Source organism: Zea mays, chromosome 2 (assembly GCF_902167145.1).
Source record: "Zea mays cultivar B73 chromosome 2, Zm-B73-REFERENCE-NAM-5.0, whole genome shotgun sequence".
NCBI lineage: Eukaryota > Viridiplantae > Streptophyta > Magnoliopsida > Poales > Poaceae > Zea > Zea mays.
In genome coordinates, this window is record NC_050097.1 from 97,749,702 (window position 1) to 97,893,880 (window position 144,179).

The window sequence follows — 144,179 nt, forward strand, 5'->3', positions numbered from 1 at the left end:
CCTATGCACTTGTGGCTAGCAATATAGTTTCGTGTTTTGCACTATAATTCAACTTTGCATTATTGTTTCATCGTGCTAATCCTTGACTTGAGTGCAGCCTACCGAGAACTCCACATATTTCTACGACGAGCAGGTTTCTGTTTCTCCAGGCAATCGCTCATCCAATCATTCATCGGTTCCACCTGTTGGTTGTCGTTCACCACTGTGGCTTGGTAAGAACGGATAAGAACTTGATAACAGCATTCCATTGAGCGAGTTGTCACCACCATTCCCCTGTTGTCGTTGGTTTTTCTCCTTTTTGGTGTTTTGGTGCTGCGCTAACTATGGCAGGAGCACACGACACGGACGATGTCCAGTTGCAGGAAGTAAGGTGACAAGTTGATGGACTTGCTGCTGACATTAGTACGATGCATGAACGACTTGATTCAATGGTCACTTCGACGACCGTGCGTTTCAACCAGCTTGACCTTGCTCAAACGGCGACTCGCTCCAAACTCGACACCATCCTGGCACGCCTTGATGCGTTGACCACAAAGATGGAGCAGGACTACGGCGGTGACACTGAGCAGGACGATGGAGATCGACGTGGTCGTGCACGCCGTGTGGTTCGTCATCCTCCTAATGACTCATTTGCTAAGATTAAATTTAAAATTTCATCTTTTAATGGTAAATATGATCCTGCTGCATATCTTGATTGGGAATTGGAGGTAGAACAAAAATTTTCATGCCATGATATTCTTGCTAATAGCCAAGTGAAGGCTGCTATTAGTGAATTTACTGATTTTGCTTTAATTTGGTGGCGTGAGTATAAAATAAAACATCCCACTGCCATTCCAACCACTTGGGATCATTTGAAAGCTGCGATGCGACATCGATTTGTGCCTTCGTATTATGATCGTGATTTAGTTAATAAAATGCAGCGCTTTCAGCAAGGTTCTCAATCTGTTGAGGACTATTTCTGGGAGTTACAAAAAGGTATGATTCGTTGTGGGATATTGCAGGAAAACGACGCTGGTATGGCACGTTTCCGTGGTGGTTTAAACCGCGAAATCCAGGATATACTTGATTATAAGGAATATTATGATATAACTAATTTATTTGAATATGCTTGCAAAGCTGAACGTGAAGTGCAGGGACGCCGCTCGAAGCCATATTCTAACCCTTTTGTAGGACGAAGCTCGACATCCACCTCAGCACCAGTTCCCCCTGTGCCATCCATGTCCACCACAACTCCACGCGAGAAGACGACCAAACCAGCTGGCACTGCCCCATCCACAGGCGCAGCTCCCTCCCCAGGTCATACACGGGATATTTAGTGTCATCGCTGGAGAGGATTTGGCCATGTGATTCGGGACTGTCCAAACAAGTGCACTTTGCTCATTCGTGACGATGGTGAGTACTCTTCCGCTAGTGATTCTGAAGAAATTGAACATGCACTACTTGCCACTGACCATGCAGCTCAGGTGGAGGTACATGTCAACCCGGGTGACGCTGATAGGTATGAAAGTCTTGTTGTGCAGCGTTTTCTTAGTACACAGGTCGGTTTGCCCGAGAAGAATCAGCGACACACTCTGTTCCATACAAAGGGTGTTGTGCAGGAGCGGTCAGTTCGCATCATTATCGACAGCGGCAGTTGCAACAATTTGGCGAGTACCATGCTGGTCGAAAAGTTGTCGTTACCCACTCGTAAGCATCCAAACCCATATCACATTCAATGGCTTAATGATGGTGGTAAAATAAAAATCACACGTTCCGTGCGTGTTCCTTTCTCCATGGGTGCTTATTCTGATTTTGTTGATTGTAATGTTATTCCCATGAAAGCATGCTCTTTGTTACTTGGTCGACCTTGGAAATATGATACTGATAGCTTGCATCATGGTCGTTCGAATCATTATTCTTTCATGTTTAAGGGTCAGAAAATAATTATACATCCAATGACACCTGAACAAATTGCTAAAGATGATCTTGCCCGAGCTGCTACAACTGCTAAACAACTTGATCCATCGCCCTCTGTTCCTTCTGAAATCAAGTTGAATGCTCCTGTTTTACTTGCTACATGTGCTGATTTTGATGATCTACACGGTGCTAATTTGCCATGCTACGCACTTGTATGCTCTAGTGTTCTCATTTCACTTGATGATGCACCATCTTTGGCTATTCCCCCTGCGGTTGCTAACCTTTTGCAGGAATACGCTGATGTCTTTCCCAAAGACTTACCACCAGGTCTCCCACCGCTTCGTGGCATTGAGCACCAGATCGACCTCATCCCTGGCGCACAGCTTCCGAACCGCGCACCGTACTGTACAAATCCGGATGAGATGAAGGAGATTCAGTGCTAGGTACAGATGTTGCTTGACAAGGGTTACATTCGTGAGTCTCTTAGCCCTTGCTCTGTTCCTATGTTACTTGTTCCCAAGAAAGATGGGTCATGGCGTATGTGTGTATGATGAAGACATCCACACTACTGATGCATCTATACCAATACAAGTACCAATTTCTGGTCCCATTACTCGCGCTCGTGCTCGTCAACTCAACCATCAGGTGATTACACTCTTGAGTTCATGTCCATCATATTTAGACCATGGAGACCCGTGCACTCTTGTTTTGCTTAGGAATCAGGGAGAAGACCGAAAGGGAAAAGGATTTGAACATGCTGGATTCGGACTGCAGAAGAACACCAACTTGTGACGGTCACCACGGTCAGATGCGGGCTCGGATTGGAATGTTCAAGCACAACATGGAAAGCTTATCAAGTCTACTTTCATATGGATCCGGAATTATAGTCATATCTGTTGTGAGGCCGCCGTAATCATTGTTTTCTTACCGAGACATTTCCTGCCTTTTCTGCCCATGGTGCTGCGTCACCCTATTTTGGCCCAATGGGTCGTGTATCAAGTTAGGTCCATTAGGGACGCATCCTAGGGTTGCAGCACGACCCCAATACCCTTGTGGTCGTCCTCCCATGTTTATAAACCCCCTAGCCGCCACCAAGAACAGCGGGTTTTGTTTAGATCAAGTTTAGCTCTCGCTACTTGCTTGCAAGCGCGCGTGCTAGTTCAGCCGCCCGTCTTCTTGTCTTCGGAACCCCACCATATTGTAGTTTGATCTTTAAACCTACATTTAGATCTGGTAATTCAGTACTTGTTCTACTTGTTCTTGCTAGTTCTTCGATTGCTTGCAGGACGAGTGCCCTAGTGGCCAGGGTGTCACGCTCCACAAGATCGTGACAGCCATAGGAGGTGGTGTATCGGTTGCTAAGGCGCAGCGTCTTTGGAAGGCTGTAGTCGGGCCGTGAACGTCGTCTCCTCCCCCAATCGAGTTATTCCACACCCTCTCATCGAAAGATCGGGCAATCACCCAACGGGTGCACATCAGTTGGTAATCAGAGCAAGGTTTATCGGTGAGAGATTTACTTTTCTTCGCTGTTTTCTTATCTCCTATAGTCCAGAAAAAGCCAAAAAATAGTAGATTAGTTTTACCGCAATCCTATAAACCATTGAGCATTTACTAGTACTACTTAGTTAGGGCTTGTTGAGTTTTTGGTTGCATCGGTTGTGTCGAGTTGCTGGTCTTAGTTTATTCCTTTAGAGTTTTGAGTTCTACCACGTTTTGGTCACCACGAAATCCACCATCACCAAAAACATCTCTGGTTCGTTTTTGCCACCACGGATACATATCATATCCGATTTGGAAGTTTAAATACAATCTGGAAAGCTTATCTTATCTTCTTTCCAACGGATCTGACCTTATCTCAAAATTCGTTCTGAGCGCTCCGCAATCATCGTAGAGATTTCTGGACTTCCTATATTAACAAGATTTGTTAAATCTGATTTAAAGGGGTTGTTAGCAATATCTTTATTGTTTGGGTTGTCATAGTGAAAAAAAAAGGGTTTAGGCCCCTGCAAAAAAAAAAACAGAAGAAGAAGAAAAAAAAAGAATAGAAAAGAAAAAAAAAGGAAAAGAAGAAGAAGGGGGCTGAATCTCTAAATCTGTTGTTTCTCTTTGTGCTGTGCTAGTTGTTCTTTTTCAGTGACTACCTTTGTGCCTAGGCTCACGTCTCTAGCCTGGTTTAGCCTAGGACCAGCACAGTACCACCGTTGAACGATTATTCAGCTTGCTTTTGTAACTAACGTGGTACTAGTGTATTCCTTGCTTCAGCCCACCTACAACTCTACATATTTCGACTACAGTTTGACAGGTCGTGTTGCTGCGGCACCGATACACTTATTCCACGGTTGCAGACTTGTTGGTTGCTGACCCCTCCTGTTGTGCAAGGTAAGAATTGGTAAGAGCTTGTGTGGCAGGTTGAGAGTGAGCGCCTTGCAGTAGCTACATCCTAATAGTTGTAGAGTTTTTATTCCTTCACGTTTTTTTTTCTTGTTGCCTCTGTTCGTCTAACCATGGCAGGATTGGAGGTTGATGATGCTTCTCGTAATATGCCACACTCTCCTCGCACCAAGGGTATCATACAACACTTTGTAAGGCTAGTGAAGACGCACACGGAAGGTCTTGATAATGACATGCAGGTGACGAATGAAAAGATGGGGCAATTGGAGGCCACACAGATCGACACGAACACCAAACTTGCAAATGTGGAAATGACAGTTGCTCATATTGACAAGAGCCTTGTCGCACTCTTGAGGCGGTTTGATGAGATGCATGCTAATATCAATGGTGGGCGTGATGAGGGCGCCGAAGGTAACTGGGATGACTATGTTGCTGATACTGAACAAGATGACCAAGAAGCACCTAATCGCCGGCGACTACGTACTAACCGTAGAGGTATGGGTGGTTTTCGCCGACGTGAGGTACATGGTAATGATGATGCTTTTAGTAAGGTTAAATTTAAAATACCTCCTTTTGATGGTAAATATGACCCTGATGCTTACATTACTTGGGAGATTGCGGTTGATCAAAAGTTTGCATGCCATGAATTTCCTGAGAATGCGCGGGTTAGAGCTGGTACTAGTGAGTTTACTGAATTTGCTTCTGTTTGGTGGATAGAACATGGTAAGAAGAATCCTAATAACATGCCACAAACTTGGGATGCGTTGAAACGGGTCATGCGGGCTAGATTTGTTCCTTCTTATTATGCACGTGATATGTTAAACAAGTTGCAACAATTGAGACAGGGTACTAAAAGTGTAGAAGAATATTATCAGGAATTACAAATGGGTATGCTGCGTTGTAACATAGAGGAGGGTGAGGAATCTGCTATGGCTAGATTTTTGGGCGGGTTAAATAGGGAAATTCAGGACATCCTTGCTTATAAAGATTATGCTAATGTAACCCGATTGTTTCATCTTGCTTGCAAAGCTGAAAGGGAAGTGCAGGGACGACGTGCTAGTGCAAGGTCTAATGTTTCTGCAGGAAAATCTACACCATGGCAACAGCGCACGACTACATCCATGACCGGCCGTACACTAGCACCAACTCCCTCGCCAAGTCGACCAGCACCCCCGCCTTCCTCCGGCGACAAACCACGTGCATCTTCCACAAATTCAGCAACCAAATCTGCCCAGAAACCAGCAGGTAGTGCCTCTTCAGTAGCCTCCACGGGTAGAACAAGAGATGTTCTGTGTTATCGATGCAAGGGCTATGGACACGTGCAGCGTGATTGTCCTAATCAGCGTGTTTTGGTGGTAAAAGACGATGGTGGGTATTCCTCTGCTAGTGATTTGGATGAAGCTACACTTGCTTTGCTTGCGGCTGATGATGCAGGCACTAAGGAACCACCCGAAGAACAGATTGGTGCAGATGATGCAGAGCATTATGAGAGCCTCATTGTACAGCGTGTGCTTAGTGCACAAATGGAGAAGGCAGAGCAGAATCAGCGACATACATTGTTTCAAACAAAGTGTGTCATTAAGGAGCGTTCATGTCGTTTGATCATTGATGGAGGTAGCTGCAACAACTTGGCTAGCAGCGACATGGTGGAGAAGCTTGCACTTACGACCAAACCGCACCCACATCCATATCACATTCAATGGCTCAACAATAGTGGTAAGGTCAAGGTAACCAAGTTGGTACGAATTAATTTTGCTATTGGTTCATATCGTGATGTTGTTGACTGTGATGTTGTGCCTATGGATGCTTGTAATATTCTGCTAGGTAGACCATGGCAATTTGATTCAGATTGTATGCATCATGGTAGATCAAATCAATATTCTCTCATATACCATGATAAGAAAATTATTTTGCTTCCCATGTCCCCTGAGGCTATTGTGCGTGATGATGTTGCTAAAGCTACCAAAGCTAAAACTGAGAACAACAAGAATATTAAAGTTGTTGGTAATAACAAAGATGGGATAAAATTGAAAGGACATTGCTTGCTTGCAACAAAAACTGATGTTAATGAATTATTTGCTTCCACTACTGTTGCCTACGCCTTGGTATGCAAGGATGCTTTGATTTCAATTCAAGATATGCAGCATTCTTTGCCTCCTGTTATTACTAACATTTTGCAGGAGTATTCTGATGTATTTCCAAGTGAGATACCAGAGGGGCTGCCACCTATACGAGGAATTGAGCACCAAATTGATCTTATTCCTGGTGCATCTTTGCCGAATCGTGCGCCATATAGGACAAATCCAGAGGAAACAAAAGAAATTCAGCGACAAGTGCAAGAACTACTCGACAAAGGTTACGTGCGTGAGTCTCTTAGTCCGTGTGCTGTTCCGGTTATTTTAGTGCCTAAAAAAGATGGAACATGGCGTATGTGTGTTGATTGTAGGGCTATTAATAATATCACGATACGTTATCGACACCCTATTCCACGTTTAGATGATATGCTTGATGAATTGAGTGGTGCCATTGTCTTTTCTAAAGTTGATTTGCGTAGTGGGTACCACCAGATTCGTATGAAATTGGGAGATGAATGGAAAACTGCTTTCAAAACTAAGTTCGGATTGTATGAGTGGTTAGTCATGCCTTTTGGGTTAACTAATGCACCTAGCACTTTCATGAGATTAATGAACGAGGTTTTGCGTGCCTTCATTGGAAAATTTGTGGTAGTATACTTTGATGACATATTGATCTACAGCAAATCTATGGATGAACATGTTGATCACATGCGTGCTGTTTTTAATGCTTTACGAGATGCACGTTTATTTGGTAACCTTGAGAAGTGCACATTTTGCACCGATCGAGTTTCGTTTCTTGGTTATGTTGTGACTCCACAGGGAATTGAGGTTGATCAAGCCAAGGTAGAAGCGATACATGGATGGCCTATGCCAAAGACTATCACACAGGTGCGGAGTTTCCTAGGACTTGCTGGCTTCTATCGCCGTTTTGTGAAGGACTTTAGCACCATTGCTGCACCTTTGAATGAGCTTACGAAGAAGGGAGTGCATTTTAGTTGGGGCAAAGTACAAGAGCACGCTTTCAACGTGCTGAAAGATAAGTTGACACATGCACCTCTCCTCCAACTTCCTGATTTTAATAAGACTTTTGAGCTTGAATGTGATGCTAGTGGAATTGGATTGGGTGGTGTTTTGTTACAAGAAGGCAAACCTGTTGCATATTTTAGTGAAAAATTGAGTGGGTCTGTTCTAAATTATTCTACTTATGATAAGGAATTATATGCTCTTGTGCGAACATTAGAAACATGGCAGCATTATTTGTGGCCCAAAGAGTTTGTTATTCATTCTGATCATGAATCTTTGAAACATATTCGTAGTCAAGGAAAACTGAACCGTAGACATGCTAAGTGGGTTGAATTTATCGAATCGTTTCCTTATGTTATTAAGCACAAGAAAGGAAAAGAGAATATCATTGCTGACGCTTTGTCTAGGAGATATACTTTGCTGAATCAACTTGACTACAAAATCTTTGGATTAGAGACGATTAAAGACCAATATGTTCATGATGCTGATTTTAAAGATGTGTTGCTGCATTGTAAAGATGGGAAAGGATGGAACAAATATATCGTTAGTGATGGGTTTGTGTTTAGAGCTAACAAGCTATGCATTCCAGCTAGCTCCGTTCGTTTGTTGTTGTTACAGGAAGCACATGGAGGTGGCTTAATGGGACATTTTGGAGCAAAGAAAACGGAGGACATACTTGCTGGTCATTTCTTTTGGCCCAAGATGAGAAGAGATGTGGTGAGATTGGTTGCTCGTTGCACGACATGCCAAAAGGCGAAGTCACGGTTAAATCCACACGGTTTGTATTTGCCTCTACCCGTTCCTAGTGCTCCTTGGGAAGATATTTCTATGGATTTTGTGCTGGGATTGCCTAGGACTAGGAAGGGACGTGATAGTGTGTTTGTGGTTGTTGATAGATTTTCTAAGATGGCACATTTCATACCATGTCATAAAACTGACGATGCTACTCATATTGCTGATTTGTTCTTTCGTGAAATTGTTCGCTTGCATGGTGTGCCCAACACAATCGTTTCTGATCGTGATGCTAAATTTCTTAGTCATTTTTGGAGGACTTTGTGGGCAAAATTGGGGACTAAGCTTTTATTTTCTACTACATGTCATCCTCAAACTGATGGTCAAACTGAAGTTGTGAATAGAACTTTGTCTACTATGTTAAGGGCAGTTCTAAAGAAGAATATTAAGATGTGGGAGGACTGTTTGCCTCATATTGAATTTGCTTATAATCGATCATTGCATTCTACTACAAAGATGTGCCCATTTCAGATTGTATATGGTTTGTTACCTCGTGCTCCTATTGATTTAATGCCTTTGCCATCTTCTGAAAAACTAAATTTTGATGCTACTAGGCGTGCTGAATTGATGTTAAAACTGCACGAAACTACTAAAGAAAACATAGAGCGTATGAATGCTAGATATAAGTTTGCTAGTGATAAAGGTAGAAAGGAAATAAATTTTGAACCTGGAGATTTAGTTTGGTTGCATTTGAGAAAGGAAAGGTTTCCTGAATTACGAAAATCTAAATTGTTGCCTCGAGCCGATGGACCGTTTAAAGTGCTAGAGAAAATTAACGACAATGCATATAGGCTAGATCTGCCTGCAGACTTTGGGGTTAGCCCCACATTTAACATTGCAGATTTAAAGCCCTACTTGGGAGAGGAAGTTGAGCTTGAGTCGAGGACGACTCAAATGCAAGAAGGGGAGAATGATGAAGACATCCACACTACTGATGCATCTATACCAATACAAGTACCAATTTCTGGTCCCATTACTCGCGCTCGTGCTCGTCAACTCAACCATCAGGTGATTACACTCTTGAGTTCATGTCCATCATATTTAGACCATGGAGACCCGTGCACTCTTGTTTTGCTTAGGAATCAGGGAGAAGACCGAAAGGGAAAAGGATTTGAACATGCTGGATTCGGACTGCAGAAGAACACCAACTTGTGACGGTCACCACGGTCAGATGCGGGCTCGGATTGGAATGTTCAAGCACAACATGGAAAGCTTATCAAGTCTACTTTCATATGGATCCGGAATTATAGTCATATCTGTTGTGAGGCCGCCGTAATCATTGTTTTCTTACCGAGACATTTCCTGCCTTTTCTGCCCATGGTGCTGCGTCACCCTATTTTGGCCCAATGGGTCGTGTATCAAGTTAGGTCCATTAGGGACGCATCCTAGGGTTGCAGCACGACCCCAATACCCTTGTGGTCGTCCTCCCATGTTTATAAACCCCCTAGCCGCCACCAAGAACAGCGGGTTTTGTTTAGATCAAGTTTAGCTCTCGCTACTTGCTTGCAAGCGCGCGTGCTAGTTCAGCCGCCCGTCTTCTTGTCTTCGGAACCCCACCATATTGTAGTTTGATCTTTAAACCTACATTTAGATCTGGTAATTCAGTACTTGTTCTACTTGTTCTTGCTAGTTCTTCGATTGCTTGCAGGACGAGTGCCCTAGTGGCCAGGGTGTCACGCTCCACAAGATCGTGACAGCCATAGGAGGTGGTGTATCGGTTGCTAAGGCGCAGCGTCTTTGGAAGGCTGTAGTCGGGCCGTGAACGTCGTCTCCTCCCCCAATCGAGTTATTCCACACCCTCTCATCGAAAGATCGGGCAATCACCCAACGGGTGCACATCAGTGTAGACTGTCATGCTATTAATAACATCACCATTCGTTATCGATATCCTATACCACGCCTTGATGATATGCTAGATGAGCTTAGTGGTGCCATTATTTTCACTAAGATTGATTTGTGTAGTGGTTACCACCATATCAGAATGAAACTAGGTGATGAATGGAAAACGGCTTTTAAAACGAAATTTGGTTTATATGAATGGTTGGTTATGCCGTTTGGATTGACTAATGCTCCCAGCACTTTTATGCGAGTGATGAATGAAGTTATGAGGCCCTTCATAGGCTTGTTTGTGGTTGTTTATTTTGATGATATCCTTATTTACAGCAATCTATGGAAGAGCATTTGGAACATTTAAGTGATGTTTTTGATGCATTGCGTGCTGCCCAGTTATTTGCTAACATGGAAAAATGCATCTTTTGCACACGACGTGTCTCGTTTCTTGGTTATGTTGTTACTCCACAGGGCATTGAGGTGGATAGCAGCAAGATTGCTGCCATTCGGGAGTGGCCTACAACGAGGATGGTCACACAAATTCGGAGCTTTTTTGGACTTGTCGGTTTCTACCGCAGATTTGTTCGTGATTTTAGCTCCATTGCAGCACCTCTACATGATCTTACAAAGAAAGATGTGCCGTTTGCTTGGAGTGATTCGCAGGAGGTAGCGTTCAGCACTTTGAAAGATAAGTTAACCCAAGCTCCCCTCTTGCAATTGCCTGATTTTAATAAAGTATTTGAGCTTGAATGCGATGCTAGCGGTATTGGGCTAGGTGCTATTTTGTTACAAGAAGGAAAACCAGTTGCTTATTTAAGTGCAAAATTAAGGGTGCTAGTCTGAAATATTCTACTTATGATAAGGAGCTTTACGCTTTAGTGCGCACTTTGCATACATGGCAGCACTATCTTTGGCATCGTGAGTTCATAATTCATTCTGATCATGAGGCTTTAAAACATATTCGTACCCAAACAAATCTGAACCGTCGTCATGCTAAATGGGTCAAATTCATTGAGCCCTTTCCTTACATTATTAAACACAAGAACGGGAAGGACAATGTTATTGCTGATGCTTTGTCTCGTCGCTATACCATGCTGTCACAGTTAGATTTTAAAATCTTTGGTTTGCACACTGTGAAGGATCAATATGTTGACGATGCTGATTTTAAAGATGCTTTCGGCCATTATATTAATGAGATACCATGGGGCAAATTTCACATACAGGATGGGTTCCTGTTTCGCGCTAACAAGCTGTGTGTTCCAGCTAGCTCGGTTCGTCTTTTGTTGTTACAGGAAGCGCATGGAGGTGGTATCATGGGGCATTTTGGCGTCTACAAGACGCATGAGGTGTTGGCTGCCCACTTCTTTTGGCCTCGGATGCTCGCTGATGTTGAGCGCCTTGTTGCACGCTGCACTACTTGTCAAAAAGCTAAGTCACGGTTGAACAACCATGGTTTGTATATGCCTTTGCCTGTTCCTACTTCCCCTTGGATTGATATTTCGATGGATTTTGTTTTGGGATTGCCTAGAACAAAGAAGGGGAGGGATAGCATTTTTGTGGTTGTTGATCGATTCTCCAAAATGGCTCATTTCATACCTTGTCATAAGATTGATGATGCTAGCAATGTTGCTGAATTGTTTTTTAGAGAGATTATTCGTTTGCACGGTATTCCCAATACAATAGTCTCGGATCGTGATGCTAAGTTTCTCAGTCATTTTTGGAGATCTCTGTGGAATAAATTGGGAACTAAATTGCTGTTTAGCACCACTTGTCACCCTCAGACTGATGGTCAAACTGAGGTGGTTAATCGAACTTTGTCTACCATGCTTAGGTCTGTTTTAGACAAAAATTTGAAACGTTGGGAGGATTGCTTGCCTCATATTGAGTTTGCTTATAATCATGCAACACATTCTTCTACAAAGATGTGCCCTTTTCAGATTGTTTATGGTTACATTCCTAGGGCGCCTATTGTTTATGTTTATTTTCGCTTGATGCTGAGGACGCCCCACACATTGATGTTGTTGCACATGTTGAACAAATGATTAACCTCCATAAACAAACTCAACAAAACATTGCTGCTGCTGATGCTAAATATTAGGTTACTGGTAGTAAAGGCTGAAAACTAGTTACTTTTGAACCTGGTGATATGGTTTGGTTGCATTTGAGAAAGGATCGTTTTCCTACTTTGCGCTGTTCTAAATTGATGCCTCGTGTTGCTGGTCCTTTTAAGATACTATCCAAGAATAATGCTAATGCTTATATTCTTGATCTGCCTGCGGAGTTTGGTGTTTCCACTAGTTTTAATGTTGCAGATTTGAAACCGTATGTGGGAGAAGATGAGGAGTTGTCGTCGAGGATGACTTCACTTCATGAAGGGGAGGATGAGAAGGACATCAACACCAACACGAGTACATCTACACCAGCAACACCTTCTCTAGCCCAGGCACCATCTTTTCTAGTCCAGGCGCCACCCCTTCCACCTAGGCCGGTGACTCGGGCCAGTGCAAGAGAATTGAACTTCATCTTGCTGTTAAAGAACGAAGGCCCAGAAGATTAGAAGATGGCCCAACAGGAAGGCCAGGATGGGGCACCTAGGGAAGTCGTGAACAGTAACCGCGATACTGTACCGCGCCGTGAACAGTACTGCGATACTGTAGCATGCCGTGAACAGTAACCGCGGTACTGTAACGCTGGCCCTACTGTTCACGCCTTTCCTCCCCTAGGGTTGTGTCTCCTCTATTTAGTTAGAGTCATGTTTCATTTAGAACTCGAGTTTTGTTTTATGTTAGCTTTAGCTACTCTCGAACACGCGCAAATCAGCGCTGTCTTCGTGTATTCAGAACTCCACCCTCGAGTAATAGATTAGATTGCTCGCATCTTTTTCTTGTTCGTTCTTTGATTGCGCACAGGAAACGATCTTCGTGATCAGGCCGATCTCGCATCAGCAAGGTCGGTAACCACATGGAGTTGGTTCAGTGATTGCATTGGCGCCTCAGGCTTGCTCGTCGTAGTCGGATCGCAAGGGTCATCTTCCGCCAAATCGGAATTATCTCTACTCGCCAAAAGATCGGACACCTCAGTTATATCACCACTGATGCGTACTTAATCTAGATGCTCCATTGCTCGCAGAAATTGAAGAATTCAGAACTAGTGAAGTTGGATCCCAGGTCAGTGATGATGCTGTTTGGTATCCCAAACCTGAATATTATGTCTTGTATAAACTCCACAGCTTTGGCTAAGGTCAAGGAAGCGATTGGCTTGTACTCTATCCATTTTGTGAATTTGTCAATGGCAACTAGTATATGATAGCCACCCTAAGCTTTCTTGAAAGGTCCAATCATGTCCGGCCCCCAGCATGCAAATGACCATGTTATGGGAATGGTCTGCAGCTGCTGCGCGGGTAAGTGTTGTTGCTTTGATAGGAATTGGCATGCCTCACACTTCAGGACTAGATCGGCAGCATTGCTCTTCATAGTAGGCCAATAGAAACCAGATCTGAAAGCTTTTCCGACCAGAGTCCTTGATGCTACATGTACCTCGCACTGCCCGGCGTGGATTTCATCTAGCAATTGCTTCCCAGTAGCTGTCACACTCGGGTTTCGGAGCACCAAGACCCGGGCGCGAACATAAACACCAGGTGTGCTGGGACCAAGTCTCACACATATGATGCATAGTGGCACAGGATCGAATGTCACATCTTTACTATATATAACAGGAGTTCTATACAAAAATAATTAAATAATTACATCATATGAGGAAATGATCCAGCAACCCAAAAGTTGACTGGGAGACGACGACCTAGACCTCTCACGAACACATCACAGCTTCCTCCATGCACCTCATCCTGTGGTACCTGATCTTGACCTGTGGGGGGTGTGAGACAGCAAGAGTGAGCTCACATACGTTCATCGCTCAACAAGTTGTGGGGAATAATGTGCATGAACTCGCCAAAGGTGGGAGCTCATGTGAAGTGTAAGGCTTACCAAAGAGGATGGTTAGAGCTAAGCATTGCTTTTAAAGTTGGTCAAAATTTTATTAGCAATTACTAAGTATAAGTAAATACCAGCCCAATTAAGTAGTAGAACAAAAGTAACAACCTCACCTGCGATGCAATGCATATGACAAATTGAGTTTAAGTTCCATAATTTAATCATGTGAGGGTCCGAGCTGCTCATGACCGTGAGCACGGCTAGTATACCAGTTTTACACTCTGAAGAGGTTGCGCATCTTTACCCACAAGTCATGTTACCCATCTGCCAAGAGATGGCCAATCCCATACACCTCTACCGAGGAGGCGAGGCAGGGTAACACTACGAGGCCTTTACAAAGTTCCACTAGCTTCAGAAATCCCGCTACAGTTTATAAGAAGCTCCAGTGCAGGAATCCCTCGCCTGACCGCCATCGCAGCAAAATCAACCCAAGGACCTCCCTACACTGACCACTCCCCTACTGCCCTTGCCCCTTTCGGGTAAGGAAGTCATCCACTAGCTTTCCTAGTTAATCAGCCAAGGGCGTCCCACTATACCCTTGTGGTAGCACTGTTTTCCCAGGTGGTCGCTCCATGTTCCCATTAACAATAATGATCTTAACATGAACAGTAATAATAAAAGATAATAAAAAGTAATCATGAATAGTGTATCTCCATACCCAAATCCACATAAAGCAATAGCAGGTACTACCCAAAAAATATTTCAGTGGTAAACAAGGTATAAAGATATCAAAACTGGGGTAACCTATTGGGTCCCATCAAAATTAACCTATGCAGATCATTATAATTAATAAGAACATGACTGGGAAAAGTAAGTGATCAAGGGCACAACTTGCCTTCAACGAGCTCCTGCTCAGCAGTCTCTACCAGCTGAACCTCAGGATCCTCAGTAGCTTGCTCGTCTACTCGCATCAATACAATACATACATGGTATAGCAAAAATTAACATCACACCAAACATGTAAATAAAATATACAGTAATGATCTAGACATTAAAATGAGATCATAGGAACTGGAATTATTAAATTTGGAGTTATAGATTTTAAGTTATGAATTTTCCAAGGTTTTGTGTGTTTAATACAAGATTAAGTAATAGATAAAATTTATCGAGTCTTTCATGCCAAAATAGAGACTCTAGATGATAAACAATAATGTTATAAAATTATAGAAACTGGAATGGATGAATTTGGAGCTAAAATGATTTTAATATGAATTTACCAAGTTTCTAGAATTGTTTTTGTATTAAAAACTAATTTCTATAATTATTTCTCTATTGTTAATCCCTTCTGGACTGGGCCTAAATTTCGTAAAAGGGAAGGGGTTCTGGTGTAAGATTCCCGAGACACAGAGAATAGTACTCTCTGGATGGCGGGTTGGTTTCTGTTTCTCTCGGGGGTTCTTATGCAATTGTGTCTGAGCGAAAGGGTATCTGCCAATCTGAGACTTCGGATCGACAGCGGACGATGGGGATTAGATCGTATCTTATAACGAAACGGTATGCAACGCCGACCATCGGATGTTATTTGAACGCTCTCGATTTTATGATGCCCAAACCAATCTGAGCCATGCGATCACGATCCAAGGGTTAGGATCCAACCGGAAGGTACCTTCAATCTAAGCCGTTAATCATGAAATCCACGCCCCAGGGATCGTCTTCAACCTCACTGGTCCTCTCTCTCTCTCTTTTCTTCCCCAGCTAGTCCCCCACGGCCGAACGCCATAGCCGCGCCAGCGAGCAGTTCCGTGCTCGCCATCCGAGCCCTAACTTCCGCCAGGACGATCCCGCTCGAACCCTACGTGACCATGACCAACAGGCAGGGAAGGAAAACTCACCATGGTGAAACTTCAAGCCGCGCAGACCTTGTCTGGCGCACCGTCTACTCCACCCGGGGCGTCGGCGCTCTGTGAGGTTATCAATCCGGAGGGGCAGGGCAGCGGCCCACCGACGATGACCCTCGCCGAACACTAACCCCGGTTCTTCTCTCTCCTACCGGCGGGTACGACTGAGTAATTCACAGCGCGCAGCTACGGCTCGAGGTGTAGGGAAGAGAAGAGGCGGCAGCCTGGGCCTTAAATCAAGGGCGCCCGGTATTCGGTTGGAGCAAAACCGTGGAGTCGCGCGAGGTGGTCATCATTCCGGTCGGCGCGGCGCTTCTCGCGCAATGACGAAGACCGGAAGGTAGAAGGATGGGTCCACGCGCAGTGAAACGGTGAAGATGAGCGCGCTAGAGAGAGACCGCCCGGTGGGGCCCTCAAGTCGGCACACACGCTCGTGTGAGGGGCTGACGGCGTGGGCCCGCCTGTCGGCGCCCGCGACCGCAGTTTGAGCCGCGCGGGAGGGGAGATGCTCCATGGGCCAGAATGGTGGTGCGAGGCCCATTTAGTTGGGTTTGTTTTATTCTTTTATTTTCTATTCCTTTTCCTTTTTCTCTACTTTCAAATCCAAATTTGAATTCTAATTTAAATTCAAACTTTGTGGCTCATCATTTACATACTGTATTTGTGCAATTAAAAGTAATAAGTTTGATGATATTTATTTAAATATATATTATTTATATTTTTATATCATTTCTCTTCTTCTTATTTTCAAAACCCTACTTTCAAATTTAGGGTTTAATTTAACTTCTAGTAATTATTATCTTATTATTATTATCCTTATTATTTTATGTAATGCACAAACACATAAAACTCCAATAAGATGCACTTTCTTTTATTTTTGTATCATTTGTTTTTAATTAATCACTCGTAATTATATGTATGCTCTTTTTATGATGTAAATATGGCACATAAAATGAGAAGACTTCTCTATATTCCTTGTATACAATTTTGAGTGTTACAGTAGCCCAATGAATGCATTTCATGAGGACTCCTGCCGCACCTCTTCTGTACAGTAAACCCCCTATGATGGTGTAATGGGCCAACTGCCTCGCGATGCGTTCCGCTGCAGCCTTGTCATCCGATTCTTCTTTATTTTTTATGTACCTGATGATAGGCTCTCTCCAGTCATTAGGGTCGGACTCTGGTTGGCTCAAGGTGTTGCACTCTTCCACCTGATTCGAGAGGATGCTCGGCTGTGATATTTCTTGGACGAAGATCCCAGGTGGAGCATGGGCCCAACTGGATCCAAGCTTCGACAACATGTATGCTGCTACGTTGCGATCTGTTTCCACGTGATGGAACTCTAATCCTTCGAATTTGTCCTCCAGTTTTCGCACAACTGCACAGTACTTGCCTATGGAGTCAGTTGAGCAATCCCAATCCTTCGAATCCCATATACCATCAGTTTCTTGATGCCGAGTGATACAGCGATGCTTAACCCATGGATCAGTGCTTCATACTCTGCTGCATTATTTGATGCTAGAAATAGTAGCTAGAGTGCATACTTGAGTTGCTTACCTCTAGGAGCAATAAAGAGAATCCCTGCACCCGCTCCTTGCAGCTTCAACGAGCCATCAAAGTACATTCCCCACACCTCGGTAACCTCTGGGCTGGCCTAGTGTTCAGTCCACTCTGATACGAAGTCAACCAGCGCCTGAGTCTTTATTGTCGTGCAGGACTAGAACTCTATGTCGTAAGCTCCCAGCTCGCACGCCCACTTGGCTATCCTTCCAATAGCTTCTTTGTTGTGGAGAATATCTCCTATTGGAAATCCTGTGACTACTACGATTTTGTGGTCGTCAAAGTAGTGACGGAGCTTGCAGGCAGTTAGAAGTACCGCGTATAGCAGCTTTTGGACTTGAGGATACTTTATCTTTGAGGGCCCGAGGACTTCACTGATGAAGTAGACCGGATGCTGCACCGGGTATGCATGTCCATGCTCCGCCCGCTCGACTACTAACGCGATGCTTACCACGTGAGTCGTGCAGGAGATGTATAACAACAGATCTTCCGCCGGCTGATTCGGCGTAGCTCGGCGTGGTGGCTTGAGTACTGGTGGTGTAGTCAGGAACTTTTTCAGTGCCTCTAGAGCTTCCTGCACCTCTATGGTCCATTGAAACTTGTCCACCTTTTTGAGCAATTTGTAGAATGGCATGCCTTTCTCGCCTAGCCTAGATATGAACCTACTCAGTGCTGCCATGCATCCAGTAAGCCTCTGCACCTTTTTCTGTGATCGTGGTGCTTCCATTCTCATGATGGCCTTGATTTTTTCTGGGTTAGCTTCAATCCCTCGGTGGCTGACAATGAATTCGAGTAACTTCCCTACCGGTACTCCGAAAACACACTTTTCTGGGTTGAGCTTCCTCCGGTAGCGCCTCAGGCTATCGAAGACCATATGTAAATCTTCGATGAAGTTTTCTGAGCTTTCTGTTTTGATTACCACATCATTGACGTAGGCTTCCACCCGCTTGCCCCAGTGATCAGCTAAGCATGTTTGGATGGCTCTCTGGTAAGTTGCTCCCAAGTTCTTGAGGCCGAACAACATGGAGGTATAGCAGAAAGCTCCAAACGGGGTGATGAAAGCAGTCTTCTCCTCATCTTCTTTTGCCAGGCTGATCTGATGGTATCCAGAATAACAATCTAGGAAGGACAGCATAGAACAGCCAGCAGTCGAGTCGACTACCTGATCTATTTTAGGGAGACCTAAGGGATCCTTCGGACAATGCTTGTTAAGATCGGTATAGTCGACGCACATGCACCAATCCACTTTATTCTTTTTGAGTACAAGAACAAGATTTGCTAGCCACTCGGGATGCAACACCTCCCTAATGAACCCTGCAGTCACTAAGCGAGCTAGCTCGGTGCGAATAGCTTCTCTTTTATCAGGTGTGAAACGACGGAGCTTCTATCGAATCGGCCTTGCTTGAGGATAGATCTTCAATTTGTGCTCGGTCAGTTCTCTCGGGACTCCTGGCATATCCGCAGGTTGTCATGCGAATACGTCTCGATTATCTTGCAGGAACCGGACGAGCGCGCTTTCCTATTTGTCATCAAGGTTGGAACTGATGATGGCAGTCTTGCACTCATCGGCAAATCCTAGGTTGATCCTTTTAGTCTCCTCAGTCGGCCGTGTAGAGGTCACGGCTTGAGCTTCGTTAGTGGGTATTGTGAGGTCTTCCTCTAGCTTGGTGTCCGCCTGCACGGGGGGAGCTGCTGGGGGTCCGGCAGTGAGAGGTGCCTGGATGGCTCCCTGAAAGCACTCTGCGGTGCCTTGGAAGTCAGCGTGCACGGTGATGATTCCTTGAGGTCCCGGCATCTTCAATATCATGTATGAGTAGTGTGGAATGGCCATGAACTTTGCCAGTCCCAGCCTACTGATGATGGCGTTGTACCCGCAGTCAAAACATGCCACCTCGAACCTCAGGAACTCGGTTCTGTAGTTCTCCGGAGTCCCAAAGGTGACGTGCATGTAGATGTGCCCGAGTGGGTACTCTCCTTCAGTCGACATGATACCGAAGAAGGGTGTATCTGACTCGGTGAGGTCTTTGAGTGCAACCCACAAGGCTAGGAGTGTCCGTGGGAAGGTAACGTTAATGCTACTTCCCCCGTCCACTAGTACTTTCTTTACCCTGCTCTCTCGGATCACCGGATCAACGAGGAGCGGGTACTTGCCGGGTAGAAATCTTCAATCACCGACGTTGGGTCCCGCTCCCCATCTTCGTGATGTTGTCGAATATTCCGACATATGTTCCTTCGTCGCCGAGCTTCTCGCTGGGGAGGCTCTTCCCCTTGCATGGTCTGCTCGTCGTCGGAGATGGGAGATGATTCCAATCTCCCCCCGATGAAGAGAATGTCGGGGTAGAAAGAAGTTGTTGTGAGGGTGAGTTTCTTTCCGTCCTCCTTTGAGGGCGAAGGTGCCAGAAAGATAACTCGGCGGAGCTCCATCCCCTTTCTAGGAACGCTTGCTTCTTTCTTTCTTGTAATCCGTGTCCACTCCTTTGTCGGCGAAGTGGGCAGTGGAGTTCTTCGGGCAGGTAAATTCCCGATTTTTGGCTCGTAGGAAGTAGTTTTCGCTTGAGGCGCAGGAGGCTGCGCTATCCGTTGTCTTGTTCCGGCTTCCCTGGAGATTTCTGGGGAAAACTTCTTCTCTAGCGGATCTGCTATGCGGTGCAGAATTCGTTTCTCATCTGCTATGGACGAGATGGTTCCGAAGCAGAACACGGATCCAGGGCGAAGAGCGATCTTGCACTGGGAAGTAACGGCCATTGAGCTAGCTTGGGTCAACGACACACCCCCTACCTGGCGCGCCAGCTGTCGGTGTTTAGAGTCCGACCGCACACCAGGGTTACCCCTCACAGTGCTTTTGGGTAGGACGGTGTTGTTGACTGTAACTCAATGGTTCATGCGGGATGCACGAGAGACAACAGGCAGTTTTCTACAGGTCTGGGCCGCTTGGAGAGGCGTAATACCCTACTTCCTGGTGTGGATCTTTATGTGGTAAGTTACAAGGGAAGTCTCCGGAATGGAGAAAGACTAGTGAGATAGGTAGATGGTTGATGGAAATGATGGGGTACCCCCTAGGCCTTATATACTCGACCATGGGGCACTACATGCGTATGCGTATGTGATGATGATGTGTACCTAAATAATAGTGAACCGACTGAACTGATCTTCCTATAATCTTGCCGACTTATCCCTAATTTGTTCCGATATTCAAGGGCGCTGCACGTGAGAAAGTCGGGTGGACGCTATGGATAGCGCTCAAGTCTGACGGGTTGCTTGGGCCTGAGTCTGCTTCTTTCTCGTGTCGGCCCACTCCACCATTAGTTCTATCCCGACCCACAAAGGGGTGGCCTTGCGAGGTAGCAGGCCCAAATCCTCTCGCGAGGCCTTCTTTCCTTCTAGTGGACCCGGGGGATATCTATCCCCCACACCCACAACATGTTGAGCGATGAACATATGTGAGCTCACTCTTGCTGTCTCACACCTCCCACAGGCAAGAGCAGGTACCACAGGATGAGGCATATGGAGGATGCTGTGACGAGTTCGTGAGAGGTCTAGGTCGTCGCCTCCCAGTCAACTTTGGGTTGCTGGATCATTGTCTCCTTATGATGTAATTATTTATTTATTTTGTACATAACTCCTATTATATAGTAAAGATGTGACATTCATTTCTGTACCATGATTCATCATATGTGTGAGACTTGGTCCAAGCACACTTAGTGATTATTTCGCGCCCGGGTTTTGGACCCCTAAAACCCGGGTGTAACATGCCGAAGCTCAGCCTTAAGGGACTCATTACCATGCTCATGAGCTTCTCCCTCTTCTTTTTGTCAGCCTTCACATAAAACCACTCATTTGTCCACCCGATCGGCCACGTAGTACGGTAACCAATCATGGGGGCCTTGGTATCCTTTTGGTATGCAAAATTGTAGCACCCAAAATTCTTATGCAGACCATCGGTTCTAGCCTTCGTCTGATAATGAAGTTCATGCACTCGATAGAACCCTTTGGCATTGACACTTTTTCCTTGGTTTTGAAGAGCCCAAATGTACACGCTGAGTGGCATTGGGGGTCAGTTGGTGTAGGTAAATTTCGAACTTCTTCAAAACTTCACCGATCATCTCATAAAGGGGAACCGAAGTCCTACCCCAAAGAAACTTTTGAAGACTATGACTTCATCCTCTTTTGGTTCTAGAAACACCTCCTCTCCAGCAAAATGAACCAGTTCATCATCATTCTCTCCAAAGTATCCTAGTTTCTTCATTAAAACTAAATCCTCAGCCTTAACTATGGATCTCCCGAATTCGATATGGATGGGCTTGCTCGAGCATAGGATGTTGTCATCATCCTCATCTTCATTTTTGTTATCAGCTTCAGCAACGGTCTGTTCAGCTTCGGCATCAGCAGCACCTTTGGTGATGGTCTCTTCTTGCACAACCAACCCAGAACGCTTCATCACCTCCGAAATGGGAGCTGTCTCAGTAGTCCCAGTCTCATCTCTCTCGCGGGCCACCCTAGCAGTAGATCTTACTCTAGCCATTTTAGTGTTCAGTCTCTGACACACGAAATTACACTTAAGTTATGGAACGATTGTCCGAAGCGTAAAGCAGCACGCTTCGGCTTCAGTAAAAATTTTCAGCATCGCAACGGTGCAATAGCAATGAATGTTGTGGTAACTTCTGACCAACTCGTCTGTTTATATAGCCCCACAGGAGAAGAAGGTGAATCGCCAAGACGCGCGTACCGGCTGATCGGTGGACCGATAAGCGCTGTGAATTTTATATTCGTTTTTTAATAACAATCTCAAGGAAGGTGTTTTTCGAACCTTTGGCATTCTGAAGCCTTCGTACTTTTCGCGGATCGAGCTTGTTATGAAAAAATGATCTAGCACCGCGAAGGTCCTCAACACAAAGGTATTACTGACAAAGTGATGTTGAGGATCCTCTCTGCCGAAGGTCCTCAAGACGAAGATACTATCTGAGAGCTATAATGATGAATATCGAAGCTTCTACCGAAGGATGACAGCTTCGGCTTAAGGTGATGACAAAGGTCAAGCATGGCGCTGAACCGAAGAGGAAAAGACCAGTTAATCCCTGATGATTTATGTTACGGTTATGTATACAAATTAAGGTCATAAATGTATTTTCACCCGGGCTGCGTCCCGTGCCTATAAATAAGTGAACAATACCCCCGTACTGTTCATGCTAGATTGTAATTGTTCTCGCGTCAACACATTTGAACAAGCCAAAGGTATCAATGTAATATAAATTCTGTTAATTTTCATAAATATATCATGGAATATGAATATGAATGAATATGTGAGTTACGTATATTGTTTCTATGTACTCTTATTCGCATAGATGATGAAGGTATGTCCTTCATGACCTTCGTCCAAAGATCATTATATCCGAAATGAGATAATGTTTTGGAGGACGAAGGTCCTTAATCTTTAACAATTGTGTTGCCTTGTTCTTGATTCACAGCATTTGAGAACAAGTGAACAACATTGGCGCCCACCTCTAGTGAACCAAAACGACCACTTTCAGCAACAGCTCGAGCAACCACATTCGTCATGCCACCGAAGAAGGCAATAGCGCTAGGGGCTTCCCTTCAGCCGCTGGACATCAACCAAGAGGGGCTCTCTCTGAGAGAAGCCCGAAACCAAAAAAGAAAGGCCACTAGTCCAACACCGCAGGAGGAGGAGCTAGACCAAGAAATCAGAGACTTAGAAGCCATACACCAGCAAGTGCAGAGAAAGTGAGAGAAAATGCTTCGGCTAGCTGAACTTCAGAAGAAGACTGACGAAGCTGCTAAAGAAACGTGTCATATCACGCAAGATGACAAAGGACAAAGACCTCAACAGAGAGAGCTTCATCAAGAAAGTCTAAGCATTGATGACGAATGGTATGATGACTATCATCATGGTAACTTTGCTTTTGACGATGCTTCTCCTCTAGCAGCAGAACTGCAGGCTACCCCGTGGCCACCATGCTACAAGCCACTGCATCTTCCCATGTATGATGGGCATTCTGATCCAAAATAGTTCCTTATGAGCTACGAGGCAACCATATCATCATATGGTGGCAACACGGACATCATGGCGAAATCCTTCGTCATGGCAGTCAGGAGCGTGGCTCAGACGTGGTATTCTTCTCTTCGCCCGGGAACAATCACGTCATGGCAAAAGCTAAAGGACATGCTGGTAACCAGCTTTAAGGGTTTCTAGACCAAGCCAGTAACTGCCCAAGCCTTGTTCCAGTGCACGCAGGACCATGAGGAATACTTGCAAGCATATGTGTGAAGGTTTCTGTGACTCAAGGCCCAGGCTCCAACAGTGCCAAATGAGATTGTCATCGAAGCTATGATCAAAGGGCTCTAACAAGGACAGACGGCGCAGTATTTGCTAGGAAGCCACCACAAACTTTGGAAAAGCTTCTGAAAAAGATGGACGAGTACATCAGGGCCGATAATGACTTTCGACAAAGAAGGGAAGAGGCCTACAGATACTCCGAGATGACTAGAGGCTTCGGAGGAAGGCTCCACCCTAGGCATGTCAGAACAATACACAATCTCAGCTCAAGCGACGATAGAGGAAACCACGCTCAAGGCCATCAGCAAAGCTCCCAGTCTTCAGGGACGCAACAAAGTTCTTACAGGCCACCAGCTCCAAGAGGCAGAGGAGGAAGAAGCTTCGAAGGAAGGTTCAGTTCCCAACCCAAAAGGTTATTTTGTTTGTTCTATGGGGAAGATAAGGGACACACACAAGAACGTGCCAAGTCACGATCTAGAAGCAAAAAGAAATAGTTGAAGCCGAAGCACGACAGAATCAGCCGAAGCAGGTCCTACACACTGCTTCGTGCTATTCTCCATACATTCCGAGTATGTGTGCAACCAGTAGCTCACAGCATCAGTTGCTTTGGCAAGTCACTCTCAAGCTGCATGGGCTCCCTAACCACCACCACCTATGGCACCAACTTTGACTCACAATCAGCAGCCAGAAGGGCACCGCCAAGCACAACAACAATGTGACACACGTGAAGAGTCCGAAGCTCGCACAGTAAATAGCACTGTGCCTCAGTCGAGACATATTTACTGAAGCAATACAGGGCCTCAATCAGAAGATTTTCATACTTAATGTACTCTTTATTATTTTGTCTTTATATTTTTCTCCGAAGACAATATAAGAAGGTTCAACCTTCGACCTATTGTAATGAATCTAGGGTTACACCATCGAGTGTAACTGAAAGGGTGACGAAGCTCCAAAGTCGTTCCTAAGGGAATGCATAGCTAAAATACCACCTAAGTAAAAAGTGAAGAAGCTCCAAAGTTGTTCCTAAGGGGATGCAAAGCTTAGCTCCAAAGTCGTTCCTAAGGGGATGCAGAGCTAAAATACCACCTAAGTAAAAGGTGAAGAAGCTCCAAACTCGTTCATAAGGGGATAGAGCTTAGCTCCAAAGTCGTTCCTAAGGGGATGCAGAGCTAAAATACCACCTAAGTAAAAGGTGAAGAGACTCCAAAGTCGTTCCTAAGGGGATGCAGAGTCTTATTTTTTATTATTTGTGCATAAACATTATTTGCATCATATCATCACATCATATTGCATAACATCCCATCATACATCATTTTGCATCAATAGAGCAGTAGAAAAAGAAAGAAAATTGCTCCTTCAAACATACCGACTAACCCATGAGGTTAGACCTACCTTCGACAAAGAGACACGAAAGAATGAATCAAAAACACAAGATCTGTGCCTTTGGCAAAGGTGTTTTTATACAAGGTTTGCGCTTTCTCCAATGGTATTCACATGCAAAATTCACGACGAGATATTCAAAGTTGCTTCGGCAAAGAAGGGGGATTTCTTTCTTTCTTTAAGAAACGTGAAAAGAAGGGAAGGTGTTTTTCGCCTGCGGCTCAAAAACGGTACACACAAAAGTTTCAAGCCTTACAAAGAAATATATCACATCATTAAATATACAAATAGTTGATAATTGTTTCTTACAAAAATGAAACTACATGCAAAGATTCTAAATTCTCAATAGACAGGCCCTAGTCATCTTTTAAAACTTTGTCAACAGCTTCGTCAACGGCTTCGTTAGCTATTCTAATTATGTCAAGCGCCCCCTTTAGAGATGGATCAGCTTCAGGATCATATGGTTCTGGAGGGGGAGAGAGCTCAGCTGCACCAAAATACAAGTGTCTGTTAGTATCGAAGCCAAAAATAATTTACGAAGCTAAGTCATGCCAGGTATGAAAAGAGAAGCTAGTCCGGAAGCAAGGTCAATCAAGTGCGCCACGTCTGTCCCAGGCAAAACCACTGACTGCTATGGCAACCTCTCTTTTGATTCTCCTCATTAGATTCTACTAATCTCATTGGGTTATATACCTATAAGTCTGGCACGTTCAACAGCTACTTCAGTTCTTCTAGCCTCTTCCAAGGTGTCATGAGATTCTTTCTCTTTCTTTCTAATAGCTTTGTCAGCTATCTCTCGGCCGCCCTTCAGCCATACTTTGGAATAAAACTTTCCACGTAGTGCAGTGGCTTTGGTCAAAGTGTTTCAAATATCATTGGTTGAGAGCAAAAATCCTGGCTGAACCACAGCCTTGACATGTTCGCAGCTGACCTTTTCAAGGACTGACGCGGCCCCACGGGCGCCGACAAAAGCGTAGAAGTCACCCTATCATCAGAATCTCCTCAAAAGCTTTGGCATCGCCATTATCCACCGGTTAACCCCGTAACAAAACTCAGGGAAGGTGTTTTTCGGACCTTCGGCATCCAGAAGCCTTCGTATTTTTCGTGGATCGAGCTCGTTATGAAAAAATGATCTAGCACCGTGAAGGGGCTACTGTTGGGGGCCTTCCTCTTCTGAAGGTCCTCAAAAACACGACTAACCTTTTCTTTCTAGTATATTATTAAATATTGCAGGAGCTTCGTCATAGGAAAAGCTTCGTGATGAGTATCTTTTTCCCTGCCGAAGGTCCTCGAGACGAAGACTTTTTCTGAGACGATAATAACGAATGCCGAAGCTACAACTAAAAGTCGATAGCTTCGACTTAGCATGGCAACGAAGGTCAAGCATAATGCCGAGCTAAAGAAGAAAAGGACTAGTTAGTGCCTGATGATTTATGTTACGATTATATGTACATATTAAGTCATAAATGTATTTTTATCCGGGCTGTGTCCCGTGCCTATAAGTAGTGTTTGGTTGAGGAGCCAAGTAGAACGGAGCCGTTCCATTCCTGATTCTAGGAACAGAGCCGCTCTGTTCCGTGTTTGGTAATCTGGAACGGAGTGACTCTGTTTTTTGTTTGGTTGCAGAGTGAACGGAGCGGAGCGTGACTGTGAGAGCGGGATGGGAACGGAGCGGCTTCGTCCGGTTGATTTTTTGGAGCGGAATGGTTCCGGATCTGAGGAGAATATTCCCTAATTGGAGCCATTCCGTTCTAGTTCCTTTGTAACCAAACAACAACAAAACTGGGACAGAACGGTTCCGTTCTACTTGGCTCTTCAACCAAACACTACCTAAATAGGTGAACAGTACCCACATACTGTTCACGCTGGATTGTAATCACTCTCATGTCAACACCTTCAAAGGTATCAATATAATACAAATTCTATTAATATTCATATCTTTATCGTGAAATAAATATATGAATCAATATATGAACGAATAATATTCATTATCTCTATGAATTGTTATTCTTGCGAATGATGAAGGCGTGTCCTTCACGACCTTCGTATAAAGATCATTATATTCGAAAGGAAATGATGCTTCGAAGGACGAAGGTCCCTAATCTTTAACAATTGTGTTGCCTTGTTCTTGATTTACAACATTTGAGAACAAGGGACCAATACATGTGAAGTGTATGGCTAACCTAATAACGAAAGTTTTGTAAGGGGACTAGAGCGCCTTACCATGAGACAAAAGATCTTCTTTCTAAAGAGATTTGATTTGGAACTCTTATATGTCCAAGGTCAATATGGAAATTCTTTCAAAGGTTTTCCCTTACTTTGTTCATGTCAATAAACATTCGAATTACCTCGACTTTTCTAGAACATGTCCGAGTCAAATAGTAATGATACAAAGCGCTTCTTTTTCCATTACACTATTTTAGAAACCTAAGGACTTGATCGTATGGATATGGAAAATATAGGATTTCCTGTCCTAGCGGAAAAAAAGTGGAAAACATATACACAACTCAAAGTGAGTAAAAAAATTCCATACTCGATCTATGATTACTCATGAAGGTAATGAAATTATCAAAGCAACTTTCAAATGGAGTGTTGATCTAGCTGCAACTTGTGAAATATAGAAGGAGATCAAATTTGATGGTTTCAAAGCGATAGATACCATATAAAACAAAAAAGAAGCAAAATAGAAAGAGAAAAAATAAGTTAAGAAATGCAGTAATTCTTCTTTATTCCTCTAATTGATTGCAATTCAATTCGACTCAATCTTTTCTAAAAAAAGACTGAGCCGGATTTAAATAGATCTTGGTACGATCATGAGATTTGACAAATCGAGATTTTTCTATTCTATATACCTAGAATATAGAAAGGTATAATACAGTAAACAAATAAAAATAAAAAATATAGTATTATCGATTTTAGTTCTCGTAACAATAGGGGTGTTACAGTGCACGCACCTAACACGGAGATCTTTGCCCTGAGCTACCCACCACCTCTGTAACACCCTGAATTTGGGGGTATAAAATTTCTTTTCTAATATCCACCAAATTCAGGTGTTACTCTCTCAGTTCTTCGCTTTCCTTTCTCTTTTCCCTAAAAATGGAGAATTATTTTGTTTTATATTAGCGTAAACCTAGTGGAATGAGCCCTAGAGGCACTTTGGTTGTTGCATTCATGCCGTTGCATGGTGTTTCTAAGTGCAAAATGTGTTTGAAACATGTTAACTTATCTTATAGAAGCGCTCAGTAAATTTTCATATTTTTCGAAATATTTTTCTATTTTTCGGAAACCAAAATCTATTTATTTGTGGAACTTAAAATGTTTTTAGAAATTCTAATTATGTTTTTTGAGTTTATTAGGTGCCAAAACATTTATAGGAATTTTTCTAGAATTTTTGAAAGTATCTATAATATTTTGAGCACAAAATATGGATTTCTAGGCTTTTTCGAATTTTAAAAATAGTAAAATCCGAATTTTAACTGAATTTTCATCTCATCCAAACCCTAGATATATATACATGTCCGACTTCATCTCGTCGAGCCCGTTCCAGAACACAAAACGTTATCTCCAAATCCAATCCCTAGCTCCCGGTATTGCTCGCCGAAGTTCGGGGCGGTTCCAACTCCGGCGAGCAATTACTCCCAATCCGTGCATCGTCTGCCAAATCCGAGGGTACCGCTGCGTTCGTCTCGTCGAGGGCTTCGTCGCAGCGCGTTCGGTTCGTCGATTGGATCCCCGAATCTACGGCAATCGACGGATTTCCTCTCGGCTCCGGCGAGGGTCTTCTTCCCCGGTGAGAACCTCCATTGTTGTACCTAGGGTTTCTTCGTGTTCTTCGTTTTTCCGTCCGCGCAGGGCTTCCCTCACTCTCCCCTCACCTTCCCCGACGGCGGCACCCCTCCCCCCTCCGTTTCCTCTCCCCGGCGACGCCCCTTTCCCCCTACCCGGCGGCGGCGGCGGTGGCACCCGCGTTCCCGTGCTCCCGCGCCCGCGCGCCCCTCCCCGGCGGCTGTGGTCGTCCCCCACGCGCCGGGTGCGGCCGCGCCCGCCCCCGGCCGGCCCGGTCTCGTCCTCCCCTGCGCAGCCCCCTCCTCTTCCCCTTCTCTCTCTTCCATGGATGGGAGGAAGAAGATGAGAGGAAGAAGACGATGGCAGTCTCGTAAATTTAGTCCGCGCGAATTACAGTATGATTTAAAACATTCATAACTTTTGCGTTTTAAACTCGATTCGATCCATTCAAGTTGCGTTAGAATCGTATTAAAATTATCTTAATTTAGATATACTTATCCCAATTTTTGCATATTATATTTAATTTAGTTAAACGTTTGTTTAACCAGTGGCTACTAGAACGATGTTTCAATTTAAAAACCTAATTTAGGAATTCGATTTGCGCATTTATAATTAGTCACCAATATGATTAACCTTAACTGAAATGTTTTATTAATAATTATTTAGTTTAATCACGTTGTTTATTTATTAGTTTCGCATATCGGTCCGTGCGTGCCGCGATGCTGTTTCGCGCACGTCGTCGTGTGTCGTTCGCGAGTGTCGCGCGTGTTGTTCGCACGCGTTGTCGTGTGCCGTTCGCGTGTGTCGCGCGCCTTGCCACGTGTTGTTCGCGCGTATCGCGCGTTGTCCGCGCGCTAAGTCATTTGTGTCCGCGCGTTGCGCACATCGTGTTTGCACGTCGTGCGTCGTTAATTCGTCTCGCTTAGAATCGCTCATATTCATTAAGTTACTTGCTTAACTGTCAAATATTTAAATAGTAAGTTAGTCAAAACTAAGTAATAGTATTAATTTACATTTGATTAATATCCATTAATATAGAAATGTCGGATTAAATGTTCTAATTAGTACTTGTTTAACGTAAACGCGCTAACCCCTCGACCGTAGCTTCGACTATCGTGGTTCTTTTACTCGCGTAACCGTAGAGGCGCTCTCTATTTTATATTGCTCGCTTCTATAATATTTTATCTTGTATGGTGTAATGTTCTTATGCACATGTATATGTTTGTTTGCTTGTGTCTATTCGTCTTCGCTTCGCGTTGCGATTAGATCGCGATTCGTTTCTGAGCTTCGAGGAATCGACGATCAAGCATGGCGACCAAGTGATCGAACTCTTCGAGTTCTATGAGATCAAAGACCATAAGCATCTGTTTGGTGAAGGCAAGTGTCCTCTGACCTATTATGTCCCATTTACTTTATAATTCATCAACCCGCATTTCACATTTATGCCTAAGGATTGACTAGCTTTTGTTATCCATGTCCTTGTTTACCTATCTGGGTTGGATTATTATTGTTTAGCTTTATGCTATTGCTCAACTCTAATCAATGAACATGATGAGAATTATCTATGATACGTTGTTTCTCTCCTTATTATGACTTGGTACTTGTGGTATTCAAGGGGGCTCGAGCGGTTTCTCGAGTGCCTCTCCATAAGGACCTGTTCGTTGGATGACCGCCCGGGAAAACAGTGCAACCATGAGGGTGGAATGAGATGCCCTTAGCTGAATAATTAGAGGAACCGGGGTGTAGTTTGCTTAGCCGTCGTGCCGTCAATGGGGCTCGGTGTATGCGGCTCGCTCTGCCAAGTTTGGTTCGCCCCTTGGGGAGGAGTGCGGTACATTTAGGAAACCTAACAGGCGGCTACAGCCCCGGGGAATCTTTGTAAAGGCTACGTAGTGAAACCCTGCTGGGTCACCTTGGTAGTGATCAATGGAGAGTCATGATCTCCGGGCGGAAAGGGAATCACGGCTTGTGGGTAAAGTGCGCAACCTCTGCAGAGAGTATGAAAACTGATATATCAGTCGTGCTCGCGGTTATGAGCGGCCAAGGGAGCTCAAGTGATTAGTCGTACTTGATCAGAGATGTTCGGATTTGCAGGTGGCAATGAGATTGATGGTTTTTGGTATTGGCTCTGGTAATGGTAAGTGGTACTCTTTCCGTTTGGAAAGGAGTACGCTTGGGTTAATAACGTGGGTTAATTCTAAAACTTGGCTTTCTCTACTAGTAATAATAATCTGACCAACTAAAAAGCAACTGCTTGACTTACCCCCACATAAAGCTAGTCCACTACAGCCAAACAGGATACTTGCTGAGTATGTTGATGTGTACTCACCCTTGCTCTACACACCAACCCCCGCCCCATCCTCAGGTTGTCAGCATTGCAACCACTGCTCAGGAGAAGATGAAGCCGTGGAAGGAGACTTCCAGGAGTTCCAAGACTACGACAAGTTCTAGGCGTGGGTTAGTGGCAACCCCCAGTCGGCTGCCTGTGAAGACCGCGTTTATCTACGTTTCGTTTTCGCACTTTGATTATTGTAAAGACTATGTGGATGTCCCAGACATATGATGTAATCGACTATTATTCCCCTTTTTAATACTATTTGAGCACTGTGTGATGATGTCCATGTTATGAAACTGTTGTGTACGTGAATTACTGATCCTGGCACGTACATGGTTCGCATTCGGTTTGCCTTCTAAAACCGGGTGTGACATAAGTGGTATCAAAGTCGTGCTGACTGTAGGACCGCTGACCTAGAGTAGCATTGGCCGTTTTAAGGACTTATTGATTATTACTTCATCTCATCCTTGATTCTGTTTCAAAATATTAGTCACCTCGACTAATTCTATGTTGTGCTCCTATATGCCCCCTTGCCAAAAAGTATTTTATTCTAGTATGGTCTATACTTCTCTCAATCTATTAGATCTGATCTTATCTTGTGCTTGCGACATCTTTGTAGATGCCCCCTGACCATAGCCTTTAGTCTTTTGGGACTCTTTCCTCATCCAGTATTAAATTGCTACTATTTGACCATCTTTATTCCATTTTGTTATTGACATGCTCGTATCCTTGCATTTTTAATACCCTTATCCCTTAATCTAAAGCACTTACCCTTATACCTCTACTACCTATTTAAACATTTTAGTTTATATGTCCATGATCTTACTGTCTTTTGAGACCCTTTCCTATTCTATTGATAAGTCGCTATCTTTTTGGCAATTTGTACTTTCTTGGTCTTGATATGCTCGTACCATTGGAATCTTGCATACTCTAAAAATATATGCTTACCTTTATGTCCCAATTTCTGTTTGAAATATTTCAGTTAACATGCCCTTGACCACCCTTGTTTCCTAATGATCCATGAGTGATCATTTTATTTTGCACACTTGTAGTAATCTCGTTGTTTCCTTGTAACTCCACTCGGTAATGAATCTTTACTTCAACCCTTCTGTTGGAACCTTACCGATCTTACCCTTGATTGTTTTCTCTACTTTGTCGTTTCGCGAGACTTGTCTTAACTATATCCTTTGTTATGCTTTTTAATTATTATCATATGCACCCTTAACACCTCTATATCCTACATTGATGTTTGTCTCATACCTGCCCTTTAAAATCGCCCCCTTCTGTCTCATACCTTCTTTCTCTTGGTCGTATCCTCTTCTTTGACTCGCGAGTTTGTAACCTCATCCTTTGTTGTGCTTTTGCTTCTTATTGCCTTTACCCTTCTCATCTCTCAATCTTACCTTGGTGATTACGCTATGTTCATTATCTAAAACCTCCAATCTCCCACCTTAGTTCAAGCGTGGTCTCTTACTTATCTCACCCGTGGTTATATCCTATACTTTACCTCTTGCAAGACTTATCTTATTTCTATTCTTGATTGTACCTAGATTCTTGGTTTTTTATGCACATTTACCTCTTCCTTTATATCCTTGCCTATTATCACCTTTGACCCTTGACCTCTCTCCATATTTACCATGATGTTTACCTATTTCTTAGCCTCACTTATTCCATTTCAATCCGAGAGTGTTATTCTCCCTATCCTGCTCTTGTTCGTTTCCTTTCCCTTTGTCGCTTTGCAAGTCTTGTCTTACCTTAACTTCATCCTTTGTTGAGCTTTTGTTTGATATCATCCTTACCTTTGTCATCTGTAGATCTTGCCTTGATACTTATCTTAGGTCTGCATGTTGAAATCCCCTCTTTTCTATCTCAATTCAAGAGATATGTTTTACTTATCTCACCCTTGACTATATCCTCTTCTTTACCACGTGTAGGCCTAGGCTTAACTCCATTCGTTATTGTATTTGTACCACTTGCTCTTCTATGCCTTTATCTTTTCTCTTACACCCTTGTCCATTATCGCCTTTGGCCCTTGCGATATTTATGTCTTCTACCTAAATGCTTACCTTAAACTTATCCTTTAAATCCTCCTCTTTCTTTCAACCCAGTTTGAGAGTTGCGAGTTACCTACCTCTCCCTTGATTTCTCTTCACTTCTTTTCGCCTTATAAGTGTTGTCTTAATTCCATCCTTTGCTGTGTTTTGATTTTCTATCACCATCACCTTGTCATCCATCGATCTTGCCTTGATACTCATCTTTATTCATACTAAAAAAAATCTACGCTCTTCCACCTCAAATTGAGAGTGGCAGTTTACCTATCTGGCCCTTGGACGTACCCTCTTTTTTCACTTGCACGTCCTGTCTTAACTCCACCCTCTTTGGTATTTATATCCTTGGTTCTTATACCCATTTACCTCCTCTTCTACATCCTTGTCCATTATTACCTTTAAACCCTCGTGATACCTATGCCCTTGCCCACATGCTTATCTTGAACCTACCCTTTAAAGCCAGCTCTTTTTCATCGCTGTTTGAGGATAATGCCTCACCTACTTCACCATTGATTGCTTCCCCTTCTTTGATGCCTCACAAGTTTTGTCTAAAATACATCCTTGGTTGTGTTTGTCTGTTATCACCTTAGCCCTTGTCATCCCTTAATCTTTACCATGATGCTTATCTTGCACCTGCATTTTAAAGCCTCCTCTCCCATTTCATTTCAAGAGTGATGTCTTGCCTATCCTGCTCTTGTTCATTCCCTTTTTCCTCTGTCGTGTTGCAAGTCTTGTCCTAACTCTATCTTTTGGTGTGTTTTTGCCTTTCACCTCCCTTACCTTTGTAATCTCTAGATCTTTCCATGATGTTATCTTATGCCTACCTTTTGAAATATCATCTTTTCCATCTCGATTTGAGAATGGTGTTTTACCTATCCTGACCTCAGTTGCATTCTCTCCCTTGTCGGTTACAATCATTGCTTTAGCTCCATCCTTTATTATGCTCATGCCCCTACCCTCCATGTCTTATTATTCCCCTTGCCTTTTGTTGGCCTTAGAGTAGTTTCCCTTTTTTAAGGAAAGACCACCATTTAATTAAAAGGAACGTGTAGCAACGAGATGTTTATTGCTGTGTGCTCATGATGTTTGTCCTTCTGCTATGACTTATTTGCTTCTTTGGAATGAGTGTTGATGTGTTGTGGCCCTTGGTCCGCAATGGAATCTGTTTACTAGGTGAGTGCCATAGAGTTAAGTAGTTGGGTTCTCCCCCTACTCTCTCTAATCCATCTATACTTACCTTTTCTCATTATTCTTTCCTCTTGCACCTGTCCTTTTGGCAACCTCCAACTCCTCCAAATCAGTCAAGATCAGAGTCGGCAACATCTTCATCAAGTGTGTATCAATGCTCTTGTTAAGGGGGTTAGCCGCTAACCCCAATGAAGACAATGCAATCAACATCAACCAACAAGATCAGAGTGGCGCAGCGAAAGCGTGTGTGGGTTCTAACCCACAGGTCCAGGAGATCCTCAAGAATTGCATCAATCGGTCTCAAGCATCTGATAGTCAAAGCAACCAATCCACAAGTCAAGCCGGCGGAGTCAAAGTTGAGTTAGAAAAAGCTATGAAAGACTAATGAACCAATCTCATTTTCTTGCTAGCCTCTTCTTGAATCTCGAGGACGAGATTCTCTTAAGCGTGTTAGATTTGTAACACCCTGAATTTGGGGGTATAAAATTTATTTTCTAATATCCACCAAATTCAGATGTTACTCTCTCAGTTCTTCGCTTTCCTTTCTATTTTCCCTAAAAATGGAGAATTATTTTGTTTTATATTAGCGTAAACCTAGTGGAATGAGCCCTAGAGGCACTTTGGTTGTTGCATTCATGCCGTTGCATAGTGTTTCTAAGTGCAAAATGTGTTTGAAACATGTTAACATATCTTATAGAAGCGCTCGGTAAATTTTCATATTTTTCGGAATATTTTTCTATTTTCCGGAAACCAAAATCTATTTATTTCTGGAACATAAAAATGTTTTTAGAAATTCTAATTATGTTTTTTGAGTTTATTAGGTGCCAAAACATTTATAGGAACTTTTCTGGAATTTTTAAAGTATCTATAATATTTTTGAGCACAAAATATGGATTTCTAGGCTTTTTCGAATTTTAAAAATAGTAAAATCCGAATTTTAACTGAATTTTCATCTCATCCAAACCCTAGATATATATACATGTCCGGCTTCAACTCGTCGAGCCCGTTCCAGAACACAAAACGTTTCCTCCAAATCCAATCCCTAGCTCCCGGTATTGCTCGCCGAAGTTCGGGGCGGTTCCAACTCCGGCGAGCAATTACTCCCAATCCGTGCATCGTCTGCCGAATCCGAGGGTACCGCTGCGTTCATCTCGTCAAGGGCTTCGTCGCAGCGCGTTCGGTTCGTCGATTGGATCCCCGAATCTCCGGCAATCGACGGATTTCCTCTCGGCTCCGGCGAGGGTCTTCTTCCCCGGTGAGAACCTCCATTGTTCTACCTAGGGTTTCTTCGTGTTCTTCGTTTTCCCGTCCGCGCAGGGCCTCCCTCACTCTCCCCTCACCTTCCCCGACGGCGGCACCCCTCCCCCCTCCGTTTCCTCTCCCCGGTGACGCCCCTTTCCCCCTCCCCGGTGGCGGCGGTGGTGGCCGGCGGTGGCGCCCGCGTTCCCGTGCTCCCGCGCCCGCGCGCCCCTCCCCGGCGGCTGTGGTCGTGCCCCGCGCGCCCGGTGCGGCCGCGCCTGCCCCCGGCCGGCCCGGTCTCGTCGTCCCCTACGCAGCCCCCTCTTCCCCTCCTCTCTCTTCCATGGATGGGAGGAAGAAGATGAGAGGAAGAAGACGATGGCAGTCTCGTAAATTTAGTCCGCGCGAATTACAGTATGGTTTAAAACATTCATAACTTTTGCGTTTTAAACCCGATTCGATCCATTCAAGTTACGTTAGATTCGTATTAAATTTATCTTAATTTATATATATTTATCCCAATTTTTGCATATTTTATTTAATTTAGTTAAATATTTGTTTAACCAGTGGCTACTAGAACGATGTTTCAATTTAAAAACCTAATTTAGGAATTCGATTTGCGCATTTATAATTAGTCACCAATATGATTAACCTTAACTGAAATGTTATTTATTAATAATTATTTAGTTTAATCACGTTGTTTATTTATTAGTTTCGCATATCGGTCCGCGCGTGCCACGGTGCTGTTTCGCGCACGTCGTCGTGTGTCGTTCGCGAGTGTCGCGCGTGTTGTTCGCACGCGTTGTCGTGTGCCGTTCGCGTGTGTCGCGTGCCTTGCCGCGTGCTGTTCGCGTGTATCGCGCGTTGTCCGCGCGCTAAGTCGTTTGTGTCCGCGCGTTGCGCACATCGTGTTTGCACGTCGTGCGTCGTTAATTCGTCTCGCTTAGAATCGCTCATATTTATTAAGTTACTTGCTTAACTGTCAAATATTTAAATAGTAAGTTAGTCAAAACTAAGTAGTAGTATTAATTTACATTTGATTAATATCCATTAATATAGAAATGTCGGATTAAATGTTCTAGTTAGTACTTGTTTAACGTAAACGCGCTAACCCCTCGACCGTAGCTTCGACTATCGTGGTTCTTTTACTCGCGTAACCGTAGATGCGCTCTCTATTTTATATTGCTCGCTTTTATAACATTTTATCTTGTATGGTGTAATGTTCTTATGCACATATATATGTTTGTTTGCTTGTGCCTGTTCGTCTTCGCTTCGCGTTGCGATTAGATCGCGATTCGTTTCTGAGCTTCGAGGAATCGACGATCAAGCATGGCGACCAAGTGATCGAACTCTTCGAGTTCTATGAGATCGAAGACCCTAAGCATCTGTTTGGTGAAGGCAAGTGTCCTCTGACCTATTATGTCCCATTTACTTTATAATTCATCAACCCGCATTTCACATTTATGTCTAAGGATTGACTAGCTTTTGTTATCCATGTCCTTGTTTACCTATCTGGGTTGGATTATTATTGTTTAGCTTTATGCTATTGCTTAACTCTAATCAATGAACATGATGAGAATTATCAATGATATGATGTTTCTCTCCTTATTATGACTTGGTACTTGTGTTATTCAAGGGGGCTCGAGCGGTTTCTCGAGTGCCTCTCCGTAAGGACCTGTTCGTTGGATGACCGCACGGGAAAACAGTGCAACCATGAGGGTGGAATGGGATGCCCTTAGCTGAATAATTAGAGGAACTGGGGTGTAGTTTGCTTAGCCGTCGTGCCGTCAATGGGGCTCGGTGTATGTGGCTCGCTCTGCCAAGTTTGGTTCGCCCCTTGGGGAGGAGTGCGGTACATTTAGGAAACCTAACAGGCGGCTACAGCCCCGGGGAATCTTTGTAAAGGCTACGTAGTGAAACCTTGCTGGGTCACCTTGGTAGTGATCAATGGAGAGTCATGATCTCCGGGCGGAAAGGGAATCACGGCTTGTGGGTAAAGTGCGCAACCTCTGCGGAGTGTATGAAAACTGATATATCAGCCGTGCTCGCGATTATGAGCGGCCAAGTGAGCTCCAGTGATTACTGGTACTTGATCAGAGATGTTCGGATTTGCAGGTGGCAATGAGATTGATGGTTTTTGGTATTGGCTCTGGTAATGGTAAGTGGTACTCTTTCCGTTTGGAAAGGAGTACGCTTGGGTTAATAACGTGGGTTAATTCTAAAACTTGGCTTTCTCTACTAGTAATAATAATCTGACCAACTAAAAGCAACTGCTTGACTTACCCCCACATAAAGCTAGTCCACTACAGCCAAACATGATACTTGCTTAGTATGTTGATGTGTACTCACCCTTGCTCTACACACCAAACCCCCCCCATCCTCAGGTTGTCAGCATTGCAACCACTGCTCAGGAGAAGATGAAGCCGTGGAAGGAGACTTCCAGGAGTTCCAAGACTACGACGAGTTCTAGGCGTGGGTTAGAGGCAACCCGAGTCGGCTGCCTGTGAAGGCCGCGTTTATCTACGTTTCGTTTTCGCACTTTGATTATTGTAAAGACTATGTGGATGTCTCAGACATATGATGTAATCGACTATTATTCCCCTTTTTAATACTATTTGAGCACTGTGTGATGATGTCCATGTTATGTAACTGCTGTGTACGTGAATTACTGATCCTGACACGTACATGGTTCACATTCGGTTTCCCTTCTAAAACCGGGTGTGACAACCTCCTCCTTGGCCTTCGCTTTCCCCATGATCTCCTCTGCAGTTGTGGCCACGCCCTCCTCTACCGCATTCTGCACCGCCATTAGCCCTGCAACAAGCAAAAGACAAAGCCATCAGCGGTGCCGCCACCGTGAGGAAGAGTGGACTCGTGATCCACATATCCTCTTCCATGCATGGCAGGCTATGTTGGATTGGCGCCCTCCTCCTCCTCGAGCTTTGTTAGTGGTGGCTATCGGACCTTATGGCGCTCCGCATCGGGAAAGAAGCGGACACTCGACGACGTCGCGCCTATGTTGCCCTTGTGGTGCTCCACGAGCGGCCAGATCATGGGAGCAAGCGGACAACAAACGGTGAATGTTTGGAGTCCAGAACGATCAGGAGATAACACGGGACCAGAGGCGGAGGCGGTAATTGAGTGATTGGTTGAGGCAGAGGTGGCTTTAGGAGGAGTAGAGAGAGAAGGGGACTAGGGACGCGGGTGATGGCAGCAAGGTCGGCAGGAGCCGACTGGCAAGGACGTCGTGTGAGAGGGTGATTGTGTGGGGAATAGATGGACACGACGAGCACTCAGGCTAGGATTTACGAAGATTTCGGGTTCGAGCATTCGCCACGTCTCGAACACAATGTGGTTGGAATGTTCGTCGGGCACAGACAGGAGCTCAAAACTGTGTCCCTTTTAATAAACGGGGATGTTACAGTGGCATATTTATCATATCACATTAGAGCAACTCTAACAATTCCCAATATTATAGCTCCCAAAACCAGAAAATTGGGATCTCCTGAAAAGCATTAAATCCAAAAAAAAGAACAAAACCCTCCAACAACTCTGTATAGTTTCCCTAAAATACGATAAAATCTATTTGGATGTGGGCCTCGTTGCGACTGATTTTGCATACAAAGTGCTAGGATCTGGCTTCTTTTATCTAGACCCCAATGCCTGATTGTCATAGGCCACCATCGCAGCAATCGCCACCGCTACAGGAGCTAGGCGTCTTCGACGGGAGTAGCAGACATGGGCACCTCGCCACCTCCCTTCACAGCAATCAAGTTGCACTAGGCTGGGCTCGATTGTTGTAGCAAGTTGCCAGCATCATATTGCTTTACGCAACCGAGCTGCATAAGGTGTGAAGCAGAAGGCGCGGGAAGATGAAATCATGGGGATTGAGATCTGTAATACCCACTTTGAAAGGAAGAATAAAAGGAGAAATTGTTTCCTTTATATATGTATGTGTGCCTCTAGTTATCATTACATGTGACCACTCATGTAAAAAAAAGTAGATCCTTAATAAGACACAAATAAACCATTGCATCATATTGGATTTTTGTTTGTGCATTAAAAGCAATAATAATATGATTTAAATAAAATGATAATGAGAAGAGGATTTGAGGAAAAAGGAGAAAGAAAGACATAATATAAAATATAAAACAAAATTTACAAATACACAAACTTAACCATACTGGTATGATTAAAATCTATTTCTAATTTGAGTACAAATTCAAAGTCATACTTGAAATTCAAATTGGGAATTGAAAATAGGAGAAGAAGAAAATTAAAGAAAAAGAGAAAGGAATTCTAACCTAAATGGGCCGCAGCTACCTATTTTGGCCCAGGAGAACTATCTCCCGCGCAGCCCACGCTCTCACTCCGTCGCTCGCTTACAGGTGGGCCCAGCTCTCAAGCCCACACGCGCGCGCTCTGGCCTTCACTGGCTTGTGGGCCGATCTGTCAGGCGCGTGTTGCCCAGGTATCCTCGCTGACTCGTGGGGCCCATCTGTCGGATTAGCCTCCTGCATCCTCGCGCTCGGGTAACTACCGGCGCTAGGAAGCCGCACGGACCCTGCCTGAGTTGTCGTGATTCTCAGCCATATCCGCAATCCAGGCGCTACCGACCTTCTCTCCTCCGTATAAAGGTGGCCAGGGCAGTTCCTCTTTCTTCCCGACCTGGCCATGCTTCATAGCGTGTTCACCCACCCGCGCCGCCAACAGAGAATAGGGGAGAGGAAAGAACGCCGCCGCCGGTCGAGCTGCGCTAGACTACGGTCCAGACTTTGCTGGGGCAATCCTTGGAGCTTGCCGCTCGTGCTTATCCACTTGGGGGCGTCAATCATCGGCCGACTTCGACTGGATTGCTCACCGGAATCCCTGGTGTGTCGTTGACCGCGCCTCGCCGTCGTGAACTCGCTAAGTGCACTGGCGGTGGGTGTTCCTTCCACGATCGACTGGGGAGTCGTGCGCCACTTTCGGACACTGGGATTGTGCTGGGCGGGTTGAAATCGTCGCCGCTCTCCTTGCCCCGCCCGCGGGTGAAGCTCCCCTTCATTCCGGCGTCCGTGACCCCGCATCCCGCCCTGGTCGAGTGCCGTCGCAGCTAAAATACTCCGGTGAGATACCTCTGCTAGCTTCGCCTACCTCTACTCTTTACGTGGCGCTAAATCTCAGGATAGATAGCATTGTGGTCGTCGATTTGGCTTTCGCCGGCGAAGTCTCTACCGCAGTAGGCGGGCGGCGCTGCCGCGAATGGCTGGGATGGGGAAGACAAAATCTGAACCATCGATGTGGCAGCGTGCGGTCAAGATTAGAAATAGCGTACCTGTTCGGGGGTTTAATCCGAACCGTTGATCTGTAGATGGACGTTCTAGATTAAGACGCGCGTACTCATGTCGGTGGGAGCGTTCTGGATCTTGGGATCGTAATCCTACGGCTGTGGCGCAACCTCTGGTATCCGGGACCGTGACTGTTGGATCGAGATCCAACCATCACCAGCGCATCCCCATTTATGTGAAACCAGGGTCTAATCTGGACCGCTGGTACTCGATCCGACGGCCTAGGGCTAGCGATACCCCTTCGCGATGGCCTTTTCACTAAAGAGCCCCCCGTCTTTAGTTTAAATAAACCTGCAGTCCACTTAGGGGAGTTCTGTGTCTGCGTAGAACTTATGGTTTAGCCCCTGTACTCTTCGCTATTTAATGCCCAATCCAGTAAGTATTGAAAATCAGGAATTAATATCAGAAATTAGTTTTAATGCATAAATAAATTGTAGAAACTTGTTTAATTCATAGAGATTGTGTACTAACTCCAAATTGGTTCATTCCAGTTCCTAAATTTTCATAATATTATCTAACCATTTGTGCCTCTGTTTTGGCATGAAAGACTTATTTAAATTTATCTAATACTTAATCTTGTGTTAAGTACATAAAAGCTTCAGAAATTCATATCTTAAAATCTGTAACTCCAAAATTAATAATTCCAGTTCCTATGATCTCATTGTAATGTGTAGATTTTTACTGTATATTTCATTTACATGTTTGATGTGATGTTAATTTATGCTATACTATGTATGTATTGTGTTGATACGAGTAGACGAGCAAGCCACTGTGGAATCTGGGGTTCAGCAAGTAGAGACTGCTGAGCAGGAGCTCGTGGAAGGCAAGTTGTGCCCTTGATCACTTCTTTTACCCAGTCATGTTCTTATTAATCATAATGATCTGCATAGGTTAATTTTGCTGGGACCCAATAGGTTACCCTAGATTTGACTATCTTTATACCTTGTTTCACCACTGGTTTTACTACTAAATTTTTGGGTAGTACATGTTATTGCTTTATGTGGATTTGGGTATAGAGATATTCATCACTCATTTTTACACTTGTTATTATCTGTTCATTATTTTATGTTCATGATAAGATCATTATGTCAATGGGAACATGGAGAACCACCCGGGAAAACAGTGCTACCACAAGGGTTTAATGGGACGCCCTTGGCTGATTAACTAGGAAAGCTAGTGGATGGCTATCTTACCCGAAAGGGGCAAGGGCAGTAGGGGAGTGGTCAGTGTAGGGAGGTCCTTGGGTTGATTTTGCTGCGATGGCGGTTAGGCAAGAACCCTGCACTGGAGCTTCCTATAAACTGTAGCGGGTAGTCTGAAGCTAGTGGAACTTTGTAAAGGCCTCGTAGTGGTACCCTGCCTCGCTTCCTCGGTAGAGGCGTATGGAGTCTGATCAACTCCGTGGCAAATGGGTAACACGACTTGTGGGTAAAGATGCGCAACCTCTGCAGAGTGTAAAACTAGTATACTAGCCGTGCTCACGGTCATGAGCGGCTCGGACACTCACATGATTAATTTATGGAACTAAATTCAATTTGTCATATGCATTGCATCGCAGGTGATGTTGTTACTTTTGTTCTACTATTTAATTGGGTTAGTATTTACTTATACTTAATAACTGCTAATAAAATTTTGACCAACTTTAAAAGCAATGCTCAGCTCTAACCATTCTCTTTGGTAAGCCTTACACTTCACGTGAACTCCCACCTTTGGCGAGTTCATGCACATTATTCCCCACAACTTGTTGAGCAATGAACGTATGTGAGCTCACTCTTGCTGTCTCACACCCCCCCCCACAGGTCAAGAACAAGTACCACAGGATGAGGCGCATGGAGGATGCTGTGATGTGTTCGTGAGAGATCTAGGCCGTCGTCTCCCAGTCAACTTTGGGTTGCTGGACCGTTGTCTCCTTATAATGTAATTATTTATTTTGTATAGAATTCCTGTTATGTAGTAAAGATGTGACATTCGATCCTGTGCCATGATTCATCATATGTGTGAGACTTGGTCCCAGCACACCTGGTGATTATGTTCGCGACCGGGTCTTGGTGCCCCGAAACCCGGGTGTGACAAGATCGTTCGTGTCAGCGGAAATATGCGCAGGGTGGGCGTCGGTTTACGCACGCGACACGATTAAGATCCAGGTTTGGGAGCTATTGGAGCTCTGTTTTTTTCCTATTTCTTTGTTTAGGGATTAGATATTGGTAATTGTTGGAGTTGCTCTTATATCATCAACATTTTCATCACTCCTCTTTCTAAGGCTTAATGCCATGTCCATTGCTAACTAAAAAGAAATTCATAGCAAAAAATAAACACTAATAGAAGTAGAAAAATGATGTAATAAATATTTGTTTTCCTAATATTTGTTTTTAGTACATATACAGTGGGAGAAATGGGTAGAACACTAGCATTGCGACTATGTAACTGTCATCATTCCATGTCGTTTGCTATTTTGCTGAGTCTACATGTGCTTGAAATCTGGCGCTGAGTTTCAGTTTGGTGATATCATTTGCAACTTCGTGAGGTGTTTTTATGTATTGATGTTTTCTGATTACACATGGTCCAAAAGTTTCGGCATGAACGATGATTTCACCTCACAATGATTTGAATGTGCACATCTCGAACAAGGAACCTAGATTGCTAGCATGTAGATAGAGGGGCATAGGAATGAAACTTATGATGTGCAGGTGTGTAAAATATGTTGATTTCTTTTTACTATAACAACTTTGTGAACTCGACTGAAATGGCAAAGCACACTGCACAGTTTTACAAGCGCAACCCATTGCACAACACACCCAGACACGAAGCAATCGAGCCCCGCGCCTCATCTAAAATGTAGCCAGCACAAGAGCAGCAGGAAACCAGAAGACAACGTAGGAGGCCAAGTCTAGAATGCCAAGTCGAGCTCAATTCCCCAGCTACGTTGACGAGGAAAGACCAGGATGTGGCCTAGGCAAGGCTTAACCAAACGCCAATTTTCCCGTGGGCTGAGCTTCTTTCGAGACCTATTTGAGAACAAAGATACTGAAGGGATCGGAGAGGTTAAAATTCTCTTGCTATTCAATTTTAAATAACAAAGAAATTTTAGTCCCCTCGTGTATTCTTGTTCCCAAACAAACCTCTAGGTGGGTGGGAGGTGGGAGCGATCCACAGGGTCCCAGCCGTTTCCAGCCTCCGGCCTAAACGTAGCCTGAGCCTACAAGAGGAACAAACCCTCCTACCTCTACTCCCCCGGATGTTCAACAAAGTACCATGACTTAAGGTGCGCCAAGCCCAATATGTTTTCTATTACAGCAACGATACGCAAACGGACGAGGATTTTTCATTCTTTCCAAAACAGTCGAGAATGCACATATACATTATCATTGGAAATAAATACGAATCCAAACATCAGATTTTTCATTAACACCATACGAAGATTTGAAATGTTCAATTGGCAGGGAATAAATGAGTACTTCTACTACATCTTTAGAAAGCCAAACTTTTTCATAGGGGTTGAGCGAACGACAAGGCCCTTAGTCCAGGTCCCGAGTTGATGACCTCCGAACAGACAGCAGCGAGCATGCATAGAACTGATGCATCATGTACGCAATTTAATCGCAGTCCACCAATCATATTCTAGGATGGTTTGGACGGTCGAACAACCTGTATAAGTGCAAGTCTTCGTGTGTAGCTCGGAAATAAGATACTGTAATAATATAGAGAAAAAGTTGATAAGAATTATTGAACCATGCACAAGCCAGTTTAACCAAAAGCAGATAGGTTGTTGGGGCTTGCGTTTGTTTTCATATGTCTAATGCATGACTAGGCCCATATTTTCAAGAAAGAAAATCATAACCAAACTCAAGGTTAACAATACAATGAATCTGATAACCATGCTGTTTGAACGAATGCCTCAAAAATTTATTTCAAGAAATCTATTAGCAATTTAGCATCAAGAGTCATTCCATGAAACTAATACCATGATTCTTTATACTGGAAAACACAGATGTTAGGATACAACTTGGTCAATATTTGATTACATGAATATTTATGACATTTATATAACACAGATAAGGAGAAAGCACCTGTTATACGTTGTAGTAGCACATTACTTGCGCCTGAAGAAAATAGGAATCCTTATATTTTCTGCCACTCCCGATGTGGACACCATTTTTAATCCAATCTTCTCTATGAATCCACGCATCCTTACCAATATCAAGGACGCCCAAAATCTGCACTAATAAAGTAAGGATCCAGGAATATGGAACATATAGGATAAATAAAAGGGGAAACAAAGCACAAGATGCATCACTCATTTCCATCCTACTATTACTGTTCTTTATCCAGTTCCTAAAATTAGACAGGCCCTCCTTTTCTTTGTTAGTGAAAGCTTCGCTGCCCACAGCAAAGTTGATACAAAACTGTGGCTCGTTGATACAAAACTGTGGCTCGTTGATACAAAACTGTGGCTCCTTAATACATGGGCCACCTTATCTTTGGTTCATGCTTATTACTAACTGGTTCCATTTTCTATTTAATTAATTGGACTGTTTTAGAAGTTTATAGAAGTCCCATCAGTTCCACTTTTACAAATACTGGGTTGATGTGGAGAACGTACAGTACAACCACCACAATGAGATCAATCAAAAATTATTCTTAATCTCTGTAATTAATACCTAGTGCACTAACCACCACAATGAGAGCAATGGATTTCCCTCTCAGGCTCAACCACTCCAGGCTAGATCATCAGACAGACCCAGCCCAGACAGCAATCATCAGTCCAATTTGGTAATAGTCTAAAAAAAGGCATTGCAATAAAATAAGATAATAAGTTATAGCAGCAGCAACTCAAAATTATTAGTTTTAAGTGTGATATATATTTGAGACTATCAGCCATTTGTGTTAGAAATTTCCAGAAAGTAGCAATGATAAACATAAATAATTTTTTTTCGAACACGCAGGAGAACTGCGCCCCATTATATATTAAGCAGAAAAAAGAAAAAAAAAGCAAAGGTCTACAGAAGACCCTTCTTACGGAGACCAGAAACAGACATACAAATATAGATCCATTAAGGGTCAAAAACATACTACTCGATTCTTCCTACGGCTCTACCAAAGGTGCAGCCAAATGAGTGAGGCCTTTTGCACCAGCTACTTCCCATCTTCTTTCCTCATCAGCAGATCTGATACTTAAAGGTATACTTGGATTGCAGCCATCAAAAATGCATTTATTCCGATGATTCCATAAAGTCCAAGCTCCCAAAATGATGAGAGAGTCAAGGCCCTTTTTTGTAAGACCATAAATAAATCAAGGACCATCATATAACATTGTAAAAAAGTGCAAGTTAAAATGTAGGCATAGCTTTGAGGTGCAGCCCCTGGACAGACAACCTAGTACTTGTGAATTCTTGAATTGTCAGCACAAAGGGAATTAAGAAGACAATGATCATCAAGCCGCAAGGAGATGCATTCAAACAAAATGGGCGCCATATAAAGATTTTGGATGCAACTGCCAGTCCTTTTGTGCATGATTGAGAAATCCTTGAATGGCACATGATATGGCACTTAAACTCAAATCGCCAAACTTCTTTTGTGCATTTGGTCATTGCCTTGTTTGGCTTGAAAGATGGGTCGACAAGATCATGAGTTATATACTAAGGTGCTTGGCCAAGTCAGTTTCTGCCTTTCTAGGCTTTCAGTTTCATTGGTTCAACTGATACTGCCCCCCATGCTTAAAATAGTCCAAACATGAATGTCCTTTCCTCAATGAAACAAAAAACTATTCCATCTGTCCAAAAATACAAGTCGTGCCTGTTTTTACAACTTTGTGTGTCTAGCGCATATAACCAAGCGAGGGCTACCGCATCAGGCCATTTGCCCCCTTGTTTGCCCCTTTCATGATCAAGATATGGAAACTATCAACCACATTCTTGTCTCCTGTGTGTTTGCTAAGCAGAACTGGAGTTTAGTACTACCTCCAATCTAAATTATAAGACGTTTTAGATTTCTAGATACATTGCTCTTATTATGCATCTAGACAGTGTATATCTTAAGTGCATAGCAAAACGCCAAAAGCTATGTATCCAGAAAAGTCAAAATGTCTTAGAACTTGGAACGGATGGATTATATCCTGGGGTGTAGGTCCAGTCACTTTTAGAAGAACTAAAGGTTTCTTGTCCTGCAGCAAGGATCTGGTGTGATAACATTAGAGCTACCTATCCTATAACAAAATCTATAAATCCAAGGTTTCATAACCGTATGAAATATGTTATGATTAATTTTATTTTGTGATAGAAAGAGTAGCTAAAGGACTTTTAGACGTATATCTACAAAGGACCAAGTTGCAGATGGCTTTACTAAGGCACTGACTATACAAAAGTTGGCTTCATTCAGAGACAATCTTTAGTTGTGCAAGTCATGATAAAGGGAGATGTTAGAATATGCTATATTGCTATACATAGGCTACGACCGCAGTAGGAAAAACAGAACAGAACTGCAGGTGTCTAGTTCATTTAGAGTTAGAGCCAGTTGGGATGTTGTAACCGAGTAGGATTCCTTTTGTTATTACTCTGTCTACCTAGAAGTTAAGTGCAAGCAATTTAATATTCTAGTGTTGTGTTACTTTCACTGTCACCACTGCACCAAGCCTGTCCTTCCTAAGCAATCAATGAATAAGAAAACACATTTCCATTAGATATATAGACACTAGGACATTAGCTTCGATGCCATATTGAGTTTGCTGCAGCAGAAATTCACCCAAGCTATGTAGGAAAAATGGATGAAATACTTCAAGTGAGAAGAGATGTAACTTACCACTCCACCTTTCCATGGAACAAATAATGGATAAGTCCTAGATTGCAACACCTGCCATTTTAAATAAAGAGTTAAAAGGAAAGAAATAACGGACCAATAATGTAGATTATGGATTCGCAAACATCTCTACTAATATAAAGCGGGAGTTTCTCCCTTCGTACCACGCGCTCAGTGAAATATCACAAAATATCAAAAAAGCGCACCCACTAGAATTCGAACCATGATCTCTAGGAATAAAGCACTTGTCTCTAACTTAGTAACCAGGTTCTTGGATTGATGGGATTGATGGGATCGAGAAACGGGAACATGGTACACGGAACTGATGGAATAAGTCTTGAGCATCTAGAGGACATCAGTCGCTTTTGACTGTCCTCTGTAGTCCTTGAGCATCTAGAGGACAGCAGTCGCTTTTGACTGTCCTCTGTAGTCCTTTAGCATCTAGAGGACAGCTTGACTGTCCTCTGTAGTCTCTTTAGCATCTAGAGGACAACAGTCGCTTTTTGACTGTCCTCTGTAGTCTCTTTAGCATCTAGAGGACAACAGTCGCTTTTGACTGTCCTCTGTAGTCTCTTTAGCATCTAGAGGGCAATCCTGTTGTGTAGTGTGTGTGAGAAGGTGTGATAGTACAACCTCTAGGGCTATAAATATGGGTCTCCAACCCTTATATGGGTATGACATTGTGTAGTGTTTGAGGAAATAAACAGAAAATTGACCCAACTCATAGTGTCATCCTCTTGATGAGAGTTATGGTCCCTCTACTTACAATTGGTATCAGAGCCAAACTATCCTGCAGCCTAAACATCTCTTGCTCATCTCCTTCCCGCGCCTCTCCCCACACTCAGTCGGCAGCAAGAGCTCCAACTGTTCCTTCCTCTCCTGCTGAGACGAGCAACCTTTCGTCTGAGACAGCCTCTTCCACACGCAGCGACCCCTCACTAGCCCACCATGTCCCTACACTCGGTCACTTCGAGTGCGCGGCGCCAGCAGGAAGCCGAGGTCACCGCGGCACAAGAACAAGAGCGAGCAGCAGCCGCGGCTGCAGCGACAGCGGCGAGGGCAGCACGGCTGGCGGCAGCGGAACTAGCAGTAACGAGAGCGGAAGTAGAAGCAGCGGAGGCGACGGATGCTGCACGTGCGGCGGCAGCAGAGCTCGAGGTTCTGCGCAGCAGTAGAGCTGGCAGCTCTGCTTCTGTCGACGACAACACCGACGAAGAGCTCAGGCTGGCGAGGGAAGCAGCGCGCCCTGTTTTCAAGTCGTCGACTAGTCGTCGGCGACTAGTCGTCCAGTCGGTCCTGGGAGCTCGACTTGGGGAGCCGGCTCGACTTTTCTAGCAAGTCGGGCGACTTGTCAACGACTGGAAATTCTCAGTTGACTAGTCGTCGACTTGGTCTGGCAAGTCGGCCGACTTGTGCCCCAGTTCAGCCCAAAAAGCCCAAAGGCCCATTACACAACATATTTTCTTGATTTAGGAGAAAATGCCAGGGATGATCTTGATTTGGGAGATATTTAGGGTATCTACTATCTAGTATCTATCTAGCTGCAGCAGCAGCTTAGCTATCTAATGGAGCTTATTTCCTTTCAAGTTTAAACTATATTTTCTTGCTATTTGTTTTCCAATTTGAACTATATGGCTGTTATGACTTATGAGTTTATGACTTATCACTTTTGTGGCTGATTTGGTTCAGTTTGAGGCTTTAAATGAGGTAAAACATGCTCATTCTTCATATATAAATGCTATATTGTCTATATGAAGCCATTATATAGGCAAAACAGTCATTATATTGGCAAGTCGACTCAACTCGACTTATCGACTTGAAAACCTTGGCAGCGCGAGAGCAGGCGACACAGTGGGCAGCCGCGCACCCCCATGAGGGCGCGCGTGGCGGCAGCCCAGATAGGCGTCGACGCGCTGACGGCGCTCCGGGCGAGGGCGCACGCGGCGGCAGCCCAGACGGGTGTAGACGCGCCGGCGATGCTCCCGGCGGCGGCGACCGGGTCGACGAAGATCGCGGCCTCTACAGGCGGCACGACTCTCCCTCCCCGGATCGGTACCATGGACGCCGCATGGCCCAGGCCATTGTCAGGGACATCGGTCACGGCGGTGGGTGGCCTACCCTCACCAAGACCAACTACGTCGAGTGGGCCGCGGTGATGAGGGTACGGCTCCAGGTTCGCCAAATGTGGGAAGCAGTTCGGCACGGCGACGTCGACTACCAGGAGGATCGACGGGCGCTGGATGCCCTCATTGCTGCAGTCCCGTCCGAGATGCAGTTTTCGCTTTCCCAGAAGCGGACTGCCAAGGAGGCCTGGGACGCCATCGCTGCGACCCGCATCGGCAGCGACCGTGCCCGCAAGACCACACTGCAGGCACTTCGCAAGGAGTGGGAGAACCTGGCCTTCAAGCCAGGTGAGGATGTTGATGACTTTGCTCTCCGCCTCAACACTCTGTTGCAGAAGATGGTGCAGTTCGGCGACGACACCTACGATGAGGAGAGAGCTGTTGAGAAGCTCTTCTGTTGCATCCCCAAGAAGTACAAGCAGATCGCTCGCTCGATCGAGTCTCTGCTAGACCTCTCCACGATGACGATCGAAGAGGCGATAGGTCGTCTCAAGGTGGTCGACGGCGACGAACCACAGGCTCCCTCTGTCCCTATCACTATTGGCGGGAAGCTACATCTCACTCAGGAGCAGTGGGAGGCCTGCCAGGGTGACCAAAAGAAGGGGGAGTCCTCCTCGACACGAGGCCGCAAACGCGGCAAGCCGCGCAAGGCGCGTGGAGGCGCCCAGGCCGGGGCGCGAGGACATGCTGAGGGTGGTGCCCGTGGAGGTGCCCAAGGCGGCGCCGTCGGCAACAAGAAGCCGGCACGAGACGACGGCTGTGACAACTGCGGCAAGCTTGGCCACTGGGCCAGGGACTGTCGACAGCCACGACGTGGCCAGGCCAACGTCGCACAGGCGGAGGCGGAGGAGGAGGCTCTGCTTCTAGCACATGCAAGCATCGAGCTATCTCCAGCGGCACCGGCCGCAGCGGCACTCCTCCACCTTGATGAGTCGAAAGCACGCGCTCTCCTCGACGACGGCTCCAACAAGGACATGATCGAAGGATGGTGCCTCGACACCGGCGCCACTCATCAAATGACCGGCCGACGGGAGTTCTTCACCGAGCTTGACTCTAGCGTCCGAGGCTCCGTCAAGTTTTGGGGACGCCTCCGGCGTAGAGATCAAGGGCGTCGGCTCAGTCGTCTTTACCGTCACGTCTGGTGAGCACAGGCTGCTCACCGGAGTCTACTACATCCCCGCGTTGAGGAACTCTATCATCAGCTTGGGACAGCTGGATGAGAATGGTTCGCGCGTGGAGGTCGAGCACGGAGTCATGAGGATCTGGGATCCCTCTCGTCGCCTTCTTGCCAAGGTACGCAGGAGTCCAAATCGGCTATACATCCTCAATGTGAAGGTGGCACAACCTTGCTGCCTTGCTGCTCGTCGAGACGACGGGGCATGGCAGTGGCACGAGCGCTTCGGGCACCTTAACTTCGAGGCCCTGAAGCGGCTCAGTGCCAAGGAGATGGTACGAGGCCTGCCGTGCCTTGACCATGTGGAGCAATTCTGCGATGTCTGCGTGTTGACAAAGCAAAGACGGTTCCCCTTTCCCCAGCAGTCGAGCTTCCGAGCCAAAGAGAGGCTCGAGCTCGTGCATGGGGACTTGTGTGGCCCGGTGACACCAGCCACACCAGGAGGACGACGCTACTTCTTGCTGCTCGTCAACGATCTCTCCCGCTACATGTGGGTGATAATCCTTGGCAGCAAGGGAGAGGCTACGAACGCCATCAGGCGTGTGCAGGTCGCTGCGGAGGCGGAGTGCAGCCGCAAGCTGCGCGTGCTGCGCACCGACAACGGCGGCTGAGTTCGCGTCGTACTGCGCGGATGAGGGCGTTCAGCGCCACTACTCTGCGCCATACAGCCCGCAGCAGAACGGCGTCGTCGAGCGGCGCAACCAGACGGTTGTGGGGATGGCTCGGGCTCTCCTCAAGTAGAGAGGAATGCCAGCTGTCTTCTGGGGAGAGGCGGTGGTGACAGCGGTTTACATCCTCAACCACTCGCCCACCAAGGCTCTCAACAGGATGACACCGTACGAGGCTTGGCATGGGCGCAAGCCGGCAGTCTCTCACCTACGGGTCTTCGGCTGCCTCCCGTTCACCAAGGAGCTTGGCCACATCAGCAAGCTCGACGATAGGAGCACCCCGGGGGTGTTCATTGGCTACGCGGAGGGCTCGAAGGCCTACCGCATCCTTGACCCAAGAACACAGCGTGTGCGCACGGCGCGCGACGTAGTGTTCGACGAAGGGCGAGGATGGGCGTGGGACAAGGCGGTGGACGACGGCACGACTCCGACGTACGACTTCACCATCGAGTACGTCCACTTTGAGGGAGCTGGGGGAGTAGGCAACTCTTCTCCGAGCAGGTCTACCCCAGCCCCCAAGTCTCCACCGACTCCAGTGCCAAACTCTCCAGCTCCTGCTACAACGAGCTCTTCACCACCACGCACTCCAGCCACGACTCCGGCTACAGCGAGCTCTTCGCCACCACGTACTCCAGCACCGACGGTACCCTCTCCGGGAACGTCCTCTCCGACACCAGCTCGTGTCGAGCACGACCCAGTGGAGCTCGTGACCCCTCTGTCCCGCGACGAGGAGCGTGTCGACGCGTGCTACGACGGCGAGCCGTTGCGGTATCGAAGGGTGGAGGGCCTTCTCATCGACCCGTCGGTGCCAGGCCCTGCATCTCGCATTCTGGCAGGAGAGTTTCATCTTGCATGCGACGATGGTGAGCCTCGGTCTTTCGCGGAGGCCGAGAAACATGCGGCTTGGCGTGCCGCGATGCAGTCGGAGATGGACTCCCTCATGGTCATCGCGCGATCACCCTTAAATGGGTGTTCAAACTGAAGAGGGATGAAGCCGACGCCATCGTCAAGCACAAGGCTTGCTTGGTGGCACGCGGTTTCCTACAACAGGAGGGGATCGACTTCGACGATGCTTTCGCCCCCGTGGCACGGATGGAATCCGTGCGACTCCTTGCGCTGTCAGCCCAGCAAGGCTGGCACGTTCATCACATGGACGTCAAGTCGGCGTTTCTTAACGGCGACTTAAAGGAGGAGGTCTACGTACACCAGCCGCCAGGTTTTGCGATCCCTGGCAAGGAGGGCAAGGTGTTGCGCCTGCGCAAGGCTCTCTATGGCCTGCGACAGGCACCGAGGGCGTGGAATGCCAAGCTGGATTCCACGCTCAAAGAAATGGGTTTCACGCCAAGCCCGCATGAGGCGGCCATCTATCGGCGGGGCAATGGAGGAAGTACCCTGCTGGTGGGTGTCTACGTCGACGACTTGGTCATCACCGGCGCCAAGGATGCAGAGGTGGCAGCGTTCAAGGAAGAGATGAAGGCCACCTTCCAAATGAGTGACCTGGGGCATCTCTCCTACCTGGGGATTGAGGTGCACCAGGGAGACTCCAGGGTCACACTTCGCCAGACCGCCTACGCCAAGCGCATTGTTGAGCTGGCTGGGCTCACTGACTGCAACCCAGCTCTCACTCCGATGGAGGAGAGGCTGAAGCTGAGTCGACAGCACGACGGAGGAGGTGGATGCTACACAGTACCGGCGTCTTGTGGGGAGCCTTCGCTACCTCGTCCACACACGGCCTGACTTGGCATACTCCGTCGGCTACGTTAGTCGGTTCTTGCAGCGACCGACGACGGAGCATGAGCAGGCTGTGAAGAGGATCATCCGCTATGTTGCGGGGACTCTCGACCACGGTCTCTACTACCCGAGGTGCCCTGGGGAGGCACACCTTGTCGGGTACAGTGACAGCGACCACGCCGGTGACATCGACACTAGCAAGAGCACAAGCGGGATCCTCTTCTTCCTCGGCAAGTGCCTCATTAGCTGGCAGTCGATAAAGCAGCAGGTGGTGGCCATGTCCAGCTACGAGGCCGAGTACATAGCGGCGTCCACTGCTTCGACTCAGGCGCTCTGGCTGGCTCGACTGCTCGATGATCTCCTCGGGAGAGACACTGGAGCGGTGGAACTCAGGGTGGACAGCCAGTCCGCTCTGGCATTGGCCAAGAACCCTGTATTCCATGAACGAAGCAAGCACATCCGGCTGAGATACCACTTCATCCGAGACTGCTTGGCAGAAGGGAGCATCAAGGCGCGCTACATCAACACCAAGGATCAGCTTGCAGACCTGCTCACCAAGCCCCTTGAGAAGATCATGTTTGTTGAGCTTTGCTCCAGGTCCGGGATGGCCCAACTTTCTCACAAGACGACGCCCAAGACTTAGGGGGAGAATGATGGAATAAGTCTTGAGCATCTAGAGGACATCAGTCGCTTTTGACTGTCCTCTGTAGTCCTTGAGCATCTAGAGGACAGCAGTCGCTTTTGACTGTCCTCTGTAGTCTCTTTAGCATCTAGAGGACAACAGTCGCTTTTTGACTGTCCTCTGTAGTCTCTTTAGCATCTAGAGGACAACAATCGCTTTTGACTGTCCTCTGTAGTCTCTTTAGCATCTAGAGGACAATCCTGTTGTGTAGTGTGTGTGAGAAGGTGTGGCAGTACAGCCTCTAGGGCTATAAATATGGGTCTCCAACCCTTAGATGGGTATGGCATTGTGTAGTGTTTGAGGAAATAAACAGAAAATTGCCCAACTCATAGTGTCATCCTCTTGATGAGAGTTAGAGTCCCTCTACTTACAGGAACGCTACTAAAACTAGGTTTTAACACTACGGGAACGAGATTGTTCCCACATTCCTGAAAAAAGAACGTGATCAAGTTCCACGTTTCCGGTTTCTAAGGTCTCTAACCACTGCAGCTTATGTTGGTTTGCAGCTTATGTTGGTTTGTGTTATAGAAAGAAACTGTATATGAGATATAGAAACCGTAGCAATGCACGGTCAACTAAATAGTCAATCTCAATCTAGGAAGAAGCCTATCACATTCTGACATTAAATATAAACATCGCTAAAGGATAAACAATATACTCAATTTACGTCTTTAAGTGTATACGGCGCACCTCAACTTTCTCAATAGATTGGTTTGCTGAAATTTTAGTGCGAACCCTGAAAAGAAAAGTTTAGTAGATCAATAAACTTTTGAAGGTAACTTTAACCATAAATTTTACAACTTGTAAACACATTGCATGATAGACTAGTGACTAAACATACATTTTAAGTAATGTGTTGATGTCCAAAAAGTAAATTATCTGTGACTGAAAAGTACAAAAAAGAAAATAGCTGACATTCACTATACTTGTGCATTATTTAAATATAGTGGGATGTTTGTAGGCTTTTACAAATTTATTTCAGTACTGTTCCATAAAACAACGCTAGGCCAAGCCAATTGGCATCTAACAAACCTTTGCTCCAGCACTTGTGCAAGGCCAGCTGTAGAAGCTGCACCACCAACCTGAAAGGCACAGAACAGATTAGCCCCTTTACCTTAATAGAGAAGTATTCATTTATTAGAATAAGTAATCCTGATACTTTACCAACTGAATGCTACCAAACAGCTTCTTTTGAAGGTCAACACGTCCTGCAATCAGTAGTTGCTGTTATATAAATGTTTATATGTCAGGTAAGTGATATATTAATAAAAACAATACCTGTTGAAAGTACACTACTAATAATGGCCTCTACGAGGCCAATGTTATCAAATTTCTTTAATCTAGTGGGAAACATCGGATAACTGTCCCACATGCCAAACCCACCATTCCCACTAGGGTAAAGACCATCACTTGTTTGCCAGGTATCCTCCAGCATGTCATCATAGTCTTGGAACCTGGGAGCATAAACAACTTGTATAAAGCAATCATATCGAAGCACAAACACCAAAACTGAAAAAAAAAATCTTACCAAGATCGAGGAGGTGGAGGGTACTCTTCTGGAACAAGAACCCTTGGGTAAAGAAGACCCATAGGAGGAACCTATTTTTCCACGACTTAGAGTAAATTGCTGGAACATCAATTGCAACAATCCAGTAGGAAGTGTAATAGAGATATCCATTTTGTGTGTGCACAATTGTGCATGAATGTGCATGAGAGAGGCAGAGGAATAGGAATGGCAGAAGTTCCCTTAAAGACGGGGATATGCTCCGTTGCCCAACCAATCCCCACCCCCTGTGTGGGCTAACAGCATGAGGCCCCAAATTCAGGTTGGGGCTGGGTACAGGCTCCAAACTCACTTGTCGAACTCCTGGCCCCTCTCTACATATATGCAGAACAACCCTTTTTATTAAATCTTATATAACCTACACCCTCCTGGAACCCTAGTTCTATCCCCAATCACGCTGCAGCTGGAAGCAGACGCACACTCGCCTGCCAATGCTGCCACTAGCAATTGAGTAAGGAGACAGGCAAGAGTGCAAGACCACTTGGCAGTGGTGCGGTGGGGCTCCCACGATGTGTGCATGTGAAGGCACACTGTTGGACCGCGTAGGCAATGTCGGGTCAGGTGAAGATGAGGTACTATAGAGCCCCGGCGAGGCTCCGGTAAGTCGTTATGTCGCCGATAAAGGCATCGTCGTCGTCAGAGACCTTGTCATGAGTATCAACAAGCGTGGAGCAGGGTTTGCGGTCAGAAATGTCAGCCAACTCCAGAATGTCGATGGCGTACTGACGCTGGTGAAAAAAGAGGCTCTGAGGGCGGCACTCCACAGTGACCCTGAGGAAGTGGTGGAGACAGTCGAGGTCCTTCATCAAACTCGTGCTGCAGAGCAGCGATCGTGCGCTGGAGGAGGGCGACACTGGACGCCATGAGCACGATGTCGTCGATGTGTAGAAAGAGGTAAACGATGTCGTCGCCGCACTAAAGCATGAACAGAGACGTGTCTGACTTGCCTCGACGAAGCCTAGAGAAACCAAGTAAGAGGCGAAGCGACTGTACTAAGCCTGTTGCGCCTGCTTGAGGCCATACAAAGAGTGGTTAAGCTTACACACTATACCTGGGCAAGTGGAGTCGACGAAGCCGGCGGGTTGGGTGTAGTACATTCTTTACATCCAGCTAGTGGACCACCCAATCGCGAGAGAGGGTGAAGGAGAGGACGGTCCAAACGGTGGCAAGCTTGACAACGAAGCTGAAGATCTCGTCGTAGTCCATTTCGGGGCGCTGAGTGATGAAATAACAACTTGTCGGTGACCACGTTGGTACCAGGGGGACACGTCACCAAGTCACTCGTCGAAGTAGGGGGACTGGTGGACTAGGCCGCACACGCCATTGGTAGACGTGCAGGATGGGTGAACCGAGTCGAAGGGGGTCGAAGAGGCGGGGCCACACGGGGCGCGGTTGGAGGCGACGGGCCGCACGTGGCACGATCAAAGGCGAGGGAGCTACATAGGGCACGAAAAAGGCCATGGAACGGGTGGTAGGAGAGAGGAGGGACATCGAGGAGAGAGTCAAGGATAGGAGGTGGGGAGGAGCCATCAAGGAGATAAGTGTCCTCATCGAAAACATGTCTAGAGATGATGATGTTGTTGGTGAGAAGATCAAGGCACCGGTACCCCTTGTGATCGGAGGAGCACCCAAGGAAAAGGCGAGGAGTGGATCGGAGTGTAAGTTTATGGGGAGCGGTGGCGAAGGTGTTAGGATAGCAGGCACAGCCAAAGACGCGAAGGTGCGTATAGGAAGGGGCGATGTCGAAGAGGACAAAGAAAGCAGTGGAATGATTAGGGAGCGGAGGCGGTTCAAGAGGTAGGTAGCAGTGTGGAGGCCTTAGCCCAATAACAAGCGGGAAAGGAGGTATGAAACAAGAGGGTGCGAATGAGGTTGGTGATGGTGCGAATCACGTGCTCGGTGTTGCCATTCTAAGGGGAGGTGTAAGGACACAACATTTGCAGCTGCACACCGAGCGAAAGAAAGAAGGCACGAGACGTGGAGTTATCAAACTCCCGCCCGTTGTCACACTTAACACCGCGTATGGTGCAACCGAACTGAGTCAACACCCATGCGAAGAAGTGTGGTAGGGTGGGGAAGGTGTCATATTTGCAACGGAGGGGAAAAGTCCAGAGGTAGTGAGAGAAATCGTACAGGATGACCATATAATATTGGTTACCGGAAAGGCTCGGTATCAGAGATGTCCAAAGGTCACAGTGGACGAGATCAAATGAGCGAACGGTTCAGGACATGGAAGAGGTAAAGGGTAAGCGAGTGTGGCGACCAAGTTGACAAGCATGACGAGGTGAGGCAGCGTTGCCGCGGGGGCAACAAATGGCCGAGGTGGCTAGAGTCTGGAAAGGACATCATGGTCGGGGTGGCCAAGACGACGGTGCCAAGTAGAGACAGAGGCAGTGGTGGCGAGGGGGTAGGGTGTGGCAACACAAGATGAGGGAGGTGGGAGGGAAAGCCAATGGAATATAGGGGGCCGGAGCTGTCACATCGGGCGACGACGACACAAGTGGTAAGATGTCGTATGGTGAACCCCCAGGAATCAAACTCCATAAAACAGTGGTTGTCAGTGGTGAAGCGACGAACCGAGAGAAGATTATGTATGATGTTGGGGGCAACATGAATGTTGTTGAGGTACAAAGGACTAGGAAGAATCGTGTCGCCTACTGAGGTGACAAGCATAGTCGACCCGTTACCGACAATGATGGAAGCAGCCGAGGAAAGTGGGGTTGTAGGGCTGGGGTAAAGAAACAGTATTGGGGTCAGGAGTGGTGTGGTACGAGGCGTCGGAGTTAGCAACCCAGTCGTTGGGAGTAGAGGTGGGTTGCGAAGACATGGGGTATGAGAGAGCCAGAGAAGGCACCCCACAGAGCCACTAGAAGGGACGTTGGGGCCACCAATGGCGAGCATGCTGACGATGAGTATGGGTGGAGCCTACAAGGCCTCGATCGTCATGAATTTGCTCGGTACTGCAGAACACAAACGGCCCAGTAGCGTGGCGACCCTCCTGAGGGTGGGCGGAGGCCGGAGAGTTCATGGCTGGATCAAAGGCCACTAACGTAATACGCTAACATTGTTTATGTGTCTTCATCTCAAATTCATGCATTCCCTACACGGACCCGACAAGAAGTGGGAATCGGGTGGGGACGAAGACAGAATTTGCCCTGAACTGTTTGGGGCGGGGATCCTGTTTAAGGGACCAGGACGGGGGTGCCGGGGGAGGGGGGGCATACATACATACCTACCCACCCCTAGGGCTGACGGGAGGTAGCTTATTTATATATGGCAGGCATGAACATAAATGCTCCCTTCTGCAAGTCAAACCATTTTGAAAACTCTGCTGTCTGAAAAGACAACAGCAACAACGAAATAAAGGGAAAGACCAAAAGAGAATGGATGTGTTCAAGGAATTACATTAATTGCTGATAGTCTTGTCTTCTGATGTCCACCAGACCTTTCATTATCATATGAATGAACAAGGACAGCTGCATCAATGCTCCCAGTCTGAAAGAGAAAAATTATGTACTAGAATAAGGGAATTATTCGACCTCAATTGTTTGTGAAAGCAACAGGAATGACCAGATTAAGTTTTAAGGCAAAAAATACAAGTTTTTCTTATTTTATTGATCACTTTCACATAGAGCATGGTAGTACAGACTCTGATGGAGAAAAGAAAATAGATCCAGATTTAAAAGGGCAGTACATTTCTTCAGCTAAACATTACCCAATGCTACTGGATTTCTTTCCCTGCTGTGCTTACTCTGTTCCAAATTAAAAGTCGTTTTTAGCTTTGCCCGAACTCAAGACCCCGTTTCGATTGTAGAAATTGAAAGAGGAGGTACAGGAATCGAAAAATAGAGGAAAGAAAGTGACAATGAGCATTTGCAACAAAGTAAATGCCAATTCCATTCTTCCCAAATCCTGCAGCCAGAGGCTTGTTTTGCAGGGAAAAAATAATCCACTTTGACCTCTGTATTTTTTTCCTTCGTTCTTGCATAAGGCAAGTTGTACCAAAAGAGAGAAATGAACAGCTAACCACACCAAGAACCTGGACAGCCAACTCGTCACCACTCCATGGAAATACCAGCCAACTCACATGAGAAGATATTTTGCTAGAGCACTTATTTGATATTGTAGATGTTAATATATTTTACATAAATTTGGTTATAATTAGACAAGTTTTACTTTAGGGTGAAACTAAAACTATTTACAATTTGGAACAGAGAGAATAATACATTAAAAAGCATGATGCACTAAGAAATTAGCAAGCTATGTCAAATGATTCATCAACCCAAGGCCAAGTTGCAAGGCATGTTTAGAAAATGCGGATTACTCGACGAATTTTAGAAATTATTTCGCATTCATACTAAATCCTAGGGATTTGGATCCCAACCTACAATTACAAAGTGTTAGTACCCATTAGGGTTTTGGTTGTCTCTTGTGTACTTACCCTCTCGCCCCTACTGTAATGGGTCTGACCCAACTACCAAGTCTATTAATACAACTCCCAACCCCACTCAGGGGTTAGGGTTTCCCACAAGGTATAGAGCCAAGTTCTTTTCTCCCTCCCCGCCCAGCCGCCGCCACCAGCTGCCCTCTCCTCCCTCAGTCGTCGGCCGCCCCCCTACAGCCGCTGCCAGTTCTCTCCCCATTTCCCAGCCGTCGACCGCCCTCCCTCCTCCTGCTGCTGGCCTCCGTTCCCCTTCCCCTGCGTCGGCCGCGTCCTCCCCCGCCTACGCCGGGCTTCCCAGCCGCCGCGTGGTGCCATGGTGGCCCCGCCCTCTTCCCCTTTCCGGGCAGACCCGGCCGCCGCGCGCGGCGGCAGCTGCTGCTCAGCAGGCGTGCGTAGCCCTGGACGTAGCCGCCGCCGTTGTGGCCTCGCCTGCGCGCAGCGCTGCAGCCACAACCGCCCTCACCGCCACTCTCGCAGCTGCGGGACTCGGCCCCCACAGCGACCTCGCTGTTGGAGGGGGCCCCTACATCGCCGGTCTCAGGGCCCTCTCCGATACGACCCTCGCTGCCCAACCGCGCCGCGGTTCTCCTCCAGGCTTCCCCGCCACGCAACCACTACTTGAGCTTACGTCACTGCTTCCCCACCGGCTTCATCGGCACTGGTCACGGCCATCGCCGCCATCCAGGCGGCTGTGGCAGCTTCTAGCAACCGCGAGCGCGCCGCGACCCTTGCCCTGCAGCAAGAGCATGTCATGAGCGCCGCTCTGATAGCCGAGATGGCAATCCCGCAGCGTCTCCTCGGGCATCCTCCGATCGCCCCGGAGGCACCACCTTGCTGCCTTGCTGCTCGTCGAGACGACGGGGCATGGCAGTGGCACGAGCACTTCGGGCACCTTAACTTCGAGGCCCTGAAGCGGCTCAGCGCAAAGGAGATGGTACGAGGCCTGCCGTGCCTTGACCATGTGGAGCAATTCTGCGATGTCTGCGTGTTGACAAAGCAGAGACGGCTCCCCTTTCCCCAGCAGTCGAGCTTCCGAACCAAGGAGAGGCTCGAGCTCGTGCATGGAGACTTGTGTGGCCCGGTGACACCAGCCACACCAGGAGGATGACGCTACTTCTTGCTACTCGTCGACGATCTCTCCCGCTACATGTGGGTGATGATCCTTGGCAGCAAGGGAGAGGCTGCGAACGCCATCAGGCGTGTGCAGGTCGCTGCGGAGGCGGAGTGCGGCCGCAAGCTGCGCGTGCTGCGCACCGACAACGGCGGCGAATTCACGGCGACTGAGTTTGCGTCGTACTGCGCGGATGAGGGCGTTCAGCGCCACTACTCCGCGCCGTACAGCCCGCAGCAGAACGGCGTCGTCGAGCAGCGCAACCAGACGGTTGTGGGGATGGCTCGGGCTCTCCTCAAGCAGAGAGGAATGTCGGCTGTCTTCTGGGGAGAGGCGGTGGTGACGCGGTTTACATCCTCAACCGCTCGCCCACCAAGGCTCTCAACGGGATGACACCGTACGAGGCTTGGCATGGGCGCAAGCCGGCGGTCTCTCACCTACGGGTCTTCGGCTGCTTCGCGTTCACCAAGGAGCTTGGCCACATCGGCAAGCTCGACGACAGGAGCACCCCGGGGGTGTTCATTGGCTACGCGGAGGGCTCGAAGGCCTACCGTATCCTTGACCCAGGAACACAGCATGTGCGCACGGCGCGCGACGTAGTGTTCGACGAAGGGCGAGGATGGGCGTGGTACAAGGCGGTGGACGACGGCACGACTCCGACGTACGACGACTTCACCATCGAGTACGTCCACTTTGAGGGAGCTAGGGGAGTAGGCAACTCTTCTCCGACCAGGTCTACCCCAGCCCCCAAGTCTCCACCGACTCCAACGCCACGCTCTCCAGCTCCGGCTACAACAAGCTCTTCACCACCACGCACTTCAGGCACGACTCCGGCTACAGCGAGCTCTTCGCCACCACGTATTGCAGCACCGACAGTACCCTCTCCGGGAACGTCCTCTCCGACATCAGCTCGTGTCGAGCACGACCCAGTGGAGCTCGTGACCCCGCTCTCCCGCGACGACGAGCGTGTCGACGCGTGCTACGACGGCGAGCCGTTGCGGTATCGAAGGGTGGAGGGCTTTCTCATCGACCCGTCGGTGTCGGGCCCTGCGTCTCGCATTCTGGCAGGAGAGTTGCATCTTGCATGCGACGATGGTGAGCCTCGGTCTTTCGCGGAGGCCGAGAAACATGTGGCTTGGCGTGCCGCGATGCAGTCGGAAATGGACGCGGTTGAGACGAACCGCACTTGGGAGCTCGCTGATCTCCCTCATGGTCATCGCGCGATCACCCTTAAGTGGGTGTTCAAACTAAAGAGGGATGAAGTCGGCGCCATTGTCAAGCATAAGGCTCGCTTGGTGGCACGTGGTTTCTTGCAGGAGGAGGGGATCGACTTCGACGATGCCTTCACCCCTGTGGCACGGATGGAATCTGTGCGACTCCTCGCGCTGGCAGCCCAGGAGGGCTGGCATGTTCATCACATGGATGTCAAGTCGGCGTTTCTTAACAGCGACTTAAAGGAGGAGGTCTATGTACACCAGCCGCCAGGTTTTGCGATCCCTGGCAAGGAGGGCAAGGTGTTGCGCCTGCGCAAGGCCCTCTACGGCTTGCGACAGGCACCGAGGGCGTGGAATGTCAAGCTGGATTCCACGCTCAAGAGGATGGGCTTCATGCCAAGCCCGCACGAGGCGGCCATCTATCGTCGGGGCAATGGAGAAAATACCCTGCTGGTGGGTGTCTACGTCGACGACTTGGTGATCACCGACGCCAAGGATGCAGATGTGGCAGTGTTCAAGGAAGAGATGAAGGCCACCTTCCAAATGAGTGACCTAGGGCATCTCTCCTTCTACCTAGGGATTGAGGGTCTGTTTGGTTGGGCTGTGGCTGTGAAAAAAGTTGTTGTGGGCTGTGAGCTGTGGAAAAAGCTGTTGTAGGCTGTAAGCTGTTAAAAAGCTAAAAACCGTTTGGTGGAAACCACTAAAAGTCATTAAAAATTCTTCGATATATGTTTTCATAGTTCCATCCGAAAAGCCACTAAAAGCAGGTAGGTCCAGGGGTGCTTTCAGATTTGCACTACGAGAAAGTCGGGTTTTAGGAAAAGCTGCTTCCTAGATCTAGCCCTTTGGTTGGCTTCTGGCTTTTAGGGGGGCAAAAGCCAAAGCCAAAAGTCAAACCAAACACACCCTGAGGTGCACCAGGGAGACTCCGGGATCACACTTCGCCAGACCGCCTACGCCAAGCGCATTGTTGAGCTGGCTGGGCTCACCGACTGCAACCCAGCTCTCACTCCGATGGAGGAGAAGCTGAAGCTGAGTCGCAACAGCACGACGGAGGAGGTGGACGCTAGACAGTACCGGCGTCTTGTGGGGAGCCTTCGCTACCTCGTCCACACACGGCCGGATCTAGCATACTCTGTCGGCTACGTTAGTCGGTTCCTGCAGCGACCGACGACGGAGCACGAGCAGGCCGTGAAGAGGATCGTCCGCTATGTTGCGGGAACTCTTGATCACGGTCTCTACAACCCGAGGTGCCCTGGGGAGGCACACCTTTTCGGGTACAGCGATAGCGACTACGCCGGTGACATTGACACCAGCAAGAGCACAAGCGGGATCCTCTTCTTCCTCGGCAAGTGCCCCATCAGTTGGCAGTCGGTCAAGCAGCAGGTGGTGGCCATGTCCAGCTGCGAGGCCGAGTACATAGCGGCCTCCACCGCTTCAACTCAGGTGATCTGGCTTGCTCGCCTGCTCAGTGATCTCCTCGGGAGAGACGTTGGAGCAGTGGAACTTCGGGTGGACAGCCAGTCCGCCTTGGCATTGGCCAAGAACCCCGTGTTCCATGAACGGAGCAAGCACATCTGGGTGAGATACCACTTCATCCGTGACTGTTTGGCAGAAGGGAGCATCCATGCACACTACATCAACACCAAGGATCAGCTTGCGGACTTGCTCACCAAGCCCCTTGAGAGGATTAAGTTCCTTGAGCTTTGTTCCAGGTCTGGGATGGCTAAACTTTCCCACAAGACGACGCACAAGTCTTAGGGGGAGAATGATGGAATAAGTCATGTGGTCTTTGTGTGGAGGGCACCAACTCTGCAACAGCATGTGTAGATAACATGGTGGAGGACAACATCTCTGCAGCAGTCAAAAGCAGCAGTCTTTTGCTGTAGTGGGGCAGCAGCACGCACTGCAACAGTGCAGTGCACAACAGCAGCAGTGCAGTCTTTTTTACTGCACTATGGCAGCAGCAGTCAAGCAGTACAGTGTAGCAGGCAGTGCAGTGCACAGCAGCAACAGTGCAGTCTTTTTGACTGCGCTGTGGCAGCAGGCAGGCAGGCAGTTCGGTGCAGTCTTTTGACTGCACTTTAGCATCTAAAGGACAGCACATCTGTGCTGCAGTGTGTGGTGTAGTGTGTAGTGTTATTCTAGTGCAGCCCCGATGGCTATAAATATGTGTCCCCAACCCTTCTAAGGGTATGGCATTGTGTAGAGTTTGAAAAAATAAACTGAAAAATTGCCCCAACTCATAGTGTCATCCTCTTGATGAGAGTTAGAGTCCCTCTACTTACATCTCCATCAATTCCTCGGCATCACCACCGAACGTCAGCCCCACGGTCTCTTCCTGCACCAGCGCCAGTACGCCATCGATATTCTGGAGCGGGCTGGCATGTCCGAATGCAAGCCCTGCTCCACACCTGTCGACACTCAGGCGAAACTCTCTGAGGACGATGGGCCCCCGATCGTTGATGCGACGTCTTACCGGAGCAACCTCACCTTCTCCCGGCCTGACAGGCGCGCTCCAGTACCTCACCATCTCCCGGCCCGACATCGCCTACACCGTCCAGCAGGTGTGCCTCCATATGCACACTCTACGGGAGCCCCATCTCACCGCTCTCAAGCGGATCTTGCACTACCTCTAGGGCTCCCTCGATTATGGCCTCCTCCAACCATCCTCGACGTCAGAACTTGTGGCCTACACCAACGCTGACTGGGCCAACTGCCTCGACATGTGCCGGACCACCTCCGGCTATGCCTTGTTCCTGGGCCACCAAGCGGCAGCTCGTCGTCTCCCGCTCCAGCGCAGAGGCCGAGTACCACGTTGTGGCCAACGGCGTGGCAGAGGCCTCCTAGATGCGCCAGCTCCTCCACGAGCTTCACAGCCCCCTTCAGCGCGTCACCCTCGTCTACTGTGACAACGTCAGCGCCGTCTACCTCTCCACCAATCTCGTGCAGCATCAACGCACGAAGCATGTGCAGATCGACCTGCACTTCGTCTGGGAGCGTGTTCCTGCAAGCGATGTTCGGGTTCTCAGCGTCCCCACAACGCTGCAGTTCGCCGACATCTTCACCAAGCGGCTATCGTCGAGTGTATTCCTAGACTTTCAGTCCAGTCTCAACATCTGTACAGGATAGAGTTGCGACTGCGGGGCGTGTTAGAGTACCTGTTAGGGTTTTGGATGTCTCCTGTGTATTTACCCTCTCGCCCCTACTGTAATGGACCTGACCCAACTACCGAGTCTATTAATACAACTCCCAACCCCACTCAGGGTTTAGGGTTTCCCACACAAAGTATGAAAAGGCCCTAAATGCCTCAACAAGGCCAATTACTAGGATTTGAATTTCATTGCATATATCAGGCAATCAAATGTACTCATGAACTGGAGAAGTCAATCAGATACAGCTCAAATACCATAAAAGGAAGGATGTGGATTTTAAGTTTTTAACTACGAAAAAGAAAAAGAAATAAAGTAGAACATGCCAGATTTACTAGTTATTAGTGAGCATGCATATAATAGTACAATCGTAAAACAGTTGATGCACATGGTCTTTTTCATTTGCATGTGTCTGGTTTCAGCTTCTCCAATGAGTTAATCAATTCAATTATAGCATAATGAAATTGTGCAGAATTCTTACATGTTTATTCTCTTAACAAAATGTTCATTACTGTATAAATGCAATCTTCTGTAGCACATATAAAACTCCAACTAGGAAAATTTCCTTAGTTGTCACCGGTTTAAGGATGAGCAAGCTTACAACGGGCCACTTACCTTTATTTGGCTATATGACTCTTTGATTTTGTTGAGCATTAGCATATCTATAGGATTGCTCATTGGATCAGTTTGGAAGTTTGGCCACGTGCCATGGCGACGTTGAACCCAAAGCAAGCATCTGGAGATGTCCTACAAGCCAATAAAGGACCATTGTTGAGAAAGAAAGTGGACTGCACAGGTAGATGGTTCCTTCAGCAGCCTAAAAGTAATTCATGCAATTGTAGACAGCTATTTACCAGGGAGATGGACATTTTGTTTTGAAAACCTACAGTAATGCCATCCAAGAATCAAACTTATAACTAGCTAAGGTGAAAACTATGAAACCATACAACTATAAACAAAAGACCTTGAAATACAAGATTGGCAGAAGTCCAGCTGTCATGTACGGTCGCACGTACAAGCGCGCCCGTGGTACGCGCCGGGCAGCTGGGCGCGCGCGCGAGCTGGACGCGGCCAGCAGCTAAAGAAGGAAACAGCAGCGCAGAAGGAAAGGCAGCAGCGCAGAGGGAAAGCAGTCCTAGAATAAAGTGATTGACAGCAGCTAAATAGGAAAGTAGGTAGGATATCCCTTTCCTAGAATAAAGAGGTATCCTTCTGCAGTAGGGATAAGAAGGAAAGTAGGATTGCTATTACTATAATCAGGGAGTAGTTTCCCTCCTAGTGGTCGGCCATTTGGCTATAAAAGCCTGTGCCAGCCGACTGGAGAAGGACAGCAAGAATTTACCCATAGTCTTCTTTTCCCTACCGATCTCAAGCCACCAGCAGAAGGGTATAACTTCGCGGTGAGGTCTGGAGCGCGACTACGAGCTACGTAGTCGCGGTCCGGCGACTCTGGGAGCCGAGACACTTGACACCAGCTGAAATACAAGATCTGCCGTCCAACAAAAGTTGGAAAAAGGAGAAGATAGGAATTACAAGACTGTAGTGGCCATAACCAAAGAGATCATCCTCCAGCTGGAGTTAGCGCAGGAGTCCAGGACTCTCACCGCCCAAGAGTTGGAACTGAAGTGCCACCTCAAAATCCGTAGCATGAGATTGGCAGGCATCGAGAACTCAAGAATGCGGCAGAGATCTAAGCTCACTTACATCCGATGTGGAGACGCCAACACCAAGCTCTTTCATTTGAAAGCAAATGCTCGCAAGAAGGAAAAACTACATCCACTGCTTACAGTCTCAAGGTGGCATGGTTTTCTCGCAGCATGAGAAAGAGAAGGTGGCCGACAATTACTTCAGCGAGCACCTGGGCACTTCGGTCACTAGGACCATGAAAATTGATTGGCAGGCGTTGGGATATGAAATGAGGGACCTCCAACAACTAGAATTGCCATCCACTCTTAACAAAATTCGGCGTACCGGCTTCTCCATGTCGTCTGACAAGGCACTGGGTCCTGATGGCTAAACGGGTGGCTTTTTTAAAACATGCTGGAACATCATCGGGAACGATCTGTCGGCCGCCCTCAACTGTTTATACCAACTCAACTCCCAAGGTTTCTAACTGTTAAACTCAGCTAATATTGTCCTGCTCCCAAAGAAAGCTGATGCTATCAAGATCACAGATTTCAGGCCTATTAGCCATATTCACAGTATCGCTAAAATCTTCGCCAAGCTGCTGGCCAACAGACTCGCCCCACACCTAAATGCTATGGTTTCCAGTTGTCAGAGTGCCTTCATCAAGGTGTCTAACTGTTAAACTCTGTTGATGTCCTCTTCCATTCCAACCTATCATCTGATGGTGTTTCCGCTCACGGTCTGGGTCGTAACAAATCGACAGAATCAGAAGATCATTCCCTTGGAAAAGGAAAGAAAACACCAACGGAGGCCACTGTTTAGTGAATTGGACAACAGTTACAAGACCGAAGGACTTGGGCGGGTTAGGGATTCCTTATCTTAAGAAATTTGGTAGGGCTTTACGCCTTCGATGGTTATGGCAGGAATGGTTGGATGATACCAAATCTTGGGTTGGCATGGATACACCGATAGACAACACTGATCGCGTACTTTTCACTGCCTCAACAAGGGTCGTCGTTGGAGACGGCCATAAATGTCGTTTCTGACATGATGATTGGCTTGATGGAGAGGCGCCACGCCACTTAGCTCCGAGTCTCTTTGTGATGTCCAGGATGAAAAACAGATCAGTCTACATGGAGCTCCAAGATAATCACTGGATCAATGCACTGCGCGTCCGTATCACCACTGTAGCCCAGATACAACATTTCGTCTCCCTTTGAATCAGAACCGAGGACACCCACCTTAGACGACAGACGGAACATATTCCACTCGCTCAGCATACCATGTCCAGTTTAGAGGCTCATTCGGGCCTTTCTAGTCCGGCCTAATCTAGAGAGCACGTGCTGAAAACAAGTGCAAGGTTTTCGCATGGACAAGGGCAAGGTAGAAAATACTCACCGCAGGCAAATTACAAAAAAGGGGTTGGCCTCACCAAGATCGTTGCGCTCATGTAATGGGCCACTGGAGACATGTATCCATTTGGCATTGCTTTGCCCTTTTGCCAAATCGGTTTGGAGAGTCGCCCTTGCTTGGGCGCATTTCGACGAAAATTTAATCTTTCCGTCTGAAGAACCTAGCAAGTTGATCCGGTGGTGGGAGGCATCCCAGGCCAAGATTCCAAAAAGTGAGAGGTGGTGATTCAATGGGGTAGTGATTTACACTATTTGGAACATCTGGAAAGAATGGAACAGAAGGATCTTCACTGGTGCGTTTGAAACGGTAGCACAAGTGGCCTCTAGAGCGAAAGAGGACATCGAGCAACAAAGAAGGGCCTTAATTTGGGAAATGTAGAATCATAAGTGTTTTTTTCTCGAACACACAGGAAAACTACGTATCATCATATTAAGAAGAAGAAAAGAAGGGGAAGAACCCCATTACAGCAACACACCCTACTCACACCATACAACACTTTAACACAGTTAGCCCTGGGGGCCAGTGATTTGGAGGAAGGATAAGTCCTTAGCCCCGACTAAAAACCACATCGCTCATCTAAAATAGCTACAAGCACATCAGCAATATTTGGAGCATTGCCTTGAAAAACACATTGATTTCTATGCTTCCAAATTAACCAGGCTCCTAGAATAATAAGGGAATTGAACCCTCTTTTAATCTGTTCAAGCACTTTGAGGTTGTTGTTCCTTCACCAATCATCAAAATTCAGCTCTTCGGGCTGCGGTATCAGCACTTGTAGATTAGCTCTCTGCAACAATTCAAGCCAAACTTGCCTAGAGAACACACAAGAGACAAGCAAGTGGTTGATAGATTCTGGCTGCTGATCACAGAGGGGGTAGCATTCTGGATGTGGCAAACCCCTCCTAGCTAGCTTATCCGTAGTCCAGCACCTATTATGTTCTACCAACCAAATGAAAAAACGGCCTTTGTTAGGAGCCCAACTTTTCCGGATTCTAGCAGCCGGTTCAAAATAAACAACTCCATGCATCAAGGTCCCATAAGCCGACTTCGTAGAATAAGATCCAGAAGAAGCAAAATTCCATAAGTGAGAACTAGGCACTCCCAGTTGCAGAACAATCTCCTCGAAGACTTGATATAACTCAAAAAATTCCAGCAACACTCTAAAAGTCAGGCCTCCCTGTAGATCATTAATCCATTGGGATTCAAGAAGAGCCTTGCTGACCAATCTTTTGTTGATTCTTAGGAACCTTGGTAACTAGAGAAGGGGCAATATCCCCAACACTTCTGTTACCAGCCAGCCATCTGTCAAGGGCAGTGAGCCCGAGGGTAGGGGGACCTTGGCTACGTATTTCCTAGCCGCTGTCCGTGATGGCCGGTCGGGTTATACCCCCTTGCCGTCGTTCTTCGTCGGTGGGTTATCCCCCCTGCCGCCGGCTTAGGTAGAGGAAGAGAGAGGATCAGATGGTAATATCTTTCTTAATCCTCAAGTGTTTGATTACAGCATATTTATAGCCTCCGGCTCAACCAAAAGGAGTAACAAACTCCACTAATTAAGGACTAACCAAAATAGCTAAGGTCTCCTACTTTCCCTCCTTGCCGTGCGCGCAGCAGCGCGTTCTTGGGCTCGGCGCACGTCACGGGCCCTATGGCGCCTGGTGTACACTTGTTTGAACATGACATCTCCCTCCCCATCGAGAGCCAGCTCGTCCTCGAGCTGGAATTGGGGGAACTTGGTGCGGAAAGGCGCGACGTCTTCCCAGGATGTTGATGCTGCCGGCTTGCCCTTCCACTGGATGAGCACTTGATGTACGCCGCGAGCCAGGCGGTACCGCACCGCGCGCTCTAGTTCCGGGCTAATGGCGCCATGATGCAGGAGCGGCAGTGGTGGAGGCTCTATGGGTGGCGGCCCCTGGTACTTCTTGAGCAGCCCCACATGCGACAGATTTAGCGGAGTACGGGTGTGCCAATGGAATGAAATGGCAGTACTCGATGAACCTATCCACCACAGTGAGGATCACCGACTTGCCGCAGACCTGTGGCAGCGCCTCCACAAAGTCTAGTGCGACATCAGTCCATACGCCCTGGGGAACCGGTAGCGGAAGGAGACCCACCAGGTGCTGGTGCTCGGACTTGTAGCGTTGGCAGACTTCACACATACGCACTCGTTCCTACACAACTTGCTTCATGTTATGAAAATGGAAGTCACGACATAGACGGTGGAACGTCCGCTTTACGCCTTCGTGTCCGTCCTCATGTATGGCCCCCACGATCTCTTGTAGCAGCGGAAAGTCGGCCGGGATGTACAGTCGTCCGGAAAATTGCAACATGCCATCCACCAGCGCCCAGGGAGCCAGTCGGGTGCCCGCTGTGATCTCGCCACGGAGAGCGACAAGGGACGGGTGGTCCTGCTCGGCTTGTCGGAGCTTGTCGATAAAGTCGAAGCGCGGAACAGAGAGGGCAAGGAGTTCTCCCTCCACGGTGTCGCGCCTGGACAGCGTGTCGGCGACGGCGTTCGTCGCGCCCGGCTTGTACTCGACGGAGAAGTCGAAGCCCAGCAGCTTGCCAACTTAGTGGTGCTACGGAATGGTGGCCAAGCACAAGTCCAGCAGATACTTCAAGTTGTAGTGATCCGTCTTGACTGTGAAACGGCGCCCCTAGAGGTATGGCCGCCAGTAGCACACCGCCTGGACCAAACCAATGAGCTCACGCTCGTAGGCTGCCAGGGCTTGATGTCGAGGTGCCACCGGCCTACTGAAGAAGGCGATCGGATGCCCCTCCTGGATGAGGACAGCACCAAACCCGTGGGACGACGCGTCGCATTCGACGACAAAGGGCTTGTCGAAGGCCGGCATAGCGAGCACCAGCGCCGAGGTAACCGCCTCCTTGAGGGCGAGGAAGGCTGAGGCAGCCTCAGGTCCCCACGCGAAGCCCTCCTTGAGTAGCGTCGTGAGCGGCGCGGCGATGGAGTCGTAGTTGTGGATGAACTTGCGGTAGTATCCCGCGAGCCCAAGGAAGCCGCGCACCTCCCGCGCCGAGCGAGGTACTTTCCATTCATGAATGGCTTGCACCTTGGCGGAGTCCATGGCCACCCCCGCCTCCGAGATCGCGTGGCCGAGGTAGGCGACGGAGACGACACCGAACGCACATTTGGAGCGCTTGACGAAGAGAGTGTGCCGACGAAGCTCGCTAAGGATGGTGCGGAGGTGACAAGTGGTCGGCCCATGACTTGTTGTAGATTAAGATGTCGTCAAAGAAAACAAGTACAAACCGGCGAAGAAACGGGCGCAAGACGTCGTGCATGAGCGCCTGAAATGTGGCCGGGGCATTGAAGAGTCCGAACAGCATCACCAGGAATTCATAGGGGTCGTCGTGTGTACGGAACGCCTGGTGAACATCCTCCGGCCTCATGCGGACTTGGTGGTACCCCGAGCGCAAGTCGAGCTTGGTGAAGTACTTGGCGCCATGGGGCTCATCCAAGAGCTCGTCGACGACGGGAATCGTGAATGCGTCCTTAACCGTCACCGCGTTGAGGGCGCGGTAGTCGACGCAGAATCTCCACGAGCCATCCGGCTTCTTGACGAGAAGGACTGGCGAGGAGAATGCGGAGTCGCTGCGCCGGATGATGTCGTTCCCGATCATGGTATCGCACTGCTTCTCCAGCTCAGTCTTGTGGGCGGCTGGATATCGATAGGGCCACACTGCCACCGGCGCGGTGTCCGGTTTGAGGATGATGCGGTGCGCTCGGCCACGTGCGGGAGGCAGGCCCTTCGGCTCGGCGAACACGTCGGCGAAGGATGCAAGCAGCTCGTCGAGGAGGGGCTCCATCATCGAGGCCAAGTGGATGCGCGGCGGTGTCGGCGGTGCGACGCTGCGCCAGCAGATCTGCTGGTCCGCCACCTTGAACTCCATGATCCCTGCGACCACGTTCCAGATAATATCACCCAAGGTATCCAGCCATTGAGTGCCTAGCAACAGGTCATAGCTGGCCAGGGGCATGATGTATAAGTCGACCGCGAATGGCCGGTTGTCGATGACGATGGGCGCCTAGCGCAGAACGCCCGGGCAGGCGATCTGTTCCCCGTTGGCCACGGTCGCAGTCAGCCGAGGCGCGATGGGCATGCCGGCCCGCTGTGCTGCCACCTCGCCATTGAAGTAGTGGGTGGAGCCCGTGTCGATGAGGGTGATCAACGTGGCCGCGCCCACCTGCACCTCGATTTGGAGAGTACCGCCCACTGGAACGTCGGCGACGGCATGGAGGGAGTAGACGGGTGCCTCCTCAGCGGGCTCGTCCTCAACCAGCTCAACGTCGTCGGTATAGAAGATGCGGCGGCAGACTCTGTTGTGGCCGCGGGAGTATGGCTCGTTGCAGTTATAGCAGAGGCCGAGGCAGCGCCGTTCCACCTGCTCCTCCGTCAAGAGGCGCTTGCCCCCGCCTCGTGGTGGTAGTGGCGCCGGTATTGCCAGTTGCTGCGCCTAGGGTGCTGGCAGCGCCTGGACCGCAGGCGCCTGCTGGATTGGCGTAGGGATGGCCGCCAAGACGCTTGGGTGTGGCGCGGGCGGTGGGCCAAGTGCGCGCGGCGCAGCCTTGCCGGGAACGGAGTTGTGACGATCCAGCTCGACCAGTTCCAACGCTCGTGCCAGACTCATGGCTGCCGCGAGGGTTTCTGACGCGTGGATGCGCACCTGGTGGCTGAGCGGTGGCAGCAAGCCGCCGGTGTAGAGCTGCACCCGCTGGCCTTCCTCGAGTCGGCCAGCGCGAGGGAGAAGCGCCTGGAAGCGATTGGAGTACCCCTTGACCGTCCCCGTGCGGCGGCACTCGGAGAGCTCGAACAGTGGGGCAGACCGTAGCACCGGCCCGAAGTGCTGGTTCAGGAGTTCCCTGAAGCACCCCCGTGGTGGCGTGCCCTCTGTAAGCAAAGGGACTCTAACTTTCATCGAGAGGATGACACTAGGAGTTGGGGCAATTTTCGTTTATTTCTCACACACTACTCAAATGTCATACCCATCTAAGGGTTGGAGACACATATTTATATCCCTAGAGGCTACACTACCACACTTTCTCACACACACTACACAACAGGATTGTCCTCTAGATGCTAAAAGCTAAAAGAGACTAAAGAGGACAGTCAAAAGCTACTGATGTCCTCTAGATGCTAAAAAGACTAAAGAGGACAGTCAAAAAGCTACTGATGTCCTCTAGATGCTAAAGAGACTAAAGAGGACAGTCAAAAAGCTCCTGTTGTCCTCTAGATGCTCAAGACTTATTCCATCATTCTCCCCCTAAGTCTTGGCCGTCGTCTTGTGGGAAAGTTGGGCCATCCCGGACCTGGAGCAAAGCTCAAGAAACTTGATCCCCCAAGGAGCTTGGTGAGCAGGTCTGCAACCTGATCCTTGGTGCTGATGTAGCGCGTCTTGATGCTCCCTTCTGCCAAGCAGTCTCGGATGAAGTGGTATCTCACCCGGATGTGCTTGCTCCGTTCATGGAACACGGGGTTCTTGGCTAATGCCAGAGCGGACTAGCTGTCCACCCTGAGTTCCACCGCTCCAGTGTCTCTCCCGAGAAGATCACCGAGCAGTCGAGCCAGCCAGAGCGCCTGAGCCGAAGCAGCGAAGGCCTCTATGTACTCGGCCTCGCAGCTGGACATGGCCACCACCTGCTGCTTGACCGACTGCGAGCTAATGAGGCACTTGCCGAGGAAGAAGAGGATTCCGCTTGTGCTCTTGCTAGTGTCGATGTCACCGGCGTGGTCGTTGTCGCTGTACCCGACAAGGTGTGCCTCCCAGGGCACCTCGGGTAGTAGAGACAGTGGTCGAGAGTCCCCGGAACATAGCGGATGATCCTCTTCACAGCATGTTCATGCTCCGTCGTCGGTCGCTGCAGAAACCGACTAACGTAGTCGACAGAGTATGCCAAGTCAGGTCGTGTGTGGACGAGGTAGCGAAGGCTCCCCACAAGACGCCGGTACTGTGTAGCGTCCACCTCCTCCGTCGTGCTGTCGCGACTCAGCTTCAGCCTCTCCTCCATCAGAGTGAGAGCTGGGTTGCAGTCGATGAGCCCAGCCAGCTCAACAATGCGCTTGGTGTAGGCGGTCTGGCAAAGTGTGATCCCGGAGTCTCCCTGATGCACCTCAATCCCTAGGTAGTAGGAGAGATGCCCTAGGTCACTCATTTGAAAGGTGGCCTTCATCACTTCCTTGAATGCTGCCACCTATGCATCCTTGGCGCCGGAGATCACCAAGTCGTCGACGTAGACACCTACCAGCAGGGCACTTCCTCCATTGCCCCGCCGATAGATGGCCGCCTCGTGCGGGCTTGGCGTGAAGCCCATTCCTTTGAGCGTGGAATCCAGCTTGGCATTCCACGCCCTCGGTGCCTGTCGTGGGCCATAGAGAGCCTTGCGCAGGCGCAACACCTTGCCCTCCTTGCCAGGGATCACAAAACCTGGCGGCTGGTGTACGTAGACCTTTTCCTTTAAGTCGCCGTTAAGAAACGCCGACTTGACGTCCATGTGATGAACGTGTCAGCCCTCCTGGGCAGACAGCGCAAGGAGGAGTCGCACGGATTCCAAACGTGCCACGGGGGCGAAAGCATCGTCGAAGTTGATCCCCTCCTGTTGTAAGAAATTGCGTGCCACCAAGCGAGCCTTGTGCTTAACGATGACGCCGGCTTCATCCCTCTTCAGTTTGAACACCCCATTTAAGGGTGATCGCGCGATGACCATGAGGGAGATCAGCGAGCTCCCAAGTGCAGTTTGTCTCAACCGCGTCTCTCTGACTGCATTGCGGCACGCCAAGCCGCGTGTTTCTCGGCCTCCGCGAAAGACCGAGGCTCACCATCGTCGCATGTAAGATGCAACTCTCCTGCCAAAATGCGAGACGCCGCGTCCGGCACCGACGGGTCGATGAGAAGGCCCTCCACCTTTCGATACCGCAACGGCTCGCCGTCGTAGCACGCGTCGACGCGCTCCTCGTCGTGGGGGAGCGGGATCACAAGCTCCACTGGGTCATGTTCGACACGAGCTGGCGTCGGAGAGGATGTTCCCGGGGAGGGTACCGTCGGTGTTGGAGTACGTGGTGATAGAGAGCTCGCTGGAGTCGGAGTCGTGCTGGATGGCGTGATGGCGAAGAGCTCGTTGTAGCCGGAGCTGGAGAGCGTGGCATTGTAGTCGGTGGAGACTTGGGGACTAGAGTAGGCCTACTCGAAGAAGGGTCGCCTACTCCCCCGGCTCCCTCAAAGTGGACGTACTCGATGGTGAAGTCGTCGTACGTCGGAGTCGTGACGTCGTCCACCGCCTTGTCTCGGGCCCATCCTCGCCCTTCGTCAAACACTACATCGCGCGCCGTGCGCACACGCAGTGTTCCTGGGTCAAGGATGTGATAGGCCTTTGATCCATCCGCGTAGCCAATGAACACCCCTGGGGTGCTCCTGTCGTCGAGCTTACCGATGTGCCAAGCTCCTTAGTGAACGCGAGGCAGCCGAAGACCCGTAGGTGAGAGACCGCCGGCTTGCACCCATGTCAAGCCTCGTACGGTGTCATCCCGTTGAGTGCCTTGGTGGGCGAGCGGTTGAGGATGTAGACCGCTGTCACCACCGCCTCTCCCCAGAAGACAGTCGGCATTCCCCTCTGTTTGAGGAGAGCCCGAGCCATCCCCACAACCGTCTGGTTGCGCCGCTCGACGACGCCGTTTTGTTGCGGGCAGTACGGCGCGGAGTAGTGGCGTTGAACGCCCTCATCCGCGCAGTACGACACGAACTCAGCCGCCGTGAATTCGTCGCCGTTGTCGGTGCGCAGCACGCGCAACTTGCGACCGCACTCCGCCTCCACAGCGACCTACACACGCCTGATGGCGTTCGCAGCCTCTCCCTTGCTACCAAGGATCATCACCCACATGTAGCGGGAGAGATCGTCGACGAGCAGCAAGAAGTAGTGTCGTCCTCCTGGTGTGGCTGGTGTCACCGGGCCACACAAGTCCCCATGCACGAGCTCGAGCCTCTCCTTGGCTCGGAAGCTCGACTGCTGGGAAAAGGGGAGTCGTCTCTGCTTTGTCAACACGCAGACATCGCAGAATTGCTCCACATGGTAAAGGCACGGCAGGCCTCGTACCATCTCCTTGGCACTGAGTCGCTCGTGCCACTGCCATGCCCCGTCGTCCAGACGAGCAGCAAGGCAACAAGGTTGTGCCACATTCACGTTGAGGATGTAAAGCCGATTTGGACTCCTGCGTACCTTGGCAAGAAGGCGACGAGAGGGATCCCAGATCCTCATGACTCTGTGCTCGACCTCCACGCGCGAACCATTCTCATCCAGCTGTCCCAAGCTGATGATAGAGTTCCTCAACGCGGGGATGTAGTAGACTCCGGTGAGCAGCCTGTGCTCACCAGACGCGGCGATGAAGACAACTGAGCCGGCGCCCTTGATCTCTACGCCGGAGGCGTCCCCAAACTTGACGGAACCTCGGACGCTAGAGTCATGCTCGGTGAAGAACCCCCGTCGGCCGGTCATGTGATGAGTGGCGCCGATGTCGAGGCACCATCCTTCAATCATGTCTTTGCTGGAGCCGTCGCCAAGGAAAGCGCGTACTTTCGACTCATCAAGGTGGAGGAGTGTCGCTGCGGCCGGTACCGCTGGAGATAGCTCGATGCTTGCATGTGCTAGGAGCAGAGCCTCCTCCTCCGCCTATGCGACGTTGGCCTGGCCACGTCGTGGCTGTCGACAATCCCTGGCCCAGTGGCCAAGCTTGCCGCAGTTGTGACAGCCATCGTCTCGTGTCGGCTTCTTATTGTCGACGACGCCGCCTTGGGCACCTCCACGGGCACCACCCTCAGCATGTCCTCACGCCCCGACCTGGGCGCCTCCACGCGCTTTGCGTGGCTTGCCGCGTTTGCGGCCTCGTGTCAAAGACTCCCCCTTCTTCTTGTCACCCTAGCAGGCCTCCCATTGCTCCCGAGTGAGATGTAGCTTCCCGCCGATAGTGATAGGCCCAGAGGGAGCCTGTGGTTCGTTGCCGTCGACCACCTTGAGACGACCTATCGCCTATTCGATTGTCATCGTGGAGAGGTCTAGCAGAGACTCAATCGAGAGATTGCGAGCAATCTGCTTGTACTTCTCGGGGATGCAACGGAAGAGCTTCTCAACAACTCTCTCCTCATCGTAGGTGTCGTTGTCGAACTGCGCCATCTTCTGCAACAGAGTGTTGAGGCGGAGAGCAAAGTCATCAACATCCTCACCTGACTTGAAGGTCAGGTTCTCCCACTCCTTGTGAAGTGCCTGCAGTGTGGCCTTGCGGGCACGGTCGCTGCCGATGCGGGTCGCAGCGATGGCGTCCCAGGCCTCCTTGGCAGTCCGCTTCTGGGAAAGCGAAAATTGCATCTCGGGCGGGACTGCAGCAATGAGGGCATCCAGCGACCGTCGATCCTCGTGGTAGTCGACGTCGTCGTACCGAACTGCTTCCCACATATGGCGAACCTGGACTCGTACCCTCATCACCGCGGCCCACTCAACGTAGTTGGTCTTAGTGAGGGTAGGCCACCCACCGCCGAGACCGATGTCCCTGACAATGGCCTGGGCCATGCGGCGACCATGGTACCGATCCCGAGAGGGAGAGCCGCGCCGCCTGTAGAGGCTGCGATCTCCGTCGACTCGGTCGCCGCCACCGGGAGCATCGCTGGCGTGTCTACGCCAGTCTGGGCTACCTCCGCGTGCGCCCTCGCCCGGAGCGCCGTCGGCGCGTCGACACCTATCTGGGTTGCCGCCACGCGCGCCCCCATGGGGATGCGCGGCTGCCCACTGTGCCACCTGCTCTCGCGGTGCTTCCCTCGCCAGCCTGAGCTCTTCGTCGGTGTTGTCGTCGACAGAAGCAGAGTTCCCGGCTCTACTGCCGCGCAGAGCCTCGAGCTCTGCTGCCGCCGCACGTGCAGCATCTGCCGCCTCCGCTGCTTCTACTTTCGCTCTCGCTGCTGCCAGTTCCGCCGCTGCCAGCCGTGCTGCCCACGCCGTTGTCGCTGCAGCCGCTGCTGCTCGCTCGCGTTCTTGTGCCGTGGCGACCTCGGCCTCCTGCTGGCGTCGCGCACTCGAAGTGACCGAGCGTAGGGACATGGTGGGCGAGTGAGGGGTAGCTGCGTGTGGAAGAGGTTGTCTCAGACGAAAGGCTGCTTGTCTGAGTAGGAGAGGAAGGAACAGTTGGCGCTCTTGCTGCCGACTGAGTGTGGGGAGAGGCGTGGGAAGGAGATGAGCAAGAGATGTTTAGGCTGCAGGATAGTTTGGTTCTGATACCAATTGTAAGCAAAGGGACTCTCATCGAGAGGATGACACCACGAGTTGGGGCAATTTTCGTTTATTTCTCACACACTACTCAAATGTCATTACCCATCTAAGGGTTGGAGACACATATTTATAGGCCTAGAGGTTGCACTACCACACTTTCTCACACACACTACACAACAGGATTGTCCTCTAGATGCTAAAAGCTAAAAGAGACTAAAGAGGACAGTCAAAAGCTATTGTCCTACTGATGTCCTCTAGATGCAAAAGAGACTAAAGAGGACAGTCAAAAAGCTAATGTTGTCCTCTAGATGCAAAAGAGACTAAAGAGGACAGTCAAAAAGCTCTTGTTGTCCTGTTGTCCTCTAGATGCTCAAGACTTATTCCATCACCCTCGTACTCCTGGAGCTGGATGAACCACAGTTGGACCACATCCTCCAGGTTGTACGACGCCATCCACACCATCTCCTCTGGCATGGTGCATTGCTGGCAAAAATACGACTCGCACCGATTGATGAAAATCAAGGGGTCGGGCAAGAGTGGGTCGGACTTGCCCTCAAAGCGCGGGAAGTCCATCTTCTGGAACCGCGAGGGGCGATCCGTGTGGTGCGGCCCGTCGTGGTGGATGCTGGAGTCGGTTGACGAGCCGACCTTCTCCTTCATGCCCGCCATGTCGGTCTGCATCTTTGACATGGCGGTGGTCAGGGACTGGAGCATTGTCATCACCTCGGCCAGGGTTTGTTGATCGCCATCGCCCATGGTTGACGGTGCGGACGTTGCCGTGGACGACGAGGAAGGAGATGGAGGCGGCTGGAATGGTTGTGAGGCTGCGGTGGAAGATTGGATGGAGGTGGTGGGAGAGGATCGACGAGACTGAGATACCAGGTTGTCAAGGGCAGTGAGCCCGAGGGTAGGGGGACCTCGGCTACATAGATCGTAGACGTTGTCCGTGATGGCCGGCCGGGTTATACCCTCTTGCCGTCATTCTTCGTCGGTGGGTTATCCCCCCTGCCGTCGGCTTAGGTAGAGGAAGAGAGAGGATTAGATGGTAATATCTTTCTTAATTCCCAAGTGTTTGATTACAGCATATTTATAGCCTTCGACTCAACCAAAAGGAGTAACAAACTCCACTAATTAAGGACCAACCAAAATAGCTAAAGATCTCCTACTTTCCCTCCTAGCCACTGCTAGAGGTCGTGCCCTGCGTGCTTGTCGTGCGCGCAGCAGCGCGTTCTTGGGCTCGGCGCACGTCACGGGCCCTATGGCGCCTGGTGTACACTTGTTTGAACATGACACCATCTGTCGTTCCACAAAATTTGTCGTTCCACAAAAGTGTATTAGAACCATCTCCCACCACCGAAACTACAGCCGCTTCAAACAGCTTTTGAACCTCTTTACTGTAGTGAATAGAGAATAAGGCACAAGGTCTGCTAGGTTCAGTTTTTTGCAGCCAAGGCCATCTAACCCGAAGAGCCCAACATAGAGATTTTAAATCATGCAGACCCAAACCTCCCATATCCTTTGGTCTAGTGACTCTAGGCCAAGCCAGTAGACAATGTCCCCCATTAGCTTCTTTCATCCCCTTCCACAAGAAACCTTTTCGAAGTTTATTAATTTCTTTGATGTCCCAGTTATGCAAATCAATAGCCATTGCAGTGTAGATTAGCTTTGCAGTCATAACAGACTGAATGTAAATGGCCCTGCCAGCCCGGTTCGTCATTTGCGCTTTCCACCCCGGGAGCTTGGAAGCAACCTTATCAATCAGCTCACGGATCTGGGGGCGAGACAACTTATGAAGAGATAAAAGAAGGCCTAGATAAGTGCAAGGTAACGTAGAAAATTCACACCGCAGCAAGCTTTTAGCCACCTCCACAACTTCATCAGGGCAATGGAAAGGGAACACCTTGCTTTTATGGACATTAGTCATGAGGCATGATGTTGTGCCAAATAACTGGAGAATATTCAACATTAAATTTAAATCAGGAGGGTCAGGCCTCAGAAAGATCACAACATCATCTGCATAAAGCGAAATGCGGTGTTGCAAAGGTTTTGAGCACAACGGTTGCAGAAGATCCTCCTCAACAGCCCTTTGCACCAGCCATGATAAAATATCCATAACTAAAATAAAGAGCATAGGCGAGAGGGGATCGCCTTGCCGCAGACCTCGCTGGCGTGTAATACGCTCACCCGGAATACCATTGACTAGAATCTGGGTAGAGGAGGTAGCCAAGAGGCCACTGATAATATCACACCAGATCTGCCCAAAACCTAACTTCTTTATCTCAATCAAGAAGACCCAAGAAACTGAATCGAATGCTTTTGTAATGTCCAATTTGAGAAGAACGCAGGGCTGCTTCTGTTGGTGAAGAAAACGGGATGTTTGTTGAACAAGCATGAAGTTGTCTTGTATAAACCGATTCTTGATGAAAGTAGATTGGGTTTGAGTAACCATAAGGTGCAGCTTTCCAGCAAGCCTGTTGGATAGGAGCTTTGTGACTAGTTTAGCAAAGTTGTGGACCAGACTAATTGGTCTGAAGTCTTTCACATCCTGAGCCCCTTCCAATTTAGGCATAAGACTGATGTAAGCAGCATTGAGCAGACCCATGTTTCTGAATTTCCTAGCCCACACCCAGGATAGGGCAGCCATAATGTCGTCCTTAATAGTCGACCAGCATGCTTTATAAAAATGGCCTGTAAACCCATCCGGCCCCGGAGCCTTATCTGAAGGGAGGCTCGTGATAGTAGCCCACACCTCTTCCTCAGAGAAGGGAGCGTCCAAGGCAGCCAAGTCAAAGTAAGGCACATCTAGAGCATCCAGATCAGTAGAAATATTCGCTCCTCATAATATCCTAGTAGCCCATTAAAGAAACCGAAGAACTGATCTGCAATATCATCATGGGCAGTGAAGGTGTTATCAGCCGCATCATTAATTTTAGTGATCAAATTCTTGCCCTTTATATACCTAGCATGGCCATGGAACAAGGTTGTGTTTGCATCTCCATCCTTGATCCAGTTAATTCGGGATCTAAAAAAACTCGACCTGCGGGGGGTAAGACAGCCCCCGGGCATTGTATTAAGAAAAGACCTCGCACAGGTCGAGAAAACCCCCGAACCCCTGCCCCACCCATACACAGCGGCATCGAAGCCCATGTGAGAACGACCACGACCGGGGCTGAGCCTTAGACCTGTGCTTTGGCGTGGGACAGACGAGAGGATTTTTTTAACCACAGCCTGAAATTCGCTCCCACGGGGAGTCGAACCCAGGACCTGAGGAGTGCTACTTAGACCACCTAACCAACTCAGCTAGAGGCCCTTTCGCGATCAAAGACTTCATTTTCCACAAGAACACTGTTATCTTGAGCATTCTCGAGTAAATGAAGAATCTCCTTGGCCAACCACCATTGGCTCTGCACAATTCCCACCTTGTCACTCAACTCTGGAGGCCTTTGGCAGTGGCCTTAAGCTTGGTAGAAAATGTCACTAAGGGCTAGTTTGGGAGCCACAAAACCGGACGAGATTAGAGGGGCTAGAAGGGGGTTCTAGCCCCTCCAATCCCCTCCGGTTCTGTGGCTCCCAAACTATCCCTAAGGGGCATGAACCTATCAAGACTGAGGACCAGCTAGCAGCAACAGCCTCCTGAAAACCCCCCAACTTATGCCAGAAAGGTTCGAAATGGAATCTCTTTTTACCATGCCTAACATCATTCATCCCCAACACAAGGGGGCAATGGTCCGAGTCTTGTTTTTTTTTCTCGAACGACGCAGGAGAGCTGCATGTCATTTCATTAAGAAAGAAGAGAAACCCGCGAGGAACACCAGCCAGAAAAAACACTAGGACCAGCCAGAAAAAACAAAAAAAGACAAAATAGAGCAGCAGACCAGACTCCCTAGCACCTAACTGGTTAAGTTCGAAGCCGTGTCAGGAGCTGCTGCAAATCAGCAACCCCAGCCATACACCACAAACGACACTCGTCCCATATTTTCTGCAGGAGAAGTTGGACATCTGCCTTAGATCCTTCAAACACACAGGAATTCCTAAACTTCCAAATCTCCCTAGCTACCAAAATGATCAGCGTATTGAGTCTTTTTCTAGCCTCCTTCTGCACTCTCTTGACCGATCGTGTCCACCAGATAAAGAATGTAGTGTCCTCGACCGTAGGCGTAATGGCAGCCAGGCCCAAGGGCTGAAAAATGGAAAACCAGATTTGCTTGGAAAAAACACTACATATCAAGATATGTTGAATAGTCTCAGCTGCTTGATCACACAAAGGACAGACTTCCGGAACTTTGCAGGAGGCAGTTAGGAAAGAGCTCTTCTCAATCCACCGAACAAAATACCCTATCCAATCTTACCAAAGTGGGATTAGCACACCATTAGACCAAGTAAATTTCCTACCATGAAGAGGAACTTCTTTGAGAGCAAGATCATTAATCCATCTTCGATATCTACCCATCATGGCACGGTCTACATTTGAATTATTCTTATCTTCACCTTCAAGAATCAAGTTAAAATCTCTCACCACCACCCAAGGACCACAACATATATTCCTGACTTCCCTGAGTTCCTGCAAAAACTGAATCTTTGCCTCATTTCCTTAAGGGCCATAAACACATGTAAGCCACCAAGGAGAACCTTCCTCTAAGCCAAACTGGACTGACACTGAGTGAGAATCAATTCTGTAATTGCCCTGGTGGCTGATACGATCCCGCCAAGCAACTAAAATACCTCCACTAGCGCCCACTGAAGGCAAGACAACAAAGTCGCAGAAATCAGGGCCTAACATTCGGGCAATAAGGAAACGAGAAACCTCAGCCATTTTTGTTTCTTGCAAGCAAACGACATCACATATCATGGAACCTGCTAAAATCCTAACAGCATCCTGACGAGCACCGGCATTAAGACCCCTTACATTCCATACTAAAATTTTTGAAGGATCCATGGAGAGACTGAACAACTACCAACATGGGAAGTGAACGCTCAAGTCACTAGGGCCGGCTGTTCCTCCAGGGGAGCAGGAATCGCCCACCCAAATTGCGCTGCCAAAGCAGAAATCTGAGAGTCGGACAAAGGATTGCGGAAAAGCTTTGCATAATCATCCAAAATCCTAGAAGAGAGGACTGCCTCCTCATCAACCGGCAGGTTAGCAATGGTCTTCAACACCGTCATCTTGGCACGCCTCTAGGCAGGAAGCCGAGGCAGGGGCTTAGCCCCCATACCAGCTACTCTTCTGCTCCGGCGAGGAATGAAGCTTGGGGACAAGGCTTTTATCTTTTTCCCATTAGCATCAACCACTGCCTTGGATAAAGCACGGGAGTGGCATGCAGAGGACATTGGAAGGCTGTCACGTGGCGGCAGGAAGCCAAGTTACGCCCAAGACGCTCATGCACCGGCCGACGTCCCCCAGTTCTGTCACCGGAGCCGCCATGCGCCCTTGATGAATGAGAACGGTCACGTGAGCGCCGAGGAACGGGACCAACATCATCTGACGCCAGAGGTCGACGAAGATGACAGACCAGCACTGAAATTTCATAAGCCAGCATGTGCTTCTCCAACAAGTCCTGACAAGGAAGATTTTTCCGGTTCTGGGATTAGCAACTCTATCAAAACCGGGATCAGCTCTGGCCGCCGGCATGAGGCTAAAACTTTGAAGCATGAAAGATCCCGACGACCCTTAGAATCTGAGTGGAGCTCCACCGACGTACAAAACCCACGAAGTAAACCTTGAGCAATAGACAGCGTCCAAGCATGCACACAGGAATACCCCTCATCTCAATGCAAACACGATGAGAAGGAAACTGCCATAGCATGAGCCAATCTTGACCAGAACTTGAACTTCAGAGAACAACTGGGGGTATGCAATGTATGCAATATTGCACCATTGTTGTAGACACTTTTTGCCATCTCCTCACTTGGAAGCAACATCAGGAAGTCCTCTGGCGCGGATTTGTGCACCAAGATGCGGCCCACCTCGACAGCTAACACTGTTGTAACTTCATCTGCCACCAGGTCGGCAGAAACCTCCAACCTTGAACCAACCATCGTAACATACAGAGCCCTTCGGAGATCAACCTCAACTCTAGCCATCACAGTCGATCGCTCAATAGAGCAAGCAGGAAGAGACGAAGCCAAAGCAGCTCCACCATCAGCTATCACAGCTTGCTCACTGATCGACCATGACCCTGAATCAACCCCAGCCATTCCAAGAACGTCAGGGATAGCAGAGCCCTAGACCTCCTGACCCTTAACCGGTGCTGACACCTTTTGCCTAGAAACGAAGCAGGGAAGGACTCCATGGCCGACAGAGATCCGGCTGCCCCTGCCTCTGCTCCGTCGCGGATCCGGCTGCCCCTGTCTCTGCTTCGTCGCGGATCCGGCCGCCGTCCTCATCTAGCCGCCGCAGTCGCGGATCCGGCTGCCCCTACCTCTGCTCCGTCGCGGATCTGACCGCCGACGCGGATTCGGCGGATCTGGCCGCCCCTCGACTCCCTACGCGCGAGACGCCGCGGATCCGGCCACCCTGTCCCGCGCGGCCGTGGATCCAGCCTTCCCTGTGCGAGGTGCGGCGACCGTTCCTGTGTGCGGCGCGCTCGCGGATCCGGCCCTGTGAGCAGTGCGCTCCCCTGTGCTCCTGCGCGCAAGGTGCCGCTCCCTGTGCGCAGCGCGCTCCCCTGTGCTCCTGCGCGTGAGGTGTCGCGCGCTCTGTGTTCCTGCTGTCCCTGGGTCCTTGCGCAGATCTGTCTGCTATGCTTCTTCAACAACAGGGACGCCGTCTACCTACTGTCATCTGCACCAACGCGGTCACCTCGCCCAGATCTGTTTTGGCGACGTGGTCCTCTCCGATCAGTCAAGAATTCGCCTGCCACTTGTGTTGATCTGCTTGGAGTCAGTCTAGCTGCCAGAAATTTTGGTACTCTCTGACTGTTCTCTTGCTCTTCAATATGTTGACCAATGCTATTGTTGTCAATATTGTGCTCGATGGTCAGAATTATCCCGAATGAGCTTTCTGTGTTCAGACTGCATTACGAGGTCATGGTTTACTATTTCATTTGACTGAAGATTCACCAGTCCTAGCAGCCGATAGAAGCAATGTTGTTGCAATCAAGACTTGGCAGATCAATGATGGCAAGGTAATGGCTGCTATGGTCAATAGCACTAAACCAACTATGATTATGAGTCTGTCTAAATTCACCACTGCTAAGGCTATCTGGTCACATCTGAAGGACCGGTTTGTTCAGGACAGCGGTGCTCTTTTACATACCCTCATGCAACAGACTCATGTCATTAAGCAACATGATATGTCCATTGATGAATACTATTCATCCTTTGATCGTCTTATGAGTGCATTGACTTCCATGGTGCCTGCTTGTACTGTTGTGCCTTGTCCAGCCCACAAGTTCATTGAGAAATTCTTTACCTACAGATTTGTTATGGGAGTTCGATCTGAATTTGATTCCCTTCGTGCAAGGCTGCTTCACAGTTCGGATACTCTCACCATGGCTCAGGCATTGTCAGAATTGCTTGCTGAAGAGACTCGTCTGAAGTCTATGTCCTCTATTACTGGTCTGAGTTCTCACAATGTGTTGGCTGCTCAGAGGTCTAGGAACACCTCCTTTCAGCCTTGTGAACACTACAAAAAGACCACTCATCGGTCTGAGAACTGCTTTGCTAAGTTTCCAGAGAAGCTGGCTGATTTTCGTGTCCGTCGTGCTACTCGTGGTCGCTCGTGCAGGACCATCTCCTAGAGGCTCAGTTGCGATTGCTGCTACTTCATCTGCTGGTGCTTTGTCATCATCCTGGGTCCTTGATTCTGGAGCTTCCTTTCATGTGACATCTGATCAGTCACGGCTGGCTTCTACTACACCTTCACCGAGGGTACTTCTGTTCAGACTGCTGATGGTACATTATGTCATGTCACCCACAAGGGTTCTCTTTCTTATCCAACTTTTAATGTCCCAAATATATTTTTTGTACCTCAGTTATCCATGGATCTACTATCAGTTGGTCAAATTACCGATCACAATTGTTTTGTTGGATTTGATGACTCATCTTGTTTTGTACAGGATCGCAAAACAGGGCATGTGATTGGGATTGACCGTCGCCGTAAATCTTCGCCTCGCCTCTACATCTTGGACACTTTGCGTCTTACTTCATCCCCTACAACTACACCTCATGTGCTCGTTGCTTCGGGCCCCACGACGTCATTCCCCAGTGGCATCATCGTCTGGGTCACTTATGTGGATCCCGTCTGTCTACTCTAATAAAGTCAGGATGTTTAGACTCTACTCATGTTGAGTCTAGTTTTCATTGTAAAGGTTGTCATCTTGGAAAACAAATACAGCTTCCATATTTTACTAGTACTTCCCATTCTGCTAAACCTTTTGATCTAATTCACTCTGATGTTTGGGGTCCAGCTCCGTTTGTTTCTAAAGGTGGTCATAAATATTATGTCATTTTTATTGATGATCATTCTCGTTATACTTGGATTACTTCATGAAACGCCGTTCGGAATTGCCTTCTATTTACAAGTCCTTCATTCGCATGGTTCACACCCAGTTTTCTGCTACTATTAAAAATTTTCGTTCAGATTCTGGTGGTGAATTCCTATCTGATAATTTTCGCCAGATATTGACCATAGAGAGTACTCTAGCTCAACTTTCTTGTCCTGGTGCTCATGCCCAAAATGGTGTTGCTGAACGCAAACACCGTCATATTATTGAGTGTACTCTTTTGATATCTTCTTTTGTACCTTCACACTTTTGGAGTGAAGCTGTTTCCACTGCCGTGTATCTCATTAATAGACAACCTTCATCAAAACTTTCTGGTAAATCACCGGGTGAAGTTCTTTTTGGGACTTCTGCACGATATGATCATCTTCGTATGTTTGGATGTATATGTTATGTCTTGTTACCACCACGTGAGCGGACTAAATTGACCGCTCAATCTGTAGAGTGTGTATTCCTTGGATACAGTCCTGAACACAAAGGCTATCGTTGTTATGATCCATCTACTCGTCGTATTCGGATTTCTAGAGATGTGAGTTTCAATGAAAATCGGCCCTTCTTTCACAACCAGTCTACTCACTCCACCTATTATCCCACAGAATCTACTTCTTTCATGTGTCTTCCTTCCATTCCTGCATCTGAACCATCATCTTCTACATCCACATCTGATGTTCTCATTCCCATAACACCACCTTCCACCTCCACGTCATCCACCTCTTACTCTCCCAAACCACCTATCATCCAAACCTACATTCGTCGTTCCCGCTCTATTCCTATGGCTAGTCCTGATACTGATCATGTACCTGATTCTTGTACTAACAATAATGAGTTTAATGATGTTTTTAATCAGGGATACCGTCTTCGTGACTGTGGTACCATTGAACCTCCAGATCGCTATGGTTTTCCACGGGCTGGTGTGGCAATTGTTGAACCACTACATATCAGGAAGCTTCTGGGATTCTTGAGTGGCAGCTAGCTATGATTGATGAATTGGCTGCTCTTGAACGCACTGGTACATGGGATATTGTTCCTTTACCCTCGCATGTTGTTCCTATTACATGTAAATGGGTCTTCAAAGTTAAGACAAAATCAGATGGTTCCATTGAGAGGTATAAAACTCGTCTTGTGGCCCGTGGTTTTCAACATACTCAAGGACTTGATTATGATGAGACTTTTGCACCTGTTGCGCATATGACTACTGTTCGAACCTTGATTGCAGTTGCAGCCTCATCTTCTTGGACTATATCCCAGATGGATGTCAAGAATGCTTTTCTTAATGGCGATCTACAAGAAGAAGTTTATATGCATCCTCCTCCAGGGGTTGATACTCCCTCAGGGTTGATACTCCCTCAGGGCATGTTTGTCGTCTTCGTCGCGCATTGTATGGGCTGAAACAAGCTCCTCGTGCTTGGTTTGAGCGATTCATCTCTGTCATCACAGCTGCTGGTTTTTCTTCTAGTGAACATGATCCCGCATTGTTTGTTCATGTCTCTCCAAAAGGTCGTACCTTACTACTATTATATGTGGATGATATGCTGATTACAGGTAACAACTCAGAACATATTTCTCATGTCAAGCAACATCTTAGTAAGGAATTTCAGATGTCTGACTTCAGACCGCTTAGCTATTTCTTGGGCATTGAAGTTCAGCAGACTCAAAAAGGCTTTTATCTGTCTCAGTCGAAATATATACAAGATCTTGATCGCTCTGGACTTACTGATACACGCACTGTTGCAACACCGATGGATATTCATTTAAAACTTCGTCCGAAGGATGGGACCCCACTAGCAAATCCAACTCGGTATCATCATATTGTGGGTAGTCTTGTTTATCTCACCATCACCAGACCTGATATTGCTCATGTTGTTCATATGTTGAGCCAATTTGTATCAACACCTACTTCAGTTCATTATGGTCATTTGCTTCGTGTGCTTCGATATTTACGTGGGACAAGATCCAGATGTTTACTCTATGCTTCAGATAGCCCACTTCAGCTTCATGCGTATTCAGACACCACTTGGGCAAGTGATCCTGTTGACCGCTGTTCTACAGGTTACTGTATTCTCCTTGGGTCATCTCCCATTGCATGGAAATCCAAGAAGCAAGCGGCCATATCTCGTTCTAGTGCTGAAGCCGAACTTCGGGCACTTGCTACTACCACTGCTGAAATTATTTGGTTGCTGGCTCTTGGCTGATCTTGGTGTCTCTTGTGACACTTCTACACCTCTGTTATGTGATAACTTGAGCGCTATACAGATTGCTCATGATCCAGTGAAGCATGAGCTTGCTAAACACATAGGTGTTGATGCATCCTTTACTCGATTACATTGTTAGCAGAAGACTATTGACCTTCAATATGTGCCCTCAGAATATCAATTGGCAGATTTCTTCACCAAAGCACAAACAATAGCACAACATCAGTTTCACTTGATCAAACTCAAAGCTTCAGATCCTCCATTTCCACCTTGAGTTTGAGGAGGGGTGTTAAGGCCCATTAGGCCCAGGCCTACTGGCTATATATATTACCTACAGTCCTTAGGGACCTATTATCAATTGTCAATCCCAAGGTTAGTAACAAGAATGACCAAAGTATTGAAAATCTATTGTGCAGAAGAACATACATCTCCACCATATGGAAGCGCCAGAGCTGTGTGGGGCAAAGCTACTCCATCCTGTAAACGTTGGGGAAGATGATATGTTGATATCTAATTAGAGTTTTCAAGAAAGGATTTCCTGGAAATAAAAATAGGATTTGTGGTCCATGCAATCAATGCAATACAACAACAACAAAGCCTTTTAGTACCAAGCAAGTTGGGGTAGGCTAGAGTTGAAACCCAACAGAAACAAGTCAAGGTTCAGACACATGGATAGATAGCTATTTTCCATGTCAAGGCTAAATCTTTAGGTAAATCAATGCAGTGATTAAAAAAAAACAAGGGTTATTACCTCAACACAAACTACTTGTGTAACTTGAGCACCAATGTTGACAACACAAGTTGTAGATAAACCATTTCCAAACGCTGCAGATAGAGCTTCCTAATAAAACATAAAGATAGAAATAGAATATATTGAATGCTATCTCTGGAGTACTACAAGAAAATGTCTTCAGAGCTCAACAAAAGCACCAAGCATCTTTTGTAGTTTCCTAACACAAACAAGCTAATCCAACGCCATACAGACCATATTTACTTAAACATAAGTCCAGCTTGGAAAATTGATGTAACCCTCTCCAGCATATATTACTTAATAACAAAATATTAGTGAAGTGCCACATTAACTCCGCTGTGCTGAATTTCTATTAAGAGCATAGTTTATCAAGTGAATTAGTGAACGTGATTTTCCAGTAGTTTCACAAAGAAACCAACAAGCTCAGAAATGGTGAACTTATTATAGCACACCATACAGTAACAAAAGCTATACCCATTTCAAATGAGAAGTCAAAATAGCTGGGATACAAATTGCAGGGAAGGAATATGAGAAAAATGCTAGGAGACTGGAGACAAAGGCAAACCTGATGTACAACTGCAGTGCTGAACCCCAAATCATGAAGGACAATAGACAGCATCTCTTTTATTTCTGGCATACATCGAGTAAATTAACTTTCTTCACGAGAAAACAGAATCAGCCTTATGAAACATAACATACACTTTGCAGTATAGAACAGCAGACAAAGTAATAAAAACAGAAAAGAAAACCAAACAGATGATAGAGACCTTGAACAGCTGTGAGCTGTTACTCAACCAAAACACTAAAAACGACTAATAATGAATTTAACAATTTTAATGTTCCTTAACTACATGCACTGTTTTAAAGGTGTCTCCTAGGCGACGCCTAGGCGTCCAGGCGGTGGTCAAATGCCTAGGCGCCTACCTCGCCTAGGCGTCCAAGCGGCAGTCTAACGCTTTGTCTCGCCATACCGCTTTAAAATCCATGAATACATGGATGATGGACATTTAAATTTAAATCATTAGAAAATAAGATCCGACAAATTGATGAGTGATGGCCAACAACAATAGGATGAAGATTCACAAACTGGACAAAGGATAACGTAGGATACACCATCACGACACAGATAAAAAAAATGTACCACCTGACAAAAGATCATCATGTCACAGATATCACAAAGCCCAATAAATCAAAGCAGGTGACAACCACATAGTACATGAATATGTTCTTCAGGAAAGGATCTATTTGGGAACTGTGTTTTATCTTAATTCTATTGCTAAGAAACTATGTTATGTGGATAACACTTGATAGTCATGTCTGGCAGAAAAGGTTGCTAGGATGTTGAACTGAAAGAAAACCAATACCACATTAGCTTAAGAAACAGTAAAAGACAAACAGAACACACCATGTAACACAAACCAAATCAGACGATAAGAAAAAACCAATGAGTCCATTATAGTCACATAAACAATGACGGTATCTGTTTTTTTCTTCAGCTGTTAACTATCTAAAGTTGCCATGTAATAAGTATCTAGTAAAGCAATTCACTAAACAATAGCATCACACAAGACAGATTTTATGGAATGGCAAGTGACATCAGTTATGGAGAGTAGGAAGATGACGAGCGTGACCCAAAATCAGTTTGGTTTCATGCCCGGGAGATCAACTATGGAGGCAATTTTCTTACTAAGACAACTTATGGAGAGATTCAGAGAACAAAAGAAAGACCTGCATATGGTCTTCATAGACTTGGAGAAGGCTTATGACAAAGTACCTAGGAGTGTAATGTGGTGGGCCTTGGAAAAACACAAAGTAGCAACAAAGTACATTAATCTTATTAAAGATATGTACACTAATGTTGTGACAAGTGTCCGAACAAGTGATGGAGACACCGATGACTTTCCAATTAACATAGGACTACATCAAGGGTCGGCTTTGAGCCCTTATCTTTTCGCTTTGGTGATAGATGAGGTCACAAGGGACATACAAGGAGTTTTACCGTGGTGTATGTTTTTTGCCGATGATGTGGTACTTATTGAGGAGAGTAGGAGTGGTGTTTCTCAAAAGTTGGAATTGTGGAGGCAGACGCTGGAAGCAAAAGGTTTTAGGCTTAGTAGGTCTAAAACAGAGTATATGAAGTGTGATTTCAGTGCCATGGGGTATGAGGATGGCGATGTTAGTCTTGATGGGCAAGTGGTACCCAAGAAAGACACTTTTCGTTACTTAGGATCAATGCTTCAGAAGGAGGGAGACATCGATGAGGATGTCAGTCATAGAATTAAAGCTGGATGGTTGAAGTGGCGACAAGCTGCGGGTGTCTTATGCGACCCCCGGGTGCCACACAAACTAAAAGGCAAATTCTACAGGACAGCAATCCGGTCGGCTATGTTGTATGGAGCAGAATGTTGGCCCACTAAAAGACGACATGTCCAACAACTAAGTGTGGCAGAGATGCGTATGTTGCGCTGGATATGTGGCCACACAAGGAGAGATCGAGTCCGGAATGATGATATACGAGAGAGAGTAGGAGTGGCGCCAATTGAGGAGAAGCTTATGCAACATCGCTTGAGATGGTTTGGACATATCCAACGAAGACCTGAAGAGGCACCAGTGCATATCGGAATAATTAGGCGTCCAGAGAATGTGAAGAGAGGTAGAGGTCGGCCAACTTTGACGTGGACAGAGGCTGTGAAGAGAGACCTGAAGGAGTGGAATATTGATAAAGAGCTCGCCGCAGATAGGAAGGGGTGGAAGTGTGCAATTCACGTGCCAGAACCCTGATTTATAGTTTCGCTTTTCCTCCTTAATCGTCTGACCTTTCCTTGTGCCCATTTTAGATCTTGCTGGTTCTTGTGGGTTTTATCTCTTTTATGTGTTTCCTCGTTTCGTTGTTTTCGGTTCTCCTTTGCCTTTGTTTCCCTTTTCTGTTCTTTGGGGGTTGAGCTCTGAGGTTTTCATACGGGGTTTCATCTCTAGCCTACCCCAACGTGCTTGGGACAAAAAGACTTTGTTGTTGTTGTTGTTGCAAGTGACATCAGTTCACTCACAAACCCAAGAAAGTCATCTATTATGAGAAGAAAATGGATAAAACCTTTTGTATTTTGCATACCAAGTTTGTACCAACTACCAAGACATATAGTTTGTACCAACTACCACCTTGCACGCTAAAATTCTGTTGTATGAAGAGAAAAATACCTCGGTTGTCAAATGTCTCCCCAAGAACAAGAATTGCAGAATATAGACCTCTGTCTCTTGGGTTGATATGCAACTTTTCTGTCAGTATCCAGTTCCAAATAGTGCGTAAATCTTCTAAAACCTGCAAATATTTTTTATAAAAGAAAATCTTGAAATATGACATACACAAGAATGACAGGGCATAGTGACATTAGTATGATGACCAATTAAAAATGATATCTACTTTCCTCCAACCCTTTTTGGAGCAACATACATCAGTTGCAAGCATCCAGCTTAAACCTTTCTAAAATGGAAATCTTCATTGTTTTGCAGCCCAGAGTTACTGTCTCAACTAATTACTTTTAAAGCCAAAACCCTCCTACTAAACCATTATAAACTACCAAAAGAAACCTCGGCAAATGAACTGAAATACTAAATGATTACACAGGTTGTGTTATTAATTACATATCAAGAGAAGCATACCATAGTTGAACTATCTTTAAAAAATAAGCATGCATTAACCCGGTTTCCTACCTGATGCACTGAATAATTATGGGACACATTAAAATGGCCTCTCCTAATTGGGCGACTCAGACAGTATGACTCTGAAGGAGGGATTTTCAGAGCATCTTCTCCAAATATCATTTCTTTATACTTATTCTCTTTAAAGTCCTGTCCATTATCATCATCAGATGTGCTTGGCAGAGTATCTTCCTCAGCATCCTTGTATACTGACCTATCTGACAAATTCGAAGGGTTAGGAAAAACAATTATAAGAAATTACTATGTAGACTTTCCTCTTAACAAATAATTGAACATAACTGGGTAACTATTATGACAAAAAGTAGCAGCTACAAAATTATCCCTGAAATTAACTCCAGCTGTTCCATATGGGTCAGTCAGGTCATCACTAACTGAGTAGGTTTTAAAACAGAAGTCATAATAAGAAATCACAATGTCCAAAAATATAAACCACATCGAACGATACTGCTGTAGAACTTCCAAAAGGTAAAGTAAACCATAAGGGCAGTACCCTTAACATAAAAATATGCAGTTTAACTTTAGTTAACAACTGTATCTCTGAAATGAAAAAGGGGAAATGTAAGCACCACTTCAATGAAAGAAGTGAAATGATCAGAAAGTACCGAATGGTGTGGATGGCTTAATAATTCTCTCTGACACATCTGTCCAAGTGAATTTATTATCGTCTCTGTTTTGCTGCGAAGAGAAGCCATCAACACGTCCCATCTGAAGAGGTCAACATAACCATATCAGCATGCAGAGATTATATTGCAAAATTTCTTTGAAAAACAAAACAAAACTGAAATTTGTGATGCTAATAGCTGAACTATCTAATATATCCGCACTACAAACATCAATTAGCCTTAAATATTTGAAACTGTGCTCCATGATTGGAAAAATAAGTTCCACAGTCAGAGATACTTTAAAACTATTTTATGCTTTTAAAAGAGCTGAAAAACCATTGAGTCATCTATGGATATGTTAGAACCTTCAACTGCATGCTATGATTTTAGTACTTCATTTTAAGGACATCTTTTCATATCTGACAATTTCATTTATATCCCGTTTGGATGTAGATATTGGAGCACAGAATTGGGAATTGGAATCAGCTTTCCAAAATCCTGTTGTTTGGTTGCACGTGGAATTGAGATTTGGAATCAGAGACTCAATTCACTGGAATAGGACTATAACTAGAAACACCCTCTCCCAATACAAAGTCTCACCCCTCGGTATTGCGTGGAATTAGACCGCACAATTCCAAACTCCAATTCAGTGACATCCAAACAATAAAATTGGAATTACATATCATTTCAATATCATGCCTGATTTGGTATTCAACCCAATTCAATTCCATCCTCAGTCCTAGGACTGGGCTGCTGGAAACGACTGGGCCGAGATCGCCCCCCTCGGTGATGCCCAGGGACTTGAATGGTCCTCCCGATTTGTATGGTATCCAGCTAAGGCCCTTCGGATCGCTGACCCCTGCCAGGCCAGTTTCACCCCAGTCCATGGGGACTGGGCCGTTGAAACCAGCAAGATCGGGATCCCCCTAACAATGGCATGTGTTTAATCCCGCCCTCCTTCTGGGTCGCTAGAGATGGTCCTCCTTCCTGCAGTCTCGCACCAATCTGGGCCGCCTGAGAAGCAGGGAGCATGTCCGATCTTGCCCCTCCCTACTGTCTCGCCTCCTCATTTGAACATTGATTCTGTAACCTTGGGGACGCCCACCTCTTCACACCTTGCCATCCAGACAACCACATCGGCTTTGAAAGTTTATTCAAGAAGAAAGAATGCTACTCTTCTGCTTCTAAATGAGAAGCATGATCATTCTGGACCTGTACAGGCACATGACAGCCCTGCCATCACCGAGTTCTTCAGAAAAATTAGCAAGAGGTCTGATGCTCTTCTCCCAACTCCAAGACCCCCTTGCTGGCTGCATCCAAGAAAGTCGAGTTTGACTTGCATAAGGAGAAATCCAGACCTTCTAGAAGAGCTATGGTGGCCCTAAAATGCATCTCAGGAAGTAAAGAAATCAGCAATGAAGCCTTGCAAGAATATGCTACGTTATTCAATCGCGGCCTGAACCAGGACCAGGTGGAAGCCCTCTCCGCCTTATTCGGTTGGTCACTCCCCGTTGATCTTGAGAGTTAGTGTCAGGTGCCAATTCTAGATTGTCGTTGTTTGCTGGTTTTTGATGGATCCTTCTAAAATTCTGATATGGAATGTTAGAAGACTTAATTCCTCTATTAGACAAGATGTTGTAAGAGACCTTGTAGATTCCTTCCATGTGGATGTAGTTTGTTGTCAGGAAACAAAAATGCAGCAGATTACTAGAAGAGATATCCTCTCCATTCTGGGAGTTGAGTTCTCTGATTTTGTTTTCCTACCTTCTATGGGTACTAGTGGAGGAATTCTTGTAGCTTGGAAGAGGAATGTTGGTCACACAGGGTTAACAAGAATTGATTATCACTATGTTTATGTTCAATTCTGTAAAAATTATGGAACACCCTGGTGGTTAACCTATGTTTATGGGCCTCAGTAAGATGCAGAGAAAATTCTTTTCCTACAGAGATTAAGGAAATCAGAGCTGCTTGTGCTGGACCTCGGGTCATTGCTGGCGATTTCAACCTTATATATAAGGCTTTAGATAAAAACAACTCAAATCTGAATAGGGAAATGATGGGTAGATTCAAGTCAGCTATTAATGATCTGGCTTTAAAGGAAATCAAATTGCATGGCAAGAAGTATACTTGGTCAAATCAGCATGCTAACCTTGTGTTGGTCAAGCTGGACAGAGTTTTTTGCTCATCTGATTGGGAGGCTAATTTCCCAAATGTGCTACTTCAAAGTTCTGCTTCTCAGGCTTCTGACCACTGCCCCCCTACTCTTGGGGCTTCAAGATAATTGTTTTGGGAAGAAAAGGTTCCACTTTGAAGCATTTTGGCCAAAAAATGGATGGGTTTCTGGATATTGTCCAGTCTGCTTGGGTCCCTGTGGGTAGTTCTCCTTGCCCCTTTGTGAACTTGGATAGAAGGCTCAAAGGGACCTCGAGAAGGCTACAGAGTTGGAGTGATAAGCAAGTGGGACATGTTGCCTCTCAGTTGGCACTTGCAAAGGAGCTCCTCCATAAATTTGAAACTGCCCAAGATCACAGAATGCTTGCACCTAAGATCACAGAATGCTTTCGCCTGCTGAGAACTGGCTCAAAAATAAGCTCAAGATGCAATCCTTGTAAGCAACAGGACTCTTACTCTCATCGAGAGGATGACACTATGAGTTGGGGCGATTTTCTGTTTATTTTCTCAAACACTACACAATGCCATACCCGTCTAAGGGTTGGGATACATATTTATAGCCCAAGGGGCTGCAGCATATGCTTCCTAGAGATGCGAATATGTTATCCTACAAACTGCTATGTTGTCCTACAAACTGCACTAACCACTAGGTACTGGTGTACTCTAGTCAAAAGAAACTGCAGCAAGTTGTTGTCCTCCAAAAGCTAGAAAAGTGGAAAAGGAGATGTCTGCAGCACGCTGTCCTTGCAGTCAAAAGACTGGCATGCTGCTGCTGCTGTCCCACGTTGTCCTTGCTGTCAAAAAGACTGAGATGCTGATGTCACTGCAGTCAAAAACTGACAAGGACTGTTGATGTCCTTCCCACAGACCACGAGACTTATTCCAACCTCCCCCTAAGTCTTATGTGTCATCTTGTTGGATAGTTGGGCCATCCCGGACCTAGAGCAAAGGTTAAGAAACATGATCCTCCCAAGGGGCTTAGTGAGCAGGTCCGCAAGCTGATCCTTGGTGTTGATGTAGCGCGCCTTGATGCTCCCTTCTGCCAAGCAGTCACGGATAAAGTGATACCTCACTCGGATGTGCTTGCTCCGTTCATAGAACACGGGGTTCTTGGCCAACGCCAGAGCAGACTGGTTGTCCACCCTGAGTTCCACCGCTGCAGTGTCTCTCCCGAAGAGATCACCGAGCAGTTGAGCCAGCAAGAGCGTTTGAGTCGAAGCGGTGGAGGCTGCTATGTACTCAGCGTCGCAGCTGGACATGGCCACCACCTCTTGCTTGACCAGCCAGCTGATGGGGCACTTGTCGAGGAAGAAGAGGATCCCGCTTGTGCTTTTGCTGGTGTCGATGTCGCCGGCGTGGTCGCTGTCGCTGTACCAAACAAGGTGTGCCTCACCAGGGCACCTCGGGTAGTAGAGACCGTGGTCGAGAGTCCCCGCAACATAGCGGATGATCCTCTTCACAGCCTGCTCGTGCTCCGTCGTCGATCAGTGCAGGAACCGACTAACGTAGCCAACGGAGTATGCCAGGAACGGTCGTGTGTGGACGAGGTAGCGAAGACTCCCCACATGACGTCGGTACTGAGTAGCGTCCACCTCCTTCGTCGTGCTGTCACGGCTCAGCTTCAGCCTCTCCTCCATCGGATGAGAGCTAGGTTGCAATTAGTTAGCCCAGCTAGCTCAACAATGCGTTTGGCGTAAGCCGTCTGGCGAAGTGTGATCCCAGGGTCACTCTGGTGCACCTCAATCCTCAGGTAGAAGAAGAGATGCCCCAGGTCACTCATCTGGAAGGTGGCCTTCATCTCTTCCTTAAACGCCACCACATCTGCATCCTTGGCGCCGGTGATCACCAAATCGTCGACGTAGACACCCACCAGCAGGGCATTTTCCCCATTGCCCCGCCGATAGATGGCTGCCTCGTGCGGGCTTGGCATAAAGCCGATGACTCTTGAGCGTGGAATCTAGCTTGGTATTCCACGCCCTCGATGCCTGTCGCAAGCCGTAGAGGGCCTTGCGCAGGCGCAACACCTTGCCCTCCTTGCCAGGGATCGCAAAACCTGGCGGCCGGTGTACGTAGACCTCCTCCTTTAAGTCGCCGTTAAGAAACACCGACTTGACGTCCATATGATGAACGTGCTAGCCCTCCTAGGCTGCCAGCGCAAGGAGTCGCACGGATTCCATCCGTGCCACGGGGCGAAGCATGTGGGACATGTGAGGACTCAGTTGGCTCTGGCAAGGGAAATTCTCCATAGGCTAGAAATAGTGCAGGATAGTAGATCCTTGTCCTTGGCTGAAATCTGGCTAAGAAATTTGCTGAAAAACACTCCCTGTTTTTATCATCGCTTCAGCGTACAATTGCAAGATCGAGATCGAGGATTTCATGGCTTAAAGAGGGGGATGCTAACACCAAACTCTTTCATATGCACTCTCGACATCAAAAAAGGAAGAATTTTGTTGCACAGCTGATGAACGGAGATCATATCCTCACTAGTCATGATGAAAAAGCGGTTGTGGTGGACAGTTTCTATGCCAAGCTAATTGGTGAATGTGGGGATAGGGAGCAGACTATTGACTTGGAGGCGTTGCATATGCCAACTTACAATCCAGCATATCTTAATGAGCCTGTTACAGAACTTGAACTTTGGAATACAATTAGGAGTTTACCTAATGACAAGGCCCCAGGTCCCGATGGTTTCACTGGCGCTTCTATAAATCTTGTTGGAACATTATCAAGATGGACCTTATGGCAATTGTTTATGCGGTTTGGAACAGGAAGTTTGACAACTTTGGCTTGTTGAACTCGGCCTACATTACTTTAATCCCGAAGCAAGATGGGGTTGTTCATGGATTTTAGGCCAATCAGTTTAGTGCATAGTGTTGCAGAGTTGATTACAAAATTATTGGCCAATCGGTTAAGTCAAAGGTTGAATGATATGGTGTCTCCGATTCAGAGTGCCTTCATTAAGGGACGTTTCATTCAGGACAATTTCATGTTGGTCCAACAAACTGCTAGACTTTTCCATCAACAAAAAAGGCCACGTCTTCTCCTAAAGCTTGATATAAGGCTTTTAACTCAGTTTCTTAGCCTTTTCTCATCGAAGTTATGAAGCATCTTGGCTTTGGACAAGTTTGGAGGGATATCATTTGTGGGCTTCTATCCTCCTCTAGCACTCAGGTGCTTCTGAATGGCATTCCAGGAGGACCTATTGAGCATCGGAGAGCACTCCGACAAGGAGATGCTCTCTCCCCCATGCTTTTTATCCTAGTAATGGATGTTCTTGGCCTACTGTTTTCTAGAGCTGAACACGCAGGTCTGCTCATGGATCTTTCCCCCAGAACCCATCTACATCGGGTATCTATGTATGCAGACGATGTGGCACTTTTCTTGCATCCATCTGCTGCGGATATTACTATTACTCTAGATATCTTACATCCTTTTGGTTAAGCTTCAGGTCTCCGCAACAATGAACAGAAGTCTAGTGTTTCCCATTCAATGTGGGGATGTGGAGTTGGAAATGGTTCAGGGCCTCCTCCCATGTGACATCTCAACTTTTCCTTGTAAATACTTGGGGTTGTCGTTGTCCCTGAAAAATCTCACCAAGGATCAGGTGCAGCCTATTATGGATAGAATTGCTGATCAACTCCCAGGTTGGAAAGTAGATTTGATGACAAGAGCAGGCAGAAAAGTGCAAGTTCAATATGTGCTTACTGGAATGCTTATTTATCTCGCTATGGCGGTAAATATCCCCCCTTGGGCTATCAAGGCTATCGACAAAATTAGAAGAGGTTTCTTATGGAGGGGGCGCAAAGAGGTCAGAGGAGGACATTGTCTGGTTGCAAGGGCAGAGTTTGTAGACCCCTCTAGCTAGGAGGTCTTGGCATTTCTAGTCTTAAGGAACTTATTTGGGCCCGGCGCATGCGGTGGCTTTGGCTCCAAAAGACTGAGCCTAACTGACCTTGGTGCAGCCTACCTATCCAAGTACCGGACAAAGCAAGGGCTTTCTTCTCAATGGTGTTGACTTCAAAGGTTGGTAATGGGGCTAATACTTTGTTTCGGTCTGATAAATGGATTCATGGGCAGAAAATTGCAGATCTGGTTCCTAGATTATTTGATGTCATTCCGAAAAGAATCACTAATAGAAGAACGGTTCAGGAGGCGTTGACAGATAGAAGATGGATCTCAGATATTACAGGAACTCTTTCTGTGGGGGCCTTAGTGGATTATCTTCATCTCTAGAATTTGATTTCAGATTTGGAGCTGCTACCATATGTGGAAGATAAACATATATTCAGTATTGCTGCAAATGGGGCTTATTCTGCTAAGGCTGCATATGAAGAAGGGTTGTTCACTGGGTCTGTTCATTTCGGTCACTATGAAAGAGTTTGGAAAACTTGGGCCCCCTCCAAATGCCACTTCTTCCTTTAGCTGACGGCGCTAAATAGGTGTTGGACAGCTGATAGGTTGGCAAAGAGAGGACTAAACCATCCGGAGAGGTGTCCTTTATGTGATCACGAGTCTGAAACTTTGGATCACATTCTGGTTTCTTGTGTTTTCGTGAGGGAATTTTGGTTCCTGCTGATGCGCTAATTCAGATTGCATAGTCTTGCTCATATTCCTGGTACTGAGTCTTTTATGGGATGGTGGGAGAAGATTGACAAAAAGTTCTGAAGATATGGCTATGAGGGGTCTCAATTCTCTTATTGCCTTGGGCGCCTGGATTCTTTGGAATCATCAAGATAGAATTGTCTTTGATAGATTATCCCCTAGTGTTTCTGCAGCTCTCTGTCAGGCAAGGGAGGAACGGCAGTTGTGGGAAATGGCAGGAGCTAAGGGTCTCTCCTTTCTTGCCGCCACCAAAAGTGTCCCCTAGCTGCTCGTTGTAGGGTTGTATTTGTTTTTTCTAGGATCATGGATTGTTTCCTTTTTCTTTGTTTTAAACCTCCTTAGGAGGGTATTTGTGTACTGGGGTCTATTTTGGACCTTCTTTTCCTTCTACTTAATATAATGATGCGCAGTTCTCCTGCGCTTTCGAGAAAAAAAATCTTAAAATAGACCAAATAAGTCCAAGGCTTCATCCTCCATGGCCAATTACTGTGTAAATACAATTTTGTAGCTCCCTAAGACTAAGAACTTCAAGGAGGCAAACCCTATCTCCAGGTGTCATTTTCCACTTGCTTCATAACATGAAAGGTAAGTGTGATTGTGTGAGTAACTTAAAAAAAGGTACAGGGTTTGGGGGTAAAGGTACATGGTCACAAATCACAATGTCCATTACCTTTGGAGGAAGGGGTTGGTTCGGTGAAGGCATTTCTTCATCGTCCAAAAATGGGATTTTCATCAGTGCTGCAATCTGTATGGGTAACAACTCATTAACTACAGAGACAAACCTAGTCCAAAACGAACAAATGTTTGGAATATTTTTCTTTTACAATATCATATGCACTCTCCCGCTCTGCATTCTGCGATGAAGTAGCATGGCAGTTGAGCATCTGCATACAAGCATAACTCTTATTTACTTAAAAAGATTAAAATTGCAATGTGTAGCACTTTGAAGGGGACCTGCATACAAGCATAACCCTTATAAGCATCACCTGATCGCGCACAGAGAATCTTGGTTCTTCGCCCTCTTGTGGATTGATGTGTCGGGCAATGCAATGTGGTATATTGAATGGCACATCCTGACTAGCAAACCCCATTCGCACATTTCCCGATCCTATAAAAGATGCGCATTTAAATGACTAGCGACCATGAATTACATCATACAGGGCAAACATACTAATGTATTGCTAGATTTTCCTTTTCGGTTGTAAGCAACAACAGCACCCCACTGCCAGCAGGGCAGGTTAAATGTTAGGTATAACCGTATAAGCTAACTTCAGTACTACAACACGGACATTCCTTTTAACCAGGAACCGATAAAACAATGCAAAATTCCATTTCAGCCATCAAAATTAACTTAGGTTTCAAAAATTGCGAGAAATGGCGCATTAGAACCCAGAAAAAAAACTGGACCAAGGACATGGGAGTGCTAGGGTTTCTGCAGGGCCGAACCTGGGTTGATGACGACAAGATTGGAGCCGCGCTCTGCCAAGAGTTGTGACGGAACCACCGTCCTGAGGTAGTCCTGCGGGACACACAATCAAATGTCAATCGCCGCTCGCTAGGGTTTCTCCGGGGTTTATGGGCAGGAGGAACAAACCAGGTGCGGTGGGACGGAAGAGGATAAGGAAGGGAGGAGGGACGATGGCGCTTACCATCTCGTCGGCCGCTGGCTTGGCCACCGGCACGGGAACGCCGGGACGTGAGCGCTCAAGCCTCGCCGTCGCTAGAGAAGACAACGATAACTTTGGCAACACAACGTTTTCATGGTTCCGATACAATACTATGCTACTTGAGCATACCATGTTATTTTAAACAAAAAAAAATATTTAGAAGCACATTTAAATCTCTGTATATTAAAATGTGGTTTAAACAATGCCATAGTATTTTTAGATAAAAAAACTTTGATCCGGATCAAAGTTTTTTTTGACTTGCACACAGCTGCAGTCTTCTCTTCTCCTACACTATAATTAAAATATTTTGTCTACAAACAGGTGTTGGGTTAGACTAATATAAAATATACTATAGTTATGACATGGCATAAAATAAACAGTTGTTATAAACTGGGATTTGAGAAATGGAGTTCCCAAATATGTTCTAAATATGTGGAAGGTATGATTCTATTATGCTATATGTACCAGTCTATCCATTACACATGTTAGTGATATGCCCAAAAGACAATCATACACAATTAAGGCTCCTTTTGGCAAGGCTTCTCTGTACCAGCTTCTATTATGGTTTCTCGTTTTTTACCTTAAGTCGTATCAAACACTAATTTTTTAAATAGCTTTCGGTAGAAAGCACCTTTTTCTTTTGTACTATAGAGGTGAAGCTAAAAAACTAGCTTTTCCTAGCTTTGACTCGTACTTTTAAAAAAAACTCCCATCATATATCATAATTGTCGAGCCATGAACCTCTATGCCGTCATGCTCCTCCGGCGATCAGCGATCCGGTCGAACCTGCCCTCATTATCGGTGTTTATAACCCGACTGCACACCACTTGTTCCCTACGTGATGCTTTTGAGCAGAACGGCGTCGTTGACTGCGACTCAATGGTACATGCGGGAACACGTCGAATTACACAAGGGTTTATACAGGTTCGAACCACTAGAATGTGTAACACCCTACTTCCTATTGAGGCTATATATTGGAATTTCACTAGTGTATACGGATTACAAATGAGCTGAGGGTGGTGGAGGATGAGTTCTCTTGCCAATCTAGTAGTGTGTGGTTGCTACAAGAGGGCTAATGAGCTTTGAGGTGGTGCAGGGATGTGGCCAGATGAGATGTTTTTGTAGGGGTACCCCCTCGCCCTTATATAGATGACCAGAGGGTTATCCCTTTATAGGTTGTGATCACTATCTAACTCTACCTAAATCCTCTTTTAATGCGGCATGCATTCCTGCTTATCCGGAGTCAGTCGCTTCCTCAACCGAGTTAACGTTGAGTGTTTAGCCTTTTAGGTGTGCGAAACCTCTTCGCGCGAGATATCAGCGTTTTGGTCTACGCAAAACTCAGACGTCCAGACTTTGTCTTCCTAGTTTGAGCTCGTCCGTCCTGGCTGTAACCCGAGGGCATGTCTCGCTAGGCAAGCCACCGGGGAGGCTCATGAGGCATTTCTGTGTTCGTGAGGACCCGAGGGATATCCATCCCCCACAAGCCCTTGAGGCTCAAGCCAACTTTTGAGAGTAATTAGCTCGAGACTCTAAGGAAGAATTGTGTTTTGACTTTTTTAAGCTTTTGAGTGCAGCTTTGTTCTGTCTTTGTATCCATTGGGGTGCATCATGGTGTAGCCCCGAGCTTTGAATTGATTTGAACATCAATCAACTCAAAGGTCTTCATAGTCTTGATTTTGAAAGGTTCTGGTTTGCCGTATTGAACGTGATTCATTGAGCTAAAATTTGGTCGAATGAAATCCGACCGACTGAAGTCATGCCGACTGAAACCTGACCGACTGGAACCCAGCTAATGGAGGCTCGACTGGATTGTGCTCGGTCAAGATTTTATTGAAATAGTTGTAGGGTCGAGATGGCGGACTAGAGGGGGGTGAATAGTCCTTTCTAAAACTAATTATGATGGCTAACACAAATAAATACGGAATTAATACTATTTTGGTTTAGCCAAGACTACACTCCTCTAACTATAACAAACACCTGACAAAAGATTATAATTGAAGCAACTAAGGTGCCAAAATAGTGAAAGAGCTCTCTCATACAAATCTAGTTAGTAACGTCATACAAATTATACAAATGTAATTCTAAGCATATCGATGACTCCTAAACATACTAGTAAGCAAAGAGCACAAAGCACAAGCACTACTAGTGAGAAACAACTACTTAGCTACACAAGCTAAGTAAAACAGATTAGCTACACAAGCTAACAACAAGTGGGCAACTATTTTATAATAGGTATGATTAGATATACAAGAGCATACAAGAGCAACAAATACTCACTAGCATAAGTATATGAACAAGTAAATACAAGCTAGTGAGGAAAACTGCAAACCAATGGGAAGATGATGACACTTGGCACAATGATTTTTTCTCGTAGTGTCGATGACTTGCCGGTCACCCCTAGTCCACGTTGAGGTAGATTCAAAGCACCCAACCGCTCCTCTATCAAGTCTCCACTTGATCTCTTGAGCTTGATTAGTTAATGAACCCTCAAACCTCGGTTCCACTAGAGTTGCTTTTCACCGCTCCGGCGAGGCAAGCACAATGCCTCTCACAATCACCACCGTGGCCTCTTCACAATCTCCGTTGAAGAGCTCACGAGGAACTACCACCAAGTCGTCTAGGAGGCGGCAACCTCCAAGAGTAACAAGCCAACGACCTCACTTGATGATCTCCTAGTGCCTCAAAGATCAACAACTTGATGCAATGCACTAGATGGCTCTCAATCTCACTAGAATGCAATCCTAACCAATATGAGTGAGAGAGAGAGAGAGGGAGAGGAAAGGCTCCAATATGCTCACAAGTGTTCCAAATGGCCTCCTTCACCCTTTCAACTCGGGCAACACAAGTATATATAGCCCCCTCTCCAAAACTAGCCATTATGGGCCAATTGCCCCTTTTCTGCGCACATGCGGACGGTCTGCAATACAAGCCCGGACCGTCCGCACAAGAATCCCAACAACTATAAACAGTTATAAAAATGTCAGAGCATTCAAAAATGACTTGCGGACGGTCTGCCCCTCAAGGTTGGACGGTCCGCGATACATAAAACTGAACCAAAACGAAGTTTTGCTGACTCTGCACGTTGTGACACCCCAGGTGTCTATTTCGTGCTACGTCAGGAGATTTATCCTGATCTCGGATGCTCAGTGAAAATTTCTATTTCTCGCTCGCGTATGTCTCTGACTATCCAGACTATTTATTCTCATTTCACCAGATTCAGAGTTATTCAGTCTCACAGAAGGCCAAATTTGGAGCCTATTAAAACTTTTATTCTCGATGCAAACGCAAACTCGAAAATCATTCTCGACTTATAAACCTCATCTGAAGCTCATTTAATCAGACGCTCGATAGTTGCTAGTCGAGCTGTGTCCGAATCCAATTTCTCAATGTTCGATCTATATCTAAAAATTAATCTGAGTTCGTACTCTCAAGCGAAATCTCCAATGTGTTGTCCTCTAATAATTTTTTATCCAACTCGGCTTAAATTCTCCGTGTCCAATCTAAATTCGAAAATCAACATCGACAATGATTTTTATTAATCTGATTCGCTTTAATTCGATGATGAATCCGAAGCCGATCGATCTCGATTCATTTTATTCTACTTGTGCACAAGAATTTAATTTCCAAGCAACACCCAAATAAAATGTCTCGGTTCATTTTATTCTGTGGCCTCTCGTTCATTCGTACGTTAGTTCACTCCGTTCCCTGCGTCAGTCTCAGCCAACGAGTGAGCGCTGTGCAAATCGGCCGACTGATGACCACTTCTCTCCAACCAATAATCGTCACCATCTTGATAAACAACTCATACGGGAGCTCTTGTTTCAAAGAAATAAAATAAAGTTTATTTAGCTCCTTAACAATGTCATCAGCATCTGTTTTCTTTCCCATGCCCGCACGCCACAGCCGACAGTGCCACCTCGTGGCGCAGGCAGTCTACCACTGTTAGCCCCTGGCCAGTAGCTGGTCGCCGTTCTCTGCGCCAACAGCTGCAGCCGGCCAGTAGATGGCTGCCGCCCACGGTGGCCAATGGCTGCCAACGGTGTCTTGTTAAATCAACCAGCCAACCACTCTTCTCCCCCACGCCATCCTCCTCTCTCTCCCACACGGCAGCATCCAGGGCGCCATCTCCAAGCTCGCTCCCTTCTCTGCTCCTTCCTCTGACCTGCGCGCGGCGAGCGATTATGGACACTAGCGCAGGCTCCATTTCCCCCCCCCCCCCCGTCTCTTCTCCTCTCTGTTCTGGTAAGTGCGCAGAGCTCCTCCCATGGCGTCTCCTCCCCTTCTCTCCATGGTCGGCGCCCCAAGCTCCAGCCCCTCCTCCCATGGGCACCCACGGCAGGAGCCTCCTCGACTGAGCTCCCCTAGAGCAGGCGCCGCGACGCCCCACCTGGCCGCCATTTCCCAAACTCAGCTCCTCCTCTCGTCCAGGACGCCCCATCTCCCTGTCTTCTTCCTCCCCCCTGTCGATGCTCCCACGCCCTCTCTCTGGTCCGAGCTCGAGCGGCCGAGCTCCCCCAACCGGTCGTCGTTTCTCCCTGCTCCTCCCTCCACTCGGCCCCCCTCGACGCAGCACACCAGTCAGAGACACGACGCCCCTTTCTACGTTCTGCGCCCAGCCATGGAAGTTGCAGGTCTCTGTTCCTTCCCCAAGCTCGCCCTCATCTCCCAGGTCACCGTTTTCCTCTCCCTGCCCCACCTCGTCGGATCCTGCTCGCTTGTGTGCTTGCCGCCATGTCCTTCTCTAACCTACAGTCACTGCCTCTTGAAAGGGAAATAGGCTTACACCTTTTCCTATATGAATTTTGGTGGTTGAATTGCCCAACATAAATTAATTGGACTAACTATTTTGCTCTAGATTATGAGTTCTACAGGTGCCAAAGGTTCACAACAAACCAATAAAAATACCAAGAAAGGGTTCAAATAAAAAGAGCAAAAGACAACCGAAGTGTACCCTAGTCTGGCGCACTGGACTGTCCGGTGCACCACCAGACAGTGTCCGGTGCACCAGGGAACCCGACTCCAAACTTGCCACCTTCGGGAATTCTGGGAGCCACTCCGCTATAATTCACCGGACTGTCCGGTGCGCCAGCGGAGTAACGGCTACACAGCGCCAACGGTCGTCTGCAACGAACAATAAATGCGCTACAGTGCTCGCATGCGCGCGCAGAAGTCAGGACAGGCGCCAGAAGGCGCACCGGACAGTGAACAGTGACTGTCCGGTGCACCACCGGACTGTCCGGTGGCCCAGCTATCAGAAGCTCCAACGGTCAGAACCCAACGACCGGGTGACGTGGCTGGCGCACCGGACTATCCGGTGCGCGATGCGACAGAAGCCCTCACCAACGGTCACTTTGGTGGTTGGGGCTATAAATACCCCTAACCACCCACCATTCATTGCATCCAAGTTTTTAGCCTTCAAACCTCATACAAGAGCTATAGCATTCAATACAAGACACAAACAAAGAGATCAAATCCTCTCCCAAGTCCGGAATCACTCCAAACAAATTAGTGACTAGAGAGAGAGACTTTTGTGTTCATTTGAGCTCTTGTGCTTGGATTGCTTTTCTTGTTCCTTCTTTCTTGTGTTCAACTCACTTGTAATCAAAACAAGAGACACCAACTTGTGGTGGTCCTTGTAGTGGACTTAGTGTCCCATTTGATTGAAGAGAAAGGCTCACTCGGTCTAGGTGACCGTTTGAGAGGGAAAGGGTTGAAAGAGACCCGGTCTTTGTGACCACCTCAACGGGGAGTAGGTTTGCAAGAACCGAACCTCGGTAAAACAAATCACTGTGTCATCCGCTCTTATTCGCTTGTGATTTGTTTTCGCCCTCTCTTTCGGACTCGTTTATATTTCTAACGTTAACCCCGACTTGTAGTGTGTGCTTAAGTTTATAAATTTCAGATTTGCCTATTCACCCCCCACTAGGAGACTTTCAATTGGTATCGGAGCTCGGTACTTCATTAGAGCCTAACCGATCGAAGTGATGTCGGGAGATCACGCCAAGAAGGAGATGGTGACTGGTGAGAAGCCCGCCACAAGCCATGGGAAGGCTCCATCCGGGGAGTCCGGCAACAAGGTGAAGGGATCCCCTTCACACAACAAGTCGCGTCGGAGCGGCGAGAAGAAAAAGAAGATGAAAAAAGTGGTCTACTACGAGATCGACTCTTCATCGCCATCCACCTCCAGCTCTGACACGCCGTCCGTCACTTCTAAGCGCCATGAGCGCAAGAAGTTTAGTAAGATCCCCCTACGCTACTCTCGCATTCCTAGACATACTCCATTACTTTCGGTCCCATCAGGCAAACCACCGACATTTGACGGTGAAGATTATTCTAGGTGGAGTGATATGATGAGATATCACCTAACCTCACTCCACAAAAGCATATGGGATGTTGTTGAGTTTGGAATACAGGTACCATCCGTAGGGGATGAAGACTATGATGAGGACGAGGTGGCCCAAATCGAGCACTTCAACTCTCAAGCAACTACTATACTCCTCACCTCTCTAAGTCGAGAGGAGTATAATAAGGTGCAAGGGTTGAAGAGCACCAAAGAGATTTGGGACGTACTCAAGACCGCACACGAAGGAGATGAGGTGACCAAAATCACCAAGCGGGAAACGATCGAGGGGGAGCTCGGTCGCTTTATGCTCAACCAAGGAGAAGACCCGCAAGCCATGTACAACCGGCTAAAAACCTTGGTTAACCAAGTGCACAACCTCGGGAGCTCCAAGTGGGATGACCATGAAATGGTCAAGGTTATTCTTAGATCACTCGTTTTTCTTAATCCCACTCAAGTTCAATTAATTCGTGGTGATCCAAGATATAAACTAATGTCTCCCGAGGAAGTGATAGGAAAATTTATGAGCTTTGAGTTGATGATCAAAGGCTCCAAGAAAATCATCGAGCAAGGCGCCTCCTCCACACCCGATGTGCAACCCGTTGCATTCAAGGCAACGGAGGAGAAGAAAGAAGACTCTACACCTAGTAGGGTCCCCATCGACGCCTCCAAGCTCGACAACGAGGAAATGGCGCTCATCATCAAGAGCTTCCGCCAAATCCTCAAGCAAAGGAGGGGGAAGGATTACAAACCCCGCTCTAAGAAGGTTTGATACAAATGTGGTAAGCCCGGTCATTTTATCGCTAAATGTCCTTTGTCTAGTGATAGTGATAGGGGTGACGACAAGAAGGAAATGAGAAGAGAAAAGAAGAGATATTATAAGAAGAAGGGTGACGATGCACATGTTTGCCAGGAGTGGGACTCCGACAAGAGCTCCACCGACTCCTCCTCCGATGAGGACGCCGCCAACATCGTCGTCACCAAAGGCCTCCTCTTCCCCAACGTCAGCCACAAGTGCCTCATGGCAAAGGACGACAAGAAAAAGAAGGTAAAATCAAGATCCTCCACTAAGTATGCAACCTCTAGTGATGAGGAAAGTTCTAGCGATGATGAGGATAACTTGCTTACTCTTTTTGCCAATCTTAACATGCAACAAAAAGAGAAATTGAATGAATTAATTAGTGCCATTCATGAGAAGGATGAACTCTTGGATAGATAAGAGGACTTCCTTATTAAAGAAAACAAAAGGCATGTTAAGGTTAAATATGCTTATGCTCTAGAGGTAGAAAAATGTGAAAAATTAACTAGTGAGCTAAGCACTTGCCATGACACTATTTCCAACCTTAGAATTGAGAATGCTAATTTGATTGCTAAGGTTGAGAAGTCAAATATTTGTGATGATTCAATTGTCAATCTTAGAAATGATAATGCTAGTTCAATTGCTAAGATTGAAAAATTGAATGCATCTCTTGCTAGCCTTAGAAATGAGAATGAAAAATTAATTGCTAAGGCTAAAAACTTAGATGTTTGCAATATTTCTATTTCCAATCTTAGAGATGAGAATGACATTTTACATGCTAAGATTGTTGAACTAAATTCTTGCAAACCCTCTACATCTACCGTTGAGCATGTTACTATTTGCATTAGATGTAGAGATATTAACATTGATGCTATTCATAATCACATTGCTATGATTAAACAACAAAATGATCATATAGCAAAATTAGATGCTAAAATTGCCGAGCATGAGTTAGAAAATGAAAAATTTAAATTTGCTCGTAGTATGCTTTATAGTGGGAGACGCCCTGGCATTAAGAATGACATTGGCTTCCAAAAGGGAGACAATGTCAAGCTTAATGCCTCTTATAAAAGATTGTCCAACTTTGTTAAGGGCAAAGCTCCCATAGCTCAGGATAACGAGGGCTACATTTTGTACCCTGTCGGTTATCCCGAGCACAAAATTAGGAGAATTCACTCTAGGAAGTCTCACTCTGGCTCTCGTCATGCTTTTATGTATAAGAGTGAGGCATCTAGCTCTAGGCAATCAACCCGTGCTAAATTGCCTAAAAGGAAAACTCCTATTGCATCGAATGAACCTAATATTTCTTTTAAGACTTTTGATGCATCTTATGTGCTAACTAACAAATCAGGCAAAATAGTTGCAAAATATGTTGGGGGCAAACACAAGGGGTCAAAGACTTGTGTTTGGGTACCCAAGGTGCTTGTTTCTAATGTCAAAGGACCCAAGACCGTTTGGGTACCTAAGAACAAGGCATAAATTTGTTTTGTAGGTTTATGCATCCGGGGGCTCAAGTTGGATCATCGATAGCGGGTGCACAAACCACATGACAGGGGAGAAGAAGATGTTCTCCTCCTACGAGAAAAACCATGATCCCCAAAGAGCTATCACATTCGGGGATGGAAATCAAGGTTTGGTCAAAGGATTGGGTAAAATTGCTATATCTCCTGACCATTCTATTTCCAATGTTTTTCTTGTAGATTCTTTAGATTACAATTTGCTTTTTGTTTCTCAATTATGCAAAATGGGCTACAACTGTCTTTTTACAGATTTAGGTGTTACTGTCTTTAGAAGAAGTGATGATCTAGTAGCATTCAAGGGAGTGTTAGAGGGTCAGCTATATTTAGTAGATTTTGATAGAGCTGAACTCGACACTTGCTTAATTGCTAAGACTAACATGGGTTGGCTCTAGCACCGTCGACTAGCCCATGTTGGGATGAAGAATCTTCATAAGCTTCTAAAGGGAGAACACATTTTGGGACTAACCAATGTTCATTTTGAGAAAGACAGGGTTTGTAGCGCATGTCAGGCAGGGAAGCAAGTTGGTGTTCATCATCCACACAAGAACATCATGATGACCGACAGGCCGCTTGAGCTACTCCACATGGACCTATTCGGCCCGATAGCTTACATAAGCATCAGCGGGAGTAAGTATTGTCTTGTAACTGCGGATGATTATTCTCACTTCACTTGGGTGTTCTTTTTGCAGGAAAAATCACAAACCCAAGAGACTCTAAAGGGATTCTTGAGACAGGCTCAAAATGAGTTCGGCTTAAGGATCAAAAAGATTAGAAGCGACAACGGGACGGAGTTCAAGAACTCACAAATAGAAGGCTTTCTTGAGGAGGAGGGCATCAAACATGAGTTATCTTCTCCCTACACACCACAACAAAATGGTGTAGTGGAAAGGAAGAATAGAACTCTATTGGACATGGCAAGGACCATGCTTGATGAGTACAAGACTTCGGATCGGTTTTGGGCCGAGGCGGTCAACACCGCTTGCTACGCCATCAACCGTTTATATCTTCACCGAATCCTCAAGAAGACATTGTATGAACTCCTAACCGGTAAAAATCCCAATGTTTCATATTTTAGAGTCTTTGGTAGCAAATGCTTTATTCTTGTTAAAAGAGGTAGAAAATCTAAATTTGCTCCTAAGGCTGTAGAAGGCTTTTTACTAGGATATGATTCAAACACAAGGGCATATAGAGTCTTTAACAAGTCCACTGGACTAGTTGAAGTTTCTTGTGACATTGTGTTTGATGAGACTAACGGCTCTCAAGTAGAGCAAGTTGATCTTGATGAGCTAGATGATGAAGAGGCTCCGTGCGTCACGCTAAGGAACATGTCCATTGGGGATGTGTGTCCTAAAGAATCTGAAGAGCCTCCACAAGCACAAGATCAACCATCTTCCTCAATGCAAGCATCTCCACCAACTCAAGATGAGGATCAAGCTCAAGATAATGATGATGAAGATCAAGAGGAGCCACCTCAAGAGGAGGACAATGTTCAAGGGGGTGATGCTAATGATCAAGACAAGAAAGATGACAAGGATCCAAGACCGCCACACCCAAGAGTCCACCAAGCAATACAACGAGATCACCCCGTGAACTCCATCCTCGGTGACATTCATAAGGGGGTAACCACTCGATCTCGTGTTGCTCATTTTTGTGAACATTACTCTTTTGTGTCTTCTATTGAGCCATACAGGGTGGAAGACGCACTAAGAGATTCGGATTGGGTGTTGGCTATGCAAGAGGAGCTCAACAACTTCACAAGGAATGAGGTATGGCATTTAGTTCCACGTCCTAACCAAAATGTTGTAGGAACCAAGTGGGTCTTCCGCAACAAGCAAGATGAGCATGGTGTGGTGACAAGGAACAAAGCCCAACTTGTGGCCAAGGGATATTCACAAGTCGAAGGTTTGGATTTCGGTGAAACCTATGCACCCGTAGCTAGGCTTGAGTCAATTCGTATATTACTTGTCTATGCTACTTACCATGGCTTTAAGTTCTATCAAATGGACGTGAAAAGTGCCTTCCTCAATGGACCAATCAAGGAGGAGGTCTATGTTGAGCAACCTCCCGGCTTTGAAGATAGTGAGTATCCTAACCATGTCTATAAAATCTCTAAGGCGTTTTATGGGCTCAAGCAAGCCCCAAGAGCATGGTATGAATGCCTAAGAGATTTTCTTATCACTAATGGCTTCAAAGTCAGAAAAGTCGATCCTACTCTCTTTACTAAAACACTTGCAAATGATTTGTTTGTATGCCAAATTTATGTTGATGATATCATATTTGGGTCTACTAACGAATCTACATGTGAAGAGTTTAGTAGGATCATGACTCAAAAATTCGAGATGTCTACGATGGGGGAGTTGAAGTATTTCTTAGGATTTCAAGTGAAGCAACTCCAAGAGGGCACCTTCATTAGCCAAACGAAGTACATTCAAGACATACTCACAAAGTTTGGGATGAAGGATGCCAAGCCCATCAAGACACCCATGGGAACTAATGGGCATCTCGACCTCGACACGAGAGGTAAATCCGTAGATCAAAAGGTATACCGGTCGATGATAGGTTCTTTACTCTACTTATGTGCATCTCGACCGGATATTATGCTTTCCGTATGCATGTGTACAAGATTCCAAGCTGATCCTAAGGAAGTTCACCTTAGGGCCGTAAAACGAATCTTGAGATATTTAGTTTATACTCCTAAGTTTGGCCTTTGGTACCCCAGGGGATCCACTTTTGATTTAATTGGTTTTTCCGATGCTGATTGGGCAGGGTGTAAGATTGATAGAAAGAGCACATCAGGGACTTGCCAATTCTTGGGAAGATCTCTGGTGTCTTGGGCTTCAAAGAAGCAAAATTATGTAGCTCTTTCTACCGCTGAAGCCGAGTATATTGCCGCAGGCCATTGTTGCGCGCAATTGCTTTGGATGAGGCAAACCCTTAGGGACTATGGTTACAAATTAACCAAAGTTCCTCTCCTATGTGATAATGAGAGTGCAATCCACATGGCGGATAATCCCGTTGAGCATAGCCGCACTAAACACAGCCATTCGGTATCACTTTTAAGGGATCACCAACAATGGGGGGATATCGAGATTGCATATATTAACACCAAAGAACAATTAGCCGATATCTTTACCAAGCCATTAGATGAGCAAACTTTTACCAAACTTAGGCATGAGCTAAATATTCTTGATTCTAGGAATTTTGATTGATATTTTGCACACATAGCTCATTTATACATTTGATCATATCTCTTTCACGTGATATGACTAATGTGGTTTTTAAGTGTATTTCAAGCTAAGTCATAGATTTAGAGGGAAGAGGAGTCTTCGGTGAAGACAAGGTGTTGGAACTTGCTCTCCTGGGCAAGTTGATCCAACGGGGGAGTGAAAATAGCGTAAACAAGGTTTCAACTCGAGATGGCAATTGCTCTGTTAATCTAGCCTCTCAAGGGCACTGTACGGGGGTATTTATAGGTGCTTGAGTGCCCAACGTCTTGGAGTAAGGACACATGTGCCCTCAGGCGCCTGGACTATCCCCGGAATATTCCATAAAGTGGGGTTACAAACTGTCATTACAGAAAAGCCATCACAAATCGGGCTCGTAACACACTTCTCCGTGCGGGGCCTGTTACAATGGGCCGAATCCCACGTGGGCCTCCAGGTTGGATGAGGACGTGGGACGGGGCGACCTCGTCGTAGGCCTTCGTCTTGCAGTGTAGAGGATGAAGGGTGGAACCCGCCGATCGTTTCGCCTCCGTTGGTGCAGCGAGATTGACGAGGGCCTGGAGCGAAGGGTAGCGTCTTCGCCTTCGCCCCAACATTTGCCCTCCGAGGGACCAGTTCGACTAAGTCATCTGGTGCTGAAGACGTCGCTAGATGGTGGAGACGCTGCCCTCACTCGAAGTGGTTCCGCGGGGTTTTTTGATGTGACCGTTGATGGACGTCGTACTGTTGGACTGCGGGTTTCCCGAAGCGTCACGTCCTGTGTATAAAAAGGGGGGGGGCAGCGTAGGTCAGGTTCTCTTACCTTTCTGCACACCGCAAAACCCTAGCCTCCTTTTGAAACCGCTCGTCCGCTCGCCTGCCCTCCTTGCTCCTGTTCGTCGGAGATCTGCCCCGCATCAAGCAGACCGCGCGCCGCCACCGACGGTACGTAGCCATGTCTTCTTCTTCCTTGTCCGCTGCGAACACGCCGACGACCGAAGCGTTGTCCGAGGATACCTCGAGCAATGTGGCGGCGGCGGAGCTACATCGGGGTGATACGGTGGAGTTCGGCATTTCGCGGATTTCCTCGGTCCGCGTGCAGGATATGCAGCAGTTGGGATATTTTGGCAGGGGAGTTGGGCGTGTCCCGGGGGCGGAGGAGGTTCCCGAGCCCGAGGGTGAGTTGGTCGTTTTCGAGGCTTTTTTCACCGCTGGCCTTCGCCTGCTTGCACATCGCTTTGTGGCGGAGGTCCTGTGGAGATTTGAGGTCCAGGTCCACCAGCTGACACATAACGCCATGGTGGCCCTGGAGAAGTATGTGTGGCCGATGACTTCGTATGGAGGTCAGCCTTCTATGGAAGTCTTCGCCAAACAATACTGTCTGCACTGGCAAAAAAGAAAAATTGGACACAAGATTGCACAGTTTGGATCGTGCACATTTACACCGAGGACCGGAAAGACTTCGATGGAAGTCGTGGAGTTGGTTCCTTGTGCCCGTAATAAGTGGGGCAACTGGTGGGATTTCTGGTTCTATGTTTCTGAGGGCGAGGTCGAAGACCACCCAGGGCTCCCCGTGGCCATTATGTGCTCCCATTATTATGTGGCGTACCCGCAATTTGAGGTGGCGGAGGATGATGAGAATGAGGGAGCCCTTCGGAGCGCTGCCCGTATGAGTAGTGGGCACGATTTAGTTGAGGAATTCATCGGGTATGGGGTGTGGCCCTTGGCGCATGGATGGGCGTTGGACGAAGTATGCCCTCGTGAGATGCTCTCCCTGGGTGGGCAGAGAGTGCGAAGTCCGACCTTCGCGTTGGATCTGCGAGGCCGAGATCCCGCCGCGGTCGTGCGTGAAGCGGAAGACGGGGTTGTGCGTATTGTGGGGCGTTATGTGCCTAGGACGGAGGCCCTACGGAGTTGGGATACTCGCGGATCCAACGTTCGCTTGAATAGGGTCTTCAAGCTGAATCGCTTGCCGTACAACGGCTAGCCCGGGGATGACACTGTCGACCGCCGCGGGAAGAGGCCAGTGGCCGCAACTGAAGAGGACCCTTCGCAGGAGGCCGCCCCAGCCACTAAGAAGAGAAAACTAGGTACTGCAGTGGGGGAACTGGGGGTCTCCGAAAGTTTTGCTGCGGAATTGATGGGGACGTGCGCAGCCCTCGGGGGAAGGATGTCTTCGCCCGAGCTCCGGGAGTCTTCGGCGCGGATGTTGGAGGTTACCGACGGTCGATGGCCCAAGAATGTTCCAATCCCCCGCGCGGCTAGCGAAGACTTTTTTACGTCTCACATGGCTCATGACTTGAAGGTTTTTCCTTATGGACGGAATATTGCTGCTGTTGTGTCGGTAGTGATGAACAAGGACCGTCAAGACGCTGTGCAGAAGTGCCGGACGGTCGTCAGGATCGCGGATCCTATGCGCGAGGCGAAGTGGGCGAGGGGGAGCGCGAAGGCTGATGCCTCTGGCAGTAGCAAGCCAGTGCCGGCTGCGAAACCGGCTGCCCTCGGACCTAGCAAGGCGTCGGCGAGTGCGAAGGCTGCCGCCTCTAGCGGGAGCAAGCCACCCCCAGGCAGGCCCACGAAAGGACGGGAGCTGCCTTCGCCGGGGAGACGTGTTGCCGACTTCGGCACGAACATCAGTGTCGAGGATTATTTTGTTGGTAAGATTTTAAGTTTTTTTTGACTAGGTCTTTTGACCGGTGATATGTTGCAGGGTCGGGTGAGGGGCAATTGGTTGTTGTCCCGCCTTCGGTGGCAACCACGACGCCAACAGCGGTGGTTGGGGCGAAGGGTGCCGCGCGAGACCCGTGGGCCGCTTTCTGCGCGAGCGGCGAAATTCTGTCGGCTGCTGCTGCCAGGGACATGGCGGGCTCCATGTCCTAGTGACTGAGGGAAGCGTTGCAGCAGCTGTCGCAGCAGCTGAAGCAAGTAAGTTGTGCTGGACTTCGATGTTTGTTGTTTCCCTGAGGGTTTGGGTCTCATGGGTTTGTGTCAGGCGGCCGACTTCGCCGACCGCGTCACGTCGGGTGTCTTGACTGCGGACGTGGCCGCCGAAGTCGAGAGTCTCCGGGCGCAGCATGCAGATGCTATCCGGGAGAAGTCGGCTGCGGAAAGCAAAAACCGCAGGCTGGCGGAGAAAGTGGCTGCCATGGAGGCCGAGAAGACGGACCTCCAGCGCCAGCTAGCGGAGGAGAGGAGGGAGGCGAACTAGGCCATCGCTGAGGCCAAAGTGGCGCAGGCGGAGAGCAGTCTCGCCAGCCAACACGCCGAAGAGCTGGAGGCGAGGTACAATGCCCTGCGCAGCCGCGTGGACAAGGTTGAGGCCTCGACGCGCTCGGAAGTCGAGCGGACGCACGGGCAGTTTGTGGACACGTACCGCGAGCTGGGTGCACGGACTGCTGACTTCAAAGTGCCCGACCAAGAAGCAGGCCTTCGCTTCCTCGAATGGTTGCAGGAGGAGTTGCTGGTGCTCCTGACCATTGTGACAGGTTTCATGTCCTTCGCCTCCCTCGTCACCTGCGAGGGGGCGATGAATGCACTGTCCCGCGAGAGGTGCAGGCACTACGAGGTCTTCGACCAAGCAGACAAGAACTTTGAACGTGAAATCTTCAAGGTCGAAGACCCTGTGGTGAAGCAGTCAGCGGGGGCACTCTTCGATAGGATGTGGGGTCCGCACGGTCGGGAGGCGGTCAGGGAACGGTCCGACCGGGCGATAGAGCAGGTAAAGGCTATTTTTGTGTGGTTATATGTGTGGGTATGTGTGGTTTTGCTGAATGAGTGTGCTGTTGCTGCAGATGGCGCATGCCGAGGACGTTGAGGACCTTGGTGGTCTGGACGGCGTGCCACCCGAGGCTGTGGAGGTCAATCCAGTGTCGCCCTCGGATACCGGTGAAGGCTCCTCGGCTGTGCCCGTGCCCACTGTGGCCGGTGGAGACTCTGCATTAGCCCCTGCGCCGACGGGCGAAGATGCGGCGAGGGTGGTGGCCGAGCCGGCAGCCGAAGACCCCATAGCCGCGGCCGGGCCTTCGCAGGTGGCTGAATAGGTGTTGAGGAGTTTGTAAATTTTGTTTGTGTGATACTGAACCTCGATTGCTGCGCAGGTTCTTGGGTCTGGGCCTGCGCACGCAACCGCTACTGACAATGAAATTTTTGTGGCGGCTTCGACCGTGGCTGCTGATGACGATTCATTTGGCTCTATGTCTAAGTGTTTTGAGTCTAATGATTCTGGGAGTTCGATTGCGTGGACAGAGGAGTCTTCAGATGAGGACTTGGATTATTTTGCGGCGTTGGATGTGGCTGCAACGGAGCCTTCGCCGCACGTGGAGGGTTCCGAGGAACTCCCGGGCGCGAGTACTGGGTATAGGCGGCGGAGGGCGGTGGCGAAGCGGAGAGTGAGTGAATTATCGCGAAGTGGTAGGCGTTATCGTAGCGAGGTGGAGAGAGGTCGTCTTCGCGTGGATGGGACTGGGAAGCGAGAATAGTTGTCCTCGCCGATTGGGGTGAGTGTAGGTGAGGGGGAGCTGCGAAATCTGTTCGAGGGTGAGGAACTGAGGATAATGCTGTTCAACTATAGGGAGATGGGTATCATCCCGAAGGTTCAGCCAATGTAATATGTGATGCCCTCGCTGTGTGTATGTAACCATAATTTTGTGTGATGAAGCTGCGCGCTTTTGTTGATCAGACCGCTCCCGTAGGCGACTTCTGTGCGGAGTCTTTTAGAAAAGACTTCGATTTTGCGTACCTGTTATTCCGGCTGCACCCGTAGGCGACTTTTGCGTGGAGTCTTTTGGAAAAGACTTCGATGTTGCACACTTATTGTGCTAGGCCGGCTGCACCCTTAGGCGACTTTTGCACGGAGAGTGGTTTTGTGCACTTATTGTGCTAGTCCGCTGCACCCGTAGGCGACTTTTGCACGGAGAGTGGTTTTGTGCACTTATTGTGCTGGTCCGGCTGCACCCTTAGGCGACTTTTGCACGGAGGGTGGTTTTGTGCACTTATTGTGCTAGTCCAGCTGCATCCTTGGGCGACTTCTGCACGGAGAGTCTTTTGGAAAAGATTTCGATTTTTCGTGCCTATTATTCCGGCTACACCCTTAGGCGACTTTTGCACGGAGAGTCTTTTGGAAAAGACTTCGATGTTGCACACTTATTGTGCTAGTCCGGCTGCACCCTTAGGCGACTTTTGCGTGGAGTGACGCACGCGAGGGTGGCTAGCGCTGCCCCTCGCAGTGACTTCGATGTGGTCGAATGCCGAAGACCGTCGATGCGGTCTTTTTCGACATTGTCTGAATTTTTGCGGGGGATTTTTGCGTGTATATTACATGGCTCCGCCTCATTAAAAACCTCACCCCCGGGAGGAAAAGAGTGCGGGCCGGAATGATATTGTTTGGTGAATTACAAGGGCGTGTTAGCCCTGAGGATTCAAACAAAAAATTTGCGAAGATTATCAATATTCCAGGAATGCTCTAGGTCTTCATCGGATGACGTTGTTAGCCTGTACGCGCTGGGGGACACCTTCATCTTGACGATGAAGGGACCCTCCCACTTTGGCTCCAGCTTGCCCCGTGACTCTGTCCGAGTTGTCCGGATGAGTACGAGGTCCCCTTCGTTGAATTCTCTTGGGACGACTGTGTGGTCGCGCCATGCTTTTGTTTGAGCTTGGTATTTGTTGAGGGTTTGCAGGGCGAAGACACGGGCTCCGTCGATGAGGTCCTTGGAAGTTGGTTCGTCTATGTCGGGGACGGCTGAAGTGTTTGTCCGCGGTGACCCATGTTTATTTCCTGCGGGGTCATGGTCTCCGATCCATATAGCAGGCAGAAGGGAGTGAACCCAGTCGCCCGGCACTCGGTCGTGTTCAGCGCCCAGACTGCTTTTCAGGTAGCAGGTCGGCCCATTTACCCTTCTTGTCGTCGAGAAGCATTTTCTTGATGGCCGTGAAAATTTTGCCATTGGCGCGCTCCACGACACCATTAGATTATGGGTGATATACTGAGGCGAAGGCAAGCTTGGTGCCAATGAAGAAGCAGAAGTCCTTGAAGCCTTGGCTGTCAAATTGTTTGCCGTTGTCAACTGTGAGCTCGAACGGGACTCCGAATCGGCAAACAATGTTTTGCCAGAAGAATTTCTGGGCAGTCTTCGATGTTATTGTGGATACTGCCCTTGCCTCGATCCACTTGGTAAAATACTCGACGGCGACGAATGTGAACTTGAGGTTCCCTTGGGCTGTGGGTAGTGGCTCGATAATGTCCAGGCCCCAGCGCTGAAGGGGCCACGTGTGGGCGATCAGCTTTGTGAATTGCGAAGGGTTGCCCGAATGGGGGGAAAACTTCTGGCAGGCTTCGCACGACCTTGTGACTCGATTCGCGGCACAGATCATAGCGGGCCAGTAGAAGCCTTGACGGATCACCTTGGCAGTGAGGGCCCTAGGCCCCGCGTGGGAGCCGCAAGTTCCGCTGTGGACTTCGCGTAGGATTTGGATGCCTTCAGTCTCGGTGACGTATTTAAGCATGGGTTGGCTGACCCCCTTCTTGTAAAGCTGGTCCTCAATGAGTGCGAAGTCTCGGCTTCGGTGCTTGAGGCGCTTAGCCTCGTTGATGTCGCTTGGATGGTAATATCCCTGCAGGAACAGGGTGATTGGTGCTTGCCAGTGTTCGGTCATGATGAGGTTGACTATGCGGTGGCCCTCGGTGCCGTTTGTTATTTGTAGGCCCTCTGGGCTGCGGACGGCTGGCGTGCCGATGACATGGTAGAACACGTCAAAGGGCAAGGCCTCGCCTCTGGCTGCTGCTTTGGCCAATGCATCGACCTCCTTGTTCTTGGCTCGGTCCACATGCTGCAAGGTAAAGCCCTTAAATTGTCTCTCAAGACTGCGGACAGCCGTGAGATACTGCATGAGTGCGGGGTCTTTTGCTGTGTAATCTTTTTCAACCTGGCCGACCACTACTTTGAAGTCTGTTCTGATTATGCATGTAGTGACACCAAGTGCCCGTAGCTTGCGAAGGCCGAGGATGACAGCTTCGTACTCTGCTAAATTCGTGAGGACGAATAGGACGAGCATGCATCCTGATTGTTGCATTGTGTTTGTTGTTTGCGCACAGAGATGCTTTCCTCACCTTTATTCTAATAATAGGTGATTGTGAACGAACATGCTTTTCTCATCTTTATTCCGATAATAAATAATTGGAAAATATGTGATGCATTACTGTCCTATAAGCAATTTCTAGTCTTGTTTGTTGGGTCCTTTAGACATGTATTTATGTGGCCTATGGTTCTTCTTAGTTTGGCCGCTAGTCCAACTTGTGTTTGTTCTGGTGTGTTTGTGCCGGTAGAATGTTGGTGGTATGTTTGTGTAAACTAAAAATTTGGCCATGTCCTCATCTAGGAACCATGACCCAAATCGATGTTAATTCCCTGAAATTTTCCCCAATTTCCAAACGTGGACGAGTCTGAATTTTTCCATCGTTACTTTGTGATCAAGGTCATATAAATAGATGTTTAGGAAATCCCCTTATTGGACATAAGATGCACTCAAACTTAAAAAAATAATAATAATCTCGAGTCCCTAATCTTAACAGCCAACTTGTAGCTCTTATGGTCATATTTTCATTCTAAAACATACCTTTGTTCGGTTGGTGCAAGCTGATATCTCTATGTCAGTTTGCGTCTCCATCGGGATCATCTTGTTGCTTTCTCAGTCCAACCTAGGAAAGCAGTGCCTAATCATTTTCTTGAATTTAATGCCTTTGATTTTTTCATATCTCTCGAAGGCTTATCAATTTAATCTTATGATTGTTTCCCTTCCATATCTTATTGGACGCTAATTATTGACATGATAATCTCTGCGATGGACATGGAAATATGCTTGGGGCTAAAGTAACAGTCTCCCATCGTACTCCCTTATCAACCAATTTTTGCAGGATTTAGTAAACATTATGCTAAGTAAAAGAAAACTAAGTTAGTTTAGTAACTTAGGGTTTCTTGGTCTTACTTGGCTCTTGGTGGTGTATGCTTATCAACTTAGGTTTGGAGTTTTGTTAGGGATAAGCATAGTGGATTTGTATTTCCCTTATATATTTCAGTGGGCAATTTTAAAAAAAGGTTTTGCTAGTTGGGTTAGGGTGACACAAGTTTCCACTATTAATTTTTTCCCTTCTTTATTTTCTATTTATGAATTCTAGTGTTGCTTGAACTACAACAGTGGTTTAACATTTTCCAAAAATTCTGTAAAAATTATAGTGGGTTACCATTGGTTACTATAGTCTGTTCTAGGAATTTGAGGTCGAGAATAAAAAGAGTATGCCTTGGACAAAAATAACAAAAGTTGGGCAAAGGGGTCACTTTGCACTACAACTCTTAACTAGGGTGGGTTCTGTCCTAAAGGTCATTTTTGCTGGTATCTAACAGTAATAACATGCTTTTGTGCCAAAAATCACAGAAGGTTATTTGGTGGTTATTTAGTTGTGATTTTCTTAATTTTAATGTCAAAAAGGCACTTACTACTATCTTGCTATTTGAAAAATGTCAAACAACAGATTTCATATTTTTCCTATGTTCTTAACAACAAAACATTAGTTATTCCAAGGTTTGGGGTGTTTTCTCCTTGGAGTTATTTTTCTAGGGTTTTTCTAAGTTTTCCTGGTTTTCTTAAAATAAAAGGTATCCCAATTAATTTATACTAACCCAGGGTATAATAAATTTTTCTAGTGAACTATACTAAAAAAGTAGACTAACAAAAATATGGGTGCTCTCTGGTTCTTTATTTAAATTACCTTTCCTATTTTCTTTAACTTTAAGCACGATGTGAAATAAATGGCAAACTCTACCTTAATGGGGTGTACAGAGGGGTTTATCATTTTTAAACAGGTTAGTAGGTGATCAAGTACTTCTCTAAATTTTCTAAACTTTAGTCAAATAGTGTAACTATTTTTCCTTATTTCTTTTAGCTTTTGGCTAGTTAATCATTTAATTCAAAACTCTAAAGTTTTCTGTAACACTAAGGGGTTTTATATTTTTCTTAAGTAGTTTACATTATTTAAGATCTGGCAAAATTGGTTTGACTCGATTTGGGTGAACAAAACAGAAGATATGAATTATTCAAGTTCTGTTTGAATTAAAATCAGATTAATAAAAAGGTTTCCTGGAAAAACCACTTTGCACCGAAGACCTCGGGTTCTTTCCAAACTAATCCTCTTAGTTATACCCCTGCGCTACTATTCCCCTGAGTCACTGACAATGCACAAAACCCCCTAGCCTTTTCTTCTTCTCCCCTGCGGTCCCTCCCTAGGTTTAAACAGTACCCGCGGAAAAGAAAAGGGCGGCGCGGCTTACCGGCAGCGAGAGAGGTCCGGCGAGGGGCGGGGTCGGCTCCGGGAGGTCCTGGCGGTCACAACGGTGTACGGCTCGACGGCAGAGGTGGCCGGAATCGTCCGGTCCACGTGCGCAGGCGTGTGATCTCGTCGGCGGCGGTTGTTCCGGCTAAACCACGACGATCTAGTGCAATCAAAAGGCACGATGAGCTCCACGGAGTGACGTAGAGGCTATGTGCACAAGGAATCGAAGAATGGAGCAGAGGATTACCCGGTCTACGTTCACCGGCGGTCGGGCGAAGTCCGGCAACCGTGGACTGGCTTCTCTGGCGAAGCAAAGTCCGATTCCTTGCTCGGGGAGCTTCACCGAGGCGTACACAGTCTCTTCCAAGGGTCGGGCGTGGCTGGGAAGAGCTCTGTTGGCCGGTCTACGGTGGTAGGGGCTCGGGTGGCCGCGGGCACGCCGTGCACGGGGCAAACGCCGGTGGTTTCGGGCTCCGGTGCGGTCGAGCGTGCGCGGAGGAGTACGGTCGACGCCTGAGGGTGATTTATAGGCGCGGACGCGAGCAGGCGACGCGGGCGCGGCTTGGCGTGGCGCGGGGCACGCGGGGTCGGGCGCGGGCGTGCTCTGGCGCGTGCAGAGCGCGTCGAACACGTGGAGGTGTTCTTCTGCCCATGTTCAAAAGCTTGCTGAGATCGCATACGTGCGAATCTTGGCAAAAATCCGGCACAGACCTCTTCCTAGCACCTATGGCTATCTCTTGTATGTGAGTTCCAATGGAAGATAAGCCCTAGGTCAGAAGATATGCGGACGCCAAATCTGGCTTGTCTCCCTGCCCACTTCGCGACAAAAGTGATGCCAAGACATGTCAAACGTCAAGGGCTCGGTCTCAACCTTTTCTAGGGGGTGCCTTAGGTGGTATGCCACATTTTTGGTATAGAACTTAGGTGGTTTTGGTGCCATATACAAGGTGAACACGGTGGATCTTTAGATTAGGTGTAGATTTTGACTTAGAGAGAATTAGAGAGCTCTAGCTCTTTCTCTACTTAAGGAATGGAATTGGGGTTTCTTAAGGGGTCTTTTTGCAATGTTTCCTCTCCATATTTGTTGATTAATATGTCACTTAACTTTGGCCAAAGGTTAGGTCATGATTTGCACATTTGCTTAATCTCCCCCCTTCAACCATGGTTTTAGGAGACAGGGGGTTCAAGAGGGGTCTAGGGTTTACTCCCTTCTTGTCCAAGGTGGTAAGTGCACAAAAGCTTGGGTAATGCTTTTGGTCAGTCACATCTCTTGGTTAATACATGGTCTCCAAGGTTCTTATACTCTTCTCCTTAAGTTTCTTCCACATGTGATCACAGTCATTAGTGCATAGGTGTGCCATAGCCATGGTAACACTTGGGGTGTTACAACCCTCCCCCTTAAAGGAATCTCGTCCTGAGATTTTTGGTAGAGTCCTTAGGAGGGGTGCCGAGAAGGTGTGTTGGTGTGTTGTTCCTTCTTTGATTCAAGTTTCATTTGTTAACTGCTCTTCGAATGTCATTCTCTTTGCGACTTCAGAAGGAAGTCCTTTTTAAGTTTAAACCACAACTTAGACTACCCTTAACATCTAAGTTTTTCTTATATTTGTATTCAAAGGGCAGGTGGGGGTGGGGTTTTGGGTTACGTACCGACTCCTTTGGGCAGAAAGTCGGGGAAGCAAGAGCGTAGAAAATCCTCAGTCTCCCATGTAGCTTCTTCTACTGAATGGTGACTCCACTGAACCTTATACATTCTGATCGACCTTGCTCGCGTTGACCTCTCTTTCTGATCCAATACCTTGACGGGGTACTCTTGATAGGACAATTCTGGTTCTATTTCAATGTCTGGTTCAGGTAATACTTCAGTGGGTAGGCGGACACATTTCCGTAGCTGAGATACATGAAATACATTGTGAACTGCTGACATGTGGGGTGGCAACTCCAATTGATAGGCTACGGGTCCACAATTCGCTTTGATCTCATAGGGTCCAATGTAGCGAGGAGCTAACTTGCCCTTGATCCCAAATCTCTAGACACCCTTGCTGGGTGACACTTTAAGGTAAACATGATCTCCCACTTCAAACTATAGAGGCTTCCTTCTCTTATCATGATAGCTCTTTTGTGTGGCCTGAGCAGCTTCTAAGTTCTTTTTAATGACTCTGACCTTTTCCTCTGCTTCAAGTACCAAGTCTGGTCCAAATATTTCCCTCTCTCTTGCTTGAGACCAATTCAGCGGGGTTCTACATCTTCTCCCATATAAGGCTTCAAAAGGTGTCATCTTCAAACTGGACTGATAGCTGTTATTATAGGAGAATTCCGCCAAAGAAAGACACTTGTCCCAATTATTACCATACTGTAGCACACAGGCTCACAACATGTCTTCGAGGATTTGATTTACTCTTTCTGTCTGGCCATCTGTTTGAGGATGGTATGCTGAGCTTCGTATTACATGGGTCCCAAGTGATTCTTGTAGCTGCTCCCAAAATCGTGCCACGAACAGTGCTCCTCTGTCAGATACAATGGTCTTTGGAATACCATGCAAACACACTATTTGATCAACATAGATTTCTGCATATTTCTGTCTTGTGGGTGGTATGCACTGGTAAGAAATGAGCGGTCTTGGTCAATCTGTCCACAATGACCCAAATGGAATCATGGTGTCGGGAGGTATTGGGCAATCCCACGATAAAGTCCATGCAGATGTCCTCCCATTTCCAAGATGGTAGGGGAAGGGGTTGCAAAGGGCTCGCTGCCTTCAAATGACTGGCTTTGATTCTCTAGCAGGTGTCACATTCGGATATGTACTTAGCAATTTCCCCCTTCATTCTGGTCCACCAGTATAAGGATCTGAGATCATGATACATCTTGTTGCTGCCGGGGTGCATGGAGAATTTTGAAAGGTGAGCTTCATCCAATATCTTCTTTCTGAGCTCAGGGTCCTTGGGAACAACCAATCGATCTCCAAACCATAGAATTCCCTTGCTGTCCTGGCGGAAGCATTTGTATTTTTCTGCTTTCTGCTTGATCATTTCCTTGATAACCTGAACACCCTTGTCTTCAATCTGTGCCCTGACTATTTGCTCTTGTAATGTGGGCTCTACCGAGATATAATTCAAGGCACCTGAAGAAACAACTTATAGGTTCAACTTGCACAACTCATCACATAGGGTGGTAACTCTTGCATCCATGCTCATACAATTGCACTGGGCCTTCCTGCTCAAAGCATCTGCCACAACATTGGCTTTGCCAGGAATGGTAATGCACTTCCAAATCATAGTCCTTGATTAGCTCTAACCATCTCCTCTGCCTCATGTTAAGATCTGCCTGAGTGAAAATGTATTTGAGACTCTTATGATCAGTGTAAATGTTACAGTGAGCTCCTATCAAGTAATGTCTCCATATCTTGAGAGCATGAACCATAACTGCTAACTCTAGATCATGTGTAGGGTAGTTCTGCTCATGGGGTCTGAGTGCTCGGGAGGCATAAGCAATTACTCTGTTATCTTGCATTAAGACGCATCCCAAAACAGTACCGGAAGCATCGCAATAAACTTCAAAGGGCTTGGTGTTATCAGGTTGAGCTAGCACTGAGGCTGTTGTCAAGTGCTGCCTTAGCGTATGAAAGGCATCTTCACACTTCTGGCTCCAATTATACTTGACTCCCTTCTTCAACAGTTCAGTCATTGGCTTGGCAATTCTAGAGAAATCCGGAATGAATCGTCGATAATACCCTGCCAATCCCAGAAAACTCCGAATCTGCCTCATTGTAGTCGGGGGTTTCCAATCCATTACCTCTTGTACCTTCTCAGGATCAACTGATATCCCATCCTGAGAAATTGTGTGACCCAAGAATTTAATTTCCCTTAGCCAGAATTCACATTTAGACAACTTAGCATAAAGACGATGATCGCGCAGTCGTTGAAGCACGATGTGCAGATGCTCAGTATGCTCGTCTTTATTCTTGGAATAGACCAGGATATCATCAATGAAAACCACTACAAATTTGTCCAGCTCTGGCATGAATACTGAGTTCATCAGATACATAAAATAGGCCGGGGCATTGGTCAGCCCAAAAGACATCACCAAAAACTCATAAAGCCCATATCTGGTCGAGAAAGCCGTCTTCGGAATATCACTGGCACGGATCTTGATCTGATGGTAGCCCGAGCGAAGGTCTATCTTGGAGAATACTTTGGCTCCCACCAACTGTTCAAACAAAACATCAATGCGGGGCAGTGGGTATTTGTTCTTGATGGTCACCGCATTGAGAGGGCGGTAATCGACACACATTCTCAGACTTTCATCCTTCTTCTTTACAAACAAGGCTGGGCATCCCCAAGGTGAAGTACTGGGGCGAATGAACCCCTTGTCCAACAACTCTTGCAGTTGCTTTTTCAGTTCTGCCAATTCCACGGGAGGCATCCTATATGGTCTCTTGGAGATAGGAGCAGTCCTGGGTTGCAATTCAATTGCGAACTCAATGTCTCTATCAGGTGGCATCCCTGGCAATTCATCCGGAAAAACATCTGGGTAGTCACGGACCACTGGGATCCTTTCCACTGGGGATTCTATCATCACGAAGGCACAAGAACGGGTACAGCCTTGGTCGGGCAAATATAGTGTGGTTTGACCACAAGTCGGTGAGTGCACCTCAATGGCCCTAGCTGCAATATCAATAACTGCCTGATGGCATGTTAACCAGTCAGTTCCCAATATGATATCCACGCTATCCAAACCCAAAATGAGGAGGGTGGTTTTAATTATTAGACTACCAAACTTTATGAGCACATGTCTGTTGACTTGATAGGTGGCAACCCTGCCTCCTGGTGTCGAAATTGTAATACCCCCGTTGGTGTGGTGAAAAGGCAATTGACACTTGGTACTGATAAAACTATGTGATGCACCAGAATCAAAAAGAATAATAGCAGGATAATTCAAAACTGTAAAGATACCAGTCATGATGGGTGCTCCCTCTGAAATATCAGCCATGGTAGTGAAGTTCAGCCTACCTTGCTTCACTTGCACCTTCTGCCTCTTGCCTTGGTTCTGGTTAGCATTCTGCCCCTGCCTCTGCTGGTTCCTGGGGCAATTCTTGGCATAATGTCCGGTGTTGCCACAAGTGAAACACCTGTTGTCATTGGCCTGACGATGTTGCTGCTGCTGTTGATTGTTCCTCTGAGCTGGAAACTGGGTGCGGTTGGGTGCCTGCTGCTCCTGTGGTCGGATCACCCAACACCCTTGCTGCTGCTGAGGTCCCCTGTTCTGAGTGTCAGGCACAATCCTGAAGCGCTGTGGCTGAGCTGAAGGTCCTGCCACAGTGGTCTTCCTCTTCTTCTCTGCCTGACGAGCTGTGATACAGTCCTCCTGAGAAATGGCCATGTTGACTAACTCATTATAGTTGTTGGCCCTGACGGTGTTGAGACAGTCACGGAGCTTAGTGTTGAGCCCCCTCCTGAACCTGTCCCTCTTCTTCTCGTCCGTGTCTGCATGATATCCGGCATACTGACATAGGTCATTAAAGGCCTGAGCATACTGTAACACTATCCGGTTCCCTTGAGTGAGTGCCATAAACTCGTTGAGCTTTCGGTCCATAATGCCTGCTGGTATATGGTGCCCCCTGAAAGCTGCCTTGAACTCTCTCCACTCCACCTCTCGGTCCTCTGGCTGCATAGCAAGAAAATGGTCCCACCAGGTCCTTGCGGGTCCGCGAAGCTGCTGGGTGGCGAACCTGACCTTAGTGACCTCTGAACAAACTCCATGGAGTAGCGGGAATTTGGATTCCACTACTCTCAACCATACATCCGCATCAAGTGGGTCCTCTGCCCTGGTGAACAATGGTGGCTGGGTACTGAGGAACTCCTGGTAGGTGGCTGCTGCGGGGTGACGCTGATGATCACCACCACCATAGTGCTGAGGTGGCGGCTGACGCTGAGCTAGCTGCCTCAAGATCTCATTCTGCTGAGCCATTACCTCCTGCAGAGTAGGAGGCGGTGGCGGCGGTGGAGGAACACGCTCATTTTGACCACGACGCGCTCTCCCGGCCATCTGAAAAATCACATATATTTTCAATAACACATCTTTGAGGTTCAAGGTTCAATCGCGATGAAAGAGTCAAAAGGCGAAACTGATAGATTCTTGCATAATCATAAAAGATTTCACATGGCATAAACTTTCCTCCTTAAATTAAGACCAACATCATTCATCAACCATGCTTCCAAAAGAGTTTATCGCGATTACATCAATAGCCCAAAAAGACTCAACTCTATCTAGCCTAGTACCCTAAGGGTGCAAAAGCTAAGCTAGCTTCGAGGAGTCCTACCATCACCGACTTCTAACTCTATCCCTGCGACCTAGTGAGCGAACGAGGCAACACTCGACTCTGGGGAAGGTGGTCTCCCTGAGCCAGCAGTGTCCAAGCTGGAGGCAGGCTCCTCTCCTCCCTCGATGTCGACATCCTCGTTGGCCTCCATGTCCTGGATCTCCTGGTGATGCATATCCAGGTGCTCGTTAGCCTCTGCAAGCTGCTGCTGAGTGTTGATAAGCTGATCCTCAAGAACCTCGATGGTGTTCTACCTGGTCCCCACTAATTCCTCAAGCTCTTGGATCTCATTTGACAGTTGTTCCACCTGTAAGTCCTTTTCCACCATCTTCGTGGATAAGTCAACCACAAGCTCCTCTCTGTTATCTAGGGTGATCTTAGTTGCCTCCAACAATGCCATCAGATGGGACATTGCCTCACCACGCATCACTTGCAGACGGTACAGGGCATTCATGCACCGCACTGTCAAGTGAGCAGTCTGACCTGGGTAGATAGTCCAGATGTCCTTGGCATGCTCCACTCGGTCCTTCCACATTGGGTCGTCCTCCTTCTCAGTGGGGAACAAGCCAATGGGGTGGGTGGACAGCTCCAAGGGGTGGAATCTGCAGAAAGTGGTCAATCCGTGAAGAGCAATTGCCTCGATCGTATCCTCAGCCCGGTATCCAAAGGACTCAGAGTCCAGCGAACGCCAGCCTGGCTGTAGGGGATGAGGCTCCAGGGTCATCCTCACCCTACAGCGGGGCACTCGATGCTTCTCGAACTGCTGCACCGCGTACTGAGGAGGCATCGTGTAACCGGCCCCCTGAAGTACCTCCCATAAAATACGGGGAAAGCCCTCTCGTGCAAGCCCGTCAGTGTGGGATAGTGCATTCCCTTCGTCCGAGGATCCATGGGAAGTCATCTGTGTACAGTTAAGCATAAGTAAAAGAAAAAAGAATTATAAAAAGAAAAAGGAATCACAACTTAGCCTCTCTCTAACTACAACAATGGTACTGGGGTACTTAGTTGGTCATCATTTTGTATTAAAGTCCTTACCCAATTATCCATTAGTTTAATTAAGAATGCATGCATGCTCGTCCTGAACGACCTCACATCAACGTAAAGGGAATAGGAAAGAACTCCCATCCCTTGTAGTAGCCTGTAGGGCTTAATCACTTAGCCACCTAACTACCCTTCTATCATCCTAAGGCTTCCGTCCTAGGTCTATCCTGATCGTCCTACGATCTATCCAACATTTGTTTCTATCAAGTTTTACTTTGGAAAAGGATGATATTTATAGTTTATTGATTCCTCTGTGGTGGTACGAGCTCTGATACCAGCTGTGGCAGAACTGCCCGAATTATTCCAACTTAAGTGCCTAAGTCCTGCCTCAAAGGCTAGACCACACTTAAATGGGAATAACCCGTCAATCCCTCGGATCTAGTCCGACGAGGCCACTGACAGGATCAAGTACCATAATCTCACTCGATGGTGAGTCACAGAGCAAATACAATAAAGCATAAAACCATACATTAAGGGTATTAAATTTATTACAACATCATCGGAGTTTTCGCAAAAGTAGTGATCATTGTTCGAAATGCAGCGGAATAAGACTAACGATAAATAAACAGAGAGATGGGGAAGCCTGTCCCATCACTCCTCATGCTCCTCCTCAGCCGAGGTGGGGTCCCACTCGACTGTCCAACCCGGTGGCAAGATGGACGACCAAGTCACTCCAGCAACCATGTCCTCCAGAGAGCCTAAAAATTATGCCACAAGCAAGGCTGAGTATACTAATACTCAGCTAGACTTACCCGGTATGAGGAGTCTACTCCTCTACCTCTAGACATGCAGCTGTTAGGCTGTGGGGTTTGGTTGCCAAAAGCACTAGCTGAGTTTATAAATCAAGTTTTAGCTTTGTCAAGTTTAAGTGTGACTCTCTTAAGGCTAAATGTGTACTATCTACTCATACATGGTATCAAACATATTTAGCAATCAACATCTTGTGTCAACTCATCACATTTCCACTTGTTACTCAATGCAGTACAATGGATCAAGCAGTCTCATTAGCTGCGAGAAGCAGACGATTCGAATCGAGTTTTTATCCTTGCAAGGTAAACCTAAACACACGACGTGTAGGGGCACTCCGTCCCCACACACATCAACCGTCCCCATCGATTCCCCGTCAGCAGACCAGGGCTCACCGCCTTGGCGTACAATGCCTCACTGACCCCGACTGCCGTCGTGCAGTGACCGCACTTGTACCCACCATAACCGGAATGGGAGACCACGTCTCAGGTCGCGTGAGGGGTAAAGTCCACTGTCAGGTTCAATCAGGTACTAGGCTTACCGATTTACCATATTTCTCGGCATGTGCTTAGTACGTTCAAACGCTTGACACAGGTATCCACACGTTAATCCTTATTCCAATTTTCCATCTCGTAGACAACCAATCCCCATGGATTGTTGTCCACAGACCAGCATCATTATGATATGAAAGTGGGTACAACCAATTCCTGACCTCGCGCGAGTGCTAGAAAAATCACTCGACTTCTACCGAGATCCTATTTAATAAAGCAGCTACTCGACCTAGCATACTAGTATTCATCTCAATAGGATTCCTGAGATCATGTAACTAGGGTTTCAAACAACTCCTACACTTAAGTGCACATTCAATCCTACAATCATTAAGTGTAGTAAAATAGCATAAATAACAGGTTATGCATAAACCGAGGCTTGCCTTCCAAAGCTGTGGCAGGCAGATCCTCTGGTGCAGGCTCTGGTGCTAGATCAGGGGCTACCTCCTGAGCAGCTCCTTGCTCCGGCACGAGGACGTACTCTCCGTCAGTGAGGTTGCAATCTATCGAATGCAATGAATAAGAATATGCATGCCATGATTATGCAGGATTTAGTAAACATTATGCTAAGTAAAAGAAAACTAAGTTAGTTTAGTAACTTAGGGTTTCTTGGTCTTACTTGGCTCTTGGTGGTGTATGCTTATCAACTTAGGTTTGGAGTTTTGTTAGGGATAAGCATAGTGGATTTGTAGTTCCCTTATATATTTCAGTGGGCAATTTTTTTAAAAAAGGTTTTGCTAGTTGGGTTAGGGTGACACAAGTTTCCACTATTAATTTTTTCCCTTCTTTATTTTCTCTTTATGAATTCTAGTGTTGCTTGAACTACAACAATGGTTTAACTTTTTCCAAAAATTCTGTAAAAATTACAGTGGGTTACCATTGGTTACTATAGTCTGTTCTACGAATTTGAGGTCCAGAATAAAAAGAGTATGCCTTGGATAAAAATAACAAAAGTTGGGCAAAGGGGTCACTTTGCACTACAACTCTTAACTAGGGTGGGTTCTGTCCTAAAGGTCATTTTTGCTGGTATCTAACAGTAATAACATGCTTCTGTGCCAAAAATCACAGAAGGTTATTTGGTGGTTATTTAGTTGTGATTTTCTAAAGTTTAATGTCAAAAAGGCACTTACTATTATCTTGTTATTTGAAAAATGTCAAACAACAGATTTCATATTTTTCCTATGTTCTTAAAAACAAAACATTAGTTATCCCAAGGTTTGGGGTGTTTTCTCCTTGGAGTTATTTTTCTAGGGTTTTTCTAAGTTTTCCTAGTTTTCTTAAAATAAAAGGTATCCCAATTAATTTATACTAACCCAGAGTATAATAAATTTTTCTAGTGAACTATACTAAAAAAGTAGACTAACAAAAATATGGGTGCTCTCTGGTTCTTTATTTAAATTACCTTTCCTATTTTCTTTAACTTTAAGCACGATGTGAAATAAATGGCAAACTCTACCTTAATGGGGTGTACAGAGGGGTTTATCATTTTTAAACAGGTTAGTAGGTGATCAAGTACTTCTCTAAATTTTCTTAACTTTAGTCAAATAGTGTAACTATTTTTCCTTATTTCTTTTAGCTTTTGGTCAGTTAATCATTTAATTCAAAACTCTAAAGTTTTCTGTAACACTGAGGGGTTTTATATTTTTCTTAAGTAGTTTACATTATTTAAGATCTGGCAAAATTTGTTTGACTCGATTTGGGTGAACAAAACAGAAGATATGAATTATTCAAGTTCTGTTTGAATTTAAATCAGATTAATAAAAAGGTTTCCTGGAAAAACCACTTTGCACCGAAGACCTCGGGTTCTTTCCAAACTAATCCTCTTAGTTATACCCCTGCGCTACTATTCCCCTGAGTCACTGACAATGCGCAAAACCCCCTAGCCTTTTCTTCTTCTCCCCCGCGGTCCTTCCCTAGGTTTAAACAGTACCCGCGGAAAAGAAAAGGGCGGCGCGGCTTACCGGCGGCGAGAGAGATCCGGCGAGGGGCGGGGTCGGCTCCGGGAGGTCCTGGTGGTCACAACGGTGTACGGCTCGACGGCGGAGGTGGCCGGAATCGTCCGGTCCACGTGCGCAGGCGGGTGATCTCGTCGGCGGCGGTTGTTCCGGCTAAACCACGACGATCTAGTGCAATCAAAAGGCACGATGAGCTCCACGGGGTGACGTAGAGGCTATGTGCACAAGGAATCGAAGAATGGAGCAGAGGATTACCCGGTCTACGTTCACCGGTGGTCGGACGAAGTCCGACGACCGTGGACTGGCTTCTCCGGTGAAGCAAAGTCCGATTCCTTGCTCGGAGAGCTTCACCGAGGCGTACACAGTCTCTTCCAAGGGTCGAGCGTGGCTGGGAAGAGCTCTGTTGGCCGGTCTACGGTGGCAGGGGCTCGGGTGGCCGCGGGCACGCCGTGCACGGGGCAAACGCCGGTGGTTTCGGGCTCCGGTGAGGTCGAGCGTGCGCGGAGGAGTACGGTCGACGCCTGAGGGTGATTTATAGGCGCGGACGCGAGCAGGCGACGCAGGCGTGGCTTGGCGTGGCGCGGGGCGCGCGGGGTCGGGCGCGTGTGTGCTCTGGCGCGCAGAGCGCGTCGAACATGTGGAGGTGTTCTTCTACCCATGTTCAAAAGCTTGCTGAGATCGCATACGTGCGAATCTTGGCAAAAATCCGGCGCAGACCTCTTCCTGGCACCTATGGCTATCTCTTGTATGTGAGTTCCAAGGGAAGATAAGCCCTAGGTCAGAAGATATGCGGACGCCAAATCTGGCTTGTCTCCCTGCCCACTTCGCGACAAAAGTGATGCCAAGACATGTCAAACGTCAAGGGCTCGGTCTCAACCTTTTCCAGGGGGTGCCTTATGTGGTATGCCACATTTTTGGTATAGAACTTAGGTGGTTTTGGTGCCATCTACAAGGTGAACACGGTGGATCTTTAGATTAGGTGTAGATTTTGACTTAGAGAGAATTAGAGAGCTCTAGCTCTTTCTCTACTTAAGGAATGGAATTGGGGTTTCTTAAGGGGTCTTTTTGCAATGTTTCCTCTCCATATTTGTTGATTAATATGTCACTTAACTTTAGCCAAAGGTTAGGTCATGATTTGCACATTTGCTTAATCTCTCCCCCCTTCAACCATGGGTTTAGGAGATAGGGGTTCAAGAGGGATCTAGGATTTACTCCCTTCTTGTCCAAGGTGGTAAGTGCACAAAAGCTTGGGTAATGCTTTTGGTCATTCACATCTCTTGGTTAATACATGGTCTCCAAGGTTCTTATACTCTTCTCCTTAAGTTTCTTCCACATGTGATCACAGTCATTAGTGCATAGGTGTGCCATAGCCATGGTAACACTTGGGGTGTTACAGGCATTTTACACTATATATAGCTATGATTTAAGTGAGGCTTCTGCACTAATTTTTATTTTTGTCCAAATTCATAGGTGATATTAGGCCTCTGTGTTAAAAATCACAGAAAAAGACCTACTGGATATTTAGCTGTGATTTTCTAAAGTTTAAAGCCAAAAAGGTACTTATAACTAACTTGTCATTTGAAAAATATCAAACAACAGAACTCATTTTTCCTATATTCATAATAACAAAATATTAGTTATCCCAAGGTTTGAGGTGTTTTCTCCTCAAGATTATTTTTCTAAGATTTTCCTAAGTTTTCATTGTTTGCATAAAATAAAAGGTATCTCATTTCTTTTGTACTAAATAAAGGTCTAATTAAATTTTCCAGTGAACTATATTAAATAAGTGAGCTAACAAAAATGTGGTTGCTCCCTGGTTCTCATTTTCAACTCCCTTTTCTATTTTCTTTAACTTTAAGCTAAAATGATTTTAAATGATAAAACCTACCTTAATTTGGTGTACTGAGGGGGTTACTATTTTTAAACAGATCAGGGAGTGATTAAGTACTTCTCTGATTTTTCTTAACCCCAGTCTAACAGTGTAACTATTTTTCCATATATTATTTAGCTTTTGGCCAGAGCACTATTTAATTCAAAACTCTAAATTCTTTTGCAACACTTAGGGGGTTTTGTATTTTTCCTAAGTAGTTTACTTTATTTAGAATCTGGCAAAATTGGCTTGACTAAATTTAGTTGAATAAAACTGAAGTTATGAATTTTACAAGCTCTGTTTGTATTTAAATTAGTAATGTTAAAAAGGTTTTCTGGAAAACCAGTTTACACCGAGGACCGTGGGATTTTTCTAAACCAATCTTTTAACTTATACCCCTGTGCTACTATTCATCTGAGTCGCTGACATTTCAAAAACCCCCCTGACTTCTATTCCTTCTTCCCCGATGTCCCTCCCCCCTTTTGAACAGTAACCGCGAAAGGAAAAAGGGAGGCACGGCTTACCAGCGGCGAGGGAGGTCCGGTGAAGGGTGGGGTTGGCTTCGAGAGGTCCTTGCAGTCACAACGAGGTACGACTCGACGACGGTGATGGCCGGAATCGACCGGTCCACGTGCGCAGGCGGGCGAGGTCGTCGGCGGCGGTTGCTCTGGCCTATCCATGGCGATATAGGTAAATCCAAGGGCACGGGGAGCTTCACGGGGTGCCAATGAGTCTACTCGTGCAAGGAATCGAAGAATAACTCACCGTGGAGCTCGGTCTACTTTTACCGGCGGTCGGGTGAAGTCCAGTGACCTTGATCTGGCGTCTCCGGCGAGGCAAAGCTCGATTCCTCGCTCTAGGGGCTTCACCGAGGCACGTAGAGTCTCTCTCGAGGGTTGGACAGGGTTGGGAATGGCTCTGCTGGCCGATCTATGGTGGAGGGTGCTCGGGCGGCCGCTGGCACGTCGTGTATAGGGCAACTCCGGCAATCTCTTGCTCCAGTGAGGTCGAGAGCGCGCGGGGGCATACGGCTGAAGCCTCAGCTGGCTTTATAGGCACGGGCGCGGGCAGGGGATACGGGCGTGGCTTGGCGCTGCGCGGGGAGCTCGGGGTCGGGAGCTGGGCGTGCTCTGGCTCATTCAGGGCACGTCGAACACGTGGAGGTGTTCTTCTGCCCATGTTCAAAAGCTTGCTGAGATCGCAAACGTGCGAATCTTGGCAAAAATCTAGCGTAGGCCTCCTCCTGGCTCCTAGGGTTGTCTCTTGTATGTGAGTTCCAATGGCAGATATGCCCTAGGTAGGGAGATTTGCGGACGCCAAATCTGGCTTGTCCCACTGTCCACTATGTGACAAAAGTGATGCCAAATCAAGTCAAACGAATTTGGCTCGGGTTCAAATTTTTCCAGTGGGTGCCTTACATGGTTTGGCACCTTTTTGGTATTCAGACCAAGTGGTTTTGGCGCCATTTACTAAGTGAACACATCTGATCTTTAGATTAGGGTTAAATTTTGACTTAGAGAATATTAGAGAGCTCTAGTGTGCTCTCCACTTAAAGAATGGATTTGGGGTCTTTAAGGGACCTTTTTGTAATGTTTCCCCTCTGCATTTTGTAGACTATAATGTTACTTAAACTTTGGTTAAGGGTTAACTCATGATTTGCACATTTGTTTAACCTTTCCCTTAAACCAGGGTTTTGGGAGTTAAGGGCTCAAGAAGGTTCTAGGGTTTAATCCTTTCTTGCCCAAGGTGATTATTGCATGAATGCTTGGGTAATGGTTTTGTCCTTAACATTTCTTAGCTAACTCATGCTTCCAAGGTCTTAGGTGTTCCTTCTCTTCCAATTTAACCACATGTGATAACAAGTCATCAGTGCAAGTATGAAGCCAGTGTCCTGGTTACACCTGAGGTGTTACAGGTCCTACTACTGTTTACCATACTTGCGATACTTCTTTTGTACTTTCATGTAAAAATGCAAAAGTAGTAGCTAGAAAATTGGGATCTAAATGCAAGGGAGACAAAACATGCATTTGGGTTCCAAAAGCTATTGTGACTAACCTTGTAGGACCCAACAAGAGTTGGGTACCTAAAACCCAAGCTTAAATTGCCTTGCAAGTTTATGCATCCGGGGGCTCAAGCTGGATTATGGACAGCGGATGCACGAACCACATGACAAGGGAGAAGAAGATGTTCACCTCCTACATCAAAAACAAGGATTCCTAGGATTCGATCATCTTTGGAGATGGGAACCAAGGCAAGGTCAAAGGATTGGGAAAGATAGCCATCACATTCGAGCATTCTATCTCTAATGTGTTTTTAGTTGAATTGCTCGGGTATAATTTGTTATCTACCTTGTACAACATGTCAGGCAGGGAAACAAGTGGGAAGCACTCATCACAACAAGAATGTGATGACGACATCAAGACCACTGGAGCTTCTTCACATGGATCTCTTCGGACCCGTTGCCTACCTCAGCATCGGGGGAAGTAAGTATGGTCTTGTAATTGTTGATGATTTTTCCTGCTTCACTTGGGTATTCTTTTTGCAGGATAAACCAGAAACCCAAGGGACCCTAAAGCGCTTCTTAAGAGCTCAAAATGAGTTTGAGCTAAAGGTGAAGAAGATAAGAAGCGACAATGGGTCCGAGTTCAAGAATCTACAAGTTGAAGAGTTTCTTGAGGAAGAAGGCATCAAGCACGAGTTCTCTGCTCCCTACACATCACAACAAAATGGTGTGGTAGAGAGGAAGAATAGGACGCTAATCGACATGGCGAGAACGATGCTTGGAGAGTACAAGACGCCTGAGCGGTTTTGGTCGGAAGCTGTGAACACAGCTTGCCACGCCATAAACCGGCTCTACCTACACCGTCTCCTCAAGAAGACTTCTTACAAACTCCTAATCGGTAACAAACCAAATATTTCTTACTTTCGTGTATTTGGGAGCAAATGTTACATTCTGTTGAAGAAAGGTAGTGATAGAGCTGGAGTGCCCGATCTTTCGGTGAGTGGAGATAATTCCGATTTGGTGGAAGTAGACCCTCACGATCCGACTACGACGAGCGATCCCGAAGAGCCAATGCAATCGTTGAACCAACTTCCAATGGTTACCGACCTTGCTGATGCGAGATCGGCCTGATCACGAAGATCGTTTCCTGTGCGCAATCGAAGAACGAACAAGAAAAAGATGCGAGCAATCTTAATATCACTCGAGGTGGAGTTCTGAATCACAGAGGACAACACGTATTTGTGCGTGTTCTGGGGTAGCTAAAGCTAGATGTAAAACAAAACTTGAAGAACAAAGGAGGCGCAACTCCTATATAAATAGAGAGAGGGGGCACAACCCCTAGGGGCGGCCAACCCTAGGTCGTCCACTATGGGCCGCAGTTGGGCTGGTTGTCTATTCTTCTGGGCCCTCATTCTTCAGTAGCATGACGAAGTTAAGATCTCTGGCACGGGCCCGAGTGATTGGCCCAGCTAATGAAGGAAGTGGCGCTTGATGTGGAGGTGCTGCTGGTGTAGTCGTACTCATAGTGATGTTCTCATCATCCTCCCCTTCTTGAAGTGAAGTCGTCCTCGACGGCAACTCCTCATCCTCGGCCATATATGGTTTCAAATCTGCAACATTAAAACTAGTGGAAACACCAAATTCCACAGGCAGGTCAAGGATATAAGCATTATCATTAATCTTTGTTAGCACCTTAAAAGGACCAGCAGCACGAGGCATTAATTTAGAACGGCGCAAAGTAGGAAACCGATCCTTTCTCAAGTGCAACCAAACCATATCACCTGGCTCAAAAGTAACAAGTTTTCTTCCTTTACTACCAGCAACCTGATTTTTTGCATTAGTAGCAGCAATGTTTTGTTGAGTTTGTTCATGGAGGTTAATCATTTGTTCAACATGTGCAACAACATCTATGTGTGGGGCGTCCGCAGCATCAAGCGAAAACAAAGCAATAGGCGCCCTAGGAATGTAACCATAAACAATTTGAAAAGGGCACATCTTTGTAGAAGAATGTGTTGCATGATTATAAGCAAACTCGACATGAGGCAAGCAATCCTCCCAATGTTTCAAATTTTTGTCTAAAACAGCCCTAAGCATGGTAGACAAAGTTCGATTAACTACCTCACTTTGACCATCAGTCTGAGGGTGACAAGTGGTGCTAAACAACAATTTAGTTCCCAATTTATTCCACAGAGATCTCCAAAAATGACTAAGAAACTTAGCATCACGATCCGAGACTATTGTATTGGGAATATCGTGCAAACGAATAATCTCTCTAAAAAACAATTCAGCAACATTGCTAGCATCATCAGTCTTATGACAAGGTATGAAATGAGCCATTTTGGAGAATCGATCAACAACCACAAAAATGCTATCCCTCCCCTTCTTAGTTCTAGGCAATCCCAAAACAAAATCCATCGAAATATCAATCCAAGGGGAAGTAGGAACAGGCAAAGGCATATACAAACCATGGTTGTTTAATCGTGACTTAGCTTTCTGACAAGTAGTGCAGCGTGCAACAAGGCGCTCAACATCAGCGCACATCCGAGGCCAAAAGAAATGGGCAGCCAACACCTCATGTGTCTTGTAGACGCCAAAGTGCCCCATGAGACCGCCTCCATGTAACACCCCAGGTGTTACTCAGGGTGTCCACCTAGGGCTACACCATTTAAACCTACTATCACATGTGGGTTAGTTTGAGCAAAGTACACCAAACTTAGAATTCAAGGTCCTAAGCAAGTGCAACCCATCTTGGATATCATACCCTAACTTATCATGCACATCTAAAGGGGAGAATTGCCCAAACCCTAAAGCAAACCCCTTTGGACAATGGGAACCCTAGATGTAAGTATGACCAAAAGGTCATGAAAACCTTATGATCATGGCTTGGGCCAAATATAGAAGTTGTAGTACACTTAATAACCTACAAATAATAGTAAGAAAGTAACCCCAAAAAGATTTCAGAAAAGCCCCAAAAGGTTCACCAAAGGTTTGAGCACAAAAGAAAAATCAGAAATTGCCGAAGTCCAAAACTAACCTTTGGCCAAAGATCACACATGTGCACCCTCATTCAAACTTCAAAACACTTCGACCCAATTGACAAAGTGGCGCCAAATTAACCCTAGAATGCCCTGGAAAAAGTTGACACCTACCCTAAGAAGTTTGACACGACTTGGCACCATTTTTGTCTCGGCTTGGACATCTCTGACATAGCCGACTTCCCACCCCCATATCTCTCTAACCCGACCACATCTACCCTTGGAACTCACATGAACTAGGTAGCTCTAGGTGCAGGGAAGAGATCTCTCACAGGCTCTAGGGCAAGATTCGTACGTTTTGGCCGCTCAGCAGAGGGAAGAACACGGGCAGAAGCAAAGAGCCACGTGTTCGACGTGCTCTGAGCTCGCCAGAGCACGCCCGCGCGCGCCCCCGCGTGCCCCGCGTCGCGCCAAAGCCAAGCCGGTGCCATGGCCCGCGCCCGCGCCTATAAAGCCCCCAAGGACTTCGACCGTACCCCTCCGCACACGCTCGACCTCACCGGAGCCCAAACCCACCGGCGTTTGCCCGTGCACGGCGTGTCCGCGACCGCCCGATCCCCCTGCCACCGTAGACTGGCCAACAGAACCCTTCCCAACCCTGTCCGACCCTCGGAGAAGACTGAGCACACCTCGGTGAAGCTCCCCGAGCGAGGAATCGGAGTTTGCTTCGTCGGAGAGGCGAGTCCACGGTCGCCGGACTCCACCCAACCGCCGGCGAACGTAGACCGGGTAATCCTCTGCTCCATTCTTCGATTCCTTGTGCACCTAGCCTCTACATCACCCCGTGAAGCTCACCGTGCCATTGGATTGAACTAGGTCGCCGTGGTTTGGCCGGAACACCCGCCGCCGACGAGAGCACCGCCTGCGCACGTGGACCGGACGATTCCGGCCACCCCCGCCGTCGAGCCGTACACCGTTGTGACTGCCAGAACCTCCCGGAGCCAACCCTGCCCCTCGCCGGACCTCTCTCACCGCCGGTAAGCCGCGCCGCCCTTTTCTTTCTCGCGGGTACTGTTTAAACCTAGGGAGGGACCGCGGGGGAGAAGAAGAGAAAGCTAAGGTGTTTTGCGCATTGTCAGTGACTCAGATGAATAGTAGCGCGGGGGTATAACTGAGAGAGTTAGTTTGGAAAGAACCCGAGGACTTCGGTGCAAAGTGGTTTTTCAGGAAACCTTTTATTAAATTTGATTTAAAATTTAAACAGAACTTGAATAATTCATATCTTCTGTTTTATTCATCCAAATTGAGTCAAACTAATTTTGCCAGATCTTAAATAATATAAACTACTTAAGAAAAATATAAAACCCCTAAGTGCTACAGAAAACTTTAGGGTTCTGATTTAATTATTGTTTTGGCCAAAAGCTAAATAATAGGATGAAAAATAGTTGCACTATTTAACTGAGGTTAAGAAAATTTGGAGAAGTGCGTGACCACCTACTGATCTATTTAAAAATGATAAACCCCTCTGTACACCCCATTAAAGTAGAGTTTGCCATTTATTTCACATTGTGCTTAAAGTTAAAGAAAATAAGAAAGGTGATTTAATTAAGGAACCAGGGGGCACCCCTATTTTTGTTAGGGTACTTAATCAATGTAGTTTACTAGAAAAATTTATTATACCCTGGTTTAGTATAAAATAAATAGGATACCTTTTATTTTAAGAAAACAAGGAAAACTTAGAAAAACCCTACAAAACCCCAAGGTGAAAACACCCCAACCCTTGGGATAGTTAATTTTTTGTTATAAAGAATATAAGAAAAATATGAAATCTGTTGTTTGACATTTTTCAAATAACAAGGTAGTGGAAAGTGCCTTTTTGGCATTAAACTTTGTAAAATCACAACTAAATAACCATCCCTTAGCTTTATGTGATTTTTGGCACAGAAGCTTGTTATTATTATTAGATGCCAAGGTGGTGAGCCCTGTTCTGTTGCTAGGGAATCGATGGGGACGGTTGATGTGTGTGGGGACGGAGTGCCCCTACATGTCGTGTGTTTAGGTTTACCTTGCAAGGATAAAAACTTGATTCGAATCGTCTGCTTCTCGGAGCTAATGAGACTGCTTGATCTATTGTACTGCATTGAGTAACAAGTGGAAGTGTGATGAGTTGATACAAGATGTTGATTGCTAAAAATGTTTGCTACTATGTATGAGTATATAGTACATATTTAGCCTTAAGAGAGTCACACTTAAATTTGACAAAGTTAAAACTTGATTTAGAAACTCAGCTAGTGCTTTTGGCAACCAAACCCCACAGCCAAACAGCTACATGTCTAGAGGTAGAGGAGTAGACTCCTCACACCGGGTAAGTCTAGCTGAGT

At 47.2% G+C, this 144,179-nt stretch overlaps 1 protein-coding gene across 3 annotated transcripts; it reads right to left on the bottom strand.

Moving 5' to 3' along the window:
* Window positions 1-44,292: 44,292 nt before the first annotated feature.
* LOC100272669 (uncharacterized) lies at window positions 44,293-103,282 on the bottom strand. 3 transcript variants are annotated; one of them, XM_008669254.4, is made up of 21 exons: window positions 103,137-103,282; window positions 102,934-103,006; window positions 102,474-102,595; window positions 102,312-102,371; window positions 102,158-102,232; window positions 94,714-94,816; window positions 94,103-94,308; window positions 93,590-93,710; window positions 90,960-91,024; window positions 90,395-90,484; window positions 90,070-90,120; window positions 66,263-66,394; window positions 59,132-59,221; window positions 55,691-55,761; window positions 55,441-55,616; window positions 55,327-55,370; window positions 55,195-55,244; window positions 54,853-54,898; window positions 47,788-47,838; window positions 45,060-45,206; window positions 44,293-44,680 (listed from the first exon to the last, which is right to left on the bottom strand). In XM_008669254.4, exons 1-20 carry the CDS (start codon window positions 103,137-103,139, stop codon window positions 45,063-45,065), a joined length of 1,773 nt encoding a protein of 590 aa, XP_008667476.1. In that variant the 5' UTR covers window positions 103,140-103,282; the 3' UTR covers window positions 44,293-44,680; window positions 45,060-45,062. The 3 variants fall into 3 exon arrangements, with proteins under 3 accessions (XP_008667476.1, XP_008667477.1, NP_001140598.1); XM_008669255.3 differs by lacking the exon at window positions 90,070-90,120; NM_001147126.1 differs by lacking the exon at window positions 66,263-66,394 and having other exon boundaries at window positions 44,373-44,680; window positions 103,137-103,201.
* Between the last annotated feature and the right edge of the window lie 40,897 nt (window positions 103,283-144,179).

Excerpts from the sequence above, each read along its gene's own strand:
- LOC100272669 (XM_008669254.4), bottom strand. Across the intron at positions 90,485-90,959 it reads GCACTGCAGTTGTACATCAG|GAAGCTCTATCTGCAGCGTT; the intron begins GTTTGCCTTTGT and ends ATGTTTTATTAG. Across the intron at positions 45,207-47,787 it reads TTCCATGGAAAGGTGGAGTG|ATTTTGGGCGTCCTTGATAT; the intron begins GTAAGTTACATC and ends TTATTAGTGCAG.